This window comes from Pleurodeles waltl, unplaced genomic scaffold (assembly GCF_031143425.1).
Source record: "Pleurodeles waltl isolate 20211129_DDA unplaced genomic scaffold, aPleWal1.hap1.20221129 scaffold_345, whole genome shotgun sequence".
NCBI classification, from domain to species: Eukaryota; Metazoa; Chordata; class Amphibia; order Caudata; family Salamandridae; genus Pleurodeles; species Pleurodeles waltl.
The window spans coordinates 1-131,000 of NW_027150051.1; the positions used below are offsets into that span (position 1 = coordinate 1).

The following is a 131,000-nucleotide window of genomic DNA, read 5'->3' on the forward strand; positions in this document are numbered from 1 at the left end:
GAGACCAGAAGGCTCAGCTTCACTGAAGATCAAGCTCTCTTGAGTCTGGCACCTTAGACCACTCGGCCATCCTGACAGCCAAAACAGTGTGCAGGTCGGACTCTTCAGTCTGCACTTGTTGATTTTGCCGCTTGCAATGTTCCTATCAAAGTCACAGCTTTAAAGGCCCCACAATATAACATGGCCAAGAAAAAAAAAAAAAAACAGAACAAGAAACAATGCACATGCACGACCACCGAGGGATGCAGATAACTTTTTAGCGTCCTGCAATAGTAAAGCACGTTTTACACAGGTCACAAGTTTTTAAAGGTCATTTCTGTCTAAGTGTGCATTGAGAGAGCCTGAGGTTTTAGGGAGCAAACACAAAAGCTGCTGCTGCCAAGTGTTTCTGCCCGGTCTCGAACCGGGGACCTTTCACGTGTGAGGCAAACGTGATAACCACTACACTACAGAAACAAGCTTGCTGGTTTGACTGAAGGAGCACAGTTCCCCTCATATGTTTGCACGATTTCCTCTATACTTTATCAGCAGTTGCTTGGAATGCGAGGGGTAAGTGTGAAAATTGCAGCGGTGTCAGCCAGCATGCATACACTCAGACGTCCTGAAAAATCCCACAGCTGCGGGCAGAGACAGACAAATATCTGATGCCTAAATGCCAGGAAGGAGAGCCTGTGAAATCATCACACAGGGCGCACTGAGAGCAAGCAGGAAGGAAGCCAAGGCATTGTAATCCATTTTTCGCCTGAGGCAAAAAATATGTTTTGCGCAACAATGCTTCGAGTGGAATGAGAAATGTTGAGGGGTTGTGTATTTTGAGCAGGATTTGATTGTTTTCCGCTAAAATGGGCTTGTCCGGGATTTGAACCTGGGACCTCTCGCACCCTAAGCGAGAATCATACCCCTAGACCAACGAGCATGGGCACAGAAATGCAACGGCTCCGACCCTGCTCGGAGGGTTGGTGACAGAGAGTGGGAGACTACATCCCAAAGCAAGAAACTGCACATGGTGCTCTCTTCTGCAGTACGACTAGAGTCATTTGCATGGTCTTCATCGAACATGACATAAAAAGCCTCTATCCTTTAGACATTTTGGCCCAGATTTACAAGAAAATGACTAAGCGCGACGCTGTGCCAAATTTGCAAGCCCCACGCGCCGTCATTTTCAAAATGCAGGGAAGCGCCGTATTTAGTAGAATACAGCGCACCCCTGTGCTTCCCCCTGCGCCAGCTCTAAATTAGCTGCTGAGCGCCAACGCAGCAGTTCTTGCACCATGGTACAAGGATGACTGCGTTGAGGGGGAAATTGTTTTTGTGCAGGAAGGGACACCTTCCTGCCCAAAAAAAAAATCTTCAATGGTGATTTGCTCTTACTTCTATGTGTGCTGCAGAATGCATCACACATAGAAAGAGCAAAAACAAGGAGAAATGAAAACATTTCTCCTCAGTGCGCCACTCTAACGACACCCCTGGGATGGCGTTGGATTTTGGTGCTGACGCAGATTTACGCCAACTCCTAAATCTGGAGCAGCATCAAAATGCTATGGTGTTGCTGTGGCACACTCCCAACAACACCCATTGCACGCCCCTTCCAGGGAACGCGCTGCGTGCTAAGGGGCCGTATTTACAAGGTGGTGTTAAGCCACAAAAAGTGGCTGAACGCCATCTTGTAAATACCGCGCAGTGCATAGTGCCACGGGGGCGTCACTAAAAGTGATGCTCCGGTGGCGATAGGACCTTGTAAGTCTGGCACTTTATTTGCTCAAGGTGTGTGTTCTTGGTGAGGGCAGGAAAGCTATTTTCGCTCTCGTACCTTCCTTCCTTGGCTGGCTTGAATGCTGTTGGCTCAGGCTTCATTGCAAAGGTCAAACAGTGAGCAACTGACTGCCGTAAGCTGGCGCAACTCCTCTTGGTGAGCTGTGACAGATGCCCCAGGAGCGTAGTACCTCACGATGGTGAGGGATAGACACAGTCTCTTTTATCTCAGCTTGCCTGTCAGGTGAGGCATGAAATGCAAATACTGTGAAAAAGCCCAGCGTCTCGAACCAGGGACCTTTCGCATGTGAGGTGCGCATGATAACCACTACACTAGACAAACAGACACACTTGCCGGCTTGCTTCATGTGGCTATGCATTGTACTGGAACCACCACACTATGGAAACAGACACACCTGCTTGCTTTATGTGGCTATGCATTGGACTGGGATGCAAGGATGAGGGCCAATGTTCATGACGCTCAAAGCTGAGCCTTCCGGAACACGATCTCTTCCCTTGGAAGAAAGGAACTGGGATCACTTTCATTCCAAGAGGTGATTTCAGAACTGGACCCGAAATTACCATGGAGAAGCACTGTGCATTTAATGTTCCTACGAGCACTGCTGCTCCAGCACAGAAAAGCAGTTGCAAAGAAATCTCGCATACCTTCATGATGCTGAACCGTCTCGACGCCAGTATAAAGCATGTATTGCATTGCAACATGACATCTTACAAGAGTGAAAAGCAGAAATACTCCTGTTTAAAACACAGACTGAACCTATAAAGGTAGGGGTTTGTCTGGGATTTGAACCGAGGTCCTCTCACACCCGAAGCGAGAATCATACCCCTATACCAACTAGACTGCCGCTGCATAATCATTTGAAACATCTTCTGAAGCGTCTTTCCGAAAAGCAGGGCCATTTGGAGGCTCTCTCTCTCTAAGCGTGCCATAGCAATTGATGTTTTCTGTCAAGGATTTTTTGTTTGTCTCTAGCAAGGCAAGAGGTAGTCAAAATGCCCTGTGCCAGTGAGCTGAACTAGGGCACTGATGTGAAAAGCAGACCCTTTCTGGTAGTTGTAACCCGCTGCAAGTCATGGACCCTTGCACCTTAGACTTCCCAACCAGAAGCACTGAAGGGCCTGCTAGCTCTTGAGCCAGAGGAGCATGCCTCTTGGATTCAAGCACACTTGCTCGATCAGCGCTCGATGAGGCTCGATCAGGCGAGATTTATATTAGTGGCTCATAGGCCTGAAACACTCACCTGGGAGACGCAGGGTGGCTGATTTCCCGGAATGGCCCTTGATGGGGAAATCACCTCCTTTCCCCCGCCTCATTTCAGAATTGTGTGCTAGTCGCAAGACAGTGTTCAGGGGTTCATGGGTACTGCCTACTCCCAGCTGCCTCTCTGTCTTCTTCATGTAAATTGCAAGTCACGAGGAGGCACCATTGCCAATATGCTCCGCCCACCTAACCAAGAAACCTAGTTTGAGCTTGTCTGCCTGTGTTGTTGCAGGGGCAGTGTCTTCTTTGCCCAAAAGGTGGCAGGAGAGCCTCACTTCAAACGATAGAATCAACTGCTTAAGTAGAAACCAGCATGGTAGTTACTGTCATAAAGTGCAGCTCTAACAGAAGGTGTGCCTGAGACGTCCCTTCCAGTAATACACAGAATTTTGATTGAGGGCCCAGCCGATGGGTTGGTGGATTTCTCCTCACATGCCACAGCAGCTTCCAAAGATAGTGGTGTGAGGAGCTGGCTCTGCAAGCAGAGCAAGATTTAAGGGAAGAAAATACACCTGTCAGAAGTGGGATTTGAACCCACGCCTCCATGAAGAGACCAGAAGGCTCAGCTTCACTGAAGATCAAGCTCTCTTGAGTCTGGCGCCTTAGACCACTCGGCCATCCTGACAGCCAAAACAGTGTGCAGGTCGGACTCTTCAGTCTGCACTTGTTGATTTTGCCGCTTGCAATGTTCCTATCAAAGTCACAGCTTTAAAGGCCCCACAATATAACATGGCCAAGAAAAAAAAAAAAAAACAGAACAAGAAACAAGAAACAATGCACATGCACGACCACCGAGGGATGCAGATAACTTTTTAGCGTCCTGCAATAGTAAAGCACGTTTTACACTGGTCACAAGTTTTTAAAGGTCATTTCTGTCTAAGTGTGCATTGAGAGAGACTGAGGTTTTAGGGAGCAAACACAAAAGCTGCTGCTGCCAAGTGTTTCTGCCCGGTCTCGAACCGGGGACCTTTCGCGTGTGAGGCGAACGTGATAACCACTACACAACAGAAACAAGCTTGCTGGTTTGACTGAAGGAGCACAGTTCCCCTCATATGTTTGCACGATTTCCTCTATACTTTATCAGCAGTTGCTCGGAATGCGAGGGGTAAGTGTGAAAATTGCAGCGGTGTCAGCCAGCATGCATACACTCAGACGTCCTGAAAAATCCCACAGCTGCGGGCAGAGACAGACAAATATCTGATGCCTAAATGCCAGGAAGGAGAGCCTGTGAAATCATCACACAGGGCGCACTGAGAGCAAGCAGGAAGGAAGCCAAGGCATTGTAATCCATTTTTCGCCTGAGGCAAAAAATATGTTTTGCGCAACAATGCTTCGAGTGGAATGAGAAATGTTGAGGGGTTGTGTATTTTGAGCAGGATTTGATTGTTTTCCGCTAAAATGGGCTTGTCCGGGATTTGAACCTGGGACCTCTCGCACCCTAAGCAAGAATCATACCCCTAGACCAACGAGCCTGGGCACAGAAATGCAACGGCTCCGACCCTGCTCGGAGGGTTGGTGACAGAGAGTGGGAGACTACATCCCAAAGCAAGAAACTGCACATGGTGCTCTCTTCTGCAGTACGACTAGAGTCATTTGCATGGTCTTCATCGAACATGACATAAAAAGCCTCTATCCTTAAGACATTTTGGCCCAGATTTACAAGAAAATGACTAAGCGCGACGCTGTGCCAAATTTGCAAGCCCCACGCGCCGTCATTTTCAAAATGCAGGGAAGCGCCGTATTTAGTAGAATACAGCGCACCCCTGTGCTTCCCCCTGCGCCAGCTCTAAATTAGCTGCTGAGCGCCAACGCAGCCGTTCTTGCACCATGGTACAAGGATGACTGCGTTGAGGGGGAAATTGTTTTTGTGCAGGAAGGGACACCTTCCTGCCCAAAAAAAAAATCTTCAATGGTGATTTGCTCTTACTTCTATGTGTGCTGCAGAATGCATCACACATAGAAAGAGCAAAAACAAGGAGAAATGAAAACATTTCTCCTCAGTGCGCCACTCTAACGACACCCCTGGGATGGCGTTGGATTTTGGTGCTGACGCAGATTTACGCCAACTCCTAAATCTGGAGCAGTATCAAAATGCTATGGTGTTGCTGTGGCACTCTCCCAACAACACCCATTGCACGCCCCTTCCAGGGAACGCGCTGCGTGCTAAGGGGCCGTATTTACAAGGTGGTGTTAAGCCACAAAAAGTGGCTGAACGCCATCTTGTAAATACCGCGCAGTGCATAGTGCCACCGGGGCGTCACTAAAAGTGATGCTCCGGTGGCGATAGGGCCTTGTAAGTCTGGCACTTTATTTGCTCAAGGTGTGTGTTCTTGGTGAGGGCAGGAAAGCTATTTTCGCTCTCGTACCTTCCTTCCTTGGCTGGCTTGAATGCTGTAGGCTCAGGCTTCATTGCAAAGGTCAAACAGTGAGCAACTGACTGCCGTAAGCTGGCGCAACTCCTCTTGGTGAGCTGTGACAGATGCCCCAGGAGCGTAGTACCTCACGATGGTGAGGGATAGACACAGTCTCTTTTATCTCAGCTTGCCTGTCAGGTGAGGCAGGAAATGCAAATACTGTGAAAAAGCCCAGCGTCTCGAACCAGGGACCTTTCGCATGTGAGGTGCGCATGATAACCACTACACTAGACAAACAGACACACTTGCCGGCTTGCTTCATGTGGCTATGCATTGTACTGGAACCACCACACTATGGAAACAGACACACCTGCTTGCTTTATGTGGCTATGCATTGGACTGGGATGCAAGGATGAGGGCCAATGTTCATGACGCTCAAAGCTGAGCCTTCCGGAACACGATCTCTTCCCTTGGAAGAAAGGAACTGGGATCACTTTCATTCCAAGAGGTGATTTCAGAACTGGACCCGAAATTACCATGGAGAAGCACTGTGCATTTAATGTTCCTACGAGCACTGCTGCTCCAGCACAGAAAAGCAGTTGCAAAGAAATCTCGCATACCTTCATGATGCTGAACCGTCTCGACGCCAGTATAAAGCATGTATTGCATTGCAACATGACATCTTACAAGAGTGAAAAGCATAAATACTCCTGTTTAAAACACAGACTGAACCTATAAAGGTAGGGGTTTGTCTGGGATTTGAACCGAGGTCCTCTCACACCCGAAGCGAGAATCATACCCCTATACCAACTAGACTGCCGCTGCATAGTCATTTGAAACATCTTCTGAAGCGTCTTTCCGAAAAGCAGGGCCATTTGGAGGCTCTCTCTCTCTAAGCGTGCCATAGCAATTGATGTTTTCTGTCAAGGATTTTTTGTTTGTCTCTAGCAAGGCAAGAGGTAGTCAAAATGCCCTGTGCCAGTGAGCTGAACTAGGGCACTGATGTGAAAAGCAGACCCTTTCTGGTAGTTGTAACCCGCTGCAAGTCATGGACCCTTGCACCTTAGACTTCCCAACCAGAAGCACTGAAGGGCCTGCTAGCTCTTGAGCCAGAGGAGCATGCCTCTTGGATTCAAGCACACTTGCTCGATCAGCGCTCGATCAGGCTCGATCAGGCTCGATTTATATTAGTGGCTCATAGGCCTGAAACACTCACCTGGGAGACGCAGGGTGGCTGATTTCCCGGAATGGCCCTTGATGGGGAAATCACCTCCTTTCCCCCGCCTCATTTCAGAATTGTGTGCTAGTCGCAAGACAGTGTTCAGGGGTTCATGGGTACTGCCTACTCCCAGCTGCCTCTCTGTCTTCTTCATGTAAATTGCAAGTCACGAGGAGGCACCATTGCCAATATGCTCCGCCCACCTAACCAAGAAACCTAGTTTGAGCTTGTCTGCCTGTGTTGTTGCAGGGGCAGTGTCTTCTTTGCCCAAAAGGTGGCAGGAGAGCCTCACTTCAAACAATAGAATCAACTGCTTAAGTAGAAACCAGCATGGTAGTTACTGTCATAAAGTGCAGCTCTAACAGAAGGTGTGCCTGAGACGCCCCTTCCAGTAATACACAGAATTTTGATTGAGGGCCCAGCCGATGGGTTGGTGGATTTCTCCTCACATGCCACAGCAGCTTCCAAAGATAGTGGTGTGAGGAGCTGGCTCTGCAAGCAGAGCAAGATTTAAGGGAAGAAAATACACCTGTCAGAAGTGGGATTTGAACCCATGCCTTCATGAAGAGACCAGAAGGCTCAGCTTCACTGAAGATCAAGCTCTCTTGAGTCTGGCACCTTAGACCACTCGGCCATCCTGACAGCCAAAACAGTGTGCAGGTCGGACTCTTCAGTCTGCACTTGTTGATTTTGCCGCTTGCAATGTTCCTATCAAAGTCACAGCTTTAAAGGCCCCACAATATAACATGGCCAAGAAAAAAAAAAAAAAACAGAACAAGAAACAATGCACATGCACGACCACCGAGGGATGCAGATAACTTTTTAGCGTCCTGCAATAGTAAAGCACGTTTTACACAGGTCACAAGTTTTTAAAGGTCATTTCTGTCTAAGTGTGCATTGAGAGAGCCTGAGGTTTTAGGGAGCAAACACAAAAGCTGCTGCTGCCAAGTGTTTCTGCCCGGTCTCGAACCGGGGACCTTTCGCGTGTGAGGCGAACGTGATAACCACTACACTACAGAAACAAGCTTGCTGGTTTGACTGAAGGAGCACAGTTCCCCTCATATGTTTGCACGATTTCCTCTATACTTTATCAGCAGTTGCTTGGAATGCGAGGGGTAAGTGTGAAAATTGCAGCGGTGTCAGCCAGCATGCATACACTCAGACGTCCTGAAAAATCCCACAGCTGCGGGCAGAGACAGACAAATATCTGATGCCTAAATGCCAGGAAGGAGAGCCTGTGAAATCATCACACAGGGCGCACTGAGAGCAAGCAGGAAGGAAGCCAAGGCATTGTAATCCATTTTTCGCCTGAGGCAAAAAATATGTTTTGCGCAACAATGCTTCGAGTGGAATGAGAAATGTTGAGGGGTTGTGTATTTTGAGCAGGATTTGATTGTTTTCCGCTAAAATGGGCTTGTCCGGGATTTGAACCTGGGACCTCTCACACCCTAAGCGAGAATCATACCCCTAGACCAACGAGCCTGGGCACAGAAATGCAACGGCTCCGACCCTGCTCGGAGGGTTGGTGACAGAGAGTGGGAGACTACATCCCAAAGCAAGAAACTGCACATGGTGCTCTCTTCTGCAGTACGACTAGAGTCATTTGCATGGTCTTCATCGAACATGACATAAAAAGCCTCTATCCTTTAGACATTTTGGCCCAGATTTACAAGAAAATGACTAAGCGCGACGCTGTGCCAAATTTGCAAGCCCCACGCGCCGTCATTTTCAAAATGCAGGGAAGCGCCGTATTTAGTAGAATACAGCGCACCCCTGTGCTTCCCCCTGCGCCAGCTCTAAATTAGCTGCTGAGCGCCAACGCAGCAGTTCTTGCACCATGGTACAAGGATGACTGCGTTGAGGGGGAAATTGTTTTTGTGCAGGAAGGGACACCTTCCTGCCCAAAAAAAAAATCTTCAATGGTGATTTGCTCTTACTTCTATGTGTGCTGCAGAATGCATCACACATAGAAAGAGCAAAAACAAGGAGAAATGAAAACATTTCTCCTCAGTGCGCCACTCTAACGACACCCCTGGGATGGCGTTGGATTTTGGTGCTGACGCAGATTTACGCCAACTCCTAAATCTGGAGCAGTATCAAAATGCTATGGTGTTGCTGTGGCACTCTCCCAACAACACCCATTGCACGCCCCTTCCAGGGAACGCGCTGCGTGCTAAGGGGCCGTATTTACAAGGTGGTGTTAAGCCACAAAAAGTGGCTGAACGCCATCTTGTAAATACCGCGCAGTGCATAGTGCCACCGGGGCGTCACTAAAAGTGATGCTCCGGTGGCGATAGGGCCTTGTAAGTCTGGCACTTTATTTGCTCAAGGTGTGTGTTCTTGGTGAGGGCAGGAAAGCTATTTTCGCTCTCGTACCTTCCTTCCTTGGCTGGCTTGAATGCTGTAGGCTCAGGCTTCATTGCAAAGGTCAAACAGTGAGCAACTGACTGCCGTAAGCTGGCGCAACTCCTCTTGGTGAGCTGTGACAGATGCCCCAGGAGCGTAGTACCTCACGATGGTGAGGGATAGACACAGTCTCTTTTATCTCAGCTTGCCTGTCAGGTGAGGCAGGAAATGCAAATACTGTGAAAAAGCCCAGCGTCTCAAACCAGGGACCTTTCGCATGTGAGGTGCGCATGATAACCACTACACTAGACAAACAGACACACTTGCCGGCTTGCTTCATGTGGCTATGCATTGTACTGGAACCACCACACTATGGAAACAGACACACCTGCTTGCTTTATGTGGCTATGCATTGGACTGGGATGCAAGGATGAGGGCCAATGTTCATGACGCTCAAAGCTGAGCCTTCCGGAACACGATCTCTTCCCTTGGAAGAAAGGAACTGGGATCACTTTCATTCCAAGAGGTGATTTCAGAACTGGACCCGAAATTACCATGGAGAAGCACTGTGCATTTAATGTTCCTACGAGCACTGCTGCTCCAGCACAGAAAAGCAGTTGCAAAGAAATCTCGCATACCTTCATGATGCTGAACCGTCTCGACGCCAGTATAAAGCATGTATTGCATTGCAACATGACATCTTACAAGAGTGAAAAGCATAAATACTCCTGTTTAAAACACAGACTGAACCTATAAAGGTAGGGGTTTGTCTGGGATTTGAACCGAGGTCCTCTCACACCCGAAGCGAGAATCATACCCCTATACCAACTAGACTGCCGCTGCATAGTCATTTGAAACATCTTCTGAAGCGTCTTTCCGAAAAGCAGGGCCATTTGGAGGCTCTCTCTCTCTAAGCGTGCCATAGCAATTGATGTTTTCTGTCAAGGATTTTTTGTTTGTCTCTAGCAAGGCAAGAGGTAGTCAAAATGCCCTGTGCCAGTGAGCTGAACTAGGGCACTGATGTGAAAAGCAGACCCTTTCTGGTAGTTGTAACCCGCTGCAAGTCATGGACCCTTGCACCTTAGACTTCCCAACCAGAAGCACTGAAGGGCCTGCTAGCTCTTGAGCCAGAGGAGCATGCCTCTTGGATTCAAGCACACTTGCTCGATCAGCGCTCGATTAGGCTCGATCAGGCGAGATTTATATTAGTGGCTCATAGGCCTGAAACACTCACCTGGGAGACGCAGGGTGGCTGATTTCCCGGAATGGCCCTTGATGGGGAAATCACCTCCTTTCCCCCGCCTCATTTCAGAATTGTGTGCTAGTCGCAAGACAGTGTTCAGGGGTTCATGGGTACTGCCTATTCCCAGCTGCCTCTCTGTCTTCTTCATGTAAATTGCAAGTCACGAGGAGGCACCATTGCCAATATGCTCCGCCCACCTAACCAAGAAACCTAGTTTGAGCTTGTCTGCCTGTGTTGTTGCAGGGGCAGTGTCTTCTTTGCCCAAAAGGTGGCAGGAGAGCCTCACTTCAAACAATAGAATCAACTGCTTAAGTAGAAACCAGCATGGTAGTTACTGTCATAAAGTGCAGCTCTAACAGAAGGTGTGCCTGAGACGCCCCTTCCAGTAATACACAGAATTTTGATTGAGGGCCCAGCCGATGGGTTGGTGGATTTCTCCTCACATGCCACAGCAGCTTCCAAAGATAGTGGTGTGAGGAGCTGGCTCTGCAAGCAGAGCAAGATTTAAGGGAAGAAAATACACCTGTCAGAAGTGGGATTTGAACCCACGCCTCCATGAAGAGACCAGAAGGCTCAGCTTCACTGAAGATCAAGCTCTCTTGAGTCTGGCACCTTAGACCACTTGGCCATCCTGACAGCCAAAACAGTGTGCAGGTCGGACTCTTCAGTCTGCACTTGTTGATTTTGCCGCTTGCAATGTTCCTATCAAAGTCACAGCTTTAAAGGCCCCACAATATAACATGGCCAAGAAAAAAAAAAAAAAACAGAACAAGAAACAATGCACATGCACGACCACCGAGGGATGCAGATAACTTTTTAGCGTCCTGCAATAGTAAAGCACGTTTTACACAGGTCACAAGTTTTTAAAGGTCATTTCTGTCTAAGTGTGCATTGAGAGAGCCTGAGGTTTTAGGGAGCAAACACAAAAGCTGCTGCTGTCAAGTGTTTCTGCCCGGTCTCGAACCGGGGACCTTTCGCGTGTGAGGCGAACGTGATAACCACTACACTACAGAAACAAGCTTGCTGGTTTGACTGAAGGAGCACAGTTCCCCTCATATGTTTGCACGATTTCCTCTATACTTTATCAGCAGTTGCTTGGAATGCGAGGGGTAAGTGTGAAAATTGCAGCGGTGTCAGCCAGCATGCATACACTCAGACGTCCTGAAAAATCCCACAGCTGCGGGCAGAGACAGACAAATATCTGATGCCTAAATGCCAGGAAGGAGAGCCTGTGAAATCATCACACAGGGTGCACTGAGAGCAAGCAGGAAGGAATCCAAGGCATTGTAATCCATTTTTCGCCTGAGGCAAAAAATATGTTTTGCGCAACAATGCTTCGAGTGGAATGAGAAATGTTGAGGGGTTGTGTATTTTGAGCAGGATTTGATTGTTTTCCGCTAAAATGGGCTTGTCCGGGATTTGAACCTGGGACCTCTCGCACCCTAAGCGAGAATCATACCCCTAGACCAACGAGCCTGGGCACAGAAATGCAACGGCTCCGACCCTGCTCGGAGGGTTGGTGACAGAGAGTGGGAGACTACATCCCAAAGCAAGAAACTGCACATGGTGCTCTCTTCTGCAGTACGACTAGAGTCATTTGCATGGTCTTCATCGAACATGACATAAAAAGCCTCTATCCTTTAGACATTTTGGCCCAGATTTACAAGAAAATGACTAAGCGCGACGCTGTGCCAAATTTGCAAGCCCCACGCGCCGTCATTTTCAAAATGCAGGGAAGCGCCGTATTTAGTAGAATACAGCGCACCCCTGTGCTTCACCCTGCGCCAGCTCTAAATTAGCTGCTGAGCGCCAACGCAGCAGTTCTTGCACCATGGTACAAGGATGACTGCGTTGAGGGGGAAATTGTTTTTGTGCAGGAAGGGACACCTTCCTGCCCAAAAAAAAAATCTTCAATGGTGATTTGCTCTTACTTCTATGTGTGCTGCAGAATGCATCACACATAGAAAGAGCAAAAACAAGGAGAAATGAAAAAATTTCTCCTCAGTGCGCCACTCTAACGACACCCCTGGGATGGCGTTGGATTTTGGTGCTGACGCAGATTTACGCCAACTCCTAAATCTGGAGCAGCATCAAAATGCTATGGTGTTGCTGTGGCACACTCCCAACAACACCCATTGCACGCCCCTTCCAGGGAACGCGCTGCGTGCTAAGGGGCCGTATTTACAAGGTGGTGTTAAGCCACAAAAAGTGGCTGAACGCCATCTTGTAAATACCGCGCAGTGCATAGTGCCACGGGGGCGTCACTAAAAGTGATGCTCCGGTGGCGATAGGACCTTGTAAGTCTGGCACTTTATTTGCTCAAGGTGTGTGTTCTTGGTGAGGGCAGGAAAGCTATTTTCGCTCTCGTACCTTCCTTCCTTGGCTGGCTTGAATGCTGTAGGCTCAGGCTTCATTGCAAAGGTCAAACAGTGAGCAACTGACTGCCGTAAGCTGGCGCAACTCCTCTTGGTGAGCTGTGACAGATGCCCCAGGAGCGTAGTACCTCACGATGGTGAGGGATAGACACAGTCTCTTTTATCTCAGCTTGCCTGTCAGGTGAGGCAGGAAATGCAAATACTGTGAAAAAGCCCAGCGTCTCGAACCAGGGACCTTTCGCATGTGTGGTGCGCATGATAACCACTACACTAGATAAACAGACACACTTGCCGGCTTGCTTCATGTGGCTATGCATTGTACTGGAACCACCACACTATGGAAACAGACACACCTGCTTGCTTTATGTGGCTATGCATTGGACTGGGATGCAAGGATGAGGGCCAATGTTCATGACGCTCAAAGCTGAGCCTTCCGGAACACGATCTCTTCCCTTGGAAGAAAGGAACTGGGATCACTTTCATTCCAAGAGGTGATTTCAGAACTGGACCCGAAATTACCATGGAGAAGCACTGTGCATTTAATGTTCCTACGAGCACTGCTGCTCCAGCACAGAAAAGCAGTTGCAAAGAAATCTCGCATACCTTCATGATGCTGAACCGTCTCGACGCCAGTATAAAGCATGTATTGCATTGCAACATGACATCTTACAAGAGTGAAAAGCAGAAATACTCCTGTTTAAAACACAGACTGAACCTATAAAGGTAGGGGTTTGTCTGGGATTTGAACCGAGGTCCTCTCACACCCGAAGCGAGAATCATACCCCTATACCAACTAGACTCCCGCTGCATAATCATTTGAAACATCTTCTGAAGCGTCTTTCCGAAAAGCAGGGCCATTTGGAGGCTCTCTCTCTCTAAGCGTGCCATAGCAATTGATGTTTTCTGTCAAGGATTTTTTGTTTGTCTCTAGCAAGGCAAGAGGTAGTCAAAATGCCCTGTGCCAGTGAGCTGAACTAGGGCACTGATGTGAAAAGCAGACCCTTTCTGGTAGTTGTAACCCGCTGCAAGTCATGGACCCTTGCACCTTAGACTTCCCAACCAGAAGCACTGAAGGGCCTGCTAGCTCTTGAGCCAGAGGAGCATGCCTCTTGGATTCAAGCACACTTGCTCGATCAGCGCTCGATGAGGCTCGATCAGGCGAGATTTATATTAGTGGCTCATAGGCCTGAAACACTCACCTGGGAGACGCAGGGTGGCTGATTTCCCGGAATGGCCCTTGATGGGGAAATCACCTCCTTTCCCCCGCCTCATTTCAGAATTGTGTGCTAGTCGCAAGACAGTGTTCAGGGGTTCATGGGTACTGCCTACTCCCAGCTGCCTCTCTGTCTTCTTCATGTAAATTGCAAGTCACGAGGAGGCACCATTGCCAATATGCTCCGCCCACCTAACCAAGAAACCTAGTTTGAGCTTGTCTGCCTGTGTTGTTGCAGGGGCAGTGTCTTCTTTGCCCAAAAGGTGGCAGGAGAGCCTCACTTCAAACGATAGAATCAACTGCTTAAGTAGAAACCAGCATGGTAGTTACTGTCATAAAGTGCAGCTCTAACAGAAGGTGTGCCTGAGACGCCCCTTCCAGTAATACACAGAATTTTGATTGAGGGCCCAGCCGATGGGTTGGTGGATTTCTCCTCACATGCCACAGCAGCTTCCAAAGATAGTGGTGTGAGGAGCTGGCTCTGCAAGCAGAGCAAGATTTAAGGGAAGAAAATACACCTGTCAGAAGTGGGATTTGAACCCACGCCTCCATGAAGAGACCAGAAGGCTCAGCTTCACTGAAGATCAAGCTCTCTTGAGTCTGGCACCTTAGACCACTCGGCCATCCTGACAGCCAAAACAGTGTGCAGGTCGGACTCTTCAGTCTGCACTTGTTGATTTTGCCGCTTGCAATGTTCCTATCAAAGTCACAGCTTTAAAGGCCCCACAATATAACATGGCCAAGAAAAAAAAAAAAAAACAGAACAAGAAACAATGCACATGCACGACCACCGAGGGATGCAGATAACTTTTTAGCGTCCTGCAATACTAAAGCACGTTTTACACAGGTCACAAGTTTTTAAAGGTCATTTCTGTCTAAGTGTGCATTGAGAGAGCCTGAGGTTTTAGGGAGCAAACACAAAAGCTGCTGCTGCCAAGTGTTTCTGCCCGGTCTCGAACCGGGGACCTTTCGCGTGTGAGGCGAACGTGATAACCACTACACTACAGAAACAAGCTTGCTGGTTTGACTGAAGGAGCACAGTTCCCCTCATATGTTTGCACGATTTCCTCTATACTTTATCAGCAGTTGCTTGGAATGCGAGGGGTAAGTGTGAAAATTGCAGCGGTGTCAGCCAGCATGCATACACTCAGACGTCCTGAAAAATCCCACAGCTGCGGGCAGAGACAGACAAATATCTGATGCCTAAATGCCAGGAAGGAGAGCCTGTGAAATCATCACACAGGGCGCACTGAGAGCAAGCAGGAAGGAATCCAAGGCATTGTAATCCATTTTTCGCCTGAGGCAAAAAATATGTTTTGCGCAACAATGCTTCGAGTGGAATGAGAAATGTTGAGGGGTTGTGTATTTTGAGCAGGATTTGATTGTTTTCCGCTAAAATGGGCTTGTCCGGGATTTGAACCTGGGACCTCTCGCACCCTAAGCGAGAATCATACCCCTAGACCAACGAGCCTGGGCACAGAAATGCAACGGCTCCGACCCTGCTCGGAGGGTTGGTGACAGAGAGTGGGAGACTACATCCCAAAGCAAGAAACTGCACATGGTGCTCTCTTCTGCAGTACGACTAGAGTCATTTGCATGGTCTTCATCGAACATGACATAAAAAGCCTCTATCCTTTAGACATTTTGGCCCAGATTTACAAGAAAATGACTAAGCGCGACGCTGTGCCAAATTTGCAAGCCCCACGCGCCGTCATTTTCAAAATGCAGGGAAGCGCCGTATTTAGTAGAATACAGCGCACCCCTGTGCTTCCCCCTGCGCCAGCTCTAAATTAGCTGCTGAGCGCCAACGCAGCAGTTCTTGCACCATTGTACAAGGATGACTGCGTTGAGGGGGAAATTGTTTTTGTGCAGGAAGGGACACCTTCCTGCCCAAAAAAAAAATCTTCAATGGTGATTTGCTCTTACTTCTATGTGTGCTGCAGAATGCATCACACATAGAAAGAGCAAAAACAAGGAGAAATGAAAACATTTCTCCTCAGTGCGCCACTCTAACGACACCCCTGGGATGGCGTTGGATTTTGGTGCTGACGCAGATTTACGCCAACTCCTAAATCTGGAGCAGCATCAAAATGCTATGGTGTTGCTGTGGCACACTCCCAACAACACCCATTGCACGCCCCTTCCAGGGAACGCGCTGCGTGCTAAGGGGCCGTATTTACAAGGTGGTGTTAAGCCACAAAAAGTGGCTGAACGCCATCTTGTAAATACCGCGCAGTGCATAGTGCCACGGGGGCGTCACTAAAAGTGATGCTCCGCTGGCGATAGGACCTTGTAAGTCTGGCACTTTATTTGCTCAAGGTGTGTGTTCTTGGTGAGGGCAGGAAAGCTATTTTCGCTCTCGTACCTTCCTTCCTTGGCTGGCTTGAATGCTGTAGGCTCAGGCTTCATTGCAAAGGTCAAACAGTGAGCAACTGACTGCCGTAAGCTGGCGCAACTCCTCTTGGTGAGCTGTGACAGATGCCCCAGGAGCGTAGTACCTCACGATGGTGAGGGATAGACACAGTCTCTTTTATCTCAGCTTGCCTGTCAGGTGAGGCAGGAAATGCAAATACTGTGAAAAAGCCCAGCGTCTCGAACCAGGGACCTTTCGCATGTGAGGTGCGCATGATAACCACTACACTAGACAAACAGACACACTTGCCGGCTTGCTTCATGTGGCTATGCATTGTACTGGAACCACCACACTATGGAAACAGACACACCTGCTTGCTTTATGTGGCTATGCATTGGACTGGGATGCAAGGATGAGGGCCAATGTTCATGACGCTCAAAGCTGAGCCTTCCGGAACACGATCTCTTCCCTTGGAAGAAAGGAACTGGGATCACTTTCATTCCAAGAGGTGATTTCAGAACTGGACCCGAAATTACCATGGAGAAGCACTGTGCATTTAATGTTCCTACGAGCACTGCTGCTCCAGCACAGAAAAGCAGTTGCAAAGAAATCTCGCATACCTTCATGATGCTGAACCGTCTCGACGCCAGTATAAAGCATGTATTGCATTGCAACATGACATCTTACAAGAGTGAAAAGCAGAAATACTCCTGTTTAAAACACAGACTGAACCTATAAAGGTAGGGGTTTGTCTGGGATTTGAACCGAGGTCCTCTCACACCCGAAGCGAGAATCATACCCCTATACCAACTAGACTGCCGCTGCATAATCATTTGAAACATCTTCTGAAGCGTCTTTCCGAAAAGCAGGGCCATTTGGAGGCTCTCTCTCTCTAAGCGTGCCATAGCAATTGATGTTTTCTGTCAAGGATTTTTTGTTTGTCTCTAGCAAGGCAAGAGGTAGTCAAAATGCCCTGTGCCAGTGAGCTGAACTAGGGCACTGATGTGAAAAGCAGACCCTTTCTGGTAGTTGTAACCCGCTGCAAGTCATGGACCCTTGCACCTTAGACTTCCCAACCAGAAGCACTGAAGGGCCTGCTAGCTCTTGAGCCAGAGGAGCATGCCTCTTGGATTCAAGCACACTTGCTCGATCAGCGCTCGATGAAGCTCGATCAGGCGAGATTTATATTAGTGGCTCATAGGCCTGAAACACTCACCTGGGAGACGCAGGGTGGCTGATTTCCCGGAATGGCCCTTGATGGGGAAATCACCTCCTTTCCCCCGCCTCATTTCAGAATTGTGTGCTAGTCGCAAGACAGTGTTCAGGGGTTCATGGGTACTGCCTACTCCCAGCTGCCTCTCTGTCTTCTTCATGTAAATTGCAAGTCACGAGGAGGCACCATTGCCAATATGCTCCGCCCACCTAACCAAGAAACCTAGTTTGAGCTTGTCTGCCTGTGTTGTTGCAGGGGCAGTGTCTTCTTTGCCCAAAAGGTGGCAGGAGAGCCTCACTTCAAACGATAGAATCAACTGCTTAAGTAGAAACCAGCATGGTAGTTACTGTCATAAAGTGCAGCTCTAACAGAAGGTGTGCCTGAGACGTCCCTTCCAGTAATACACAGAATTTTGATTGAGGGCCCAGCCGATGGGTTGGTGGATTTCTCCTCACATGCCACAGCAGCTTCCAAAGATAGTGGTGTGAGGAGCTGGCTCTGCAAGCAGAGCAAGATTTAAGGGAAGAAAATACACCTGTCAAAAGTGGGATTTGAACCCACGCCTCCATGAAGAGACCAGAAGGCTCAGCTTCACTGAAGATCAAGCTCTCCTGAGTCTGGCGCCTTAGACCACTCGGCCATCCTGACAGCCAAAACAGTGTGCAGGTCGGACTCTTCAGTCTGCACTTGTTGATTTTGCCGCTTGCAATGTTCCTATCAAAGTCACAGCTTTAAAGGCCCCACAATATAACATGGCCAAGAAAAAAAAAAAAAAACAGAACAAGAAACAAGAAACAATGCACATGCACGACCACCGAGGGATGCAGATAACTTTTTAGCGTCCTGCAATAGTAAAGCACGTTTTACACAGGTCACAAGTTTTTAAAGGTCATTTCTGTCTAAGTGTGCATTGAGAGAGACTGAGGTTTTAGGGAGCAAACACAAAAGCTGCTGCTGCCAAGTGTTTCTGCCCGGTCTCGAACCGGGGACCTTTCGCGTGTGAGGCGAACGTGATAACCACTACACAACAGAAACAAGCTTGCTGGTTTGACTGAAGGAGCACAGTTCCCCTCATATGTTTGCACGATTTCCTCTATACTTTATCAGCAGTTGCTCGGAATGCGAGGGGTAAGTGTGAAAATTGCAGCGGTGTCAGCCAGCATGCATACACTCAGACGTCCTGAAAAATCCCACAGCTGCGGGCAGAGACAGACAAATATCTGATGCCTAAATGCCAGGAAGGAGAGCCTGTGAAATCATCACACAGGGCGCACTGAGAGCAAGCAGGAAGGAATCCAAGGCATTGTAATCCATTTTTCGCCTGAGGCAAAAAATATGTTTTGCGCAACAATGCTTCGAGTAGAATGAGAAATGTTGAGGGGTTGTGTATTTTGAGCAGGATTTGATTGTTTTCCGCTAAAATGGGCTTGTCCGGGATTTGAACCTGGGACCTCTCGCACCCTAAGCGAGAATCATACCCCTAGACCAACGAGCCTGGGCACAGAAATGCAACGGCTCCGACCCTGCTCGGAGGGTTGGTGACAGAGAGTGGGAGACTACATCCCAAAGCAAGAAACTGCACATGGTGCTCTCTTCTGCAGTACGACTAGAGTCATTTGCATGGTCTTCATCGAACATGACATAAAAAGCCTCTATCCTTTAGACATTTTGGCCCAGATTTACAAGAAAATGACTAAGCGCGACGCTGTGCCAAATTTGCAAGCCCCACGCGCCGTCATTTTCAAAATGCAGGGAAGCGCCGTATTTAGTAGAATACAGCGCACCCCTGTGCTTCCCCCTGCGCCAGCTCTAAATTAGCTGCTGAGCGCCAACGCAGCCGTTCTTGCACCATGGTACAAGGATGACTGCGTTGAGGGGGAAATTGTTTTTGTGCAGGAAGGGACACCTTCCTGCCCAAAAAAAAAATCTTCAATGGTGATTTGCTCTTACTTCTATGTGTGCTGCAGAATGCATCACACATAGAAAGAGCAAAAACAAGGAGAAATGAAAACATTTCTCCTCAGTGCGCCACTCTAACGACACCCCTGGGATGGCGTTGGATTTTGGTGCTGACGCAGATTTACGCCAACTCCTAAATCTGGAGCAGTATCAAAATGCTATGGTGTTGCTGTGGCACTCTCCCAACAACACCCATTGCACGCCCCTTCCAGGGAACGCGCTGCGTGCTAAGGGGCCGTATTTACAAGGTGGTGTTAAGCCACAAAAAGTGGCTGAACGCCATCTTGTAAATACCGCGCAGTGCATAGTGCCACCGGGGCGTCACTAAAAGTGATGCTCCGGTGGCGATAGGGCCTTGTAAGTCTGGCACTTTATTTGCTCAAGGTGTGTGTTCTTGGTGAGGGCAGGAAAGCTATTTTCGCTCTCGTACCTTCCTTCCTTGGCTGGCTTGAATGCTGTAGGCTCAGGCTTCATTGCAAAGGTCAAACAGTGAGCAACTGACTGCCGTAAGCTGGCGCAACTCCTCTTGGTGAGCTGTGACAGATGCCCCAGGAGCGTAGTACCTCACGATGGTGAGGGATAGACACAGTCTCTTTTATCTCAGCTTGCCTGTCAGGTGAGGCAGGAAATGCAAATACTGTGAAAAAGCCCAGCGTCTCGAACCAGGGACCTTTCGCATGTGAGGTGCGCATGATAACCACTACACTAGACAAACAGACACACTTGCCGGCTTGCTTCATGTGGCTATGCATTGTACTGGAACCACCACACTATGGAAACAGACACACCTGCTTGCTTTATGTGGCTATGCATTGGACTGGGATGCAAGGATGAGGGCCAATGTTCATGACGCTCAAAGCTGAGCCTTCCGGAACACGATCTCTTCCCTTGGAAGAAAGGAACTGGGATCACTTTCATTCCAAGAGGTGATTTCAGAACTGGACCCGAAATTACCATGGAGAAGCACTGTGCATTTAATGTTCCTACGAGCACTGCTGCTCCAGCACAGAAAAGCAGTTGCAAAGAAATCTCGCATACCTTCATGATGCTGAACCGTCTCGACGCCAGTATAAAGCATGTATTGCATTGCAACATGACATCTTACAAGAGTGAAAAGCATAAATACTCCTGTTTAAAACACAGACTGAACCTATAAAGGTAGGGGTTTGTCTGGGATTTGAACCGAGGTCCTCTCACACCCGAAGCGAGAATCATACCCCTATACCAACTAGACTGCCGCTGCATAGTCATTTGAAACATCTTCTGAAGCGTCTTTCCGAAAAGCAGGGCCATTTGGAGGCTCTCTCTCTCTAAGCGTGCCATAGCAATTGATGTTTTCTGTCAAGGATTTTTTGTTTGTCTCTAGCAAGGCAAGAGGTAGTCAAAATGCCCTGTGCCAGTGAGCTGAACTAGGGCACTGATGTGAAAAGCAGACCCTTTCTGGTAGTTGTAACCCGCTGCAAGTCATGGACCCTTGCACCTTAGACTTCCCAACCAGAAGCACTGAAGGGCCTGCTAGCTCTTGAGCCAGAGGAGCATGCCTCTTGGATTCAAGCACACTTGCTCGATCAGCGCTCGATTAGGCTCGATCAGGCGAGATTTATATTAGTGGCTCATAGGCCTGAAACACTCACCTGGGAGACGCAGGGTGGCTGATTTCCCGGAATGGCCCTTGATGGGGAAATCACCTCCTTTCCCCCGCCTCATTTCAGAATTGTGTGCTAGTCGCAAGACAGTGTTCAGGGGTTCATGGGTACTGCCTATTCCCAGCTGCCTCTCTGTCTTCTTCATGTAAATTGCAAGTCACGAGGAGGCACCATTGCCAATATGCTCCGCCCACCTAACCAAGAAACCTAGTTTGAGCTTGTCTGCCTGTGTTGTTGCAGGGGCAGTGTCTTCTTTGCCCAAAAGGTGGCAGGAGAGCCTCACTTCAAACAATAGAATCAACTGCTTAAGTAGAAACCAGCATGGTAGTTACTGTCATAAAGTGCAGCTCTAACAGAAGGTGTGCCTGAGACGCCCCTTCCAGTAATACACAGAATTTTGATTGAGGGCCCAGCCGATGGGTTGGTGGATTTCTCCTCACATGCCACAGCAGCTTCCAAAGATAGTGGTGTGAGGAGCTGGCTCTGCAAGCAGAGCAAGATTTAAGGGAAGAAAATACACCTGTCAGAAGTGGGATTTGAACCCACGCCTCCATGAAGAGACCAGAAGGCTCAGCTTCACTGAAGATCAAGCTCTCTTGAGTCTGGCACCTTAGACCACTTGGCCATCCTGACAGCCAAAACAGTGTGCAGGTCGGACTCTTCAGTCTGCACTTGTTGATTTTGCCGCTTGCAATGTTCCTATCAAAGTCACAGCTTTAAAGGCCCCACAATATAACATGGCCAAGAAAAAAAAAAAAAAACAGAACAAGAAACAATGCACATGCACGACCACCGAGGGATGCAGATAACTTTTTAGCGTCCTGCAATAGTAAAGCACGTTTTACACAGGTCACAAGTTTTTAAAGGTCATTTCTGTCTAAGTGTGCATTGAGAGAGCCTGAGGTTTTAGGGAGCAAACACAAAAGCTGCTGCTGTCAAGTGTTTCTGCCCGGTCTCGAACCGGGGACCTTTCGCGTGTGAGGCGAACGTGATAACCACTACACTACAGAAACAAGCTTGCTGGTTTGACTGAAGGAGCACAGTTCCCCTCATATGTTTGCACGATTTCCTCTATACTTTATCAGCAGTTGCTTGGAATGCGAGGGGTAAGTGTGAAAATTGCAGCGGTGTCAGCCAGCATGCATACACTCAGACGTCCTGAAAAATCCCACAGCTGCGGGCAGAGACAGACAAATATCTGATGCCTAAATGCCAGGAAGGAGAGCCTGTGAAATCATCACACAGGGTGCACTGAGAGCAAGCAGGAAGGAATCCAAGGCATTGTAATCCATTTTTCGCCTGAGGCAAAAAATATGTTTTGCGCAACAATGCTTCGAGTGGAATGAGAAATGTTGAGGGGTTGTGTATTTTGAGCAGGATTTGATTGTTTTCCGCTAAAATGGGCTTGTCCGGGATTTGAACCTGGGACCTCTCGCACCCTAAGCGAGAATCATACCCCTAGACCAACGAGCCTGGGCACAGAAATGCAACGGCTCCGACCCTGCTCGGAGGGTTGGTGACAGAGAGTGGGAGACTACATCCCAAAGCAAGAAACTGCACATGGTGCTCTCTTCTGCAGTACGATTAGAGTCATTTGCATGGTCTTCATCGAACATGACATAAAAAGCCTCTATCCTTTAGACATTTTGGCCCAGATTTACAAGAAAATGACTAAGCGCGACGCTGTGCCAAATTTGCAAGCCCCACGCGCCGTCATTTTCAAAATGCAGGGAAGCGCCGTATTTAGTAGAATACAGCGCACCCCTGTGCTTCCCCCTGCGCCAGCTCTAAATTAGCTGCTGAGCGCCAACGCAGCAGTTCTTGCACCATGGTACAAGGATGACTGCGTTGAGGGGGAAATTGTTTTTGTGCAGGAAGGGACACCTTCCTGCCCAAAAAAAAAATCTTCAATGGTGATTTGCTCTTACTTCTATGTGTGCTGCAGAATGCATCACACATAGAAAGAGCAAAAACAAGGAGAAATGAAAACATTTCTCCTCAGTGCGCCACTCTAACGACACCCCTGGGATGGCGTTGGATTTTGGTGCTGACGCAGATTTACGCCAACTCCTAAATCTGGAGCAGCATCAAAATGCTATGGTGTTGCTGTGGCACACTCCCAACAACACCCATTGCACGCCCCTTCCAGGGAACGCGCTGCGTGCTAAGGGGCCGTATTTACAAGGTGGTGTTAAGCCACAAAAAGTGGCTGAACGCCATCTTGTAAATACCGCGCAGTGCATAGTGCCACGGGGGCGTCACTAAAAGTGATGCTCCGGTGGCGATAGGACCTTGTAAGTCTGGCACTTTATTTGCTCAAGGTGTGTGTTCTTGGTGAGGGCAGGAAAGCTATTTTCGCTCTCGTACCTTCCTTCCTTGGCTGGCTTGAATGCTGTAGGCTCAGGCTTCATTGCAAAGGTCAAACAGTGAGCAACTGACTGCCGTAAGCTGGCGCAACTCCTCTTGGTGAGCTGTGACAGATGCCCCAGGAGCGTAGTACCTCACGATGGTGAGGGATAGACACAGTCTCTTTTATCTCAGCTTGCCTGTCAGGTGAGGCAGGAAATGCAAATACTGTGAAAAAGCCCAGCGTCTCGAACCAGGGACCTTTCGCATGTGAGGTGCGCATGATAACCACTACACTAGATAAACAGACACACTTGCCGGCTTGCTTCATGTGGCTATGCATTGTACTGGAACCACCACACTATGGAAACAGACACACCTGCTTGCTTTATGTGGCTATGCATTGGACTGGGATGCAAGGATGAGGGCCAATGTTCATGACGCTCAAAGCTGAGCCTTCCGGAACACGATCTCTTCCCTTGGAAGAAAGGAACTGGGATCACTTTCATTCCAAGAGGTGATTTCAGAACTGGACCCGAAATTACCATGGAGAAGCACTGTGCATTTAATGTTCCTACGAGCACTGCTGCTCCAGCACAGAAAAGCAGTTGCAAAGAAATCTCGCATACCTTCATGATGCTGAACCGTCTCGACGCCAGTATAAAGCATGTATTGCATTGCAACATGACATCTTACAAGAGTGAAAAGCAGAAATACTCCTGTTTAAAACACAGACTGAACCTATAAAGGTAGGGGTTTGTCTGGGATTTGAACCGAGGTCCTCTCACACCCGAAGCGAGAATCATACCCCTATACCAACTAGACTCCCGCTGCATAATCATTTGAAACATCTTCTGAAGCGTCTTTCCGAAAAGCAGGGCCATTTGGAGGCTCTCTCTCTCTAAGCGTGCCATAGCAATTGATGTTTTCTGTCAAGGATTTTTTGTTTGTCTCTAGCAAGGCAAGAGGTAGTCAAAATGCCCTGTGCCAGTGAGCTGAACTAGGGCACTGATGTGAAAAGCAGACCCTTTCTGGTAGTTGTAACCCGCTGCAAGTCATGGACCCTTGCACCTTAGACTTCCCAACCAGAAGCACTGAAGGGCCTGCTAGCTCTTGAGCCAGAGGAGCATGCCTCTTGGATTCAAGCACACTTGCTCGATCAGCGCTCGATGAGGCTCGATCAGGCGAGATTTATATTAGTGGCTCATAGGCCTGAAACACTCACCTGGGAGACGCAGGGTGGCTGATTTCCCGGAATGGCCCTTGATGGGGAAATCACCTCCTTTCCCCCGCCTCATTTCAGAATTGTGTGCTAGTCGCAAGACAGTGTTCAGGGGTTCATGGGTACTGCCTACTCCCAGCTGCCTCTCTGTCTTCTTCATGTAAATTGCAAGTCACGAGGAGGCACCATTGCCAATATGCTCCGCCCACCTAACCAAGAAACCTAGTTTGAGCTTGTCTGCCTGTGTTGTTGCAGGGGCAGTGTCTTCTTTGCCCAAAAGGTGGCAGGAGAGCCTCACTTCAAACGATAGAATCAACTGCTTAAGTAGAAACCAGCATGGTAGTTACTGTCATAAAGTGCAGCTCTAACAGAAGGTGTGCCTGAGACGTCCCTTCCAGTAATACACAGAATTTTGATTGAGGGCCCAGCCGATGGGTTGGTGGATTTCTCCTCACATGCCACAGCAGCTTCCAAAGATAGTGGTGTGAGGAGCTGGCTCTGCAAGCAGAGCAAGATTTAAGGGAAGAAAATACACCTGTCAAAAGTGGGATTTGAACCCACGCCTCCATGAAGAGACCAGAAGGCTCAGCTTCACTGAAGATCAAGCTCTCTTGAGTCTGGCGCCTTAGACCACTCGGCCATCCTGACAGCCAAAACAGTGTGCAGGTCGGACTCTTCAGTCTGCACTTGTTGATTTTGCCGCTTGCAATGTTCCTATCAAAGTCACAGCTTTAAAGGCCCCACAATATAACATGGCCAAGAAAAAAAAAAAAAAACAGAACAAGAAACAAGAAACAATGCACATGCACGACCACCGAGGGATGCAGATAACTTTTTAGCGTCCTGCAATAGTAAAGCACGTTTTACACAGGTCACAAGTTTTTAAAGGTCATTTCTGTCTAAGTGTGCATTGAGAGAGACTGAGGTTTTAGGGAGCAAACACAAAAGCTGCTGCTGCCAAGTGTTTCTGCCCGGTCTCGAACCGGGGACCTTTCGCGTGTGAGGCGAACGTGATAACCACTACACAACAGAAACAAGCTTGCTGGTTTGACTGAAGGAGCACAGTTCCCCTCATATGTTTGCACGATTTCCTCTATACTTTATCAGCAGTTGCTCGGAATGCGAGGGGTAAGTGTGAAAATTGCAGCGGTGTCAGCCAGCATGCATACACTCAGACGTCCTGAAAAATCCCACAGCTGCGGGCAGAGACAGACAAATATCTGATGCCTAAATGCCAGGAAGGAGAGCCTGTGAAATCATCACACAGGGCGCACTGAGAGCAAGCAGGAAGGAAGCCAAGGCATTGTAATCCATTTTTCGCCTGAGGCAAAAAATATGTTTTGCGCAACAATGCTTCGAGTGGAATGAGAAATGTTGAGGGGTTGTGTATTTTGAGCAGGATTTGATTGTTTTCCGCTAAAATGGGCTTGTCCGGGATTTGAACCTGGGACCTCTCGCACCCTAAGCGAGAATCATACCCCTAGACCAACGAGCCTGGGCACAGAAATGCAACGGCTCCGACCCTGCTCGGAGGGTTGGTGACAGAGAGTGGGAGACTACATCCCAAAGCAAGAAACTGCACATGGTGCTCTCTTCTGCAGTACGACTAGAGTCATTTGCATGGTCTTCATCGAACATGACATAAAAAGCCTCTATCCTTTAGACATTTTGGCCCAGATTTACAAGAAAATGACTAAGCGCGACGCTGTGCCAAATTTGCAAGCCCCACGCGCCGTCATTTTCAAAATGCAGGGAAGCGCCGTATTTAGTAGAATACAGCGCACCCCTGTGCTTCCCCCTGCGCCAGCTCTAAATTAGCTGCTGAGCGCCAACGCAGCCGTTCTTGCACCATGGTACAAGGATGACTGCGTTGAGGGGGAAATTGTTTTTGTGCAGGAAGGGACACCTTCCTGCCCAAAAAAAAAATCTTCAATGGTGATTTGCTCTTACTTCTATGTGTGCTGCAGAATGCATCACACATAGAAAGAGCAAAAACAAGGAGAAATGAAAACATTTCTCCTCAGTGCGCCACTCTAACGACACCCCTGGGATGGCGTTGGATTTTGGTGCTGACGCAGATTTACGCCAACTCCTAAATCTGGAGCAGTATCAAAATGCTATGGTGTTGCTGTGGCACTCTCCCAACAACACCCATTGCACGCCCCTTCCAGGGAACGCGCTGCGTGCTAAGGGGCCGTATTTACAAGGTGGTGTTAAGCCACAAAAAGTGGCTGAACGCCATCTTGTAAATACCGCGCAGTGCATAGTGCCACCGGGGCGTCACTAAAAGTGATGCTCCGGTGGCGATAGGGCCTTGTAAGTCTGGCACTTTATTTGCTCAAGGTGTGTGTTCTTGGTGAGGGCAGGAAAGCTATTTTCGCTCTCGTACCTTCCTTCCTTGGCTGGCTTGAATGCTGTAGGCTCAGGCTTCATTGCAAAGGTCAAACAGTGAGCAACTGACTGCCGTAAGCTGGCGCAACTCCTCTTGGTGAGCTGTGACAGATGCCCCAGGAGCGTAGTACCTCACGATGGTGAGGGATAGACACAGTCTCTTTTATCTCAGCTTGCCTGTCAGGTGAGGCAGGAAATGCAAATACTGTGAAAAAGCCCAGCGCCTCGAACCAGGGACCTTTCGCATGTGAGGTGCGCATGATAACCACTACACTAGACAAACAGACACACTTGCCGGCTTGCTTCATGTGGCTATGCATTGTACTGGAACCACCACACTATGGAAACAGACACACCTGCTTGCTTTATGTGGCTATGCATTGGACTGGGATGCAAGGATGAGGGCCAATGTTCATGACGCTCAAAGCTGAGCCTTCCGGAACACGATCTCTTCCCTTGGAAGAAAGGAACTGGGATCACTTTCATTCCAAGAGGTGATTTCAGAACTGGACCCGAAATTACCATGGAGAAGCACTGTGCATTTAATGTTCCTACGAGCACTGCTGCTCCAGCACAGAAAAGCAGTTGCAAAGAAATCTTGCATACCTTCATGATGCTGAACCGTCTCGACGCCAGTATAAAGCATGTATTGCATTGCAACATGACATCTTACAAGAGTGAAAAGCATAAATACTCCTGTTTTAAACACAGACTGAACCTATAAAGGTAGGGGTTTGTCTGGGATTTGAACCGAGGTCCTCTCACACCCGAAGCGAGAATCATACCCCTATACCAACTAGACTGCCGCTGCATAGTCATTTGAAACATCTTCTGAAGCGTCTTTCCGAAAAGCAGGGCCATTTGGAGGCTCTCTCTCTCCAAGCGTGCCATAGCAATTGATGTTTTCTGTCAAGGATTTTTTGTTTGTCTCTAGCAAGGCAAGAGGTAGTCAAAATGCCCTGTGCCAGTGAGCTGAACTAGGGCACTGATGTGAAAAGCAGACCCTTTCTGGTAGTTGTAACCCGCTGCAAGTCATGGACCCTTGCACCTTAGACTTCCCAACCAGAAGCACTGAAGGGCCTGCTAGCTCTTGAGCCAGAGGAGCATGCCTCTTGGATTCAAGCACACTTGCTCGATCAGCGCTCGATGAGGCTCGATCAGGCGAGATTTATATTAGTGGCTCATAGGCCTGAAACACTCACCTGGGAGACGCAGGGTGGCTGATTTCCCGGAATGGCCCTTGATGGGGAAATCACCTCCTTTCCCCCGCCTCATTTCAGAATTGTGTGCTAGTCGCAAGACAGTGTTCAGGGGTTCATGGGTACTGCCTACTCCCAGCTGCCTCTCTGTCTTCTTCATGTAAATTGCAAGTCACGAGGAGGCACCATTGCCAATATGCTCCGCCCACCTAACCAAGAAACCTAGTTTGAGCTTGTCTGCCTGTGTTGTTGCAGGGGCAGTGTCTTCTTTGCCCAAAAGGTGGCAGGAGAGCCTCACTTCAAACAATAGAATCAACTGCTTAAGTAGAAACCAGCATGGTAGTTACTGTCATAAAGTGCAGCTCTAACAGAAGGTGTGCCTGAGACGCCCCTTCCAGTAATACACAGAATTTTGATTGAGGGCCCAGCCGATGGGTTGGTGGATTTCTCCTCACATGCCACAGCAGCTTCCAAAGATAGTGGTGTGAGGAGCTGGCTCTGCAAGCAGAGCAAGATTTAAGGGAAGAAAATACACCTGTCAGAAGTGGGATTTGAACCCACGCCTCCATGAAGAGACCAGAAGGCTCAGCTTCACTGAAGATCAAGCTCTCTTGAGTCTGGCACCTTAGACCACTCGGCCATCCTGACAGCCAAAACAGTGTGCAGGTCGGACTCTTCAGTCTGCACTTGTTGATTTTGCCGCTTGCAATGTTCCTATCAAAGTCACAGCTTTAAAGGCCCCACAATATAACATGGCCAAGAAAAAAAAAAAAAAACAGAACAAGAAACAATGCACATGCACGACCACCGAGGGATGCAGATAACTTTTTAGCGTCCTGCAATACTAAAGCACGTTTTACACAGGTCACAAGTTTTTAAAGGTCATTTCTGTCTAAGTGTGCATTGAGAGAGCCTGAGGTTTTAGGGAGCAAACACAAAAGCTGCTGCTGCCAAGTGTTTCTGCCCGGTCTCGAACCGGGGACCTTTCGCGTGTGAGGCGAACGTGATAACCACTACACTACAGAAACAAGCTTGCTGGTTTGACTGAAGGAGCACAGTTCCCCTCATATGTTTGCACGATTTCCTCTATACTTTATCAGCAGTTGCTTGGAATGCGAGGGGTAAGTGTGAAAATTGCAGCGGTGTCAGCCAGCATGCATACACTCAGACGTCCTGAAAAATCCCACAGCTGCGGGCAGAGACAGACAAATATCTGATGCCTAAATGCCAGGAAGGAGAGCCTGTGAAATCATCACACAGGGCGCACTGAGAGCAAGCAGGAAGGAATCCAAGGCATTGTAATCCATTTTTCGCCTGAGGCAAAAAATATGTTTTGCGCAACAATGCTTCGAGTGGAATGAGAAATGTTGAGGGGTTGTGTATTTTGAGCAGGATTTGATTGTTTTCCGCTAAAATGGGCTTGTCCGGGATTTGAACCTGGGACCTCTCGCACCCTAAGCGAGAATCATACCCCTAGACCAACGAGCCTGGGCACAGAAATGCAACGGCTCCGACCCTGCTCGGAGGGTTGGTGACAGAGAGTGGGAGACTACATCCCAAAGCAAGAAACTGCACATGGTGCTCTCTTCTGCAGTACGACTAGAGTCATTTGCATGGTCTTCATCGAACATGACATAAAAAGCCTCTATCCTTTAGACATTTTGGCCCAGATTTACAAGAAAATGACTAAGCGCGACGCTATGCCAAATTTGCAAGCCCCACGCGCCGTCATTTTCAAAATGCAGGGAAGCGCCGTATTTAGTAGAATACAGCGCACCCCTGTGCTTCCCCCTGCGCCAGCTCTAAATTAGCTGCTGAGCGCCAACGCAGCAGTTCTTGCACCATTGTACAAGGATGACTGCGTTGAGGGGGAAATTGTTTTTGTGCAGGAAGGGACACCTTCCTGCCCAAAAAAAAAATCTTCAATGGTGATTTGCTCTTACTTCTATGTGTGCTGCAGAATGCATCACACATAGAAAGAGCAAAAACAAGGAGAAATGAAAACATTTCTCCTCAGTGCGCCACTCTAACGACACCCCTGGGATGGCGTTGGATTTTGGTGCTGACGCAGATTTACGCCAACTCCTAAATCTGGAGCAGCATCAAAATGCTATGGTGTTGCTGTGGCACACTCCCAACAACACCCATTGCACGCCCCTTCCAGGGAACGCGCTGCGTGCTAAGGGGCCGTATTTACAAGGTGGTGTTAAGCCACAAAAAGTGGCTGAACGCCATCTTGTAAATACCGCGCAGTGCATAGTGCCACGGGGGCGTCACTAAAAGTGATGCTCCGCTGGCGATAGGACCTTGTAAGTCTGGCACTTTATTTGCTCAAGGTGTGTGTTCTTGGTGAGGGCAGGAAAGCTATTTTCGCTCTCGTACCTTCCTTCCTTGGCTGGCTTGAATGCTGTAGGCTCAGGCTTCATTGCAAAGGTCAAACAGTGAGCAACTGACTGCCGTAAGCTGGCGCAACTCCTCTTGGTGAGCTGTGACAGATGCCCCAGGAGCGTAGTACCTCACGATGGTGAGGGATAGACACAGTCTCTTTTATCTCAGCTTGCCTGTCAGGTGAGGCAGGAAATGCAAATACTGTGAAAAAGCCCAGCGTCTCGAACCAGGGACCTTTCGCATGTGAGGTGCGCATGATAACCACTACACTAGACAAACAGACACACTTGCCGGCTTGCTTCATGTGGCTATGCATTGTACTGGAACCACCACACTATGGAAACAGACACACCTGCTTGCTTTATGTGGCTATGCATTGGACTGGGATGCAAGGATGAGGGCCAATGTTCATGACGCTCAAAGCTGAGCCTTCCGGAACACGATCTCTTCCCTTGGAAGAAAGGAACTGGGATCACTTTCATTCCAAGAGGTGATTTCAGAACTGGACCCGAAATTACCATGGAGAAGCACTGTGCATTTAATGTTCCTACGAGCACTGCTGCTCCAGCACAGAAAAGCAGTTGCAAAGAAATCTCGCATACCTTCATGATGCTGAACCGTCTCGACGCCAGTATAAAGCATGTATTGCATTGCAACATGACATCTTACAAGAGTGAAAAGCAGAAATACTCCTGTTTAAAACACAGACTGAACCTATAAAGGTAGGGGTTTGTCTGGGATTTGAACCGAGGTCCTCTCACACCCGAAGCGAGAATCATACCCCTATACCAACTAGACTGCCGCTGCATAATCATTTGAAACATCTTCTGAAGCGTCTTTCCGAAAAGCAGGGCCATTTGGAGGCTCTCTCTCTCTAAGCGTGCCATAGCAATTGATGTTTTCTGTCAAGGATTTTTTGTTTGTCTCTAGCAAGGCAAGAGGTAGTCAAAATGCCCTGTGCCAGTGAGCTGAACTAGGGCACTGATGTGAAAAGCAGACCCTTTCTGGTAGTTGTAACCCGCTGCAAGTCATGGACCCTTGCACCTTAGACTTCCCAACCAGAAGCACTGAAGGGCCTGCTAGCTCTTGAGCCAGAGGAGCATGCCTCTTGGATTCAAGCACACTTGCTCGATCAGCGCTCGATGAAGCTCGATCAGGCGAGATTTATATTAGTGGCTCATAGGCCTGAAACACTCACCTGGGAGACGCAGGGTGGCTGATTTCCCGGAATGGCCCTTGATGGGGAAATCACCTCCTTTCCCCCGCCTCATTTCAGAATTGTGTGCTAGTCGCAAGACAGTGTTCAGGGGTTCATGGGTACTGCCTACTCCCAGCTGCCTCTCTGTCTTCTTCATGTAAATTGCAAGTCACGAGGAGGCACCATTGCCAATATGCTCCGCCCACCTAACCAAGAAACCTAGTTTGAGCTTGTCTGCCTGTGTTGTTGCAGGGGCAGTGTCTTCTTTGCCCAAAAGGTGGCAGGAGAGCCTCACTTCAAACGATAGAATCAACTGCTTAAGTAGAAACCAGCATGGTAGTTACTGTCATAAAGTGCAGCTCTAACAGAAGGTGTGCCTGAGACGTCCCTTCCAGTAATACACAGAATTTTGATTGAGGGCCCAGCCGATGGGTTGGTGGATTTCTCCTCACATGCCACAGCAGCTTCCAAAGATAGTGGTGTGAGGAGCTGGCTCTGCAAGCAGAGCAAGATTTAAGGGAAGAAAATACACCTGTCAAAAGTGGGATTTGAACCCACGCCTCCATGAAGAGACCAGAAGGCTCAGCTTCACTGAAGATCAAGCTCTCTTGAGTCTGGCGCCTTAGACCACTCTGCCATCCTGACAGCCAAAACAGTGTGCAGGTCGGACTCTTCAGTCTGCACTTGTTGATTTTGCCGCTTGCAATGTTCCTATCAAAGTCACAGCTTTAAAGGCCCCACAATATAACATGGCCAAGAAAAAAAAAAAAAAACAGAACAAGAAACAAGAAACAATGCACATGCACGACCACCGAGGGATGCAGATAACTTTTTAGCGTCCTGCAATAGTAAAGCACGTTTTACACAGGTCACAAGTTTTTAAAGGTCATTTCTGTCTAAGTGTGCATTGAGAGAGACTGAGGTTTTAGGGAGCAAACACAAAAGCTGCTGCTGCCAAGTGTTTCTGCCCGGTCTCGAACCGGGGACCTTTCGCGTGTGAGGCGAACGTGATAACCACTACACAACAGAAACAAGCTTGCTGGTTTGACTGAAGGAGCACAGTTCCCCTCATATGTTTGCACGATTTCCTCTATACTTTATCAGCAGTTGCTCGGAATGCGAGGGGTAAGTGTGAAAATTGCAGCGGTGTCAGCCAGCATGCATACACTCAGACGTCCTGAAAAATCCCACAGCTGCGGGCAGAGACAGACAAATATCTGATGCCTAAATGCCAGGAAGGAGAGCCTGTGAAATCATCACACAGGGCGCACTGAGAGCAAGCAGGAAGGAATCCAAGGCATTGTAATCCATTTTTCGCCTGAGGCAAAAAATATGTTTTGCGCAACAATGCTTCGAGTGGAATGAGAAATGTTGAGGGGTTGTGTATTTTGAGCAGGATTTGATTGTTTTCCGCTAAAATGGGCTTGTCCGGGATTTGAACCTGGGACCTCTCGCACCCTAAGCGAGAATCATACCCCTAGACCAACGAGCCTGGGCACAGAAATGCAACGGCTCCGACCCTGCTCGGAGGGTTGGTGACAGAGAGTGGGAGACTACATCCCAAAGCAAGAAACTGCACATGGTGCTCTCTTCTGCAGTACGACTAGAGTCATTTGCATGGTCTTCATCGAACATGACATAAAAAGCCTCTATCCTTTAGACATTTTGGCCCAGATTTACAAGAAAATGACTAAGCGCGACGCTGTGCCAAATTTGCAAGCCCCACGCGCCGTCATTTTCAAAATGCAGGGAAGCGCCGTATTTAGTAGAATACAGCGCACCCCTGTGCTTCCCCCTGCGCCAGCTCTAAATTAGCTGCTGAGCGCCAACGCAGCCGTTCTTGCACCATGGTACAAGGATGACTGCGTTGAGGGGGAAATTGTTTTTGTGCAGGAAGGGACACCTTCCTGCCCAAAAAAAAAATCTTCAATGGTGATTTGCTCTTACTTCTATGTGTGCTGCAGAATGCATCACACATAGAAAGAGCAAAAACAAGGAGAAATGAAAACATTTCTCCTCAGTGCGCCACTCTAACGACACCCCTGGGATGGCGTTGGATTTTGGTGCTGACGCAGATTTACGCCAACTCCTAAATCTGGAGCAGTATCAAAATGCTATGGTGTTGCTGTGGCACTCTCCCAACAACACCCATTGCACGCCCCTTCCAGGGAACGCGCTGCGTGCTAAGGGGCCGTATTTACAAGGTGGTGTTAAGCCACAAAAAGTGGCTGAACGCCATCTTGTAAATACCGCGCAGTGCATAGTGCCACCGGGGCGTCACTAAAAGTGATGCTCCGGTGGCGATAGGGCCTTGTAAGTCTGGCACTTTATTTGCTCAAGGTGTGTGTTCTTGGTGAGGGCAGGAAAGCTATTTTCGCTCTCGTACCTTCCTTCCTTGGCTGGCTTGAATGCTGTAGGCTCAGGCTTCATTGCAAAGGTCAAACAGTGAGCAACTGACTGCCGTAAGCTGGCGCAACTCCTCTTGGTGAGCTGTGACAGATGCCCCAGGAGCGTAGTACCTCACGATGGTGAGGGATAGACACAGTCTCTTTTATCTCAGCTTGCCTGTCAGGTGAGGCAGGAAATGCAAATACTGTGAAAAAGCCCAGCGTCTCGAACCAGGGACCTTTCGCATGTGAGGTGCGCATGATAACCACTACACTAGACAAACAGACACACTTGCCGGCTTGCTTCATGTGGCTATGCATTGTACTGGAACCACCACACTATGGAAACAGACACACCTGCTTGCTTTATGTGGCTATGCATTGGACTGGGATGCAAGGATGAGGGCCAATGTTCATGACGCTCAAAGCTGAGCCTTCCGGAACACGATCTCTTCCCTTGGAAGAAAGGAACTGGGATCACTTTCATTCCAAGAGGTGATTTCAGAACTGGACCCGAAATTACCATGGAGAAGCACTGTGCATTTAATGTTCCTACGAGCACTGCTGCTCCAGCACAGAAAAGCAGTTGCAAAGAAATCTCGCATACCTTCATGATGCTGAACCGTCTCGACGCCAGTATAAAGCATGTATTGCATTGCAACATGACATCTTACAAGAGTGAAAAGCATAAATACTCCTGTTTAAAACACAGACTGAACCTATAAAGGTAGGGGTTTGTCTGGGATTTGAACCGAGGTCCTCTCACACCCGAAGCGAGAATCATACCCCTATACCAACTAGACTGCCGCTGCATAGTCATTTGAAACATCTTCTGAAGCGTCTTTCCGAAAAGCAGGGCCATTTGGAGGCTCTCTCTCTCTAAGCGTGCCATAGCAATTGATGTTTTCTGTCAAGGATTTTTTGTTTGTCTCTAGCAAGGCAAGAGGTAGTCAAAATGCCCTGTGCCAGTGAGCTGAACTAGGGCACTGATGTGAAAAGCAGACCCTTTCTGGTAGTTGTAACCCGCTGCAAGTCATGGACCCTTGCACCTTAGACTTCCCAACCAGAAGCACTGAAGGGCCTGCTAGCTCTTGAGCCAGAGGAGCATGCCTCTTGGATTCAAGCACACTTGCTCGATCAGCGCTCGATCAGGCGAGATTTATATTAGTGGCTCATAGGCCTGAAACACTCACCTGGGAGACGCAGGGTGGCTGATTTCCCGGAATGGCCCTTGATGGGGAAATCACCTCCTTTCCCCCGCCTCATTTCAGAATTGTGTGCTAGTCGCAAGACAGTGTTCAGGGGTTCATGGGTACTGCCTACTCCCAGCTGCCTCTCTGTCTTCTTCATGTAAATTGCAAGTCACGAGGAGGCACCATTGCCAATATGCTCCGCCCACCTAACCAAGAAACCTAGTTTGAGCTTGTCTGCCTGTGTTGTTGCAGGGGCAGTGTCTTCTTTGCCCAAAAGGTGGCAGGAGAGCCTCACTTCAAACAATAGAATCAACTGCTTAAGTAGAAACCAGCATGGTAGTTACTGTCATAAAGTGCAGCTCTAACAGAAGGTGTGCCTGAGACGCCCCTTCCAGTAATACACAGAATTTTGATTGAGGGCCCAGCCGATGGGTTGGTGGATTTCTCCTCACATGCCACAGCAGCTTCCAAAGATAGTGGTGTGAGGAGCTGGCTCTGCAAGCAGAGCAAGATTTAAGGGAAGAAAATACACCTGTCAGAAGTGGGATTTGAACCCACGCCTCCATGAAGAGACCAGAAGGCTCAGCTTCACTGAAGATCAAGCTCTCTTGAGTCTGGCACCTTAGACCACTCGGCCATCCTGACAGCCAAAACAGTGTGCAGGTCGGACTCTTCAGTCTGCACTTGTTGATTTTGCCGCTTGCAATGTTCCTATCAAAGTCACAGCTTTAAAGGCCCCACAATATAACATGGCCAAGAAAAAAAAAAAAAAACAGAACAAGAAACAATGCACATGCACGACCACCGAGGGATGCAGATAACTTTTTAGCGTCCTGCAATAGTAAAGCACGTTTTACACAGGTCACAAGTTTTTAAAGGTCATTTCTGTCTAAGTGTGCATTGAGAGAGCCTGAGGTTTTAGGGAGCAAACACAAAAGCTGCTGCTGCCAAGTGTTTCTGCCCGGTCTCGAACCGGGGACCTTTTGCGTGTGAGGCGAACATGATAACCACTACACTACAGAAACAAGCTTGCTGGTTTGACTGAAGGAGCACAGTTCCCCTCATATGTTTGCACGATTTCCTCTATACTTTATCAGCAGTTGCTTGGAATGCGAGGGGTAAGTGTGAAAATTGCAGCGGTGTCAGCCAGCATGCATACACTCAGACGTCCTGAAAAATCCCACAGCTGCGGGCAGAGACAGACAAATATCTGATGCCTAAATGCCAGGAAGGAGAGCCTGTGAAATCATCACACAGGGCGCACTGAGAGCAAGCAGGAAGGAAGCCAAGGCATTGTAATCCATTTTTCGCCTGAGGCAAAAAATATGTTTTGCGCAACAATGCTTCGAGTGGAATGAGAAATGTTGAGGGGTTGTGTATTTTGAGCAGGATTTGATTGTTTTCCGCTAAAATGGGCTCGTCCGGGATTTGAACCTGGGACCTCTCGCACCCTAAGCGAGAATCATACCCCTAGACCAACGAGCCTGGGCACAGAAATGCAACGGCTCCGACCCTGCTCGGAGGGTTGGTGACAGAGAGTGGGAGACTACATCCCAAAGCAAGAAACTGCACATGGTGCTCTCTTCTGCAGTACGACTAGAGTCATTTGCATGGTCTTCATCGAACATGACATAAAAAGCCTCTATCCTTTAGACATTTTGGCCCAGATTTACAAGAAAATGACTAAGCGCGACGCTGTGCCAAATTTGCAAGCCCCACGCGCCGTCATTTTCAAAATGCAGGGAAGCGCCGTATTTAGTAGAATACAGCGCACCCCTGTGCTTCCCCCTGCGCCAGCTCTAAATTAGCTGCTGAGCGCCAACGCAGCAGTTCTTGCACCATGGTACAAGGATGACTGCGTTGAGGGGGAAATTGTTTTTGTGCAGGAAGGGACACCTTCCTGCCCAAAAAAAAAATCTTCAATGGTGATTTGCTCTTACTTCTATGTGTGCTGCAGAATGCATCACACATAGAAAGAGCAAAAACAAGGAGAAATGAAAACATTTCTCCTCAGTGCGCCACTCTAACGACACCCCTGGGATGGCGTTGGATTTTGGTGCTGACGCAGATTTACGCCAACTCCTAAATCTGGAGCAGCATCAAAATGCTATGGTGTTGCTGTGGCACACTCCCAACAACACCCATTGCACGCCCCTTCCAGGGAACGCGCTGCGTGCTAAGGGGCCGTATTTACAAGGTGGTGTTAAGCCACAAAAAGTGGCTGAACGCCATCTTGTAAATACCGCGCAGTGCATAGTGCCACGGGGGCGTCACTAAAAGTGATGCTCCGGTGGCGATAGGACCTTGTAAGTCTGGCACTTTATTTGCTCAAGGTGTGTGTTCTTGGTGAGGGCAGGAAAGCTATTTTCGCTCTCGTAACTTCCTTCCTTGGCTGGCTTGAATGCTGTAGGCTCAGGCTTCATTGCAAAGGTCAAACAGTGAGCAACTGACTGCCGTAAGCTGGCGCAACTCCTCTTGGTGAGCTGTGACAGATGCCCCAGGAGCGTAGTACCTCACGATGGTGAGGGATAGACACAGTCTCTTTTATCTCAGCTTGCCTGTCAGGTGAGGCAGGAAATGCAAATACTGTGAAAAAGCCCAGCGACTCGAACCAGGGACCTTTCGCATGTGAGGTGCGCATGATAACCACTACACTAGACAAACAGACACACTTGCCGGCTTGCTTCATGTGGCTATGCATTGTACTGGAACCACCACACTATGGAAACAGACACACCTGCTTGCTTTATGTGGCTATGCATTGGACTGGGATGCAAGGATGAGGGCCAATGTTCATGACGCTCAAAGCTGAGCCTTCCGGAACACAATCTCTTCCCTTGGAAGAAAGGAACTGGGATCACTTTCATTCCAAGAGGTGATTTCAGAACTGGACCCGAAATTACCATGGAGAAGCACTGTGCATTTAATGTTCCTACGAGCACTGCTGCTCCAGCACAGAAAAGCAGTTGCAAAGAAATCTCGCATACCTTCATGATGCTGAACCGTCTCGACGCCAGTATAAAGCATGTATTGCATTGCAACATGACATCTTACAAGAGTGAAAAGCAGAAATACTCCTGTTTAAAACACAGACTGAACCTATAAAGGTAGGGGTTTGTCTGGGATTTGAACCGAGGTCCTCTCACACCCGAAGCGAGAATCATACCCCTATACCAACTAGACTGCCGCTGCATAGTCATTTGAAACATCTTCTGAAGCGTCTTTCCGAAAAGCAGGGCCATTTGGAGGCTCTCTCTCTCTAAGCGTGCCATAGCAATTGATGTTTTCTGTCAAAGATTTTTTGTTTGTCTCTAGCAAGGCAAGAGGTAGTCAAAATGCCCTGTGCCAGTGAGCTGAACTAGGGCACTGATGTGAAAAGCAGACCCTTTCTGGTAGTTGTAACCCGCTGCAAGTCATGGACCCTTGCACCTTAGACTTCCCAACCAGAAGCACTGAAGGACCTGCTAGCTCTTGAGCCAGAGGAGCATGCCTCTTGGATTCAAGCACACTTGCTTGATCAGCGCTCAATCAGGCTCGATCAGGTGAGATTTATATTAGTGGCTCATAGGCCTGAAACACTCACCTGGGAGACGCAGGGTGGCTGATTTCCCGGAATGGCCCTTGATGGGGAAATCACCTCCTTTCCCCCGCCTCATTTCAGAATTGTGTGCTAGTCGCAAGACAGTGTTCAGGGGTTCATGGGTACTGCCTACTCCCAGCTGCCTCTCTGTCTTCTTCATGTAAATTGCAAGTCACGAGGAGGCACCATTGCCAATATGCTCCGCCCACCTAACCAAAAAACCTAGTTTGAGCTTGTCTGCCTGTGTTGTTGCAGGGGCAGTGTCTTCTTTGCCCAAAAGGTGGCAGGAGAGCCTCACTTCAAACAATAGAATCAACTGCTTAAGTAGAAACCAGCATGGTAGTTACTGTCATAAAGTGCAGCTCTAACAGAAGGTGTGCCTGAGACGCCCCTTCCAGTAATACACAGAATTTTGATTGAGGGCCCAGCCGATGGGTTGGTGGATTTCTCCTCACATGCCACAGCAGCTTCCAAAGATAGTGGTGTGAGGAGCTGGCTCTGCAAGCAGAGCAAGATTTAAGGGAAGAAAATACACCTGTCAGAAGTGGGATTTGAACCCACGCCTCCATGAAGAGACCAGAAGGCTCAGCTTCACTGAAGATCAAGCTCTCTTGAGTCTGGCGCCTTAGACCACTCGGCCATCCTGACAGCCAAAACAGTGTGCAGGTCGGACTCTTCAGTCTGCACTTGTTGATTTTGCCGCTTGCAATGTTCCTATCAAAGTCACAGCTTTAAAGGCCCCACAATATAACATGGCCAAGAAAAAAAAAAAAAAACAGAACAAGAAACAATGCACATGCACGACCACCGAGGGATGCAGATAACTTTTTAGCGTCCTGCAATAGTAAAGCACGTTTTACACAGGTCACAAGTTTTTAAAGGTCATTTCTGTCTAAGTGTGCATTGAGAGAGCCTGAGGTTTTAGGGAGCAAACACAAAAGCTGCTGCTGCCAAGTGTTTCTGCCCGGTCTCGAACCGGGGACCTTTCGCGTGTGAGGCGAACGTGATAACCACTACACTACAGAAACAAGCTTGCTGGTTTGACTGAAGGAGCACAGTTCCCCTCATATGTTTGCACGATTTCCTCTATACTTTATCAGCAGTTGCTTGGAATGCGAGGGGTAAGTGTGAAAATTGCAGCGGTGTCAGCCAGCATGCATACACTCAGACGTCCTGAAAAATCCCACAGCTGCGGGCAGAGACAGACAAATATCTGATGCCTAAATGCCAGGAAGGAGAGCCTGTGAAATCATCACACAGGGCGCACTGAGAGCAAGCAGGAAGGAAGCCAAGGCATTGTAATCCATTTTTCGCCTGAGGCAAAAAATATGTTTTGCGCAACAATGCTTCGAGTGGAATGAGAAATGTTGAGGGGTTGTGTATTTTGAGCAGGATTTGATTGTTTTCCGCTAAAATGGGCTTGTCCGGGATTTGAACCTGGGACCTCTCGCACCCTAAGCGAGAATCATAACCCTAGACCAACGAGCCTGGGCACAGAAATGCAACGGCTCCGACCCTGCTCGGAGGGTTGGTGACAGAGAGTGGGAGACTACATCCCAAAGCAAGAAACTGCACATGGTGCTCTCTTCTGCAGTACGACTAGAGTCATTTGCATGGTCTTCATCGAACATGACATAAAAAGCCTCTATCCTTTAGACATTTTGGCCCAGATTTACAAGAAAATGACTAAGCGCGACGCTGTGCCAAATTTGCAAGCCCCACGCGCCGTCATTTTCAAAATGCAGGGAAGCGCCGTATTTAGTAGAATACAGCGCACCCCTGTGCTTCCCCCTGCGCCAGCTCTAAATTAGCTGCTGAGCGCCAACGCAGCCGTTCTTGCACCATGGTACAAGGATGACTGCGTTGAGGGGGAAATTGTTTTTGTGCAGGAAGGGACACCTTCCTGCCCAAAAAAAAAATCTTCAATGGTGATTTGCTCTTACTTCTATGTGTGCTGCAGAATGCATCACACATAGAAAGAGCAAAAACAAGGAGAAATGAAAACATTTCTCCTCAGTGCGCCACTCTAACGACACCCCTGGGATGGCGTTGGATTTTGGTGCTGACGCAGATTTACGCCAACTCCTAAATCTGGAGCAGTATCAAAATGCTATGGTGTTGCTGTGGCACACTCCCAACAACACCCATTGCACGCCCCTTCCAGGGAACGCGCTGCGTGCTAAGGGGCCGTATTTACAAGGTGGTGTTAAGCCACAAAAAGTGGCTGAACGCCATCTTGTAAATACCGCGCAGTGCATAGTGCCACCGGGGCGTCACTAAAAGTGATGCTCCGGTGGCGATAGGGCCTTGTAAGTCTGGCACTTTATTTGCTCAAGGTGTGTGTTCTTGGTGAGGGCAGGAAAGCTATTTTCGCTCTCGTACCTTCCTTCCTTGGCTGGCTTGAATGCTGTAGGCTCAGGCTTCATTGCAAAGGTCAAACAGTGAGCAACTGACTGCCGTAAGCTGGCGCAACTCCTCTTGGTGAGCTGTGACAGATGCCCCAGGAGCGTAGTACCTCACGATGGTGAGGGATAGACACAGTCTCTTTTATCTCAGCTTGCCTGTCAGGTGAGGCAGGAAATGCAAATACTGTGAAAAAGCCCAGCGTCTCGAACCAGGGACCTTTCGCATGTGAGGTGCGCATGATAACCACTACACTAGACAAACAGACACACTTGCCAGCTTGCTTCATGTGGCTATGCATTGTACTGGAACCACCACACTATGGAAACAGACACACCTGCTTGCTTTATGTGGCTATGCATTGGACTGGGATGCAAGGATGAGGGCCAATGTTCATGACGCTCAAAGCTGAGCCTTCCGGAACACGATCTCTTCCCTTGGAAGAAAGGAACTGGGATCACTTTCATTCCAAGAGGTGATTTCAGAACTGGACCCGAAATTACCATGGAGAAGCACTGTGCATTTAATGTTCCTACGAGCACTGCTGCTCCAGCACAGAAAAGCAGTTGCAAAGAAATCTCGCATACCTTCATGATGCTGAACCGTCTCGACGCCAGTATAAAGCATGTATTGCATTGCAACATGACATCTTACAAGAGTGAAAAGCAGAAATACTCCTGTTTAAAACACAGACTGAACCTATAAAGGTAGGGGTTTGTCTGGGATTTGAACCGAGGTCCTCTCACACCCGAAGCGAGAATCATACCCCTATACCAACTAGACTGCCGCTGCATAGTCATTTGAAACATCTTCTGAAGCGTCTTTCCGAAAAGCAGGGCCATTTGGAGGCTCTCTCTCTCTAAGCGTGCCATAGCAATTGATGTTTTCTGTCAAGGATTTTTTGTTTGTCTCTAGCAAGGCAAGAGGTAGTCAAAATGCCCTGTGCCAGTGAGCTGAACTAGGGCACTGATGTGAAAAGCAGACCCTTTCTGGTAGTTGTAACCCGCTGCAAGTCATGGACCCTTGCACCTTAGACTTCCCAACCAGAAGCACTGAAGGGCCTGCTAGCTCTTGAGCCAGAGGAGCATGCCTCTTGGATTCAAGCACACTTGCTCGATCAGCGCTCGATCAGGCGAGATTTATATTAGTGGCTCATAGGCCTGAAACACTCACCTGGGAGACGCAGGGTGGCTGATTTCCCGGAATGGCCCTTGATGGGGAAATCACCTCCTTTCCCCCGCCTCATTTCAGAATTGTGTGCTAGTCGCAAGACAGTGTTCAGGGGTTCATGGGTACTGCCTACTCCCAGCTGCCTCTCTGTCTTCTTCATGTAAATTGCAAGTCACGAGGAGGCACCATTGCCAATATGCTCCGCCCACCTAACCAAGAAACCTAGTTTGAGCTTGTCTGCCTGTGTTGTTGCAGGGGCAGTGTCTTCTTTGCCCAAAAGGTGGCAGGAGAGCCTCACTTCAAACGATAGAATCAACTGCTTAAGTAGAAACCAGCATGGTAGTTACTGTCATAAAGTGCAGCTCTAACAGAAGGTGTGCCTGAGACGTCCCTTCCAGTAATACACAGAATTTTGATTGAGGGCCCAGCCGATGGGTTGGTGGATTTCTCCTCACATGCCACAGCAGTTTCCAAAGATAGTGGTGTGAGGAGCTGGCTCTGCAAGCAGAGCAAGATTTAAGGGAAGAAAATACACCTGTCAGAAGTGGGATTTGAACCCACGCCTCCATGAAGAGACCAGAAGGCTCAGCTTCACTGAAAATCAAGCTCTCTTGAGTCTGGCGCCTTAGACCACTCGGCCATCCTGACAGCCAAAACAGTGTGCAGGTCGGACTCTTCAGTCTGCACTTGTTGATTTTGCCGCTTGCAATGTTCCTATCAAAGTCACAGCTTTAAAGGCCCCACAATATAACATGGCCAAGAAAAAAAAAAAAAAACAGAACAAGAAACAATGCACATGCACGACCACCGAGGGATGCAGATAACTTTTTAGCGTCCTGCAATAGTAAAGCACGTTTTACACAGGTCACAAGTTTTTAAAGGTCATTTCTGTCTAAGTCTGCATTGAGAGAGACTGAGGTTTTAGGGAGCAAACACAAAAGCTGCTGCTGCCAAGTGTTTCTGCCCGGTCTCGAACCGGGGACCTTTCGCGTGTGAGGCGAACGTGATAACCACTACACTACAGAAACAAGCTTGCTGGTTTGACTGAAGGAGAACAGTTCCCCTCATATGTTTGCACGATTTCCTCTATACTTTATCAGCAGTTGCTCGGAATGCGAGGGGTAAGTGTGAAAATTGCAGCGGTGTCAGCCAGTATGCATACACTCAGACGTCCTGAAAAATCCCACAGCTGCGGGCATAGACAGACAAATATCTGATGCCTAAATGCCAGGAAGGAGAGCCTGTGAAATCATCACACAGGGCGCACTGAGAGCAAGCAGGAAGGAAGCCAAGGCATTGTAATCCATTTTTCGCCTGAGGCAAAAAATATGTTTTGCGCAACAATGCTTCGAGTGGAATGAGAAATGTTGAGAGGTTGTGTATTTTGAGCAGGATTTGATTGTTTTCCGCTAAAATGGGCTTGTCCGGGATTTGAACCTGGGACCTCTCGCACCCTAAGCGAGAATCATACCCCTAGACCAACGAGCCTGGGCACAGAAATGCAACGGCTCCGACCCTGCTCGGAGGGTTGGTGACAGAGAGTGGGAGACTACATCCCAAAGCAAGAAACTGCACATGGTGCTCTCTTCTGCAGTACGACTAGAGTCATTTGCATGGTCTTCATCGAACATGACATAAAAAGCCTCTATCCTTTAGACATTTTGGCCCAGATTTACAAGAAAATGACTAAGCGCGACGCTGTGCCAAATTTGCAAGCCCCACGCGCCGTCATTTTCAAAATGCAGGGAAGCGCCGTATTTAGTAGAATACAGCGCACCCCTGTGCTTCCCCCTGCGCCAGCTCTAAATTAGCTGCTGAGCGCCAACGCAGCCGTTCTTGCACCATGGTACAAGGATGACTGCGTTGAGGGGGAAATTGTTTTTGTGCAGGAAGGGACACCTTCCTGCCCAAAAAAAAAATCTTCAATGGTGATTTGCTCTTACTTCTATGTGTGCTGCAGAATGCATCACACATAGAAAGAGCAAAAACAAGGAGAAATGAAAACATTTCTCCTCAGTGCGCCACTCTAACGACACCCCTGGGATGGCGTTGGATTTTGGTGCTGACGCAGATTTACGCCAACTCCTAAATCTGGAGCAGCATCAAAATGCTATGGTGTTGCTGTGGCACACTCCCAACAACACCCATTGCACGCCCCTTCCAGGGAACGCGCTGCGTGCTAAGGGACCGTATTTACAAGGTGGTGTTAAGCCACAAAAAGTGGCTGAACGCCATCTTGTAAATACCGCGCAGTGCATAGTGCCACGGGGGCGTCACTAAAAGTGATGCTCCGGTGGCGATAGGACCTTGTAAGTCTGGCACTTTATTTGCTCAAGGTGTGTGTTCTTGGTGAGGGCAGGAAAGCTATTTTCGCTCTCGTACCTTCCTTCCTTGGCTGGCTTGAATGCTGTAGGCTCAGGCTTCATTGCAAAGGTCAAACAGTGAGCAACTGACTGCCGTAAGCTGGCGCAACTCCTCTTGGTGAGCTGTGACAGATGCCCCAGGAGCGTAGTACCTCACGATGGTGAGGGATAGACACAGTCTCTTTTATCTCAGCTTGCCTGTCAGGTGAGGCAGGAAATGCAAATACTGTGAAAAGCCCAGCTGCTCGAACCAGGGACCTTTCGCATGTGAGGTGCGCATGATAACCACTACACTAGACAAACAGACACACTTGCCGGCTTGCTTCATGTGGCTATGCATTGTACTGGAACCACCACACTATGGAAACAGACACACCTGCTTGCTTTATGTGGCTATGCATTGGACTGGGATGCAAGGATGAGGGCCAATGTTCATGACGCTCAAAGCTGAGCCTTCCGGAACACGATCTCTTCCCTTGGAAGAAAGGAACTGGGATCACTTTCATTCCAAGAGGTGATTTCAGAACTGGACCCGAAATTACCATGGAGAAGCACTGTGCATTTAATGTTCCTACGAGCACTGCTGCTCCAGCACAGAAAAGCAGTTGCAAAGAAATCTCGCATACCTTCATGATGCTGAACCGTCTCGACGCCAGTATAAAGCATGTATTGCATTGCAACATGACATCTTACAAGAGTGAAAAGCAGAAATACTCCTGTTTAAAACACAGACTGAACCTATAAAGGTAGGGGTTTGTCTGGGATTTGAACCGAGGTCCTCTCACACCCGAAGCAAGAATCATACCCCTATACCAACTAGACTGCCGCTGCATAGTCATTTGAAACATCTTCTGAAGCGTCTTTCCGAAAAGCAGGGCCATTTGGAGGCTCTCTCTCTCTCTAAGCGTGCCATAGCAATTGATGTTTTCTGTCAAGGATTTTTTGTTTGTCTCTAGCAAGGCAAGAGGTAGTCAAAATGCCCTGTGCCAGTGAGCTGAACTAGGGCACTGATGTGAAAAGCAGACCCTTTCTGGTAGTTGTAACCCACTGCAAGTCATGGACCCTTGCACCTTAGACTTCCCAACCAGAAGCACTGAAGGGCCTGCTAGCTCTTGAGCCAGAGGAGCATGCCTCTTGGATTCAAGCACACTTGCTTGATCAGCGCTCAATCAGGCTCGATCAGGCGAGATTTATATTAGTGGCTCATAGGCCTGAAACACTCACCTGGGAGACGCAGGGTGGCTGATTTCCCGGAATGGCCCTTGATGGGGAAATCACCTCCTTTCCCCCGCCTCATTTCAGAATTGTGTGCTAGTCGCAAGACAGTGTTCAGGGGTTCATGGGTACTGCCTACTCCCAGCTGCCTCTCTGTCTTCTTCATGTAAATTGCAAGTCACGAGGAGGCACCATTGCCAATATGCTCCGCCCACCTAACCAAGAAACCTAGTTTGAGCTTGTCTGCCTGTGTTGTTGCAGGGGCAGTGTCTTCTTTGCCCAAAAGGTGGCAGGAGAGCCTCACTTCAAACAATAGAATCAACTGCTTAAGTAGAAACCAGCATGGTAGTTACTGTCATAAAGTGCAGCTCTAACAGAAGGTGTGCCTGAGACGCCCCTTCCAGTAATACACAGAATTTTGATTGAGGGCCCAGCCGATGGGTTGGTGGATTTCTCCTCACATGCCACAGCAGCTTCCAAAGATAGTGGTGTGAGGAGCTGGCTCTGCAAGCAGAGCAAGATTTAAGGGAAGAAAATACACCTGTCAGAAGTGGGATTTGAACCCACGCCTCCATGAAGAGACCAGAAGGCTCAGCTTCATTGAAGATCAAGCTCTCTTGAGTCTGGCGCCTTAGACCACTCGGCCATCCTGACAGCCAAAACAGTGTGCAGGTCGGACTCTTCAGTCTGCACTTGTTGATTTTGCCGCTTGCAATGTTCCTATCAAAGTCACAGCTTTAAAGGCCCCACAATATAACATGGCCAAGAAAAAAAAAAAAAAACAGAACAAGAAACAATGCACATGCACGACCACCGAGGGATGCAGATAACTTTTTAGCGTCCTGCAATAGTAAAGCACGTTTTACACAGGTCACAAGTTTTTAAAGGTCATTTCTGTCTAAGTGTGCATTGAGAGAGCCTGAGGTTTTAGGGAGCAAACACAAAAGCTGCTGCTGCCAAGTGTTTCTGCCCGGTCTCGAACCGGGGACCTTTCGCGTGTGAGGCGAACGTGATAACCACTACACTACAGAAACAAGCTTGCTGGTTTGACTGAAGGAGCACAGTTCCCCTCATATGTTTGCACGATTTCCTCTATACTTTATCAGCAGTTGCTCGGAATGCGAGGGGTAAGTGTGAAAATTGCAGCGGTGTCAGCCAGCATGCATACACTCAGACGTCCTGAAAAATCCCACAGCTGCGGGCATAGACAGACAAATATCTGATGCCTAAATGCCAGGAAGGAGAGCCTGTGAAATCATCACACAGGGCGCACTGAGAGCAAGCAGGAAGGAAGCCAAGGCATTGTAATCCATTTTTCGCCTGAGGCAAAAAATATGTTTTGCGCAACAATGCTTCGAGTGGAATGAGAAATGTTGAGGGGTTGTGTATTTTGAGCAGGATTTGATTGTTTTCCGCTAAAATGGGCTTGTCCGGGATTTGAACCTGGGACCTCTCGCACCCTAAGCGAGAATCATACCCCTAGACCAACGAGCCTGGGCACAGAAATGCAACGGCTCCGACCCTGCTCGGAGGGTTGGTGACAGAGAGTGGGAGACTACATCCCAAAGCAAGAAACTGCACATGGTGCTCTCTTCTGCAGTACGACTAGAGTCATTTGCATGGTCTTCATCGAACATGACATAAAAAGCCTCTATCCTTTAGACATTTTGGCCCAGATTTACAAGAAAATGACTAAGCGCGACGCTGTGCCAAATTTGCAAGCCCCACGCGCCGTCATTTTCAAAATGCAGGGAAGCGCCGTATTTAGTAGAATACAGCGCACCCCTGTGCTTCCCCCTGCGCCAGCTCTAAATTAGCTGCTGAGCGCCAACGCAGCCGTTCTTGCACCATGGTACAAGGATGACTGCGTTGAGGGGGAAATTGTTTTTGTGCAGGAAGGGACACCTTCCTGCCCAAAAAAAAAATCTTCAATGGTGATTTGCTCTTACTTCTATGTGTGCTGCAGAATGCATCACACATAGAAAGAGCAAAAACAAGGAGAAATGAAAACATTTCTCCTCAGTGCGCCACTCTAACGACACCCCTGGGATGGCGTTGGATTTTGGTGCTGACGCAGATTTACGCCAACTCCTAAATCTGGAGCAGCATCAAAATGCTATGGTGTTGCTGTGGCACACTCCCAACAACACCCATTGCACGCCCCTTCCAGGGAACGCGCTGCGTGCTAAGGGGCCGTATTTACAAGGTGGTGTTAAGCCACAAAAAGTGGCTGAACGCCATCTTGTAAATACCGCGCAGTGCATAGTGCCACCGGGGTGTCACTAAAAGTGATGCTCCGGTGGCGATAGGGCCTCGTAAGTCTGGCACTTTATTTGCTCAAGGTGTGTGTTCTTGGTGAGGGCAGGAAAGCTATTTTCGCTCTCGTACCTTCCTTCCTTGGCTGGCTTGAATGCTGTAGGCTCAGGCTTCATTGCAAAGGTCAAACAGTGAGCAACTGACTGCCGTAAGCTGGCGCAACTCCTCTTGGTGAGCTGTGACAGATGCCCCAGGAGCGTAGTACCTCACGATGGTGAGGGATAGACACAGTCTCTTTTATCTCAGCTTGCCTGTCAGGTGAGGCAGGAAATGCAAATACTGTGAAAAAGCCCAGCGTCTCGAACCAGGGACCTTTCGCATGTGAGGTGCGCATGATAACCACTACACTAGACAAACAGACACACTTGCCAGCTTGCTTCATGTGGCTATGCATTGTACTGGAACCACCACACTATGGAAACAGACACACCTGCTTGCTTTATGTGGCTATGCATTGGACTGGGATGCAAGGATGAGGGCCAATGTTCATGACGCTCAAAGCTGAGCCTTCCGGAACACGATCTCTTCCCTTGGAAGAAAGGAACTGGGATCACTTTCATTCCAAGAGGTGATTTCAGAACTGGACCCGAAATTACCATGGAGAAGCACTGTGCATTTAATGTTCCTACGAGCACTGCTGCTCCAGCACAGAAAAGCAGTTGCAAAGAAATCTCGCATACCTTCATGATGCTGAACCGTCTCGACGCCAGTATAAAGCATGTATTGCATTGCAACATGACATCTTACAAGAGTGAAAAGCAGAAATACTCCTGTTTAAAACACAGACTGAACCTATAAAGGTAGGGGTTTGTCTGGGATTTGAACCGAGGTCCTCTCACACCCGAAGCGAGAATCATACCCCTATACCAACTAGACTGCCGCTGCATAGTCATTTGAAACATCTTCTGAAGCGTCTTTCCGAAAAGCAGGGCCATTTGGAGGCTCTCTCTCTCTAAGCGTGCCATAGCAATTGATGTTTTCTGTCAAGGATTTTTTGTTTGTCTCTAGCAAGGCAAGAGGTAGTCAAAATGCCCTGTGCCAGTGAGCTGAACTAGGGCACTGATGTGAAAAGCAGACCCTTTCTGGTAGTTGTAACCCGCTGCAAGTCATGGACCCTTGCACCTTAGACTTCCCAACCAGAAGCACTGAAGGGCCTGCTAGCTCTTGAGCCAGAGGAGCATGCCTCTTGGATTCAAGCACACTTGCTCGATCAGCGCTCGATCAGGCGAGATTTATATTAGTGGCTCATAGGCCTGAAACACTCACCTGGGAGACGCAGGGTGGCTGATTTCCCGGAATGGCCCTTGATGGGGAAATCACCTCCTTTCCCCCGCCTCATTTCAGAATTGTGTGCTAGTCGCAAGACAGTGTTCAGGGGTTCATGGGTACTGCCTACTCCCAGCTGCCTCTCTGTCTTCTTCATGTAAATTGCAAGTCACGAGGAGGCACCATTGCCAATATGCTCCGCCCACCTAACCAAGAAACCTAGTTTGAGCTTGTCTGCCTGTGTTGTTGCAGGGGCAGTGTCTTCTTTGCCCAAAAGGTGGCAGGAGAGCCTCACTTCAAACGATAGAATCAACTGCTTAAGTAGAAACCAGCATGGTAGTTACTGTCATAAAGTGCAGCTCTAACAGAAGGTGTGCCTGAGACGTCCCTTCCAGTAATACACAGAATTTTGATTGAGGGCCCAGCCGATGGGTTGGTGGATTTCTCCTCACATGCCACAGCAGCTTCCAAAGATAGTGGTGTGAGGAGCTGGCTCTGCAAGCAGAGCAAGATTTAAGGGAAGAAAATACACCTGTCAGAAGTGGGATTTGAACCCACGCCTCCATGAAGAGACCAGAAGGCTCAGCTTCACTGAAGATCAAGCTCTCTTGAGTCTGGCGCCTTAGACCACTCGGCCATCCTGACAGCCAAAACAGTGTGCAGGTCGGACTCTTCAGTCTGCACTTGTTGATTTTGCCGCTTGCAATGTTCCTATCAAAGTCACAGCTTTAAAGGCCCCACAATATAACATGGCCAAGAAAAAAAAAAAAAAACAGAACAAGAAACAATGCACATGCACGACCACCGAGGGATGCAGATAACTTTTTAGCGTCCTGCAATAGTAAAGCACGTTTTACACAGGTCACAAGTTTTTAAAGGTCATTTCTGTCTAAGTCTGCATTGAGAGAGACTGAGGTTTTAGGGAGCAAACACAAAAGCTGCTGCTGCCAAGTGTTTCTGCCCGGTCTCGAACCGGGGACCTTTCGCGTGTGAGGCGAACATGATAACCACTACACTACAGAAACAAGCTTGCTGGTTTGACTGAAGGAGAACAGTTCCCCTCATATGTTTGCACGATTTCCTCTATACTTTATCAGCAGTTGCTCGGAATGCGAGGGGTAAGTGTGAAAATTGCAGCGGTGTCAGCCAGCATGCATACACTCAGACGTCCTGAAAAATCCCACAGCTGCGGGCATAGACAGACAAATATCTGATGCCTAAATGCCAGGAAGGAGAGCCTGTGAAATCATCACACAGGGCGCACTGAGAGCAAGCAGGAAGGAAGCCAAGGCATTGTAATCCATTTTTCGCCTGAGGCAAAAAATATGTTTTGCGCAACAATGCTTCGAGTGGAATGAGAAATGTTGAGGGGTTGTGTATTTTGAGCAGGATTTGATTGTTTTCCGCTAAAATGGGCTTGTCCGGGATTTGAACCTGGGACCTCTCGCACCCTAAGCGAGAATCATACCCCTAGACCAACGAGCCTGGGCACAGAAATGCAACGGCTCCGACCCTGCTCGGAGGGTTGGTGACAGAGAGTGGGAGACTACATCCCAAAGCAAGAAACTGCACATGGTGCTCTCTTCTGCAGTACGACTAGAGTCATTTGCATGGTCTTCATCGAACATGACATAAAAAGCCTCTATCCTTTAGACATTTTGGCCCAGATTTACAAGAAAATGACTAAGCGCGACGCTGTGCCAAATTTGCAAGCCCCACGCGCCGTCATTTTCAAAATGCAGGGAAGCGCCGTATTTAGTAGAATACAGCGCACCCCTGTGCTTCCCCCTGCGCCAGCTCTAAATTAGCTGCTGAGCGCCAACGCAGCCGTTCTTGCACCATGGTACAAGGATGACTGCGTTGAGGGGGAAATTGTTTTTGTGCAGGAAGGGACACCTTCCTGCCCAAAAAAAAAATCTTCAATGGTGATTTGCTCTTACTTCTATGTGTGCTGCAGAATGCATCACACATAGAAAGAGCAAAAACAAGGAGAAATGAAAACATTTCTCCTCAGTGCGCCACTCTAACGACACCCCTGGGATGGCGTTGGATTTTGGTGCTGACGCAGATTTACGCCAACTCCTAAATCTGGAGCAGCATCAAAATGCTATGGTGTTGCTGTGGCACACTCCCAACAACACCCATTGCACGCCCCTTCCAGGGAACGCGCTGCGTGCTAAGGGGCCGTATTTACAAGGTGGTGTTAAGCCACAAAAAGTGGCTGAACGCCATCTTGTAAATACCGCGCAGTGCATAGTGCCACGGGGGCGTCACTAAAAGTGATGCTCCGGTGGCGATAGGACCTTGTAAGTCTGGCACTTTATTTGCTCAAGGTGTGTGTTCTTGGTGAGGGCAGGAAAGCTATTTTCGCTCTCGTACCTTCCTTCCTTGGCTGGCTTGAATGCTGTAGGCTCAGGCTTCATTGCAAAGGTCAAACAGTGAGCAACTGACTGCCGTAAGCTGGCGCAACTCCTCTTGGTGAGCTGTGACAGATGCCCCAGGAGCGTAGTACCTCACGATGGTGAGGGATAGACACAGTCTCTTTTATCTCAGCTTGCCTGTCAGGTGAGGCAGGAAATGCAAATACTGTGAAAAAGCCCAGCGTCTCGAACCAGGGACCTTTCGCATGTGAGGTGCGCATGATAACCACTACACTAGACAAACAGACACACTTGCCGGCTTGCTTCATGTGGCTATGCATTGTACTGGAACCACCACACTATGGAAACAGACACACCTGCTTGCTTTATGTGGCTATGCATTGGACTGGGATGCAAGGATGAGGGCCAATGTTCATGACGCTCAAAGCTGAGCCTTCCGGAACACGATCTCTTCCCTTGGAAGAAAGGAACTGGGATCACTTTCATTCCAAGAGGTGATTTCAGAACTGGACCCGAAATTACCATGGAGAAGCACTGTGCATTTAATGTTCCTACGAGCACTGCTGCTCCAGCACAGAAAAGCAGTTGCAAAGAAATCTCGCATACCTTCATGATGCTGAACCGTCTCGACGCCAGTATAAAGCATGTATTGCATTGCAACATGACATCTTACAAGAGTGAAAAGCATAAATACTCCTGTTTAAAACACAGACTGAACCTATAAAGGTAGGGGTTTGTCTGGGATTTGAACCGAGGTCCTCTCACACCCGAAGCGAGAATCATACCCCTATACCAACTAGACTGCCGCTGCATAGTCATTTGAAACATCTTCTGAAGCGTCTTTCCGAAAAGCAGGGCCATTTGGAGGCTCTCTCTCTCTAAGCGTGCCATAGCAATTGATGTTTTCTGTCAAGGATTTTTTGTTTGTCTCTAGCAAGGCAAGAGGTAGTCAAAATGCCCTGTGCCAGTGAGCTGAACTAGGGCACTGATGTGAAAAGCAGACCCTTTCTGGTAGTTGTAACCCGCTGCAAGTCATGGACCCTTGCACCTTAGACTTCCCAACCAGAAGCACTGAAGGGCCTGCTAGCTCTTGAGCCAGAGGAGCATGCCTCTTGGATTCAAGCACACTTGCTCGATCAGCGCTCGATCAGGCGAGATTTATATTAGTGGCTCATAGGCCTGAAACACTCACCTGGGAGACGCAGGGTGGCTGATTTCCCGGAATGGCCCTTGATGGGGAAATCACCTCCTTTCCCCCGCCTCATTTCAGAATTGTGTGCTAGTCGCAAGACAGTGTTCAGGGGTTCATGGGTACTGCCTACTCCCAGCTGCCTCTCTGTCTTCTTCATGTAAATTGCAAGTCACGAGGAGGCACCATTGCCAATATGCTCCGCCCACCTAACCAAGAAACCTAGTTTGAGCTTGTCTGCCTGTGTTGTTGCAGGGGCAGTGTCTTCTTTGCCCAAAAGGTGGCAGGAGAGCCTCACTTCAAACGATAGAATCAACTGCTTAAGTAGAAACCAGCATGGTAGTTACTGTCATAAAGTGCAGCTCTAACAGAAGGTGTGCCTGAGACGTCCCTTCCAGTAATACACAGAATTTTGATTGAGGGCCCAGCCGATGGGTTGGTGGATTTCTCCTCACATGCCACAGCAGCTTCCAAAGATAGTGGTGTGAGGAGCTGGCTCTGCAAGCAGAGCAAGATTTAAGGGAAGAAAATACACCTGTCAGAAGTGGGATTTGAACCCACGCCTCCATGAAGAGACCAGAAGGCTCAGCTTCACTGAAGATCAAGCTCTCTTGAGTCTGGCGCCTTAGACCACTCGGCCATCCTGACAGCCAAAACAGTGTGCAGGTCGGACTCTTCAGTCTGCACTTGTTGATTTTGCCGCTTGCAATGTTCCTATCAAAGTCACAGCTTTAAAGGCCCCACAATATAACATGGCCAAGAAAAAAAAAAAAAAACAGAACAAGAAACAATGCACATGCACGACCACCGAGGGATGCAGATAACTTTTTAGCGTCCTGCAATAGTAAAGCACGTTTTACACAGGTCACAAGTTTTTAAAGGTCATTTCTGTCTAAGTCTGCATTGAGAGAGACTGAGGTTTTAGGGAGCAAACACAAAAGCTGCTGCTGCCAAGTGTTTCTGCCCGGTCTCGAACCGGGGACCTTTCGCGTGTGAGGCGAACGTGATAACCACTACACTACAGAAACAAGCTTGCTGGTTTGACTGAAGGAGCACAGTTCCCCTCATATGTTTGCACGATTTCCTCTATACTTTATCAGCAGTTGCTCGGAATGCGAGGGGTAAGTGTGAAAATTGCAGCGGTGTCAGCCAGCATGCATACACTCAGACGTCCTGAAAAATCCCACAGCTGCGGGCAGAGACAGACAAATATCTGATGCCTAAATGCCAGGAAGGAGAGCCTGTGAAATCATCACACAGGGCGCACTGAGAGCAAGCAGGAAGGAAGCCAAGGCATTGTAATCCATTTTTCGCCTGAGGCAAAAAATATGTTTTGCGCAACAATGCTTCGAGTGGAATGAGAAATGTTGAGGGGTTGTGTATTTTGAGCAGGATTTGATTGTTTTCCGCTAAAATGGGCTCGTCCGGGATTTGAACCTGGGACCTCTCGCACCCTAAGCGAGAATCATACCCCTAGACCAACGAGCCTGGGCACAGAAATGCAACGGCTCCGACCCTGCTCGGAGGGTTCGTGACAGAGAGTGGGAGACTACATCCCAAAGCAAGAAACTGCACATGGTGCTCTCTTCTGCAGTACGACTAGAGTCATTTGCATGGTCTTCATCGAACATGACATAAAAAGCCTCTATCCTTTAGACATTTTGGCCCAGATTTACAAGAAAATGACTAAGCGCGACGCTGTGCCAAATTTGCAAGCCCCACGCGCCGTCATTTTCAAAATGCAGGGAAGCGCCGTATTTAGTAGAATACAGCGCACCCCTGTGCTTCCCCCTGCACCAGCTCTAAATTAGCTGCTGAGCGCCAACGCAGCCGTTCTTGCACCATGGTACAAGGATGACTGCGTTGAGGGGGAAATTGTTTTTGTGCAGGAAGGGACACCTTCCTGCCCAAAAAAAAAATCTTCAATGGTGATTTGCTCTTACTTCTATGTGTGCTGCAGAATGCATCACACATAGAAAGAGCAAAAACAAGGAGAAATGAAAACATTTCTCCTCAGTGCGCCACTCTAACGACACCCCTGGGATGGCGTTGGATTTTGGTGCTGACGCAGATTTACGCCAACTCCTAAATCTGGAGCAGCATCAAAATGCTATGGTGTTGCTGTGGCACACTCCCAACAACACCCATTGCACGCCCCTTCCAGGGAACGCGCTGCGTGCTAAGGGGCCGTATTTACAAGGTGGTGTTAAGCCACAAAAAGTGGCTGAACGCCATCTTGTAAATACCGCGCAGTGCATAGTGCCACCGGGGCGTCACTAAAAGTGATGCTCCGGTGGCGATAGGGCCTTGTAAGTCTGGCACTTTATTTGCTCAAGGTGTGTGTTCTTGGTGAGGGCAGGAAAGCTATTTTCGCTCTCGTACCTTCCTTCCTTGGCTGGCTTGAATGCTGTAGGCTCAGGCTTCATTGCAAAGGTCAAACAGTGAGCAACTGACTGCCGTAAGCTGGCGCAACTCCTCTTGGTGAGCTGTGACAGATGCCCCAGGAGCGTAGTACCTCACGATGGTGAGGGATAGACACAGTCTCTTTTATCTCAGCTTGCCTGTCAGGTGAGGCAGGAAATGCAAATACTGTGAAAAAGCCCAGCGACTCGAACCAGGGACCTTTCGCATGTGAGGTGCGCATGATAACCACTACACTAGACAAACAGACACACTTGCCGGCTTGCTTCATGTGGCTATGCATTGTACTGGAACCACCACACTATGGAAACAGACACACCTGCTTGCTTTATGTGGCTATGCATTGGACTGGGATGCAAGGATGAGGGCCAATGTTCATGACGCTCAAAGCTGAGCCTTCCGGAACACAATCTCTTCCCTTGGAAGAAAGGAACTGGGATCACTTTCATTCCAAGAGGTGATTTCAGAACTGGACCCGAAATTACCATGGAGAAGCACTGTGCATTTAATGTTCCTACGAGCACTGCTGCTCCAGCACAGAAAAGCAGTTGCAAAGAAATCTCGCATACCTTCATGATGCTGAACCGTCTCGACGCCAGTATAAAGCATGTATTGCATTGCAACATGACATCTTACAAGAGTGAAAAGCAGAAATACTCCTGTTTAAAACACAGACTGAACCTATAAAGGTAGGGGTTTGTCTGGGATTTGAACCGAGGTCCTCTCACACCCGAAGCGAGAATCATACCCCTATACCAACTAGACTGCCGCTGCATAGTCATTTGAAACATCTTCTGAAGCGTCTTTCCGAAAAGCAGGGCCATTTGGAGGCTCTCTCTCTCTAAGCGTGCCATAGCAATTGATGTTTTCTGTCAAAGATTTTTTGTTTGTCTCTAGCAAGGCAAGAGGTAGTCAAAATGCCCTGTGCCAGTGAGCTGAACTAGGGCACTGATGTGAAAAGCAGACCCTTTCTGGTAGTTGTAACCCGCTGCAAGTCATGGACCCTTGCACCTTAGACTTCCCAACCAGAAGCACTGAAGGACCTGCTAGCTCTTGAGCCAGAGGAGCATGCCTCTTGGATTCAAGCACACTTGCTTGATCAGCGCTCAATCAGGCTCGATCAGGTGAGATTTATATTAGTGGCTCATAGGCCTGAAACACTCACCTGGGAGACGCAGGGTGGCTGATTTCCCGGAATGGCCCTTGATGGGGAAATCACCTCCTTTCCCCCGCCTCATTTCAGAATTGTGTGCTAGTCGCAAGACAGTGTTCAGGGGTTCATGGGTACTGCCTACTCCCAGCTGCCTCTCTGTCTTCTTCATGTAAATTGCAAGTCACGAGGAGGCACCATTGCCAATATGCTCCGCCCACCTAACCAAAAAACCTAGTTTGAGCTTGTCTGCCTGTGTTGTTGCAGGGGCAGTGTCTTCTTTGCCCAAAAGGTGGCAGGAGAGCCTCACTTCAAACAATAGAATCAACTGCTTAAGTAGAAACCAGCATGGTAGTTACTGTCATAAAGTGCAGCTCTAACAGAAGGTGTGCCTGAGACGCCCCTTCCAGTAATACACAGAATTTTGATTGAGGGCCCAGCCGATGGGTTGGTGGATTTCTCCTCACATGCCACAGCAGCTTCCAAAGATAGTGGTGTGAGGAGCTGGCTCTGCAAGCAGAGCAAGATTTAAGGGAAGAAAATACACCTGTCAGAAGTGGGATTTGAACCCACGCCTCCATGAAGAGACCAGAAGGCTCAGCTTCCCTGAAGATCAAGCTCTCTTGAGTCTGGCGCCTTAGACCACTCGGCCATCCTGACAGCCAAAACAGTGTGCAGGTCGGACTCTTCAGTCTGCACTTGTTGATTTTGCCGCTTGCAATGTTCCTATCAAAGTCACAGCTTTAAAGGCCCCACAATATAACATGGCCAAGAAAAAAAAAAAAAAACAGAACAAGAAACAATGCACATGCACGACCACCGAGGGATACAGATAACTTTTTAGCGTCCTGCAATAGTAAAGCACGTTTTACACAGGTCACAAGTTTTTAAAGGTCATTTCTGTCTAAGTGTGCATTGAGAGAGCCTGAGGTTTTAGGGAGCAAACACAAAAGCTGCTGCTGCCAAGTGTTTCTGCCCGGTCTCGAACCGGGGACCTTTCGCGTGTGAGGTGAACGTGATAACCACTACACTACAGAAACAAGCTTGCTGGTTTGACTGAAGGAGCACAGTTCCCCTCATATGTTTGCACGATTTCCTCTATACTTTATCAGCAGTTGCTTGGAATGCGAGGGGTAAGTGTGAAAATTGCAGCGGTGTCAGCCAGCATGCATACACTCAGACGTCCTGAAAAATCCCACAGCTGCGGGCAGAGACAGACAAATATCTGATGCCTAAATGCCAGGAAGGAGAGCCTGTGAAATCATCACACAGGGCGCACTGAGAGCAAGCAGGAAGGAAGCCAAGGCATTGTAATCCATTTTTCGCCTGAGGCAAAAAATATGTTTTGCGCAACAGTGCTTCGAGTGGAATGAGAAATGTTGAGGGGTTGTGTATTTTGAGCAGGATTTGATTGTTTTCCGCTAAAATGGGCTTGTCCGGGATTTGAACCTGGGACCTCTCGCACCCTAAGCGAGAATCATACCCCTAGACCAACGAGCCTGTGCACAGAAATGCAATGGCTCCGACCCTGCTCGGAGGGTTGGTGACAGAGAGTGGGAGACTACATCCCAAAGCAAGAAACTGCACATGGTGCTCTCTTCTGCAGTACGACTAGAGTCATTTGCATGGTCTTCATCGAACATGACATAAAAAGCCTCTATCCTTTAGACATTTTGGCCCAGATTTACAAGAAAATGACTAAGCGCGACGCTGTGCCAAATTTGCAAGCCCCACGCGCCGTCATTTTCAAAATGCAGGGAAGCGCCGTATTTAGTAGAATACAGCGCACCCCTGTGCTTCCCCCTGCGCCAGCTCTAAATTAGCTGCTGAGCGCCAACGCAGCCGTTCTTGCACCATGGTACAAGGATGACTGCGTTGAGGGGGAAATTGTTTTTGTGCAGGAAGGGACACCTTCCTGCCCAAAAAAAAAATCTTCAATGGTGATTTGCTCTTACTTCTATGTGTGCTGCAGAATGCATCACACATAGAAAGAGCAAAAACAAGGAGAAATGAAAACATTTCTCCTCAGTGCGCCACTCTAACGACACCCCTGGGATGGCGTTGGATTTTGGTGCTGACGCAGATTTACGCCAACTCCTAAATCTGGAGCAGTATCAAAATGCTATGGTGTTGCTGTGGCACACTCCCAACAACACCCATTGCACGCCCCTTCCAGGGAACGCGCTGCGTGCTAAGGGGCCGTATTTACAAGGTGGTGTTAAGCCACAAAAAGTGGCTGAACGCCATCTTGTAAATACCGCGCAGTGCATAGTGCCACCGGGGCGTCACTAAAAGTGATGCTCCGGTGGCGATAGGGCCTTGTAAGTCTGGCACTTTATTTGCTCAAGGTGTGTGTTCTTGGTGAGGGCAGGAAAGCTATTTTCGCTCTCGTACCTTCCTTCCTTGGCTGGCTTGAATGCTGTAGGCTCAGGCTTCATTGCAAAGGTCAAACAGTGAGCAACTGACTGCCGTAAGCTGGCGCAACTCCTCTTGGTGAGCTGTGACAGATGCCCCAGGAGCGTAGTACCTCACGATGGTGAGGGATAGACACAGTCTCTTTTATCTCAGCTTGCCTGTCAGGTGAGGCAGGAAATGCAAATACTGTGAAAAAGCCCAGCGTCTCGAACCAGGGACCTTTCGCATGTGAGGTGCGCATGATAACCACTACACTAGACAAACAGACACACTTGCCAGCTTGCTTCATGTGGCTATGCATTGTACTGGAACCACCACACTATGGAAACAGACACACCTGCTTGCTTTATGTGGCTATGCATTGGACTGGGATGCAAGGATGAGGGCCAATGTTCATGACGCTCAAAGCTGAGCCTTCCGGAACACGATCTCTTCCCTTGGAAGAAAGGAACTGGGATCACTTTCATTCCAAGAGGTGATTTCAGAACTGGACCCGAAATTACCATGGAGAAGCACTGTGCATTTAATGTTCCTACGAGCACTGCTGCTCCAGCACAGAAAAGCAGTTGCAAAGAAATCTCGCATACCTTCATGATGCTGAACCGTCTCGACGCCAGTATAAAGCATGTATTGCATTGCAACATGACATCTTACAAGAGTGAAAAGCAGAAATACTCCTGTTTAAAACACAGACTGAACCTATAAAGGTAGGGGTTTGTCTGGGATTTGAACCGAGGTCCTCTCACACCCGAAGCGAGAATCATATCCCTATACCAACTAGACTGCCGCTGCATAGTCATTTGAAACATCTTCTGAAGCGTCTTTCCGAAAAGCAGGGCCATTTTGAGGCTCTCTCTCTCTAAGCGTGCCATAGCAATTGATGTTTTCTGTCAAGGATTTTTTGTTTGTCTCTAGCAAGGCAAGAGGTAGTCAAAATGCCCTGTGCCAATGAGCTGAACTAGGGCACTGATGTGAAAAGCAGACCCTTTCTGGTAGTTGTAACCCGCTGCAAGTCATGGACCCTTGCACCTTAGACTTCCCAACCAGAAGCACTGAAGGGCCTGCTAGCTCTTGAGCCAGAGGAGCATGCCTCTTGGATTCAAGCACACTTGCTCGATCAGCGCTCGATCAGGCGAGATTTATATTAGTGGCTCATAGGCCTGAAACACTCACCTGGGAGACGCAGGGTGGCTGATTTCCCGGAATGGCCCTTGATGGGGAAATCACCTCCTTTCCCCCGCCTCATTTCAGAATTGTGTGCTAGTCGCAAGACAGTGTTCAGGGGTTCATGGGTACTGCCTACTCCCAGCTGCCTCTCTGTCTTCTTCATGTAAATTGCAAGTCACGAGGAGGCACCATTGCCAATATGCTCCGCCCACCTAACCAAGAAACCTAGTTTGAGCTTGTCTGCCTGTGTTGTTGCAGGGGCAGTGTCTTCTTTGCCCAAAAGGTGGCAGGAGAGCCTCACTTCAAACAATAGAATCAACTGCTTAAGTAGAAACCAGCATGGTAGTTACTGTCATAAAGTGCAGCTCTAACAGAAGGTGTGCCTGAGACGCCCCTTCCAGTAATACACAGAATTTTGATTGAGGGCCCAGCCGATGGGTTGGTGGATTTCTCCTCACATGCCACAGCAGCTTCCAAAGATAGTGGTGTGAGGAGCTGGCTCTGCAAGCAGAGCAAGATTTAAGGGAAGAAAATACACCTGTCAGAAGTGGGATTTGAACCCACGCCTCCATGAAGAGACCAGAAGGCTCAGCTTCATTGAAGATCAAGCTCTCTTGAGTCTGGCGCCTTAGACCACTCGGCCATCCTGACAGCCAAAACAGTGTGCAGGTCGGACTCTTCAGTCTGCACTTGTTGATTTTGCCGCTTGCAATGTTCCTATCAAAGTCACAGCTTTAAAGGCCCCACAATATAACATGGCCAAGAAAAAAAAAAAAAAACAGAACAAGAAACAATGCACATGCACGACCACCGAGGGATGCAGATAACTTTTTAGCGTCCTGCAATAGTAAAGCACGTTTTACACAGGTCACAAGTTTTTAAAGGTCATTTCTGTCTAAGTGTGCATTGAGAGAGCCTGAGGTTTTAGGGAGCAAACACAAAAGCTGCTGCTGCCAAGTGTTTCTGCCCGGTCTCGAACCGGGGACCTTTCGCGTGTGAGGCGAACGTGATAACCACTACACTACAGAAACAAGCTTGCTGGTTTGACTGAAGGAGCACAGTTCCCCTCATATGTTTGCACGATTTCCTCTATACTTTATCAGCAGTTGCTCGGAATGCGAGGGGTAAGTGTGAAAATTGCAGCGGTGTCAGCCAGCATGCATACACTCAGACGTCCTGAAAAATCCCACAGCTGCGGGCATAGACAGACAAATATCTGATGCCTAAATGCCAGGAAGGAGAGCCTGTGAAATCATCACACAGGGCGCACTGAGAGCAAGCAGGAAGGAAGCCAAGGCATTGTAATCCATTTTTCGCCTGAGGCAAAAAATATGTTTTGCGCAACAATGCTTCGAGTGGAATGAGAAATGTTGAGGGGTTGTGTATTTTGAGCAGGATTTGATTGTTTTCCGCTAAAATGGGCTTGTCCGGGATTTGAACCTGGGACCTCTCGCACCCTAAGCGAGAATCATACCCCTAGACCAACGAGCCTGGGCACAGAAATGCAACGGCTCCGACCCTGCTCGGAGGGTTGGTGACAGAGAGTGGGAGACTACATCCCAAAGCAAGAAACTGCACATGGTGCTCTCTTCTGCAGTACGACTAGAGTCATTTGCATGGTCTTCATCGAACATGACATAAAAAGCCTCTATCCTTTAGACATTTTGGCCCAGATTTACAAGAAAATGACTAAGCGCGACGCTGTGCCAAATTTGCAAGCCCCACGCGCCGTCATTTTCAAAATGCAGGGAAGCGCCGTATTTAGTAGAATACGGCGCACCCCTGTGCTTCCCCCTGCGCCAGCTCTAAATTAGCTGCTGAGCGCCAACGCAGCCGTTCTTGCACCATGGTACAAGGATGACTGCGTTGAGGGGGAAATTGTTTTTGTGCAGGAAGGGACACCTTCCTGCCCAAAAAAAAAATCTTCAATGGTGATTTGCTCTTACTTCTATGTGTGCTGCAGAATGCATCACACATAGAAAGAGCAAAAACAAGGAGAAATGAAAACATTTCTCCTCAGTGCGCCACTCTAACGACACCCCTGGGATGGCGTTGGATTTTGGTGCTGACGCAGATTTACGCCAACTCCTAAATCTGGAGCAGTATCAAAATGCTATGGTGTTGCTGTGGCACACTCCCAACAACACCCATTGCACGCCCCTTCCAGGGAACGCGCTGCGTGCTAAGGGGCCGTATTTACAAGGTGGTGTTAAGCCACAAAAAGTGGCTGAACGCCATCTTGTAAATACCGCGCAGTGCATAGTGCCACCGGGGTGTCACTAAAAGTGATGCTCCGGTGGCGATAGGGCCTCGTAAGTCTGGCACTTTATTTGCTCAAGGTGTGTGTTCTTGGTGAGGGCAGGAAAGCTATTTTCGCTCTCGTACCTTCCTTCCTTGGCTGGCTTGAATGCTGTAGGCTCAGGCTTCATTGCAAAGGTCAAACAGTGAGCAACTGACTGCCGTAAGCTGGCGCAACTCCTCTTGGTGAGCTGTGACAGATGCCCCAGGAGCGTAGTACCTCACGATGGTGAGGGATAGACACAGTCTCTTTTATCTCAGCTTGCCTGTCAGGTGAGGCAGGAAATGCAAATACTGTGAAAAAGCCCAGCGTCTCGAACCAGGGACCTTTCGCATGTGAGGTGCGCATGATAACCACTACACTAGACAAACAGACACACTTGCCAGCTTGCTTCATGTGGCTATGCATTGTACTGGAACCACCACACTATGGAAACAGACACACCTGCTTGCTTTATGTGGCTATGCATTGGACTGGGATGCAAGGATGAGGGCCAATGTTCATGACGCTCAAAGCTGAGCCTTCCGGAACACGATCTCTTCCCTTGGAAGAAAGGAACTGGGATCACTTTCATTCCAAGAGGTGATTTCAGAACTGGACCCGAAATTACCATGGAGAAGCACTGTGCATTTAATGTTCCTACGAGCACTGCTGCTCCAGCACAGAAAAGCAGTTGCAAAGAAATCTCGCATACCTTCATGATGCTGAACCGTCTCGACGCCAGTATAAAGCATGTATTGCATTGCAACATGACATCTTACAAGAGTGAAAAGCAGAAATACTCCTGTTTAAAACACAGACTGAACCTATAAAGGTAGGGGTTTGTCTGGGATTTGAACCGAGGTCCTCTCACACCCGAAGCGAGAATCATACCCCTATACCAACTAGACTGCCGCTGCATAGTCATTTGAAACATCTTCTGAAGCGTCTTTCCGAAAAGCAGGGCCATTTGGAGGCTCTCTCTCTCTAAGCGTGCCATAGCAATTGATGTTTTCTGTCAAGGATTTTTTGTTTGTCTCTAGCAAGGCAAGAGGTAGTCAAAATGCCCTGTGCCAGTGAGCTGAACTAGGGCACTGATGTGAAAAGCAGACCCTTTCTGGTAGTTGTAACCCGCTGCAAGTCATGGACCCTTGCACCTTAGACTTCCCAACCAGAAGCACTGAAGGGCCTGCTAGCTCTTGAGCCAGAGGAGCATGCCTCTTGGATTCAAGCACACTTGCTCGATCAGCGCTCGATCAGGCGAGATTTATATTAGTGGCTCATAGGCCTGAAACACTCACCTGGGAGACGCAGGGTGGCTGATTTCCCGGAATGGCCCTTGATGGGGAAATCACCTCCTTTCCCCCGCCTCATTTCAGAATTGTGTGCTAGTCGCAAGACAGTGTTCAGGGGTTCATGGGTACTGCCTACTCCCAGCTGCCTCTCTGTCTTCTTCATGTAAATTGCAAGTCACGAGGAGGCACCATTGCCAATATGCTCCGCCCACCTAACCAAGAAACCTAGTTTGAGCTTGTCTGCCTGTGTTGTTGCAGGGGCAGTGTCTTCTTTGCCCAAAAGGTGGCAGGAGAGCCTCACTTCAAACGATAGAATCAACTGCTTAAGTAGAAACCAGCATGGTAGTTACTGTCATAAAGTGCAGCTCTAACAGAAGGTGTGCCTGAGACGTCCCTTCCAGTAATACACAGAATTTTGATTGAGGGCCCAGCCGATGGGTTGGTGGATTTCTCCTCACATGCCACAGCAGCTTCCAAAGATAGTGGTGTGAGGAGCTGGCTCTGCAAGCAGAGCAAGATTTAAGGGAAGAAAATACACCTGTCAGAAGTGGGATTTGAACCCACGCCTCCATGAAGAGACCAGAAGGCTCAGCTTCACTGAAGATCAAGCTCTCTTGAGTCTGGCGCCTTAGACCACTCGGCCATCCTGACAGCCAAAACAGTGTGCAGGTCGGACTCTTCAGTCTGCACTTGTTGATTTTGCCGCTTGCAATGTTCCTATCAAAGTCACAGCTTTAAAGGCCCCACAATATAACATGGCCAAGAAAAAAAAAAAAAAACAGAACAAGAAACAATGCACATGCACGACCACCGAGGGATGCAGATAACTTTTTAGCGTCCTGCAATAGTAAAGCACGTTTTACACAGGTCACAAGTTTTTAAAGGTCATTTCTGTCTAAGTCTGCATTGAGAGAGACTGAGGTTTTAGGGAGCAAACACAAAAGCTGCTGCTGCCAAGTGTTTCTGCCCGGTCTCGAACCGGGGACCTTTCGCGTGTGAGGCGAACGTGATAACCACTACACTACAGAAACAAGCTTGCTGGTTTGACTGAAGGAGCACAGTTCCCCTCATATGTTTGCACGATTTCCTCTATACTTTATCAGCAGTTGCTCGGAATGCGAGGGGTAAGTGTGAAAATTGCAGCGGTGTCAGCCAGCATGCATACACTCAGACGTCCTGAAAAATCCCACAGCTGCGGGCAGAGACAGACAAATATCTGATGCCTAAATGCCAGGAAGGAGAGCCTGTGAAATCATCACACAGGGCGCACTGAGAGCAAGCAGGAAGGAAGCCAAGGCATTGTAATCCATTTTTCGCCTGAGGCAAAAAATATGTTTTGCGCAACAATGCTTCGAGTGGAATGAGAAATGTTGAGGGGTTGTGTATTTTGAGCAGGATTTGATTGTTTTCCGCTAAAATGGGCTCGTCCGGGATTTGAACCTGGGACCTCTCGCACCCTAAGCGAGAATCATACCCCTAGACCAACGAGCCTGGGCACAGAAATGCAACGGCTCCGACCCTGCTCGGAGGGTTCGTGACAGAGAGTGGGAGACTACATCCCAAAGCAAGAAACTGCACATGGTGCTCTCTTCTGCAGTACGACTAGAGTCATTTGCATGGTCTTCATCGAACATGACATAAAAAGCCTCTATCCTTTAGACATTTTGGCCCAGATTTACAAGAAAATGACTAAGCGCGACGCTGTGCCAAATTTGCAAGCCCCACGCGCCGTCATTTTCAAAATGCAGGGAAGCGCCGTATTTAGTAGAATACAGCGCACCCCTGTGCTTCCCCCTGCACCAGCTCTAAATTAGCTGCTGAGCGCCAACGCAGCCGTTCTTGCACCATGGTACAAGGATGACTGCGTTGAGGGGGAAATTGTTTTTGTGCAGGAAGGGACACCTTCCTGCCCAAAAAAAAAATCTTCAATGGTGATTTGCTCTTACTTCTATGTGTGCTGCAGAATGCATCACACATAGAAAGAGCAAAAACAAGGAGAAATGAAAACATTTCTCCTCAGTGCGCCACTCTAACGACACCCCTGGGATGGCGTTGGATTTTGGTGCTGACGCAGATTTACGCCAACTCCTAAATCTGGAGCAGCATCAAAATGCTATGGTGTTGCTGTGGCACACTCCCAACAACACCCATTGCACGCCCCTTCCAGGGAACGCGCTGCGTGCTAAGGGGCCGTATTTACAAGGTGGTGTTAAGCCACAAAAAGTGGCTGAACGCCATCTTGTAAATACCGCGCAGTGCATAGTGCCACCGGGGCGTCACTAAAAGTGATGCTCCGGTGGCGATAGGGCCTTGTAAGTCTGGCACTTTATTTGCTCAAGGTGTGTGTTCTTGGTGAGGGCAGGAAAGCTATTTTCGCTCTCGTACCTTCCTTCCTTGGCTGGCTTGAATGCTGTAGGCTCAGGCTTCATTGCAAAGGTCAAACAGTGAGCAACTGACTGCCGTAAGCTGGCGCAACTCCTCTTGGTGAGCTGTGACAGATGCCCCAGGAGCGTAGTACCTCACGATGGTGAGGGATAGACACAGTCTCTTTTATCTCAGCTTGCCTGTCAGGTGAGGCAGGAAATGCAAATACTGTGAAAAAGCCCAGCGACTCGAACCAGGGACCTTTCGCATGTGAGGTGCGCATGATAACCACTACACTAGACAAACAGACACACTTGCCGGCTTGCTTCATGTGGCTATGCATTGTACTGGAACCACCACACTATGGAAACAGACACACCTGCTTGCTTTATGTGGCTATGCATTGGACTGGGATGCAAGGATGAGGGCCAATGTTCATGACGCTCAAAGCTGAGCCTTCCGGAACACAATCTCTTCCCTTGGAAGAAAGGAACTGGGATCACTTTCATTCCAAGAGGTGATTTCAGAACTGGACCCGAAATTACCATGGAGAAGCACTGTGCATTTAATGTTCCTACGAGCACTGCTGCTCCAGCACAGAAAAGCAGTTGCAAAGAAATCTCGCATACCTTCATGATGCTGAACCGTCTCGACGCCAGTATAAAGCATGTATTGCATTGCAACATGACATCTTACAAGAGTGAAAAGCAGAAATACTCCTGTTTAAAACACAGACTGAACCTATAAAGGTAGGGGTTTGTCTGGGATTTGAACCGAGGTCCTCTCACACCCGAAGCGAGAATCATACCCCTATACCAACTAGACTGCCGCTGCATAGTCATTTGAAACATCTTCTGAAGCGTCTTTCCGAAAAGCAGGGCCATTTGGAGGCTCTCTCTCTCTAAGCGTGCCATAGCAATTGATGTTTTCTGTCAAAGATTTTTTGTTTGTCTCTAGCAAGGCAAGAGGTAGTCAAAATGCCCTGTGCCAGTGAGCTGAACTAGGGCACTGATGTGAAAAGCAGACCCTTTCTGGTAGTTGTAACCCGCTGCAAGTCATGGACCCTTGCACCTTAGACTTCCCAACCAGAAGCACTGAAGGACCTGCTAGCTCTTGAGCCAGAGGAGCATGCCTCTTGGATTCAAGCACACTTGCTTGATCAGCGCTCAATCAGGCTCGATCAGGTGAGATTTATATTAGTGGCTCATAGGCCTGAAACACTCACCTGGGAGACGCAGGGTGGCTGATTTCCCGGAATGGCCCTTGATGGGGAAATCACCTCCTTTCCCCCGCCTCATTTCAGAATTGTGTGCTAGTCGCAAGACAGTGTTCAGGGGTTCATGGGTACTGCCTACTCCCAGCTGCCTCTCTGTCTTCTTCATGTAAATTGCAAGTCACGAGGAGGCACCATTGCCAATATGCTCCGCCCACCTAACCAAAAAACCTAGTTTGAGCTTGTCTGCCTGTGTTGTTGCAGGGGCAGTGTCTTCTTTGCCCAAAAGGTGGCAGGAGAGCCTCACTTCAAACAATAGAATCAACTGCTTAAGTAGAAACCAGCATGGTAGTTACTGTCATAAAGTGCAGCTCTAACAGAAGGTGTGCCTGAGACGCCCCTTCCAGTAATACACAGAATTTTGATTGAGGGCCCAGCCGATGGGTTGGTGGATTTCTCCTCACATGCCACAGCAGCTTCCAAAGATAGTGGTGTGAGGAGCTGGCTCTGCAAGCAGAGCAAGATTTAAGGGAAGAAAATACACCTGTCAGAAGTGGGATTTGAACCCACGCCTCCATGAAGAGACCAGAAGGCTCAGCTTCCCTGAAGATCAAGCTCTCTTGAGTCTGGCGCCTTAGACCACTCGGCCATCCTGACAGCCAAAACAGTGTGCAGGTCGGACTCTTCAGTCTGCACTTGTTGATTTTGCCGCTTGCAATGTTCCTATCAAAGTCACAGCTTTAAAGGCCCCACAATATAACATGGCCAAGAAAAAAAAAAAAAAACAGAACAAGAAACAATGCACATGCACGACCACCGAGGGATACAGATAACTTTTTAGCGTCCTGCAATAGTAAAGCACGTTTTACACAGGTCACAAGTTTTTAAAGGTCATTTCTGTCTAAGTGTGCATTGAGAGAGCCTGAGGTTTTAGGGAGCAAACACAAAAGCTGCTGCTGCCAAGTGTTTCTGCCCGGTCTCGAACCGGGGACCTTTCGCGTGTGAGGTGAACGTGATAACCACTACACTACAGAAACAAGCTTGCTGGTTTGACTGAAGGAGCACAGTTCCCCTCATATGTTTGCACGATTTCCTCTATACTTTATCAGCAGTTGCTTGGAATGCGAGGGGTAAGTGTGAAAATTGCAGCGGTGTCAGCCAGCATGCATACACTCAGACGTCCTGAAAAATCCCACAGCTGCGGGCAGAGACAGACAAATATCTGATGCCTAAATGCCAGGAAGGAGAGCCTGTGAAATCATCACACAGGGCGCACTGAGAGCAAGCAGGAAGGAAGCCAAGGCATTGTAATCCATTTTTCGCCTGAGGCAAAAAATATGTTTTGCGCAACAGTGCTTCGAGTGGAATGAGAAATGTTGAGGGGTTGTGTATTTTGAGCAGGATTTGATTGTTTTCCGCTAAAATGGGCTTGTCCGGGATTTGAACCTGGGACCTCTCGCACCCTAAGCGAGAATCATACCCCTAGACCAACGAGCCTGTGCACAGAAATGCAATGGCTCCGACCCTGCTCGGAGGGTTGGTGACAGAGAGTGGGAGACTACATCCCAAAGCAAGAAACTGCACATGGTGCTCTCTTCTGCAGTACGACTAGAGTCATTTGCATGGTCTTCATCGAACATGACATAAAAAGCCTCTATCCTTTAGACATTTTGGCCCAGATTTACAAGAAAATGACTAAGCGCGACGCTGTGCCAAATTTGCAAGCCCCAAGCGCCGTCATTTTCAAAATGCAGGGAAGCGCCGTATTTAGTAGAATACAGCGCACCCCTGTGCTTCCCCCTGCGCCAGCTCTAAATTAGCTGCTGAGCGCCAACGCAGCCGTTCTTGCACCATGGTACAAGGATGACTGCGTTGAGGGGGAAATTGTTTTTGTGCAGGAAGGGACACCTTCCTGCCCAAAAAAAAAATCTTCAATGGTGATTTGCTCTTACTTCTATGTGTGCTGCAGAATGCATCACACATAGAAAGAGCAAAAACAAGGAGAAATGAAAACATTTCTCCTCAGTGCGCCACTCTAACGACACCCCTGGGATGGCGTTGGATTTTGGTGCTGACGCAGATTTACGCCAACTCCTAAATCTGGAGCAGTATCAAAATGCTATGGTGTTGCTGTGGCACACTCCCAACAACACCCATTGCACGCCCCTTCCAGGGAACGCGCTGCGTGCTAAGGGGCCGTATTTACAAGGTGGTGTTAAGCCACAAAAAGTGGCTGAACGCCATCTTGTAAATACCGCGCAGTGCATAGTGCCACCGGGGCGTCACTAAAAGTGATGCTCCGGTGGCGATAGGGCCTTGTAAGTCTGGCACTTTATTTGCTCAAGGTGTGTGTTCTTGGTGAGGGCAGGAAAGCTATTTTCGCTCTCGTACCTTCCTTCCTTGGCTGGCTTGAATGCTGTAGGCTCAGGCTTCATTGCAAAGGTCAAACAGTGAGCAACTGACTGCCGTAAGCTGGCGCAACTCCTCTTGGTGAGCTGTGACAGATGCCCCAGGAGCGTAGTACCTCACGATGGTGAGGGATAGACACAGTCTCTTTTATCTCAGCTTGCCTGTCAGGTGAGGCAGGAAATGCAAATACTGTGAAAAAGCCCAGCGTCTCGAACCAGGGACCTTTCGCATGTGAGGTGCGCATGATAACCACTACACTAGACAAACAGACACACTTGCCAGCTTGCTTCATGTGGCTATGCATTGTACTGGAACCACCACACTATGGAAACAGACACACCTGCTTGCTTTATGTGGCTATGCATTGGACTGGGATGCAAGGATGAGGGCCAATGTTCATGACGCTCAAAGCTGAGCCTTCCGGAACACGATCTCTTCCCTTGGAAGAAAGGAACTGGGATCACTTTCATTCCAAGAGGTGATTTCAGAACTGGACCCGAAATTACCATGGAGAAGCACTGTGCATTTAATGTTCCTACGAGCACTGCTGCTCCAGCACAGAAAAGCAGTTGCAAAGAAATCTCGCATACCTTCATGATGCTGAACCGTCTCGACGCCAGTATAAAGCATGTATTGCATTGCAACATGACATCTTACAAGAGTGAAAAGCAGAAATACTCCTGTTTAAAACACAGACTGAACCTATAAAGGTAGGGGTTTGTCTGGGATTTGAACCGAGGTCCTCTCACACCCGAAGCGAGAATCATATCCCTATACCAACTAGACTGCCGCTGCATAGTCATTTGAAACATCTTCTGAAGCGTCTTTCCGAAAAGCAGGGCCATTTTGAGGCTCTCTCTCTCTAAGCGTGCCATAGCAATTGATGTTTTCTGTCAAGGATTTTTTGTTTGTCTCTAGCAAGGCAAGAGGTAGTCAAAATGCCCTGTGCCAATGAGCTGAACTAGGGCACTGATGTGAAAAGCAGACCCTTTCTGGTAGTTGTAACCCGCTGCAAGTCATGGACCCTTGCACCTTAGACTTCCCAACCAGAAGCACTGAAGGGCCTGCTAGCTCTTGAGCCAGAGGAGCATGCCTCTTGGATTCAAGCACACTTGCTCGATCAGCGCTCGATCAGGCGAGATTTATATTAGTGGCTCATAGGCCTGAAACACTCACCTGGGAGACGCAGGGTGGCTGATTTCCCGGAATGGCCCTTGATGGGGAAATCACCTCCTTTCCCCCGCCTCATTTCAGAATTGTGTGCTAGTCGCAAGACAGTGTTCAGGGGTTCATGGGTACTGCCTACTCCCAGCTGCCTCTCTGTCTTCTTCATGTAAATTGCAAGTCACGAGGAGGCACCATTGCCAATATGCTCCGCCCACCTAACCAAGAAACCTAGTTTGAGCTTGTCTGCCTGTGTTGTTGCAGGGGCAGTGTCTTCTTTGCCCAAAAGGTGGCAGGAGAGCCTCACTTCAAACAATAGAATCAACTGCTTAAGTAGAAACCAGCATGGTAGTTACTGTCATAAAGTGCAGCTCTAACAGAAGGTGTGCCTGAGACGCCCCTTCCAGTAATACACAGAATTTTGATTGAGGGCCCAGCCGATGGGTTGGTGGATTTCTCCTCACATGCCACAGCAGCTTCCAAAGATAGTGGTGTGAGGAGCTGGCTCTGCAAGCAGAGCAAGATTTAAGGGAAGAAAATACACCTGTCAGAAGTGGGATTTGAACCCACGCCTCCATGAAGAGACCAGAAGGCTCAGCTTCATTGAAGATCAAGCTCTCTTGAGTCTGGCGCCTTAGACCACTCGGCCATCCTGACAGCCAAAACAGTGTGCAGGTCGGACTCTTCAGTCTGCACTTGTTGATTTTGCCGCTTGCAATGTTCCTATCAAAGTCACAGCTTTAAAGGCCCCACAATATAACATGGCCAAGAAAAAAAAAAAAAAACAGAACAAGAAACAATGCACATGCACGACCACCGAGGGATGCAGATAACTTTTTAGCGTCCTGCAATAGTAAAGCACGTTTTACACAGGTCACAAGTTTTTAAAGGTCATTTCTGTCTAAGTGTGCATTGAGAGAGCCTGAGGTTTTAGGGAGCAAACACAAAAGCTGCTGCTGCCAAGTGTTTCTGCCCGGTCTCGAACCGGGGACCTTTCGCGTGTGAGGCGAACGTGATAACCACTACACTACAGAAACAAGCTTGCTGGTTTGACTGAAGGAGCACAGTTCCCCTCATATGTTTGCACGATTTCCTCTATACTTTATCAGCAGTTGCTCGGAATGCGAGGGGTAAGTGTGAAAATTGCAGCGGTGTCAGCCAGCATGCATACACTCAGACGTCCTGAAAAATCCCACAGCTGCGGGCATAGACAGACAAATATCTGATGCCTAAATGCCAGGAAGGAGAGCCTGTGAAATCATCACACAGGGCGCACTGAGAGCAAGCAGGAAGGAAGCCAAGGCATTGTAATCCATTTTTCGCCTGAGGCAAAAAATATGTTTTGCGCAACAATGCTTCGAGTGGAATGAGAAATGTTGAGGGGTTGTGTATTTTGAGCAGGATTTGATTGTTTTCCGCTAAAATGGGCTTGTCCGGGATTTGAACCTGGGACCTCTCGCACCCTAAGCGAGAATCATACCCCTAGACCAACGAGCCTGGGCACAGAAATGCAACGGCTCCGACCCTGCTCGGAGGGTTGGTGACAGAGAGTGGGAGACTACATCCCAAAGCAAGAAACTGCACATGGTGCTCTCTTCTGCAGTACGACTAGAGTCATTTGCATGGTCTTCATCGAACATGACATAAAAAGCCTCTATCCTTTAGACATTTTGGCCCAGATTTACAAGAAAATGACTAAGCGCGACGCTGTGCCAAATTTGCAAGCCCCACGCGCCGTCATTTTCAAAATGCAGGGAAGCGCCGTATTTAGTAGAATACGGCGCACCCCTGTGCTTCCCCCTGCGCCAGCTCTAAATTAGCTGCTGAGCGCCAACGCAGCCGTTCTTGCACCATGGTACAAGGATGACTGCGTTGAGGGGGAAATTGTTTTTGTGCAGGAAGGGACACCTTCCTGCCCAAAAAAAAAATCTTCAATGGTGATTTGCTCTTACTTCTATGTGTGCTGCAGAATGCATCACACATAGAAAGAGCAAAAACAAGGAGAAATGAAAACATTTCTCCTCAGTGCGCCACTCTAACGACACCCCTGGGATGGCGTTGGATTTTGGTGCTGACGCAGATTTACGCCAACTCCTAAATCTGGAGCAGTATCAAAATGCTATGGTGTTGCTGTGGCACACTCCCAACAACACCCATTGCACGCCCCTTCCAGGGAACGCGCTGCGTGCTAAGGGGCCGTATTTACAAGGTGGTGTTAAGCCACAAAAAGTGGCTGAACGCCATCTTGTAAATACCGCGCAGTGCATAGTGCCACCGGGGTGTCACTAAAAGTGATGCTCCGGTGGCGATAGGGCCTCGTAAGTCTGGCACTTTATTTGCTCAAGGTGTGTGTTCTTGGTGAGGGCAGGAAAGCTATTTTCGCTCTCGTACCTTCCTTCCTTGGCTGGCTTGAATGCTGTAGGCTCAGGCTTCATTGCAAAGGTCAAACAGTGAGCAACTGACTGCCGTAAGCTGGCGCAACTCCTCTTGGTGAGCTGTGACAGATGCCCCAGGAGCGTAGTACCTCACGATGGTGAGGGATAGACACAGTCTCTTTTATCTCAGCTTGCCTGTCAGGTGAGGCAGGAAATGCAAATACTGTGAAAAAGCCCAGCGTCTCGAACCAGGGACCTTTCGCATGTGAGGTGCGCATGATAACCACTACACTAGACAAACAGACACACTTGCCAGCTTGCTTCATGTGGCTATGCATTGTACTGGAACCACCACACTATGGAAACAGACACACCTGCTTGCTTTATGTGGCTATGCATTGGACTGGGATGCAAGGATGAGGGCCAATGTTCATGACGCTCAAAGCTGAGCCTTCCGGAACACGATCTCTTCCCTTGGAAGAAAGGAACTGGGATCACTTTCATTCCAAGAGGTGATTTCAGAACTGGACCCGAAATTACCATGGAGAAGCACTGTGCATTTAATGTTCCTACGAGCACTGCTGCTCCAGCACAGAAAAGCAGTTGCAAAGAAATCTCGCATACCTTCATGATGCTGAACCGTCTCGACGCCAGTATAAAGCATGTATTGCATTGCAACATGACATCTTACAAGAGTGAAAAGCAGAAATACTCCTGTTTAAAACACAGACTGAACCTATAAAGGTAGGGGTTTGTCTGGGATTTGAACCGAGGTCCTCTCACACCCGAAGCGAGAATCATACCCCTATACCAACTAGACTGCCGCTGCATAGTCATTTGAAACATCTTCTGAAGCGTCTTTCCGAAAAGCAGGGCCATTTGGAGGCTCTCTCTCTCTAAGCGTGCCATAGCAATTGATGTTTTCTGTCAAGGATTTTTTGTTTGTCTCTAGCAAGGCAAGAGGTAGTCAAAATGCCCTGTGCCAGTGAGCTGAACTAGGGCACTGATGTGAAAAGCAGACCCTTTCTGGTAGTTGTAACCCGCTGCAAGTCATGGACCCTTGCACCTTAGACTTCCCAACCAGAAGCACTGAAGGGCCTGCTAGCTCTTGAGCCAGAGGAGCATGCCTCTTGGATTCAAGCACACTTGCTCGATCAGCGCTCGATCAGGCGAGATTTATATTAGTGGCTCATAGGCCTGAAACACTCACCTGGGAGACGCAGGGTGGCTGATTTCCCGGAATGGCCCTTGATGGGGAAATCACCTCCTTTCCCCCGCCTCATTTCAGAATTGTGTGCTAGTCGCAAGACAGTGTTCAGGGGTTCATGGGTACTGCCTACTCCCAGCTGCCTCTCTGTCTTCTTCATGTAAATTGCAAGTCACGAGGAGGCACCATTGCCAATATGCTCCGCCCACCTAACCAAGAAACCTAGTTTGAGCTTGTCTGCCTGTGTTGTTGCAGGGGCAGTGTCTTCTTTGCCCAAAAGGTGGCAGGAGAGCCTCACTTCAAACGATAGAATCAACTGCTTAAGTAGAAACCAGCATGGTAGTTACTGTCATAAAGTGCAGCTCTAACAGAAGGTGTGCCTGAGACGTCCCTTCCAGTAATACACAGAATTTTGATTGAGGGCCCAGCCGATGGGTTGGTGGATTTCTCCTCACATGCCACAGCAGCTTCCAAAGATAGTGGTGTGAGGAGCTGGCTCTGCAAGCAGAGCAAGATTTAAGGGAAGAAAATACACCTGTCAGAAGTGGGATTTGAACCCACGCCTCCATGAAGAGACCAGAAGGCTCAGCTTCACTGAAGATCAAGCTCTCTTGAGTCTGGCGCCTTAGACCACTCGGCCATCCTGACAGCCAAAACAGTGTGCAGGTCGGACTCTTCAGTCTGCACTTGTTGATTTTGCCGCTTGCAATGTTCCTATCAAAGTCACAGCTTTAAAGGCCCCACAATATAACATGGCCAAGAAAAAAAAAAAAAAACAGAACAAGAAACAATGCACATGCACGACCACCGAGGGATGCAGATAACTTTTTAGCGTCCTGCAATAGTAAAGCACGTTTTACACAGGTCACAAGTTTTTAAAGGTCATTTCTGTCTAAGTCTGCATTGAGAGAGACTGAGGTTTTAGGGAGCAAACACAAAAGCTGCTGCTGCCAAGTGTTTCTGCCCGGTCTCGAACCGGGGACCTTTCGCGTGTGAGGCGAACATGATAACCACTACACTACAGAAACAAGCTTGCTGGTTTGACTGAAGGAGAACAGTTCCCCTCATATGTTTGCACGATTTCCTCTATACTTTATCAGCAGTTGCTCGGAATGCGAGGGGTAAGTGTGAAAATTGCAGCGGTGTCAGCCAGCATGCATACACTCAGACGTCCTGAAAAATCCCACAGCTGCGGGCAGAGACAGACAAATATCTGATGCCTAAATGCCAGGAAGGAGAGCCTGTGAAATCATCACACAGGGCGCACTGAGAGCAAGCAGGAAGGAAGCCAAGGCATTGTAATCCATTTTTCGCCTGAGGCAAAAAATATGTTTTGCGCAACAATGCTTCGAGTGGAATGAGAAATGTTGAGGGGTTGTGTATTTTGAGCAGGATTTGATTGTTTTCCGCTAAAATGGGCTTGTCCGGGATTTGAACCTGGGACCTCTCGCACCCTAAGCGAGAATCATACCCCTAGACCAACGAGCCTGGGCACAGAAATGCAACGGCTCCGACCCTGCTCGGAGGGTTGGTGACAGAGAGTGGGAGACTACATCCCAAAGCAAGAAACTGCACATGGTGCTCTCTTCTGCAGTACGACTAGAGTCATTTGCATGGTCTTCATCGAACATGACATAAAAAGCCTCTATCCTTTAGACATTTTGGCCCAGATTTACAAGAAAATGACTAAGCGCGACGCTGTGCCAAATTTGCAAGCCCCACGCGCCGTCATTTTCAAAATGCAGGGAAGCGCCGTATTTAGTAGAATACAGCGCACCCCTGTGCTTCCCCCTGCGCCAGCTCTAAATTAGCTGCTGAGCGCCAACGCAGCCGTTCTTGCACCATGGTACAAGGATGACTGCGTTGAGGGGGAAATTGTTTTTGTGCAGGAAGGGACACCTTCCTGCCCAAAAAAAAAATCTTCAATGGTGATTTGCTCTTACTTCTATGTGTGCTGCAGAATGCATCACACATAGAAAGAGCAAAAACAAGGAGAAATGAAAACATTTCTCCTCAGTGCGCCACTCTAACGACACCCCTGGGATGGCGTTGGATTTTGGTGCTGACGCAGATTTACGCCAACTCCTAAATCTGGAGCAGCATCAAAATGCTATGGTGTTGCTGTGGCACACTCCCAACAACACCCATTGCACGCCCCTTCCAGGGAACGCGCTGCGTGCTAAGGGGCCGTATTTACAAGGTGGTGTTAAGCCACAAAAAGTGGCTGAACGCCATCTTGTAAATACCGCGCAGTGCATAGTGCCACGGGGGCGTCACTAAAAGTGATGCTCCGGTGGCGATAGGACCTTGTAAGTCTGGCACTTTATTTGCTCAAGGTGTGTGTTCTTGGTGAGGGCAGGAAAGCTATTTTCGCTCTCGTACCTTCCTTCCTTGGCTGGCTTGAATGCTGTAGGCTCAGGCTTCATTGCAAAGGTCAAACAGTGAGCAACTGACTGCCGTAAGCTGGCGCAACTCCTCTTGGTGAGCTGTGACAGATGCCCCAGGAGCGTAGTACCTCACGATGGTGAGGGATAGACACAGTCTCTTTTATCTCAGCTTGCCTGTCAGGTGAGGCAGGAAATGCAAATACTGTGAAAAAGCCCAGCGTCTCGAACCAGGGACCTTTCGCATGTGAGGTGCGCATGATAACCACTACACTAGACAAACAGACACACTTGCCGGCTTGCTTCATGTGGCTATGCATTGTACTGGAACCACCACACTATGGAAACAGACACACCTGCTTGCTTTATGTGGCTATGCATTGGACTGGGATGCAAGGATGAGGGCCAATGTTCATGACGCTCAAAGCTGAGCCTTCCGGAACACGATCTCTTCCCTTGGAAGAAAGGAACTGGGATCACTTTCATCCAAGAGGTGATTTCAGAACTGGACCCGAAATTACCATGGAGAAGCACTGTGCATTTAATGTTCCTACGAGCACTGCTGCTCCAGCACAGAAAAGCAGTTGCAAAGAAATCTCGCATACCTTCATGATGCTGAACCGTCTCGACGCCAGTATAAAGCATGTATTGCATTGCAACATGACATCTTACAAGAGTGAAAAGCATAAATACTCCTGTTTAAAACACAGACTGAACCTATAAAGGTAGGGGTTTGTCTGGGATTTGAACCGAGGTCCTCTCACACCCGAAGCGAGAATCATACCCCTATACCAACTAGACTGCCGCTGCATAGTCATTTGAAACATCTTCTGAAGCGTCTTTCCGAAAAGCAGGGCCATTTGGAGGCTCTCTCTCTCTAAGCGTGCCATAGCAATTGATGTTTTCTGTCAAGGATTTTTTGTTTGTCTCTAGCAAGGCAAGAGGTAGTCAAAATGCCCTGTGCCAGTGAGCTGAACTAGGGCACTGATGTGAAAAGCAGACCCTTTCTGGTAGTTGTAACCCGCTGCAAGTCATGGACCCTTGCACCTTAGACTTCCCAACCAGAAGCACTGAAGGGCCTGCTAGCTCTTGAGCCAGAGGAGCATGCCTCTTGGATTCAAGCACACTTGCTCGATCAGCGCTCGATCAGGCGAGATTTATATTAGTGGCTCATAGGCCTGAAACACTCACCTGGGAGACGCAGGGTGGCTGATTTCCCGGAATGGCCCTTGATGGGGAAATCACCTCCTTTCCCCCGCCTCATTTCAGAATTGTGTGCTAGTCGCAAGACAGTGTTCAGGGGTTCATGGGTACTGCCTACTCCCAGCTGCCTCTCTGTCTTCTTCATGTAAATTGCAAGTCACGAGGAGGCACCATTGCCAATATGCTCCGCCCACCTAACCAAGAAACCTAGTTTGAGCTTGTCTGCCTGTGTTGTTGCAGGGGCAGTGTCTTCTTTGCCCAAAAGGTGGCAGGAGAGCCTCACTTCAAACGATAGAATCAACTGCTTAAGTAGAAACCAGCATGGTAGTTACTGTCATAAAGTGCAGCTCTAACAGAAGGTGTGCCTGAGACGTCCCTTCCAGTAATACACAGAATTTTGATTGAGGGCCCAGCCGATGGGTTGGTGGATTTCTCCTCACATGCCACAGCAGCTTCCAAAGATAGTGGTGTGAGGAGCTGGCTCTGCAAGCAGAGCAAGATTTAAGGGAAGAAAATACACCTGTCAGAAGTGGGATTTGAACCCACGCCTCCATGAAGAGACCAGAAGGCTCAGCTTCACTGAAGATCAAGCTCTCTTGAGTCTGGCGCCTTAGACCACTCGGCCATCCTGACAGCCAAAACAGTGTGCAGGTCGGACTCTTCAGTCTGCACTTGTTGATTTTGCCGCTTGCAATGTTCCTATCAAAGTCACAGCTTTAAAGGCCCCACAATATAACATGGCCAAGAAAAAAAAAAAAAAAAAGAACAAGAAACAATGCACATGCACGACCACCGAGGGATGCAGATAACTTTTTAGCGTCCTGCAATAGTAAAGCACGTTTTACACAGGTCACAAGTTTTTAAAGGTCATTTCTGTCTAAGTCTGCATTGAGAGAGACTGAGGTTTTAGGGAGCAAACACAAAAGCTGCTGCTGCCAAGTGTTTCTGCCCGGTCTCGAACCGGGGACCTTTCGCGTGTGAGGCGAACGTGATAACCACTACACTACAGAAACAAGCTTGCTGGTTTGACTGAAGGAGCACAGTTCCCCTCATATGTTTGCACGATTTCCTCTATACTTTATCAGCAGTTGCTCGGAATGCGAGGGGTAAGTGTGAAAATTGCAGCGGTGTCAGCCAGCATGCATACACTCAGACGTCCTGAAAAATCCCACAGCTGCGGGCAGAGACAGACAAATATCTGATGCCTAAATGCCAGGAAGGAGAGCCTGTGAAATCATCACACAGGGCGCACTGAGAGCAAGCAGGAAGGAAGCCAAGGCATTGTAATCCATTTTTCGCCTGAGGCAAAAAATATGTTTTGCGCAACAATGCTTCGAGTGGAATGAGAAATGTTGAGGGGTTGTGTATTTTGAGCAGGATTTGATTGTTTTCCGCTAAAATGGGCTCGTCCGGGATTTGAACCTGGGACCTCTCGCACCCTAAGCGAGAATCATACCCCTAGACCAACGAGCCTGGGCACAGAAATGCAACGGCTCCGACCCTGCTCGGAGGGTTGGTGACAGAGAGTGGGAGACTACATCCCAAAGCAAGAAACTGCACATGGTGCTCTCTTCTGCAGTACGACTCGAGTCATTTGCATGGTCTTCATCGAACATGACATAAAAAGCCTCTATCCTTTAGACATTTTGGCCCAGATTTACAAGAAAATGACTAAGCGCGACGCTGTGCCAAATTTGCAAGCCCCACGCGCCGTCATTTTCAAAATGCAGGGAAGCGCCGTATTTAGTAGAATACAGCGCACCCCTGTGCTTCCCCCTGCACCAGCTCTAAATTAGCTGCTGAGCGCCAACGCAGCCGTTCTTGCACCATGGTACAAGGATGACTGCGTTGAGGGGGAAATTGTTTTTGTGCAGGAAGGGACACCTTCCTGCCCAAAAAAAAAATCTTCAATGGTGATTTGCTCTTACTTCTATGTGTGCTGCAGAATGCATCACACATAGAAAGAGCAAAAACAAGGAGAAATGAAAACATTTCTCCTCAGTGCGCCACTCTAACGACACCCCTGGGATGGCGTTGGATTTTGGTGCTGACACAGATTTACGCCAACTCCTAAATCTGGAGCAGCATCAAAATGCTATGGTGTTGCTGTGGCACACTCCCAACAACACCCATTGCACGCCCCTTCCAGGGAACGCGCTGCGTGCTAAGGGGCCGTATTTACAAGGTGGTGTTAAGCCACAAAAAGTGGCTGAACGCCATCTTGTAAATACCGCGCAGTGCATAGTGCCACCGGGGCGTCACTAAAAGTGATGCTCCGGTGGCGATAGGGCCTTGTAAGTCTGGCACTTTATTTGCTCAAGGTGTGTGTTCTTGGTGAGGGCAGGAAAGCTATTTTCGCTCTCGTACCTTCCTTCCTTGGCTGGCTTGAATGCTGTAGGCTCAGGCTTCATTGCAAAGGTCAAACAGTGAGCAACTGACTGCCGTAAGCTGGCGCAACTCCTCTTGGTGAGCTGTGACAGATGCCCCAGGAGCGTAGTACCTCACGATGGTGAGGGATAGACACAGTCTCTTTTATCTCAGCTTGCCTGTCAGGTGAGGCAGGAAATGCAAATACTGTGAAAAAGCCCAGCGACTCGAACCAGGGACCTTTCGCATGTGAGGTGCGCATGATAACCACTACACTAGACAAACAGACACACTTGCCGGCTTGCTTCATGTGGCTATGCATTGTACTGGAACCACCACACTATGGAAACAGACACACCTGCTTGCTTTATGTGGCTATGCATTGGACTGGGATGCAAGGATGAGGGCCAATGTTCATGACGCTCAAAGCTGAGCCTTCCGGAACACAATCTCTTCCCTTGGAAGAAAGGAACTGGGATCACTTTCATTCCAAGAGGTGATTTCAGAACTGGACCCGAAATTACCATGGAGAAGCACTGTGCATTTAATGTTCCTACGAGCACTGCTGCTCCAGCACAGAAAAGCAGTTGCAAAGAAATCTCGCATACCTTCATGATGCTGAACCGTCTCGACGCCAGTATAAAGCATGTATTGCATTGCAACATGACATCTTACAAGAGTGAAAAGCAGAAATACTCCTGTTTAAAACACAGACTGAACCTATAAAGGTAGGGGTTTGTCTGGGATTTGAACCGAGGTCCTCTCACACCCGAAGCGAGAATCATACCCCTATACCAACTAGACTGCCGCTGCATAGTCATTTGAAACATCTTCTGAAGCGTCTTTCCGAAAAGCAGGGCCATTTGGAGGCTCTCTCTCTCTAAGCGTGCCATAGCAATTGATGTTTTCTGTCAAAGATTTTTTGTTTGTCTCTAGCAAGGCAAGAGGTAGTCAAAATGCCCTGTGCCAGTGAGCTGAACTAGGGCACTGATGTGAAAAGCAGACCCTTTCTGGTAGTTGTAACCCGCTGCAAGTCATGGACCCTTGCACCTTAGACTTCCCAACCAGAAGCACTGAAGGACCTGCTAGCTCTTGAGCCAGAGGAGCATGCCTCTTGGATTCAAGCACACTTGCTTGATCAGCGCTCAATCAGGCTCGATCAGGTGAGATTTATATTAGTGGCTCATAGGCCTGAAACACTCACCTGGGAGACGCAGGGTGGCTGATTTCCCGGAATGGCCCTTGATGGGGAAATCACCTCCTTTCCCCCGCCTCATTTCAGAATTGTGTGCTAGTCGCAAGACAGTGTTCAGGGGTTCATGGGTACTGCCTACTCCCAGCTGCCTCTCTGTCTTCTTCATGTAAATTGCAAGTCACGAGGAGGCACCATTGCCAATATGCTCCGCCCACCTAACCAAAAAACCTAGTTTGAGCTTGTCTGCCTGTGTTGTTGCAGGGGCAGTGTCTTCTTTGCCCAAAAGGTGGCAGGAGAGCCTCACTTCAAACAATAGAATCAACTGCTTAAGTAGAAACCAGCATGGTAGTTACTGTCATAAAGTGCAGCTCTAACAGAAGGTGTGCCTGAGACGCCCCTTCCAGTAATACACAGAATTTTGATTGAGGGCCCAGCCGATGGGTTGGTGGATTTCTCCTCACATGCCACAGCAGCTTCCAAAGATAGTGGTGTGAGGAGCTGGCTCTGCAAGCAGAGCAAGATTTAAGGGAAGAAAATACACCTGTCAGAAGTGGGATTTGAACCCACGCCTCCATGAAGAGACCAGAAGGCTCAGCTTCCCTGAAGATCAAGCTCTCTTGAGTCTGGCGCCTTAGACCACTCGGCCATCCTGACAGCCAAAACAGTGTGCAGGTCGGACTCTTCAGTCTGCACTTGTTGATTTTGCCGCTTGCAATGTTCCTATCAAAGTCACAGCTTTAAAGGCCCCACAATATAACATGGCCAAGAAAAAAAAAAAAAAACAGAACAAGAAACAATGCACATGCACGACCACCGAGGGATACAGATAACTTTTTAGCGTCCTGCAATAGTAAAGCACGTTTTACACAGGTCACAAGTTTTTAAAGGTCATTTCTGTCTAAGTGTGCATTGAGAGAGCCTGAGGTTTTAGGGAGCAAACACAAAAGCTGCTGCTGCCAAGTGTTTCTGCCCGGTCTCGAACCGGGGACCTTTCGCGTGTGAGGTGAACGTGATACCCACTACACTACAGAAACAAGCTTGCTGGTTTGACTGAAGGAGCACAGTTCCCCTCATATGTTTGCACGATTTCCTCTATACTTTATCAGCAGTTGCTTGGAATGCGAGGGGTAAGTGTGAAAATTGCAGCGGTGTCAGCCAGCATGCATACACTCAGACGTCCTGAAAAATCCCACAGCTGCGGGCAGAGACAGACAAATATCTGATGCCTAAATGCCAGGAAGGAGAGCCTGTGAAATCATCACACAGGGCGCACTGAGAGCAAGCAGGAAGGAAGCCAAGGCATTGTAATCCATTTTTCGCCTGAGGCAAAAAATATGTTTTGCGCAACAGTGCTTCGAGTGGAATGAGAAATGTTGAGGGGTTGTGTATTTTGAGCAGGATTTGATTGTTTTCCGCTAAAATGGGCTTGTCCGGGATTTGAACCTGGGACCTCTCGCACCCTAAGCGAGAATCATACCCCTAGACCAACGAGCCTGTGCACAGAAATGCAATGGCTCCGACCCTGCTCGGAGGGATGGTGACAGAGAGTGGGAGACTACATCCCAAAGCAAGAAACTGCACATGGTGCTCTCTTCTGCAGTACGACTAGAGTCATTTGCATGGTCTTCATCGAACATGACATAAAAAGCCTCTATCCTTTAGACATTTTGGCCCAGATTTACAAGAAAATGACTAAGCGCGACGCTGTGCCAAATTTGCAAGCCCCACGCGCCGTCATTTTCAAAATGCAGGGAAGCGCCGTATTTAGTAGAATACAGCGCACCCCTGTGCTTCCCCCTGCGCCAGCTCTAAATTAGCTGCTGAGCGCCAACGCAGCCGTTCTTGCACCATGGTACAAGGATGACTGCGTTGAGGGGGAAATTGTTTTTGTGCAGGAAGGGACACCTTCCTGCCCAAAAAAAAAATCTTCAATGGTGATTTGCTCTTACTTCTATGTGTGCTGCAGAATGCATCACACATAGAAAGAGCAAAAACAAGGAGAAATGAAAACATTTCTCCTCAGTGCGCCACTCTAACGACACCCCTGGGATGGCGTTGGATTTTGGTGCTGACGCAGATTTACGCCAACTCCTAAATCTGGAGCAGTATCAAAATGCTATGGTGTTGCTGTGGCACACTCCCAACAACACCCATTGCACGCCCCTTCCAGGGAACGCGCTGCGTGCTAACGGGCCGTATTTACAAGGTGGTGTTAAGCCACAAAAAGTGGCTGAACGCCATCTTGTAAATACCGCGCAGTGCATAGTGCCACCGGGGCGTCACTAAAAGTGATGCTCCGGTGGCGATAGGGCCTTGTAAGTCTGGCACTTTATTTGCTCAAGGTGTGTGTTCTTGGTGAGGGCAGGAAAGCTATTTTCGCTCTCGTACCTTCCTTCCTTGGCTGGCTTGAATGCTGTAGGCTCAGGCTTCATTGCAAAGGTCAAACAGTGAGCAACTGACTGCCGTAAGCTGGCGCAACTCCTCTTGGTGAGCTGTGACAGATGCCCCAGGAGCGTAGTACCTCACGATGGTGAGGGATAGACACAGTCTCTTTTATCTCAGCTTGCCTGTCAGGTGAGGCAGGAAATGCAAATACTGTGAAAAAGCCCAGCGTCTCGAACCAGGGACCTTTCGCATGTGAGGTGCGCATGATAACCACTACACTAGACAAACAGACACACTTGCCAGCTTGCTTCATGTGGCTATGCATTGTACTGGAACCACCACACTATGGAAACAGACACACCTGCTTGCTTTATGTGGCTATGCATTGGACTGGGATGCAAGGATGAGGGCCAATGTTCATGACGCTCAAAGCTGAGCCTTCCGGAACACGATCTCTTCCCTTGGAAGAAAGGAACTGGGATCACTTTCATTCCAAGAGGTGATTTCAGAACTGGACCCGAAATTACCATGGAGAAGCACTGTGCATTTAATGTTCCTACGAGCACTGCTGCTCCAGCACAGAAAAGCAGTTGCAAAGAAATCTCGCATACCTTCATGATGCTGAACCGTCTCGACGCCAGTATAAAGCATGTATTGCATTGCAACATGACATCTTACAAGAGTGAAAAGCAGAAATACTCCTGTTTAAAACACAGACTGAACCTATAAAGGTAGGGGTTTGTCTGGGATTTGAACCGAGGTCCTCTCACACCCGAAGCGAGAATCATATCCCTATACCAACTAGACTGCCGCTGCATAGTCATTTGAAACATCTTCTGAAGCGTCTTTCCGAAAAGCAGGGCCATTTGGAGGCTCTCTCTCTCTAAGCGTGCCATAGCAATTGATGTTTTCTGTCAAGGATTTTTTGTTTGTCTCTAGCAAGGCAAGAGGTAGTCAAAATGCCCTGTGCCAATGAGCTGAACTAGGGCACTGATGTGAAAAGCAGACCCTTTCTGGTAGTTGTAACCCGCTGCAAGTCATGGACCCTTGCACCTTAGACTTCCCAACCAGAAGCACTGAAGGGCCTGCTAGCTCTTGAGCCAGAGGAGCATGCCTCTTGGATTCAAGCACACTTGCTCGATCAGCGCTCGATCAGGCGAGATTTATATTAGTGGCTCATAGGCCTGAAACACTCACCTGGGAGACGCAGGGTGGCTGATTTCCCGGAATGGCCCTTGATGGGGAAATCACCTCCTTTCCCCCGCCTCATTTCAGAATTGTGTGCTAGTCGCAAGACAGTGTTCAGGGGTTCATGGGTACTGCCTACTCCCAGCTGCCTCTCTGTCTTCTTCATGTAAATTGCAAGTCACGAGGAGGCACCATTGCCAATATGCTCCGCCCACCTAACCAAGAAACCTAGTTTGAGCTTGTCTGCCTGTGTTGTTGCAGGGGCAGTGTCTTCTTTGCCCAAAAGGTGGCAGGAGAGCCTCACTTCAAACAATAGAATCAACTGCTTAAGTAGAAACCAGCATGGTAGTTACTGTCATAAAGTGCAGCTCTAACAGAAGGTGTGCCTGAGACGCCCCTTCCAGTAATACACAGAATTTTGATTGAGGGCCCAGCCGATGGGTTGGTGGATTTCTCCTCACATGCCACAGCAGCTTCCAAAGATAGTGGTGTGAGGAGCTGGCTCTGCAAGCAGAGCAAGATTTAAGGGAAGAAAATACACCTGTCAGAAGTGGGATTTGAACCCACGCCTCCATGAAGAGACCAGAAGGCTCAGCTTCACTGAAGATCAAGCTCTCTTGAGTCTGGCGCCTTAGACCACTCGGCCATCCTGACAGCCAAAACAGTGTGCAGGTCGGACTCTTCAGTCTGCACTTGTTGATTTTGCCGCTTGCAATGTTCCTATCAAAGTCACAGCTTTAAAGGCCCCACAATATAACATGGCCAAGAAAAAAAAAAAAAAACAGAACAAGAAACAATGCACATGCACGACCACCGAGGGATGCAGATAACTTTTTAGCGTCCTGCAATAGTAAAGCACGTTTTACACAGGTCACAAGTTTTTAAAGGTCATTTCTGTCTAAGTGTGCATTGAGAGAGCCTGAGGTTTTAGGGAGCAAACACAAAAGCTGCTGCTGCCAAGTGTTTCTGCCCGGTCTCGAACCGGGGACCTTTCGCGTGTGAGGCGAACGTGATAACCACTACACTACAGAAACAAGCTTGCTGGTTTGACTGAAGGAGCACAGTTCCCCTCATATGTTTGCACGATTTCCTCTATACTTTATCAGCAGTTGCTTGGAATGCGAGGGGTAAGTGTGAAAATTGCAGCGGTGTCAGCCAGCATGCATACACTCAGACGTCCTGAAAAATCCCACAGCTGCGGGCAGAGACAGACAAATATCTGATGCCTAAATGCCAGGAAGGAGAGCCTGTGAAATCATCACACAGGGCGCACTGAGAGCAAGCAGGAAGGAAGCCAAGGCATTGTAATCCATTTTTCGCCTGAGGCAAAAAATATGTTTTGCGCAACAATGCTTCGAGTGGAATGAGAAATGTTGAGGGGTTGTGTATTTTGAGCAGGATTTGATTGTTTTCCGCTAAAATGGGCTTGTCTGGGATTTGAACCTGGGACCTCTCGCACCCTAAGCGAGAATCATACCCCTAGACCAACGAGCCTGGGCACAGAAATGCAACGGCTCCGACCCTGCTCGGAGGGTTGGTGACAGAGAGTGGGAGACTACATCCCAAAGCAAGAAACTGCACATGGTGCTCTCTTCTGCAGTACGACTAGAGTCATTTGCATGGTCTTCATCGAACATGACATAAAAAGCCTCTATCCTTTAGACATTTTGGCCCAGATTTACAAGAAAATGACTAAGCGCGACGCTGTGCCAAATTTGCAAGCCCCACGCGCCGTCATTTTCAAAATGCAGGGAAGCGCCGTATTTAGTAGAATACAGCGCACCCCTGTGCTTCCCCCTGCGCCAGCTCTAAATTAGCTGCTGAGCGCCAACGCAGCCGTTCTTGCACCATGGTACAAGGATGACTGCGTTGAGGGGGAAATTGTTTTTGTGCAGGAAGGGACACCTTCCTGCCCAAAAAAAAAATCTTCAATGGTGATTTGCTCTTACTTCTATGTGTGCTGCAGAATGCATCACACATAGAAAGAGCAAAAACAAGGAGAAATGAAAACATTTCTCCTCAGTGCGCCACTCTAACGACACCCCTGGGATGGCGTTGGATTTTGGTGCTGACGCAGATTTACGCCAACTCCTAAATCTGGAGCAGTATCAAAATGCTATGGTGTTGCTGTGGCACACTCCCAACAACACCCATTGCACGCCCCTTCCAGGGAACGCGCTGCGTGCTAAGGGGCCGTATTTACAAGGTGGTGTTAAGCCACAAAAAGTGGCTGAACGCCATCTTGTAAATACCGCGCAGTGCATAGTGCCACCGGGGCGTCACTAAAAGTGATGCTCCGGTGGCGATAGGGCCTCGTAAGTCTGGCACTTTATTTGCTCAAGGTGTGTGTTCTTGGTGAGGGCAGGAAAGCTATTTTCGCTCTCGTACCTTCCTTCCTTGGCTGGCTTGAATGCTGTAGGCTCAGGCTTCATTGCAAAGGTCAAACAGTGAGCAACTGACTGCCGTAAGCTGGCGCAACTCCTCTTGGTGAGCTGTGACAGATGCCCCAGGAGCGTAGTACCTCACGATGGTGAGGGATAGACACAGTCTCTTTTATCTCAGCTTGCCTGTCAGGTGAGGCAGGAAATGCAAATACTGTGAAAAAGCCCAGCGTCTCGAACCAGGGACCTTTCGCATGTGAGGTGCGCATGATAACCACTACACTAGACAAACAGACACACTTGCCAGCTTGCTTCATGTGGCTATGCATTGTACTGGAACCACCACACTATGGAAACAGACACACCTGCTTGCTTTATGTGGCTATGCATTGGACTGGGATGCAAGGATGAGGGCCAATGTTCATGACGCTCAAAGCTGAGCCTTCCGGAACACGATCTCTTCCCTTGGAAGAAAGGAACTGGGATCACTTTCATTCCAAGAGGTGATTTCAGAACTGGACCCGAAATTACCATGGAGAAGCACTGTGCATTTAATGTTCCTACGAGCACTGCTGCTCCAGCACAGAAAAGCAGTTGCAAAGAAATCTCGCATACCTTCATGATGCTGAACCGTCTCGACGCCAGTATAAAGCATGTATTGCATTGCAACATGACATCTTACAAGAGTGAAAAGCAGAAATACTCCTGTTTAAAACACAGACTGAACCTATAAAGGTAGGGGTTTGTCTGGGATTTGAACCGAGGTCCTCTCACACCCGAAGCGAGAATCATACCCCTATACCAACTAGACTGCCGCTGCACAGTCATTTGAAACATCTTCTGAAGCGTCTTTCCGAAAAGCAGGGCCATTTGGAGGCTCTCTCTCTCTAAGCGTGCCATAGCAATTGATGTTTTCTGTCAAGGATTTTTTGTTCGTCTCTAGCAAGGCAAGAGGTAGTCAAAATGCCCTGTGCCAGTGAGCTGAACTAGGGCACTGATGTGAAAAGCAGACCCTTTCTGGTAGTTGTAACCCGCTGCAAGTCATGGACCCTTGCACCTTAGACTTCCCAACCAGAAGCACTGAAGGGCCTGCTAGCTCTTGAGCCAGAGGAGCATGCCTCTTGGATTCAAGCACACTTGCTCGATCAGCGCTCGATCAGGCGAGATTTATATTAGTGGCTCATAGGCCTGAAACACTCACCTGGGAGACGCAGGGTGGCTGATTTCCCGGAATGGCCCTTGATGGGGAAATCACCTCCTTTCCCCCGCCTCATTTCAGAATTGTGTGCTAGTCGCAAGACAGTGTTCAGGGGTTCATGGGTACTGCCTACTCCCAGCTGCCTCTCTGTCTTCTTCATGTAAATTGCAAGTCACGAGGAGGCACCATTGCCAATATGCTCCGCCCACCTAACCAAGAAACCTAGTTTGAGCTTGTCTGCCTGTGTTGTTGCAGGGGCAGTGTCTTCTTTGCCCAAAAGGTGGCAGGAGAGCCTCACTTCAAACGATAGAATCAACTGCTTAAGTAGAAACCAGCATGGTAGTTACTGTCATAAAGTGCAGCTCTAACAGAAGGTGTGCCTGAGACGTCCCTTCCAGTAATACACAGAATTTTGATTGAGGGCCCAGCCGATGGGTTGGTGGATTTCTCCTCACATGCCACAGCAGCTTCCAAAGATAGTGGTGTGAGGAGCTGGCTCTGCAAGCAGAGCAAGATTTAAGGGAAGAAAATACACCTGTCAGAAGTGGGATTTGAACCCACGCCTCCATGAAGAGACCAGAAGGCTCAGCTTCACTGAAGATCAAGCTCTCTTGAGTCTGGCGCCTTAGACCACTCGGCCATCCTGACAGCCAAAACAGTGTGCAGGTCGGACTCTTCAGTCTGCACTTGTTGATTTTGCCGCTTGCAATGTTCCTATCAAAGTCACAGCTTTAAAGGCCCCACAATATAACATGGCCAAGAAAAAAAAAAAAAAACAGAACAAGAAACAATGCACATGCACGACCACCGAGGGATGCAGATAACTTTTTAGCGTCCTGCAATAGTAAAGCACGTTTTACACAGGTCACAAGTTTTTAAAGGTCATTTCTGTCTAAGTGTGCATTGAGAGAGCCTGAGGTTTTAGGGAGCAAACACAAAAGCTGCTGCTGCCAAGTGTTTCTGCCCGGTCTCGAACCGGGGACCTTTCGCGTGTGAGGCGAACGTGATAACCACTACACTACAGAAACAAGCTTGCTGGTTTGACTGAAGGAGAACAGTTCCCCTCATATGCTTGCACGATTTCCTCTATACTTTATCAGCAGTTGCTCGGAATGCGAGGGGTAAGTGTGAAAATTGCAGCGGTGTCAGCCAGCATGCATACACTCAGACGTCCTGAAAAATCCCACAGCTGCGGGCATAGACAGACAAATATCTGATGCCTAAATGCCAGGAAGGAGAGCCTGTGAAATCATCACACAGGGCGCACTGAGAGCAAGCAGGAAGGAAGCCAAGGCATTGTAATCCATTTTTCGCCTGAGGCAAAAAATATGTTTTGCGCAACAATGCTTCGAGTGGAATGAGAAATGTTGAGGGGTTGTGTATTTTGAGCAGGATTTGATTGTTTTCCGCTAAAATGGGCTTGTCCGGGATTTGAACCTGGGACCTCTCGCACCCTAAGCGAGAATCATACCCCTAGACCAACGAGCCTGGGCACAGAAATGCAACGGCTCCGACCCTGCTCGGAGGGTTGGTGACAGAGAGTGGGAGACTACATCCCAAAGCAAGAAACTGCACATGGTGCTCTCTTCTGCAGTACGACTAGAGTCATTTGCATGGTCTTCATCGAACATGACATAAAAAGCCTCTATCCTTTAGACATTTTGGCCCAGATTTACAAGAAAATGACTAAGCGCGACGCTGTGCCAAATTTGCAAGCCCCACGCGCCGTCATTTTCAAAATGCAGGGAAGCGCCGTATTTAGTAGAATACAGCGCACCCCTGTGCTTCCCCCTGCGCCAGCTCTAAATTAGCTGCTGAGCGCCAACGCAGCCGTTCTTGCACCATGGTACAAGGATGACTGCGTTGAGGGGGAAATTGTTTTTGTGCAGGAAGGGACACCTTCCTGCCCAAAAAAAAAATCTTCAATGGTGATTTGCTCTTACTTCTATGTGTGCTGCAGAATGCATCACACATAGAAAGAGCAAAAACAAGGAGAAATGAAAACATTTCTCCTCAGTGCGCCACTCTAACGACACCCCTGGGATGGCGTTGGATTTTGGTGCTGACGCAGATTTACGCCAACTCCTAAATCTGGAGCAGCATCAAAATGCTATGGTGTTGCTGTGGCACACTCCCAACAACACCCATTGCACGCCCCTTCCAGGGAACGCGCTGCGTGCTAAGGGGCCGTATTTACAAGGTGGTGTTAAGCCACAAAAAGTGGCTGAACGCCATCTTGTAAATACCGCGCAGTGCATAGTGCCACGGGGGCGTCACTAAAAGTGATGCTCCGGTGGCGATAGGACCTTGTAAGTCTGGCACTTTATTTGCTCAAGGTGTGTGTTCTTGGTGAGGGCAGGAAAGCTATTTTCGCTCTCGTACCTTCCTTCCTTGGCTGGCTTGAATGCTGTAGGCTCAGGCTTCATTGCAAAGGTCAAACAGTGAGCAACTGACTGCCGTAAGCTGGCGCAACTCCTCTTGGTGAGCTGTGACAGATGCCCCAGGAGCGTAGTACCTCACGATGGTGAGGGATAGACACAGTCTCTTTTATCTCAGCTTGCCTGTCAGGTGAGGCAGGAAATGCAAATACTGTGAAAAAGCCCAGCGTCTCGAACCAGGGACCTTTCGCATGTGAGGTGCGCATGATAACCACTACACTAGACAAACAGACACACTTGCCGGCTTGCTTCATGTGGCTATGCATTGTACTGGAACCACCACACTATGGAAACAGACACACCTGCTTGCTTTATGTGGCTATGCATTGGACTGGGATGCAAGGATGAGGGCCAATGTTCATGACGCTCAAAGCTGAGCCTTCCGGAACACGATCTCTTCCCTTGGAAGAAAGGAACTGGGATCACTTTCATTCCAAGAGGTGATTTCAGAACTGGACCCGAAATTACCATGGAGAAGCACTGTGCATTTAATGTTCCTACGAGCACTGCTGCTCCAGCACAGAAAAGCAGTTGCAAAGAAATCTCGCATACCTTCATGATGCTGAACCGTCTCGACGCCAGTATAAAGCATGTATTGCATTGCAACATGACATCTTACAAGAGTGAAAAGCAGAAATACTCCTGTTTAAAACACAGACTGAACCTATAAAGGTAGGGGTTTGTCTGGGATTTGAACCGAGGTCCTCTCACACCCGAAGCGAGAATCATACCCCTATACCAACTAGACTGCCGCTGCATAGTCATTTGAAACATCTTCTGAAGCGTCTTTCCGAAAAGCAGGGCCATTTGGAGGCTCTCTCTCTCTAAGCGTGCCATAGCAATTGATGTTTTCTGTCAAGGATTTTTTGTTTGTCTCTAGCAAGGCAAGAGGTAGTCAAAATGCCCTGTGCCAGTGAGCTGAACTAGGGCACTGATGTGAAAAGCAGACCCTTTCTGGTAGTTGTAACCCGCTGCAAGTCATGGACCCTTGCACCTTAGACTTCCCAACCAGAAGCACTGAAGGGCCTGCTAGCTCTTGAGCCAGAGGAGCATGCCTCTTGGATTCAAGCACACTTGCTTGATCAGCGCTCAATCAGGCTCGATCAGGTGAGATTTATATTAGTGGCTCATAGGCCTGAAACACTCACCTGGGAGACGCAGGGTGGCTGATTTCCCGGAATGGCCCTTGATGGGGAAATCACCTCCTTTCCCCCGCCTCATTTCAGAATTGTGTGCTAGTCGCAAGACAGTGTTCAGGGGTTCATGGGTACTGCCTACTCCCAGCTGCCTCTCTGTCTTCTTCATGTAAATTGCAAGTCACGAGGAGGCACCATTGCCAATATGCTCCGCCCACCTAACCAAGAAACCTAGTTTGAGCTTGTCTGCCTGTGTTGTTGCAGGGGCAGTGTCTTCTTTGCCCAAAAGGTGGCAGGAGAGCCTCACTTCAAACAATAGAATCAACTGCTTAAGTAGAAACCAGCATGGTAGTTACTGTCATAAAGTGCAGCTCTAACAGAAGGTGTGCCTGAGACGCCCCTTCCAGTAATACACAGAATTTTGATTGAGGGCCCAGCCGATGGGTTGGTGGATTTCTCCTCACATGCCACAGCAGCTTCCAAAGATAGTGGTGTGAGGAGCTGGCTCTGCAAGCAGAACAAGATTTAAGGGAAGAAAATACACCTGTCAGAAGTGGGATTTGAACCCACGCCTCCATGAAGAGACCAGAAGGCTCAGCTTCACTGAAGATCAAGCTCTCTTGAGTCTGGCGCCTTAGACCACTCGGCCATCCTGACAGCCAAAACAGTGTGCAGGTCGGACTCTTCAGTCTGCACTTGTTGATTTTGCCGCTTGCAATGTTCCTATCAAAGTCACAGCTTTAAAGGCCCCACAATATAACATGGCCAAGAAAAAAAAAAAAAAACAGAACAAGAAACAATGCACATGCACGACCACCGAGGGATGCAGATAACTTTTTAGCGTCCTGCAATAGTAAAGCACGTTTTACACAGGTCACAAGTTTTTAAAGGTCATTTCTGTCTAAGTGTGCATTGAGAGAGCCTGAGGTTTTAGGGAGCAAACACAAAAGCTGCTGCTGCCAAGTGTTTCTGCCCGGTCTCGAACCGGGGACCTTTCGCGTGTGAGGCGAACGTGATAACCACTACACTACAGAAACAAGCTTGCTGGTTTGACTGAAGGAGCACAGTTCCCCTCATATGTTTGCACGATTTCCTCTATACTTTATCAGCAGTTGCTTGGAATGCGAGGGGTAAGTGTGAAAATTGCAGCGGTGTCAGCCAGCATGCATACACTCAGACGTCCTGAAAAATCCCACAGCTGCGGGCAGAGACAGACAAATATCTGATGCCTAAATGCCAGGAAGGAGAGCCTGTGAAATCATCACACAGGGCGCACTGAGAGCAAGCAGGAAGGAAGCCAAGGCATTGTAATCCATTTTTCGCCTGAGGCAAAAAATATGTTTTGCGCAACAATGCTTCGAGTGGAATGAGAAATGTTGAGGGGTTGTGTATTTTGAGCAGGATTTGATTGTTTTCCGCTAAAATGGGCTTGTCCGGGATTTGAACCTGGGACCTCTCGCACCCTAAGCGAGAATCATAACCCTAGACCAACGAGCCTGGGCACAGAAATGCAACGGCTCCGACCCTGCTCGGAGGGTTGGTGACAGAGAGTGGGAGACTACATCCCAAAGCAAGAAACTGCACATGGTGCTCTCTTCTGCAGTACGACTAGAGTCATTTGCATGGTCTTCATCGAACATGACATAAAAAGCCTCTATCCTTTAGACATTTTGGCCCAGATTTACAAGAAAATGACTAAGCGCGACGCTGTGCCAAATTTGCAAGCCCCACGCGCCGTCATTTTCAAAATGCAGGGAAGCGCCGTATTTAGTAGAATACAGCGCACCCCTGTGCTTCCCCCTGCGCCAGCTCTAAATTAGCTGCTGAGCGCCAACGCAGCCGTTCTTGCACCATGGTACAAGGATGACTGCGTTGAGGGGGAAATTGTTTTTGTGCAGGAAGGGACACCTTCCTGCCCAAAAAAAAAATCTTCAATGGTGATTTGCTCTTACTTCTATGTGTGCTGCAGAATGCATCACACATAGAAAGAGCAAAAACAAGGAGAAATGAAAACATTTCTCCTCAGTGCGCCACTCTAACGACACCCCTGGGATGGCGTTGGATTTTGGTGCTGACGCAGATTTACGCCAACTCCTAAATCTGGAGCAGTATCAAAATGCTATGGTGTTGCTGTGGCACTCTCCCAACAACACCCATTGCACGCCCCTTCCAGGGAACGCGCTGCGTGCTAAGGGGCCGTATTTACAAGGTGGTGTTAAGCCACAAAAAGTGGCTGAACGCCATCTTGTAAATACCGCGCAGTGCATAGTGCCACCGGGGCGTCACTAAAAGTGATGCTCCGGTGGCGATAGGGCCTTGTAAGTCTGGCACTTTATTTGCTCAAGGTGTGTGTTCTTGGTGAGGGCAGGAAAGCTATTTTCGCTCTCGTACCTTCCTTCCTTGGCTGGCTTGAATGCTGTAGGCTCAGGCTTCATTGCAAAGGTCAAACAGTGAGCAACTGACTGCCGTAAGCTGGCGCAACTCCTCTTGGTGAGCTGTGACAGATGCCCCAGGAGCGTAGTACCTCACGATGGTGAGGGATAGACACAGTCTCTTTTATCTCAGCTTGCCTGTCAGGTGAGGCAGGAAATGCAAATACTGTGAAAAAGCCCAGCGACTCGAACCAGGGACCTTTCGCATGTGAGGTGCGCATGATAACCACTACACTAGACAAACAGACACACTTGCCGGCTTGCTTCATGTGGCTATGCATTGTACTGGAACCACCACACTATGGAAACAGACACACCTGCTTGCTTTATGTGGCTATGCATTGGACTGGGATGCAAGGATGAGGGCCAATGTTCATGACGCTCAAAGCTGAGCCTTCCGGAACACAATCTCTTCCCTTGGAAGAAAGGAACTGGGATCACTTTCATTCCAAGAGGTGATTTCAGAACTGGACCCGAAATTACCATGGAGAAGCACTGTGCATTTAATGTTCCTACGAGCACTGCTGCTCCAGCACAGAAAAGCAGTTGCAAAGAAATCTCGCATACCTTCATGATGCTGAACCGTCTCGACGCCAGTATAAAGCATGTATTGCATTGCAACATGACATCTTACAAGAGTGAAAAGCAGAAATACTCCTGTTTAAAACACAGACTGAACCTATAAAGGTAGGGGTTTGTCTGGGATTTGAACCGAGGTCCTCTCACACCCGAAGCGAGAATCATACCCCTATACCAACTAGACTGCCGCTGCATAGTCATTTGAAACATCTTCTGAAGCGTCTTTCCGAAAAGCAGGGCCATTTGGAGGCTCTCTCTCTCTAAGCGTGCCATAGCAATTGATGTTTTCTGTCAAAGATTTTTTGTTTGTCTCTAGCAAGGCAAGAGGTAGTCAAAATGCCCTGTGCCAGTGAGCTGAACTAGGGCACTGATGTGAAAAGCAGACCCTTTCTGGTAGTTGTAACCCGCTGCAAGTCATGGACCCTTGCACCTTAGACTTCCCAACCAGAAGCACTGAAGGACCTGCTAGCTCTTGAGCCAGAGGAGCATGCCTCTTGGATTCAAGCACACTTGCTTGATCAGCGCTCAATCAGGCTCGATCAGGTGAGATTTATATTAGTGGCTCATAGGCCTGAAACACTCACCTGGGAGACGCAGGGTGGCTGATTTCCCGGAATGGCCCTTGATGGGGAAATCACCTCCTTTCCCCCGCCTCATTTCAGAATTGTGTGCTAGTCGCAAGACAGTGTTCAGGGGTTCATGGGTACTGCCTACTCCCAGCTGCCTCTCTGTCTTCTTCATGTAAATTGCAAGTCACGAGGAGGCACCATTGCCAATATGCTCCGCCCACCTAACCAAAAAACCTAGTTTGAGCTTGTCTGCCTGTGTTGTTGCAGGGGCAGTGTCTTCTTTGCCCAAAAGGTGGCAGGAGAGCCTCACTTCAAACAATAGAATCAACTGCTTAAGTAGAAACCAGCATGGTAGTTACTGTCATAAAGTGCAGCTCTAACAGAAGGTGTGCCTGAGACGCCCCTTCCAGTAATACACAGAATTTTGATTGAGGGCCCAGCCGATGGGTTGGTGGATTTCTCCTCACATGCCACAGCAGCTTCCAAAGATAGTGGTGTGAGGAGCTGGCTCTGCAAGCAGAGCAAGATTTAAGGGAAGAAAATACACCTGTCAGAAGTGGGATTTGAACCCACGCCTCCATGAAGAGACCAGAAGGCTCAGCTTCACTGAAGATCAAGCTCTCTTGAGTCTGGCGCCTTAGACCACTCGGCCATCCTGACAGCCAAAACAGTGTGCAGGTCGGACTCTTCAGTCTGCACTTGTTGATTTTGCCGCTTGCAATGTTCCTATCAAAGTCACAGCTTTAAAGGCCCCACAATATAACATGGCCAAGAAAAAAAAAAAAAAACAGAACAAGAAACAATGCACATGCACGACCACCGAGGGATGCAGATAACTTTTTAGCGTCCTGCAATAGTAAAGCACGTTTTACACAGGTCACAAGTTTTTAAAGGTCATTTCTGTCTAAGTGTGCATTGAGAGAGCCTGAGGTTTTAGGGAGCAAACACAAAAGCTACTGCTGCCAAGTGTTTCTGCCCGGTCTCGAACCGGGGACCTTTCGCGTGTGAGGCGAACGTGATAACCACTACACTACAGAAACAAGCTTGCTGGTTTGACTGAAGGAGCACAGTTCCCCTCATATGTTTGCACGATTTCCTCTATACTTTATCAGCAGTTGCTTGGAATGCGAGGGGTAAGTGTGAAAATTGCAGCGGTGTCAGCCAGCATGCATACACTCAGACGTCCTGAAAAATCCCACAGCTGCGGGCAGAGACAGACAAATATCTGATGCCTAAATGCCAGGAAGGAGAGCCTGTGAAATCATCACACAGGGCGCACTGAGAGCAAGCAGGAAGGAAGCCAAGGCATTGTAATCCATTTTTCGCCTGAGGCAAAAAATATGTTTTGCGCAACAATGCTTCGAGTGGAATGAGAAATGTTGAGGGGTTGTGTATTTTGAGCAGGATTTGATTGTTTTCCGCTAAAATGGGCTTGTCCGGGATTTGAACCTGGGACCTCTCGCACCCTAAGCGAGAATCATACCCCTAGACCAACGAGCCTGTGCACAGAAATGCAATGGCTCCGACCCTGCTCGGAGGGTTGGTGACAGAGAGTGGGAGACTACATCCCAAAGCAAGAAACTGCACATGGTGCTCTCTTCTGCAGTACGACTAGAGTCATTTGCATGGTCTTCATCGAACATGACATAAAAAGCCTCTATCCTTTAGACATTTTGGCCCAGATTTACAAGAAAATGACTAAGCGCGACGCTGTGCCAAATTTGCAAGCCCCACGCGCCGTCATTTTCAAAATGCAGGGAAGCGCCGTATTTAGTAGAATACAGCGCACCCCTGTGCTTCCCCCTGCGCCAGCTCTAAATTAGCTGCTGAGCGCCAACGCAGCCGTTCTTGCACCATGGTACAAGGATGACTGCGTTGAGGGGGAAATTGTTTTTGTGCAGGAAGGGACACCTTCCTGCCCAAAAAAAAAATCTTCAATGGTGATTTGCTCTTACTTCTATGTGTGCTGCAGAATGCATCACACATAGAAAGAGCAAAAACAAGGAGAAATGAAAACATTTCTCCTCAGTGCGCCACTCTAACGACACCCCTGGGATGGCGTTGGATTTTGGTGCTGACGCAGATTTACGCCAACTCCTAAATCTGGAGCAGTATCAAAATGCTATGGTGTTGCTGTGGCACACTCCCAACAACACCCATTGCACGCCCCTTCCAGGGAACGCGCTGCGTGCTAAGGGGCCGTATTTACAAGGTGGTGTTAAGCCACAAAAAGTGGCTGAACGCCATCTTGTAAATACCGCGCAGTGCATAGTGCCACCGGGGCGTCACTAAAAGTGATGCTCCGGTGGCGATAGGGCCTTGTAAGTCTGGCACTTTATTTGCTCAAGGTGTGTGTTCTTGGTGAGGGCAGGAAAGCTATTTTCGCTCTCGTACCTTCCTTCCTTGGCTGGCTTGAATGCTGTAGGCTCAGGCTTCATTGCAAAGGTCAAACAGTGAGCAACTGACTGCCGTAAGCTGGCGCAACTCCTCTTGGTGAGCTGTGACAGATGCCCCAGGAGCGTAGTACCTCACGATGGTGAGGGATAGACACAGTCTCTTTTATCTCAGCTTGCCTGTCAGGTGAGGCAGGAAATGCAAATACTGTGAAAAAGCCCAGCGTCTCGAACCAGGGACCTTTCGCATGTGAGGTGCGCATCATAACCACTACACTAGACAAACAGACACACTTGCCAGCTTGCTTCATGTGGCTATGCATTGTACTGGAACCACCACACTATGGAAACAGACACACCTGCTTGCTTTATGTGGCTATGCATTGGACTGGGATGCAAGGATGAGGGCCAATGTTCATGACGCTCAAAGCTGAGCCTTCCGGAACACGATCTCTTCCCTTGGAAGAAAGGAACTGGGATCACTTTCATTCCAAGAGGTGATTTCAGAACTGGACCCGAAATTACCATGGAGAAGCACTGTGCATTTAATGTTCCTACGAGCACTGCTGCTCCAGCACAGAAAAGCAGTTGCAAAGAAATCTCGCATACCTTCATGATGCTGAACCGTCTCGACGCCAGTATAAAGCATGTATTGCATTGCAACATGACATCTTACAAGAGTGAAAAGCAGAAATACTCCTGTTTAAAACACAGACTGAACCTATAAAGGTAGGGGTTTGTCTGGGATTTGAACCGAGGTCCTCTCACACCCGAAGCGAGAATCATATCCCTATACCAACTAGACTGCCGCTGCATAGTCATTTGAAACATCTTCTGAAGCGTCTTTCCGAAAAGCAGGGCCATTTGGAGGCTCTCTCTCTCTAAGCGTGCCATAGCAATTGATGTTTTCTGTCAAGGATTTTTTGTTTGTCTCTAGCAAGGCAAGAGGTAGTCAAAATGCCCTGTGCCAATGAGCTGAACTAGGGCACTGATGTGAAAAGCAGACCCTTTCTGGTAGTTGTAACCCGCTGCAAGTCATGGACCCTTGCACCTTAGACTTCCCAACCAGAAGCACTGAAGGGCCTGCTAGCTCTTGAGCCAGAGGAGCATGCCTCTTGGATTCAAGCACACTTGCTCGATCAGCGCTCGATCAGGCGAGATTTATATTAGTGGCTCATAGGCCTGAAACACTCACCTGGGAGACGCAGGGTGGCTGATTTCCCGGAATGGCCCTTGATGGGGAAATCACCTCCTTTCCCCCGCCTCATTTCAGAATTGTGTGCTAGTCGCAAGACAGTGTTCAGGGGTTCATGGGTACTGCCTACTCCCAGCTGCCTCTCTGTCTTCTTCATGTAAATTGCAAGTCACGAGGAGGCACCATTGCCAATATGCTCCGCCCACCTAACCAAGAAACCTAGTTTGAGCTTGTCTGCCTGTGTTGTTGCAGGGGCAGTGTCTTCTTTGCCCAAAAGGTGGCAGGAGAGCCTCACTTCAAACGATAGAATCAACTGCTTAAGTAGAAACCAGCATGGTAGTTACTGTCATAAAGTGCAGCTCTAACAGAAGGTGTGCCTGAGACGTCCCTTCCAGTAATACACAGAATTTTGATTGAGGGCCCAGCCGATGGGTTGGTGGATTTCTCCTCACATGCCACAGCAGCTTCCAAAGATAGTGGTGTGAGGAGCTGGCTCTGCAAGCAGAGCAAGATTTAAGGGAAGAAAATACACCTGTCAGAAGTGGGATTTGAACCCACGCCTCCATGAAGAGACCAGAAGGCTCAGCTTCACTGAAGATCAAGCTCTCTTGAGTCTGGCGCCTTAGACCACTCGGCCATCCTGACAGCCAAAACAGTGTGCAGGTCGGACTCTTCAGTCTGCACTTGTTGATTTTGCCGCTTGCAATGTTCCTATCAAAGTCACAGCTTTAAAGGCCCCACAATATAACATGGCCAAGAAAAAAAAAAAAAAACAGAACAAGAAACAATGCACATGCACGACCACCGAGGGATGCAGATAACTTTTTAGCGTCCTGCAATAGTAAAGCACGTTTTACACAGGTCACAAGTTTTTAAAGGTCATTTCTGTCTAAGTCTGCATTGAGAGAGACTGAGGTTTTAGGGAGCAAACACAAAAGCTGCTGCTGCCAAGTGTTTCTGCCCGGTCTCGAACCGGGGACCTTTCGCGTGTGAGGCAAACGTGATAACCACTACACTACAGAAACAAGCTTGCTGGTTTGACTGAAGGAGAACAGTTCCCCTCATATGTTTGCACGATTTCCTCTATACTTTATCAGCAGTTGCTCGGAATGCGAGGGGTAAGTGTGAAAATTGCAGCGGTGTCAGCCAGTATGCATACACTCAGACGTCCTGAAAAATCCCACAGCTGCGGGCATAGACAGACAAATATCTGATGCCTAAATGCCAGGAAGGAGAGCCTGTGAAATCATCACACAGGGCGCACTGAGAGCAAGCAGGAAGGAAGCCAAGGCATTGTAATCCATTTTTCGCCTGAGGCAAAAAATATGTTTTGCGCAACAATGCTTCGAGTGGAATGAGAAATGTTGAGGGGTTGTGTATTTTGAGCAGGATTTGATTGTTTTCCGCTAAAATGGGCTTGTCCGGGATTTGAACCTGGGACCTCTCGCACCCTAAGCGAGAATCATACCCCTAGACCAACGAGCCTGGGCACAGAAATGCAACGGCTCCGACCCTGCTCGGAGGGTTGGTGACAGAGAGTGGGAGACTACATCCCAAAGCAAGAAACTGCACATGGTGCTCTCTTCTGCAGTACGACTAGAGTCATTTGCATGGTCTTCATCGAACATGACATAAAAAGCCTCTATCCTTTAGACATTTTGGCCCAGATTTACAAGAAAATGACTAAGCGCGACGCTGTGCCAAATTTGCAAGCCCCACGCGCCGTCATTTTCAAAATGCAGGGAAGCGCCGTATTTAGTAGAATACAGCGCACCCCTGTGCTTCCCCCTGCGCCAGCTCTAAATTAGCTGCTGAGCGCCAACGCAGCCGTTCTTGCACCATGGTACAAGGATGACTGCGTTGAGGGGGAAATTGTTTTTGTGCAGGAAGGGACACCTTCCTGCCCAAAAAAAAAATCTTCAATGGTGATTTGCTCTTACTTCTATGTGTGCTGCAGAATGCATCACACATAGAAAGAGCAAAAACAAGGAGAAATGAAAACATTTCTCCTCAGTGCGCCACTCTAACGACACCCCTGGGATGGCGTTGGATTTTGGTGCTGACGCAGATTTACGCCAACTCCTAAATCTGGAGCAGCATCAAAATGCTATGGTGTTGCTGTGGCACACTCCCAACAACACCCATTGCACGCCCCTTCCAGGGAACGCGCTGCGTGCTAAGGGGCCGTATTTACAAGGTGGTGTTAAGCCACAAAAAGTGGCTGAACGCCATCTTGTAAATACCGCGCAGTGCATAGTGCCACGGGGGCGTCACTAAAAGTGATGCTCCGGTGGCGATAGGACCTTGTAAGTCTGGCACTTTATTTGCTCAAGGTGTGTGTTCTTGGTGAGGGCAGGAAAGCTATTTTCGCTCTCGTACCTTCCTTCCTTGGCTGGCTTGAATGCTGTAGGCTCAGGCTTCATTGCAAAGGTCAAACAGTGAGCAACTGACTGCCGTAAGCTGGCGCAACTCCTCTTGGTGAGCTGTGACAGATGCCCCAGGAGCGTAGTACCTCACGATGGTGAGGGATAGACACAGTCTCTTTTATCTCAGCTTGCCTGTCAGGTGAGGCAGGAAATGCAAATACTGTGAAAAAGCCCAGCTGCTCGAACCAGGGACCTTTCGCATGTGAGGTGCGCATGATAACCACTACACTAGACAAACAGACACACTTGCCGGCTTGCTTCATGTGGCTATGCATTGTACTGGAACCACCACACTATGGAAACAGACACACCTGCTTGCTTTATGTGGCTATGCATTGGACTGGGATGCAAGGATGAGGGCCAATGTTCATGACGCTCAAAGCTGAGCCTTCCGGAACACGATCTCTTCCCTTGGAAGAAAGGAACTGGGATCACTTTCATTCCAAGAGGTGATTTCAGAACTGGACCCGAAATTACCATGGAGAAGCACTGTGCATTTAATGTTCCTACGAGCACTGCTGCTCCAGCACAGAAAAGCAGTTGCAAAGAAATCTCGCATACCTTCATGATGCTGAACCGTCTCGACGCCAGTATAAAGCATGTATTGCATTGCAACATGACATCTTACAAGAGTGAAAAGCAGAAATACTCCTGTTTAAAACACAGACTGAACCTATAAAGGTAGGGGTTTGTCTGGGATTTGAACCGAGGTCCTCTCACACCCGAAGCGAGAATCATACCCCTATACCAAATAGACTGCCGCTGCATAGTCATTTGAAACATCTTCTGAAGCGTCTTTCCGAAAAGCAGGGCCATTTGGAGGCTCTCTCTCTCTAAGCGTGCCATAGCAATTGATGTTTTCTGTCAAGGATTTTTTGTTTGTCTCTAGCAAGGCAAGAGGTAGTCAAAATGCCCTGTGCCAGTGAGCTGAACTAGGGCACTGATGTGAAAAGCAGACCCTTTCTGGTAGTTGTAACCCGCTGCAAGTCATGGACCCTTGCACCTTAGACTTCCCAACCAGAAGCACTGAAGGGCCTGCTAGCTCTTGAGCCAGAGGAGCATGCCTCTTGGATTCAAGCACACTTGCTTGATCAGCGCTCAATCAGGCTCGATCAGGCGAGATTTATATTAGTGGCTCATAGGCCTGAAACACTCACCTGGGAGACGCAGGGTGGCTGATTTCCCGGAATGGCCCTTGATGGGGAAATCACCTCCTTTCCCCCGCCTCATTTCAGAATTGTGTGCTAGTCGCAAGACAGTGTTCAGGGGTTCATGGGTACTGCCTACTCCCAGCTGCCTCTCTGTCTTCTTCATGTAAATTGCAAGTCACGAGGAGGCACCATTGCCAATATGCTCCGCCCACCTAACCAAGAAACCTAGTTTGAGCTTGTCTGCCTGTGTTGTTGCAGGGGCAGTGTCTTCTTTGCCCAAAAGGTGGCAGGAGAGCCTCACTTCAAACAATAGAATCAACTGCTTAAGTAGAAACCAGCATGGTAGTTACTGTCATAAAGTGCAGCTCTAACAGAAGGTGTGCCTGAGACGCCCCTTCCAGTAATACACAGAATTTTGATTGAGGGCCCAGCCGATGGGTTGGTGGATTTCTCCTCACATGCCACAGCAGCTTCCAAAGATAGTGGTGTGAGGAGCTGGCTCTGCAAGCAGAGCAAGATTTAAGGGAAGAAAATACACCTGTCAGAAGTGGGATTTGAACCCACGCCTCCATGAAGAGACCAGAAGGCTCAGCTTCACTGAAGATCAAGCTCTCTTGAGTCTGGCGCCTTAGACCACTCGGCCATCCTGACAGCCAAAACAGTGTGCAGGTCGGACTCTTCAGTCTGCACTTGTTGATTTTGCCGCTTGCAATGTTCCTATCAAAGTCACAGCTTTAAAGGCCCCACAATATAACATGGCCAAGAAAAAAAAAAAAAAACAGAACAAGAAACAATGCACATGCACGACCACCGAGGGATGCAGATAACTTTTTAGCGTCCTGCAATAGTAAAGCACGTTTTACACAGGTCACAAGTTTTTAAAGGTCATTTCTGTCTAAGTGTGCATTGAGAGAGCCTGAGGTTTTAGGGAGCAAACACAAAAGCTGCTGCTGCCAAGTGTTTCTGCCCGGTCTCGAACCGGGGACCTTTCGCGTGTGAGGCGAACGTGATAACCACTACACTACAGAAACAAGCTTGCTGGTTTGACTGAAGGAGCACAGTTCCCCTCATATGTTTGCACGATTTCCTCTATACTTTATCAGCAGTTGCTTGGAATGCGAGGGGTAAGTGTGAAAATTGCAGCGGTGTCAGCCAGCATGCATACACTCAGACGTCCTGAAAAATCCCACAGCTGCGGGCAGAGACAGACAAATATCTGATGCCTAAATGCCAGGAAGGAGAGCCTGTGAAATCATCACACAGGGCGCACTGAGAGCAAGCAGGAAGGAAGCCAAGGCATTGTAATCCATTTTTCGCCTGAGGCAAAAAATATGTTTTGCGCAACAATGCTTCGAGTGGAATGAGAAATGTTGAGGGGTTGTGTATTTTGAGCAGGATTTGATTGTTTTCCGCTAAAATGGGCTTGTCCGGGATTTGAACCTGGGACCTCTCGCACCCTAAGCGAGAATCATACCCCTAGACCAACGAGCCTGGGCACAGAAATGCAACGGCTCCGACCCTGCTCGGAGGGTTGGTGACAGAGAGTGGGAGACTACATCCCAAAGCAAGAAACTGCACATGGTGCTCTCTTCTGCAGTACGACTAGAGTCATTTGCATGGTCTTCATCGAACATGACATAAAAAGCCTCTATCCTTTAGACATTTTGGCCCAGATTTACAAGAAAATGACTAAGCGCGACGCTGTGCCAAATTTGCAAGCCCCACGCGCCGTCATTTTCAAAATGCAGGGAAGCGCTGTATTTAGTAGAATACAGCGCACCCCTGTGCTTCCCCCTGCGCCAGCTCTAAATTAGCTGCTGAGCGCCAACGCAGCCGTTCTTGCACCATGGTACAAGGATGACTGCGTTGAGGGGGAAATTGTTTTTGTGCAGGAAGGGACACCTTCCTGCCCAAAAAAAAAATCTTCAATGGTGATTTGCTCTTACTTCTATGTGTGCTGCAGAATGCATCACACATAGAAAGAGCAAAAACAAGGAGAAATGAAAACATTTCTCCTCAGTGCGCCACTCTAACGACACCCCTGGGATGGCGTTGGATTTTGGTGCTGACGCAGATTTACGCCAACTCCTAAATCTGGAGCAGTATCAAAATGCTATGGTGTTGCTGTGGCACACTCCCAACAACACCCATTGCACGCCCCTTCCAGGGAACGCGCTGCGTGCTAAGGGGCCGTATTTACAAGGTGGTGTTAAGCCACAAAAAGTGGCTGAACGCCATCTTGTAAATACCGCGCAGTGCATAGTGCCACCGGGGCGTCACTAAAAGTGATGCTCCGGTGGCGATAGGGCCTCGTAAGTCTGGCACTTTATTTGCTCAAGGTGTGTGTTCTTGGTGAGGGCAGGAAAGCTATTTTCGCTCTCGTACCTTCCTTCCTTGGCTGGCTTGAATGCTGTAGGCTCAGGCTTCATTGCAAAGGTCAAACAGTGAGCAACTGACTGCCGTAAGCTGGCGCAACTCCTCTTGGTGAGCTGTGACAGATGCCCCAGGAGCGTAGTACCTCACGATGGTGAGGGATAGACACAGTCTCTTTTATCTCAGCTTGCCTGTCAGGTGAGGCAGGAAATGCAAATACTGTGAAAAAGCCCAGCGTCTCGAACCAGGGACCTTTCGCATGTGAGGTGCGCATGATAACCACTACACTAGACAAACAGACACACTTGCCAGCTTGCTTCATGTGGCTATGCATTGTACTGGAACCACCACACTATGGAAACAGACACACCTGCTTGCTTTATGTGGCTATGCATTGGACTGGGATGCAAGGATGAGGGCCAATGTTCATGACGCTCAAAGCTGAGCCTTCCGGAACACGATCTCTTCCCTTGGAAGAAAGGAACTGGGATCACTTTCATTCCAAGAGGTGATTTCAGAACTGGACCCGAAATTACCATGGAGAAGCACTGTGCATTTAATGTTCCTACGAGCACTGCTGCTCCAGCACAGAAAAGCAGTTGCAAAGAAATCTCGCATACCTTCATGATGCTGAACCGTCTCGACGCCAGTATAAAGCATGTATTGCATTGCAACATGACATCTTACAAGAGTGAAAAGCAGAAATACTCCTGTTTAAAACACAGACTGAACCTATAAAGGTAGGGGTTTGTCTGGGATTTGAACCGAGGTCCTCTCACACCCGAAGCGAGAATCATACCCCTATACCAACTAGACTGCCGCTGCACAGTCATTTGAAACATCTTCTGAAGCGTCTTTCCGAAAAGCAGGGCCATTTGGAGGCTCTCTCTCTCTAAGCGTGCCATAGCAATTGATGTTTTCTGTCAAGGATTTTTTGTTTGTCTCTAGCAAGGCAAGAGGTAGTCAAAATGCCCTGTGCCAGTGAGCTGAACTAGGGCACTGATGTGAAAAGCAGACCCTTTCTGGTAGTTGTAACCCGCTGCAAGTCATGGACCCTTGCACCTTAGACTTCCCAACCAGAAGCACTGAAGGGCCTGCTAGCTCTTGAGCCAGAGGAGCATGCCTCTTGGATTCAAGCACACTTGCTCGATCAGCGCTCGATCAGGCGAGATTTATATTAGTGGCTCATAGGCCTGAAACACTCACCTGGGAGACGCAGGGTGGCTGATTTCCCGGAATGGCCCTTGATGGGGAAATCACCTCCTTTCCCCCGCCTCATTTCAGAATTGTGTGCTAGTCGCAAGACAGTGTTCAGGGGTTCATGGGTACTGCCTACTCCCAGCTGCCTCTCTGTCTTCTTCATGTAAATTGCAAGTCACGAGGAGGCACCATTGCCAATATGCTCCGCCCACCTAACCAAGAAACCTAGTTTGAGCTTGTCTGCCTGTGTTGTTGCAGGGGCAGTGTCTTCTTTGCCCAAAAGGTGGCAGGAGAGCCTCACTTCAAACGATAGAATCAACTGCTTAAGTAGAAACCAGCATGGTAGTTACTGTCATAAAGTGCAGCTCTAACAGAAGGTGTGCCTGAGACGTCCCTTCCAGTAATACACAGAATTTTGATTGAGGGCCCAGCCGATGGGTTGGTGGATTTCTCCTCACATGCCACAGCAGCTTCCAAAGATAGTGGTGTGAGGAGCTGGCTCTGCAAGCAGAGCAAGATTTAAGGGAAGAAAATACACCTGTCAGAAGTGGGATTTGAACCCACGCCTCCATGAAGAGACCAGAAGGCTCAGCTTCACTGAAGATCAAGCTCTCTTGGGTCTGGCGCCTTAGACCACTCGGCCATCCTGACAGCCAAAACAGTGTGCAGGTCGGACTCTTCAGTCTGCACTTGTTGATTTTGCTGCTTGCAATGTTCCTATCAAAGTCACAGCTTTAAAGGCCCCACAATATAACATGGCCAAGAAAAAAAAAAAAAAACAGAACAAGAAACAATGCACATGCACGACCACCGAGGGATGCAGATAACTTTTTAGCGTCCTGCAATAGTAAAGCACGTTTTACACAGGTCACAAGTTTTTAAAGGTCATTTCTGTCTAAGTGTGCATTGAGAGAGCCTGAGGTTTTAGGGAGCAAACACAAAAGCTGCTGCTGCCAAGTGTTTCTGCCCGGTCTCGAACCGGGGACCTTTCGCGTGTGAGGCGAACGTGATAACCACTACACTACAGAAACAAGCTTGCTGGTTTGACTGAAGGAGAACAGTTCCCCTCATATGCTTGCACGATTTCCTCTATACTTTATCAGCAGTTGCTCGGAATGCGAGGGGTAAGTGTGAAAATTGCAGCGGTGTCAGCCAGCATGCATACACTCAGACGTCCTGAAAAATCCCACAGCTGCGGGCATAGACAGACAAATATCTGATGCCTAAATGCCAGGAAGGAGAGCCTGTGAAATCATCACACAGGGCGCACTGAGAGCAAGCAGGAAGGAAGCCAAGGCATTGTAATCCATTTTTCGCCTGAGGCAAAAAATATGTTTTGCGCAACAATGCTTCGAGTGGAATGAGAAATGTTGAGGGGTTGTGTATTTTGAGCAGGATTTGATTGTTTTCCGCTAAAATGGGCTTGTCCGGGATTTGAACCTGGGACCTCTCGCACCCTAAGCGAGAATCATACCCCTAGACCAACGAGCCTGGGCACAGAAATGCAACGGCTCCGACCCTGCTCGGAGGGTTGGTGACAGAGAGTGGGAGACTACATCCCAAAGCAAGAAACTGCACATGGTGCTCTCTTCTGCAGTACGACTAGAGTCATTTGCATGGTCTTCATCGAACATGACATAAAAAGCCTCTATCCTTTAGACATTTTGGCCCAGATTTACAAGAAAATGACTAAGCGCGACGCTGTGCCAAATTTGCAAGCCCCACGCGCCGTCATTTTCAAAATGCAGGGAAGCGCTGTATTTAGTAGAATACAGCGCACCCCTGTGCTTCCCCCTGCGCCAGCTCTAAATTAGCTGCTGAGCGCCAACGCAGCCGTTCTTGCACCATGGTACAAGGATGACTGCGTTGAGGGGGAAATTGTTTTTGTGCAGGAAGGGACACCTTCCTGCCCAAAAAAAAAATCTTCAATGGTGATTTGCTCTTACTTCTATGTGTGCTGCAGAATGCATCACACATAGAAAGAGCAAAAACAAGGAGAAATGAAAACATTTCTCCTCAGTGCGCCACTCTAACGACACCCCTGGGATGGCGTTGGATTTTGGTGCTGACGCAGATTTACGCCAACTCCTAAATCTGGAGCAGTATCAAAATGCTATGGTGTTGCTGTGGCACACTCCCAACAACACCCATTGCACGCCCCTTCCAGGGAACGCGCTGCGTGCTAAGGGGCCGTATTTACAAGGTGGTGTTAAGCCACAAAAAGTGGCTGAACGCCATCTTGTAAATACCGCGCAGTGCATAGTGCCACCGGGGCGTCACTAAAAGTGATGCTCCGGTGGCGATAGGGCCTCGTAAGTCTGGCACTTTATTTGCTCAAGGTGTGTGTTCTTGGTGAGGGCAGGAAAGCTATTTTCGCTCTCGTACCTTCCTTCCTTGGCTGGCTTGAATGCTGTAGGCTCAGGCTTCATTGCAAAGGTCAAACAGTGAGCAACTGACTGCCGTAAGCTGGCGCAACTCCTCTTGGTGAGCTGTGACAGATGCCCCAGGAGCGTAGTACCTCACGATGGTGAGGGATAGACACAGTCTCTTTTATCTCAGCTTGCCTGTCAGGTGAGGCAGGAAATGCAAATACTGTGAAAAAGCCCAGCGTCTCGAACCAGGGACCTTTCGCATGTGAGGTGCGCATGATAACCACTACACTAGACAAACAGACACACTTGCCAGCTTGCTTCATGTGGCTATGCATTGTACTGGAACCACCACACTATGGAAACAGACACACCTGCTTGCTTTATGTGGCTATGCATTGGACTGGGATGCAAGGATGAGGGCCAATGTTCATGACGCTCAAAGCTGAGCCTTCCGGAACACGATCTCTTCCCTTGGAAGAAAGGAACTGGGATCACTTTCATTCCAAGAGGTGATTTCAGAACTGGACCCGAAATTACCATGGAGAAGCACTGTGCATTTAATGTTCCTACGAGCACTGCTGCTCCAGCACAGAAAAGCAGTTGCAAAGAAATCTCGCATACCTTCATGATGCTGAACCGTCTCGACGCCAGTATAAAGCATGTATTGCATTGCAACATGACATCTTACAAGAGTGAAAAGCAGAAATACTCCTGTTTAAAACACAGACTGAACCTATAAAGGTAGGGGTTTGTCTGGGATTTGAACCGAGGTCCTCTCACACCCGAAGCGAGAATCATACCCCTATACCAACTAGACTGCCGCTGCACAGTCATTTGAAACATCTTCTGAAGCGTCTTTCCGAAAAGCAGGGCCATTTGGAGGCTCTCTCTCTCTAAGCGTGCCATAGCAATTGATGTTTTCTGTCAAGGATTTTTTGTTTGTCTCTAGCAAGGCAAGAGGTAGTCAAAATGCCCTGTGCCAGTGAGCTGAACTAGGGCACTGATGTGAAAAGCAGACCCTTTCTGGTAGTTGTAACCCGCTGCAAGTCATGGACCCTTGCACCTTAGACTTCCCAACCAGAAGCACTGAAGGGCCTGCTAGCTCTTGAGCCAGAGGAGCATGCCTCTTGGATTCAAGCACACTTGCTCGATCAGCGCTCGATCAGGCGAGATTTATATTAGTGGCTCATAGGCCTGAAACACTCACCTGGGAGACGCAGGGTGGCTGATTTCCCGGAATGGCCCTTGATGGGGAAATCACCTCCTTTCCCCCGCCTCATTTCAGAATTGTGTGCTAGTCGCAAGACAGTGTTCAGGGGTTCATGGGTACTGCCTACTCCCAGCTGCCTCTCTGTCTTCTTCATGTAAATTGCAAGTCACGAGGAGGCACCATTGCCAATATGCTCCGCCCACCTAACCAAGAAACCTAGTTTGAGCTTGTCTGCCTGTGTTGTTGCAGGGGCAGTGTCTTCTTTGCCCAAAAGGTGGCAGGAGAGCCTCACTTCAAACGATAGAATCAACTGCTTAAGTAGAAACCAGCATGGTAGTTACTGTCATAAAGTGCAGCTCTAACAGAAGGTGTGCCTGAGACGTCCCTTCCAGTAATACACAGAATTTTGATTGAGGGCCCAGCCGATGGGTTGGTGGATTTCTCCTCACATGCCACAGCAGCTTCCAAAGATAGTGGTGTGAGGAGCTGGCTCTGCAAGCAGAGCAAGATTTAAGGGAAGAAAATACACCTGTCAGAAGTGGGATTTGAACCCACGCCTCCATGAAGAGACCAGAAGGCTCAGCTTCACTGAAGATCAAGCTCTCTTGGGTCTGGCGCCTTAGACCACTCGGCCATCCTGACAGCCAAAACAGTGTGCAGGTCGGACTCTTCAGTCTGCACTTGTTGATTTTGCTGCTTGCAATGTTCCTATCAAAGTCACAGCTTTAAAGGCCCCACAATATAACATGGCCAAGAAAAAAAAAAAAAAACAGAACAAGAAACAATGCACATGCACGACCACCGAGGGATGCAGATAACTTTTTAGCGTCCTGCAATAGTAAAGCACGTTTTACACAGGTCACAAGTTTTTAAAGGTCATTTCTGTCTAAGTGTGCATTGAGAGAGCCTGAGGTTTTAGGGAGCAAACACAAAAGCTGCTGCTGCCAAGTGTTTCTGCCCGGTCTCGAACCGGGGACCTTTCGCGTGTGAGGCGAACGTGATAACCACTACACTACAGAAACAAGCTTGCTGGTTTGACTGAAGGAGAACAGTTCCCCTCATATGCTTGCACGATTTCCTCTATACTTTATCAGCAGTTGCTCGGAATGCGAGGGGTAAGTGTGAAAATTGCAGCGGTGTCAGCCAGCATGCATACACTCAGACGTCCTGAAAAATCCCACAGCTGCGGGCATAGACAGACAAATATCTGATGCCTAAATGCCAGGAAGGAGAGCCTGTGAAATCATCACACAGGGCGCACTGAGAGCAAGCAGGAAGGAAGCCAAGGCATTGTAATCCATTTTTCGCCTGAGGCAAAAAATATGTTTTGCGCAACAATGCTTCGAGTGGAATGAGAAATGTTGAGGGGTTGTGTATTTTGAGCAGGATTTGATTGTTTTCCGCTAAAATGGGCTTGTCCGGGATTTGAACCTGGGACCTCTCGCACCCTAAGCGAGAATCATACCCCTAGACCAACGAGCCTGGGCACAGAAATGCAACGGCTCCGACCCTGCTCGGAGGGTTGGTGACAGAGAGTGGGAGACTACATCCCAAAGCAAGAAACTGCACATGGTGCTCTCTTCTGCAGTACGACTAGAGTCATTTGCATGGTCTTCATCGAACATGACATAAAAAGCCTCTATCCTTTAGACATTTTGGCCCAGATTTACAAGAAAATGACTAAGCGCGACGCTGTGCCAAATTTGCAAGCCCCACGCGCCGTCATTTTCAAAATGCAGGGAAGCGCCGTATTTAGTAGAATACAGCGCACCCCTGTGCTTCCCCCTGCGCCAGCTCTAAATTAGCTGCTGAGCGCCAACGCAGCCGTTCTTGCACCATGGTACAAGGATGACTGCGTTGAGGGGGAAATTGTTTTTGTGCAGGAAGGGACACCTTCCTGCCCAAAAAAAAAATCTTCAATGGTGATTTGCTCTTACTTCTATGTGTGCTGCAGAATGCATCACACATAGAAAGAGCAAAAACAAGGAGAAATGAAAACATTTCTCCTCAGTGCGCCACTCTAACGACACCCCTGGGATGGCGTTGGATTTTGGTGCTGACGCAGATTTACGCCAACTCCTAAATCTGGAGCAGCATCAAAATGCTATGGTGTTGCTGTGGCACACTCCCAACAACACCCATTGCACGCCCCTTCCAGGGAACGCGCTGCGTGCTAAGGGGCCGTATTTACAAGGTGGTGTTAAGCCACAAAAAGTGGCTGAACGCCATCTTGTAAATACCGCGCAGTGCATAGTGCCACGGGGGCGTCACTAAAAGTGATGCTCCGGTGGCGATAGGACCTTGTAAGTCTGGCACTTTATTTGCTCAAGGTGTGTGTTCTTGGTGAGGGCAGGAAAGCTATTTTCGCTCTCGTACCTTCCTTCCTTGGCTGGCTTGAATGCTGTAGGCTCAGGCTTCATTGCAAAGGTCAAACAGTGAGCAACTGACTGCCGTAAGCTGGCGCAACTCCTCTTGGTGAGCTGTGACAGATGCCCCAGGAGCGTAGTACCTCACGATGGTGAGGGATAGACACAGTCTCTTTTATCTCAGCTTGCCTGTCAGGTGAGGCAGGAAATGCAAATACTGTGAAAAAGCCCAGCGTCTCGAACCAGGGACCTTTCGCATGTGAGGTGCGCATGATAACCACTACACTAGACAAACAGACACACTTGCCGGCTTGCTTCATGTGGCTATGCATTGTACTGGAACCACCACACTATGGAAACAGACACACCTGCTTGCTTTATGTGGCTATGCATTGGACTGGGATGCAAGGATGAGGGCCAATGTTCATGACGCTCAAAGCTGAGCCTTCCGGAACACGATCTCTTCCCTTGGAAGAAAGGAACTGGGATCACTTTCATTCCAAGAGGTGATTTCAGAACTGGACCCGAAATTACCATGGAGAAGCACTGTGCATTTAATGTTCCTACGAGCACTGCTGCTCCAGCACAGAAAAGCAGTTGCAAAGAAATCTCGCATACCTTCATGATGCTGAACCGTCTCGACGCCAGTATAAAGCATGTATTGCATTGCAACATGACATCTTACAAGAGTGAAAAGCAGAAATACTCCTGTTTAAAACACAGACTGAACCTATAAAGGTAGGGGTTTGTCTGGGATTTGAACCGAGGTCCTCTCACACCCGAAGCGAGAATCATACCCCTATACCAACTAGACTGCCGCTGCATAGTCATTTGAAACATCTTCTGAAGCGTCTTTCCGAAAAGCAGGGCCATTTGGAGGCTCTCTCTCTCTAAGCGTGCCATAGCAATTGATGTTTTCTGTCAAGGATTTTTTGTTTGTCTCTAGCAAGGCAAGAGGTAGTCAAAATGCCCTGTGCCAGTGAGCTGAACTAGGGCACTGATGTGAAAAGCAGACCCTTTCTGGTAGTTGTAACCCGCTGCAAGTCATGGACCCTTGCACCTTAGACTTCCCAACCAGAAGCACTGAAGGGCCTGCTAGCTCTTGAGCCAGAGGAGCATGCCTCTTGGATTCAAGCACACTTGCTTGATCAGCGCTCAATCAGGCTCGATCAGGCGAGATTTATATTAGTGGCTCATAGGCCTGAAACACTCACCTGGGAGACGCAGGGTGGCTGATTTCCCGGAATGGCCCTTGATGGGGAAATCACCTCCTTTCCCCCGCCTCATTTCAGAATTGTGTGCTAGTCGCAAGACAGTGTTCAGGGGTTCATGGGTACTGCCTACTCCCAGCTGCCTCTCTGTCTTCTTCATGTAAATTGCAAGTCACGAGGAGGCACCATTGCCAATATGCTCCGTCCACCTAACCAAGAAACCTAGTTTGAGCTTGTCTGCCTGTGTTGTTGCAGGGGCAGTGTCTTCTTTGCCCAAAAGGTGGCAGGAGAGCCTCACTTCAAACAATAGAATCAACTGCTTAAGTAGAAACCAGCATGGTAGTTACTGTCATAAAGTGCAGCTCTAACAGAAGGTGTGCCTGAGACGCCCCTTCCAGTAATACACAGAATTTTGATTGAGGGCCCAGCCGATGGGTTGGTGGATTTCTCCTCACATGCCACAGCAGCTTCCAAAGATAGTGGTGTGAGGAGCTGGCTCTGCAAGCAGAACAAGATTTAAGGGAAGAAAATACACCTGTCAGAAGTGGGATTTGAACCCACGCCTCCATGAAGAGACCAGAAGGCTCAGCTTCACTGAAGATCAAGCTCTCTTGAGTCTGGCGCCTTAGACCACTCAGCCATCCTGACAGCCAAAACAGTGTGCAGGTCGGATTCTTCAGTCTGCACTTGTTGATTTTGCCGCTTGCAATGTTCCTATCAAAGTCACAGCTTTAAAGGCCCCACAATATAACATGGCCAAGAAAAAAAAAAAAAAACAGAACAAGAAACAATGCACATGCACGACCACCGAGGGATGCAGATAACTTTTTAGCGTCCTGCAATAGTAAAGCACGTTTTACACAGGTCACAAGTTTTTAAAGGTCATTTCTGTCTAAGTGTGCATTGAGAGAGCCTGAGGTTTTAGGGAGCAAACACAAAAGCTGCTGCTGCCAAGTGTTTCTGCCCGGTCTCGAACCGGGGACCTTTCGCGTGTGAGGCGAACGTGATAACCACTACACTACAGAAACAAGCTTGCTGGTTTGACTGAAGGAGCACAGTTCCCCTCATACGTTTGCACGATTTCCTCTATACTTTATCAGCAGTTGCTTGGAATGCGAGGGGTAAGTGTGAACATTGCAGCGGTGTCAGCCAGCATGCATACACTCAGACGTCCTGAAAAATCCCACAGCTGCGGGCAGAGACAGACAAATATCTGATGCCTAAATGCCAGGAAGGAGAGCCTGTGAAATCATCACACAGGGCGCACTGAGAGCAAGCAGGAAGGAAGCCAAGGCATTGTAATCCATTTTTCGCCTGAGGCAAAAAATATGTTTTGCGCAACAATGCTTCGAGTGGAATGAGAAATGTTGAGGGGTTGTGTATTTTGAGCAGGATTTGATTGTTTTCCGCTAAAATGGGCTTGTCCGGGATTTGAACCTGGGACCTCTCGCACCCTAAGCGAGAATCATACCCCTAGACCAACGAGCCTGGGCACAGAAATGCAACGGCTCCGACCCTGCTCGGAGGGTTGGTGACAGAGAGTGGGAGACTACATCCCAAAGCAAGAAACTGCACATGGTGCTCTCTTCTGCAGTACGACTAGAGTCATTTGCATGGTCTTCATCGAACATGACATAAAAAGCCTCTATCCTTTAGACATTTTGGCCCAGATTTACAAGAAAATGACTAAGCGCGACGCTGTGCCAAATTTGCAAGCCCCACGCGCCGTCATTTTCAAAATGCAGGGAAGCGCCGTATTTAGTAGAATACAGCGCACCCCTGTGCTTCCCCCTGCGCCAGCTCTAAATTAGCTGCTGAGCGCCAACGCAGCCGTTCTTGCACCATGGTACAAGGATGACTGCGTTGAGGGGGAAATTGTTTTTGTGCAGGAAGGGACACCTTCCTGCCCAAAAAAAAAATCTTCAATGGTGATTTGCTCTTACTTCTATGTGTGCTGCAGAATGCATCACACATAGAAAGAGCAAAAACAAGGAGAAATGAAAACATTTCTCCTCAGTGCGCCACTCTAACGACACCCCTGGGATGGCGTTGGATTTTGGTGCTGACGCAGATTTACGCCAACTCCTAAATCTGGAGCAGCATCAAAATGCTATGGTGTTGCTGTGGCACACTCCCAACAACACCCATTGCACGCCCCTTCCAGGGAACGCGCTGCGTGCTAAGGGGCCGTATTTACAAGGTGGTGTTAAGCCACAAAAAGTGGCTGAACGCCATCTTGTAAATACCGCGCAGTGCATAGTGCCACCGGGGCGTCACTAAAAGTGATGCTCCGGTGGCGATAGGGCCTTGTAAGTCTGGCACTTTATTTGCTCAAGGTGTGTGTTCTTGGTGAGGGCAGGAAAGCTATTTTCGCTCTCGTACCTTCCTTCCTTGGCTGGCTTGAATGCTGTAGGCTCAGGCTTCATTGCAAAGGTCAAACAGTGAGCAACTGACTGCCGTAAGCTGGCGCAACTCCTCTTGGTGAGCTGTGACAGATGCCCCAGGAGCGTAGTACCTCACGATGGTGAGGGATAGACACAGTCTCTTTTATCTCAGCTTGCCTGTCAGGTGAGGCAGGAAATGCAAATACTGTGAAAAAGCCCAGCGACTCGAACCAGGGACCTTTCGCATGTGAGGTGCGCATGATAACCACTACACTAGACAAACAGACACACTTGCCGGCTTGCTTCATGTGGCTATGCATTGTACTGGAACCACCACACTATGGAAACAGACACACCTGCTTGCTTTATGTGGCTATGCATTGGACTGGGATGCAAGGATGAGGGCCAATGTTCATGACGCTCAAAGCTGAGCCTTCCGGAACACAATCTCTTCCCTTGGAAGAAAGGAACTGGGATCACTTTCTTTCCAAGAGGTGATTTCAGAACTGGACCCGAAATTACCATGGAGAAGCACTGTGCATTTAATGTTCCTACGAGCACTGCTGCTCCAGCACAGAAAAGCAGTTGCAAAGAAATCTCGCATACCTTCATGATGCTGAACCGTCTCGACGCCAGTATAAAGCATGTATTGCATTGCAACATGACATCTTACAAGAGTGAAAAGCAGAAATACTCCTGTTTAAAACACAGACTGAACCTATAAAGGTAGGGGTTTGTCTGGGATTTGAACCGAGGTCCTCTCACACCCGAAGCGAGAATCATACCCCTATACCAACTAGACTGCCGCTGCATAGTCATTTGAAACATCTTCTGAAGCGTCTTTCCGAAAAGCAGGGCCATTTGGAGGCTCTCTCTCTCTAAGCGTGCCATAGCAATTGATGTTTTCTGTCAAAGATTTTTTGTTTGTCTCTAGCAAGGCAAGAGGTAGTCAAAATGCCCTGTGCCAGTGAGCTGAACTAGGGCACTGATGTGAAAAGCAGACCCTTTCTGGTAGTTGTAACCCGCTGCAAGTCATGGACCCTTGCACCTTAGACTTCCCAACCAGAAGCACTGAAGGACCTGCTAGCTCTTGAGCCAGAGGAGCATGCCTCTTGGATTCAAGCACACTTGCTTGATCAGCGCTCAATCAGGCTCGATCAGGTGAGATTTATATTGGTGGCTCATAGGCCTGAAACACTCACCTGGGAGACGCAGGGTGGCTGATTTCCCGGAATGGCCCTTGATGGGGAAATCACCTCCTTTCCCCCGCCTCATTTCAGAATTGTGTGCTAGTCGCAAGACAGTGTTCAGGGGTTCATGGGTACTGCCTACTCCCAGCTGCCTCTCTGTCTTCTTCATGTAAATTGCAAGTCACGAGGAGGCACCATTGCCAATATGCTCCGCCCACCTAACCAAAAAACCTAGTTTGAGCTTGTCTGCCTGTGTTGTTGCAGGGGCAGTGTCTTCTTTGCCCAAAAGGTGGCAGGAGAGCCTCACTTCAAACAATAGAATCAACTGCTTAAGTAGAAACCAGCATGGTAGTTACTGTCATAAAGTGCAGCTCTAACAGAAGGTGTGCCTGAGACGCCCCTTCCAGTAATACACAGAATTTTGATTGAGGGCCCAGCCGATGGGTTGGTGGATTTCTCCTCACATGCCACAGCAGCTTCCAAAGATAGTGGTGTGAGGAGCTGGCTCTGCAAGCAGAGCAAGATTTAAGGGAAGAAAATACACCTGTCAGAAGTGGGATTTGAACCCACGCCTCCATGAAGAGACCAGAAGGCTCAGCTTCACTGAAGATCAAGCTCTCTTGAGTCTGGCGCCTTAGACCACTCGGCCATCCTGACAGCCAAAACAGTGTGCAGGTCGGACTCTTCAGTCTGCACTTGTTGATTTTGCCGCTTGCAATGTTCCTATCAAAGTCACAGCTTTAAAGGCCCCACAATATAACATGGCCAAGAAAAAAAAAAAAAAACAGAACAAGAAACAATGCACATGCACGACCACCGAGGGATGCAGATAACTTTTTAGCGTCCTGCAATAGTAAAGCACGTTTTACACAGGTCACAAGTTTTTAAAGGTCATTTCTGTCTAAGTGTGCATTGAGAGAGCCTGAGGTTTTAGGGAGCAAACACAAAAGCTGCTGCTGCCAAGTGTTTCTGCCCGGTCTCGAACCGGGGACCTTTCGCGTGTGAGGCGAACGTGATAACCACTACACTACAGAAACAAGCTTGCTGGTTTGACTGAAGGAGCACAGTTCCCCTCATATGTTTGCACGATTTCCTCTATACTTTATCAGCAGTTGCTTGGAATGCGAGGGGTAAGTGTGAAAATTGCAGCGGTGTCAGCCAGCATGCATACACTCAGACGTCCTGAAAAATCCCACAGCTGCGGGCAGAGACAGACAAATATCTGATGCCTAAATGCCAGGAAGGAGAGCCTGTGAAATCATCACACAGGGCGCACTGAGAGCAAGCAGGAAGGAAGCCAAGGCATTGTAATCCATTTTTCGCCTGAGGCAAAAAATATGTTTTGCGCAACAATGCTTCGAGTGGAATGAGAAATGTTGAGGGGTTGTGTATTTTCAGCAGGATTTGATTGTTTTCCGCTAAAATCGGCTTGTCCGGGATTTGAACCTGGGACCTCTCGCACCCTAAGCGAGAATCATACCCCTAGACCAACGAGCCTGTGCACAGAAATGCAATGGCTCCGACCCTGCTCGGAGGGTTGGTGACAGAGAGTGGGAGACTACATCCCAAAGCAAGAAACTGCACATGGTGCTCTCTTCTGCAGTACGACTAGAGTCATTTGCATGGTCTTCATCGAACATGACATAAAAAGCCTCTATCCTTTAGACATTTTGGCCCAGATTTACAAGAAAATGACTAAGCGCGACGCTGTGCCAAATTTGCAAGCCCCACGCGCCGTCATTTTCAAAATGCAGGGAAGCGCCGTATTTAGTAGAATACAGCGCACCCCTGTGCTTCCCCCTGCGCCAGCTCTAAATTAGCTGCTGAGCGCCAACGCAGCCGTTCTTGCACCATGGTACAAGGATGACTGCGTTGAGGGGGAAATTGTTTTTGTGCAGGAAGGGACACCTTCCTGCCCAAAAAAAAAATCTTCAATGGTGATTTGCTCTTACTTCTATGTGTGCTGCAGAATGCATCACACATAGAAAGAGCAAAAACAAGGAGAAATGAAAACATTTCTCCTCAGTGCGCCACTCTAACGACACCCCTGGGATGGCGTTGGATTTTGGTGCTGACGCAGATTTACGCCAACTCCTAAATCTGGAGCAGTATCAAAATGCTATGGTGTTGCTGTGGCACACTCCCAACAACACCCATTGCACGCCCCTTCCAGGGAACGCGCTGCGTGCTAAGGGGCCGTATTTACAAGGTGGTGTTAAGCCACAAAAAGTGGCTGAACGCCATCTTGTAAATACCGCGCAGTGCATAGTGCCACCGGGGCGTCACTAAAAGTGATGCTCCGATGGCGATAGGGCCTTGTAAGTCTGGCACTTTATTTGCTCAAGGTGTGTGTTCTTGGTGAGGGCAGGAAAGCTATTTTCGCTCTCGTACCTTCCTTCCTTGGCTGGCTTGAATGCTGTAGGCTCAGGCTTCATTGCAAAGGTCAAACAGTGAGCAACTGACTGCCGTAAGCTGGCGCAACTCCTCTTGGTGAGCTGTGACAGATGCCCCAGGAGCGTAGTACCTCACGATGGTGAGGGATAGACACAGTCTCTTTTATCTCAGCTTGCCTGTCAGGTGAGGCAGGAAATGCAAATACTGTGAAAAAGCCCAGCGTCTCGAACCAGGGACCTTTCGCATGTGAGGTGCGCATGATAACCACTACACTAGACAAACAGACACACTTGCCAGCTTGCTTCATGTGGCTATGCATTGTACTGGAACCACCACACTATGGAAACAGACACACCTGCTTGCTTTATGTGGCTATGCATTGGACTGGGATGCAAGGATGAGGGCCAATGTTCATGACGCTCAAAGCTGAGCCTTCCGGAACACGATCTCTTCCCTTGGAAGAAAGGAACTGGGATCACTTTCATTCCAAGAGGTGATTTCAGAACTGGACCCGAAATTACCATGGAGAAGCACTGTGCATTTAATGTTCCTACGAGCACTGCTGCTCCAGCACAGAAAAGCAGTTGCAAAGAAATCTTGCATACCTTCATGATGCTGAACCGTCTCGACGCCAGTATAAAGCATGTATTGCATTGCAACATGACATCTTACAAGAGTGAAAAGCAGAAATACTCCTGTTTAAAACACAGACTGAACCTATAAAGGTAGGGGTTTGTCTGGGATTTGAACCGAGGTCCTCTCACACCCGAAGCGAGAATCATATCCCTATACCAACTAGACTGCCGCTGCATAGTCATTTGAAACATCTTCTGAAGCGTCTTTCCGAAAAGCAGGGCCATTTGGAGGCTCTCTCTCTCTAAGCGTGCCATAGCAATTGATGTTTTCTGTCAAGGATTTTTTGTTTGTCTCTAGCAAGGCAAGAGGTAGTCAAAATGCCCTGTGCCAATGAGCTGAACTAGGGCACTGATGTGAAAAGCAGACCCTTTCTGGTAGTTGTAACCCGCTGCAAGTCATGGACCCTTGCACCTTAGACTTCCCAACCAGAAGCACTGAAGGGCCTGCTAGCTCTTGAGCCAGAGGAGCATGCCTCTTGGATTCAAGCACACTTGCTCGATCAGCGCTCGATCAGGCGAGATTTATATTAGTGGCTCATAGGCCTGAAACACTCACCTGGGAGACGCAGGGTGGCTGATTTCCCGGAATGGCCCTTGATGGGGAAATCACCTCCTTTCCCCCGCCTCATTTCAGAATTGTGTGCTAGTCGCAAGACAGTGTTCAGGGGTTCATGGGTACTGCCTACTCCCAGCTGCCTCTCTGTCTTCTTCATGTAAATTGCAAGTCACGAGGAGGCACCATTGCCAATATGCTCCGCCCACCTAACCAAGAAACCTAGTTTGAGCTTGTCTGCCTGTGTTGTTGCAGGGGCAGTGTCTTCTTTGCCCAAAAGGTGGCAGGAGAGCCTCACTTCAAACGATAGAATCAACTGCTTAAGTAGAAACCAGCATGGTAGTTACTGTCATAAAGTGCAGCTCTAACAGAAGGTGTGCCTGAGACGTCCCTTCCAGTAATACACAGAATTTTGATTGAGGGCCCAGCCGATGGGTTGGTGGATTTCTCCTCACATGCCACAGCAGCTTCCAAAGATAGTGGTGTGAGGAGCTGGCTCTGCAAGCAGAGCAAGATTTAAGGGAAGAAAATACACCTGTCAGAAGTGGGATTTGAACCCACGCCTCCATGAAGAGACCAGAAGGCTCAGCTTCACTGAAGATCAAGCTCTCTTGAGTCTGGCGCCTTAGACCACTCGGCCATCCTGACAGCCAAAACAGTGTGCAGGTCGGACTCTTCAGTCTGCACTTGTTGATTTTGCCGCTTGCAATGTTCCTATCAAAGTCACAGCTTTAAAGGCCCCACAATATAACATGGCCAAGAAAAAAAAAAAAAAACAGAACAAGAAACAATGCACATGCACGACCACCGAGGGATGCAGATAACTTTTTAGCGTCCTGCAATAGTAAAGCACGTTTTACACAGGTCACAAGTTTTTAAAGGTCATTTCTGTCTAAGTCTGCATTGAGAGAGACTGAGGTTTTAGGGAGCAAACACAAAAGCTGCTGCTGCCAAGTGTTTCTGCCCGGTCTCGAACCGGGGACCTTTCGCGTGTGAGGCGAACGTGATAACCACTACACTACAGAAACAAGCTTGCTGGTTTGACTGAAGGAGAACAGTTCCCCTCATATGTTTGCACGATTTCCTCTATACTTTATCAGCAGTTGCTCGGAATGCGAGGGGTAAGTGTGAAAATTGCAGCGGTGTCAGCCAGTATGCATACACTCAGACGTCCTGAAAAATCCCACAGCTGCGGGCATAGACAGACAAATATCTGATGCCTAAATGCCAGGAAGGAGAGCCTGTGAAATCATCACACAGGGCGCACTGAGAGCAAGCAGGAAGGAAGCCAAGGCATTGTAATCCATTTTTCGCCTGAGGCAAAAAATATGTTTTGCGCAACAATGCTTCGAGTGGAATGAGAAATGTTGAGGGGTTGTGTATTTTGAGCAGGATTTGATTGTTTTCCGCTAAAATGGGCTCGTCCGGGATTTGAACCTGGGACCTCTCGCACCCTAAGCGAGAATCATACCCCTAGACCAACGAGCCTGGGCACAGAAATGCAACGGCTCCGACCCTGCTCGGAGGGTTGGTGACAGAGAGTGGGAGACTACATCCCAAAGCAAGAAACTGCACATGGTGCTCTCTTCTGCAGTACGACTAGAGTCATTTGCATGGTCTTCCTCGAACATGACATAAAAAGCCTCTATCCTTTAGACATTTTGGCCCAGATTTACAAGAAAATGACTAAGCGCGACGCTGTGCCAAATTTGCAAGCCCCACGCGCCGTCATTTTCAAAATGCAGGGAAGCGCCGTATTTAGTAGAATACAGCGCACCCCTGTGCTTCCCCCTGCGCCAGCTCTAAATTAGCTGCTGAGCGCCAACGCAGCCGTTCTTGCACCATGGTACAAGGATGACTGCGTTGAGGGGGAAATTGTTTTTGTGCAGGAAGGGACACCTTCCTGCCCAAAAAAAAAATCTTCAATGGTGATTTGCTCTTACTTCTATGTGTGCTGCAGAATGCATCACACATAGAAAGAGCAAAAACAAGGAGAAATGAAAACATTTCTCCTCAGTGCGCCACTCTAACGACACCCCTGGGATGGCGTTGGATTTTGGTGCTGACGCAGATTTACGCCAACTCCTAAATCTGGAGCAGCATCAAAATGCTATGGTGTTGCTGTGGCACACTCCCAACAACACCCATTGCACGCCCCTTCCAGGGAACGCGCTGCGTGCTAAGGGGCCGTATTTACAAGGTGGTGTTAAGCCACAAAAAGTGGCTGAACGCCATCTTGTAAATACCGCGCAGTGCATAGTGCCACGGGGGCGTCACTAAAAGTGATGCTCCGGTGGCGATAGGACCTTGTAAGTCTGGCACTTTATTTGCTCAAGGTGTGTGTTCTTGGTGAGGGCAGGAAAGCTATTTTCGCTCTCGTACCTTCCTTCCTTGGCTGGCTTGAATGCTGTAGGCTCAGGCTTCATTGCAAAGGTCAAACAGTGAGCAACTGACTGCCGTAAGCTGGCGCAACTCCTCTTGGTGAGCTGTGACAGATGCCCCAGGAGCGTAGTACCTCACGATGGTGAGGGATAGACACAGTCTCTTTTATCTCAGCTTGCCTGTCAGGTGAGGCAGGAAATGCAAATACTGTGAAAAAGCCCAGCTGCTCGAACCAGGGACCTTTCGCATGTGAGGTGCGCATGATAACCACTACACTAGACAAACAGACACACTTGCCGGCTTGCTTCATGTGGCTATGCATTGTACTGGAACCACCACACTATGGAAACAGACACACCTGCTTGCTTTATGTGGCTATGCATTGGACTGGGATGCAAGGATGAGGGCCAATGTTCATGACGCTCAAAGCTGAGCCTTCCGGAACACGATCTCTTCCCTTGGAAGAAAGGAACTGGGATCACTTTCATTCCAAGAGGTGATTTCAGAACTGGACCCGAAATTACCATGGAGAAGCACTGTGCATTTAATGTTCCTACGAGCACTGCTGCTCCAGCACAGAAAAGCAGTTGCAAAGAAATCTCGCATACCTTCATGATGCTGAACCGTCTCGACGCCAGTATAAAGCATGTATTGCATTGCAACATGACATCTTACAAGAGTGAAAAGCAGAAATACTCCTGTTTAAAACACAGACTGAACCTATAAAGGTAGGGGTTTGTCTGGGATTTGAACCGAGGTCCTCTCACACCCGAAGCGAGAATCATACCCCTATACCAACTAGACTGCCGCTGCATAGTCATTTGAAACATCTACTGAAGCGTCTTTCCGAAAAGCAGGGCCATTTGGAGGCTCTCTCTCTCTAAGCGTGCCATAGCAATTGATGTTTTCTGTCAAAGATTTTTTGTTTGTCTCTAGCAAGGCAAGAGGTAGTCAAAATGCCCTGTGCCAGTGAGCTGAACTAGGGCACTGATGTGAAAAGCAGACCCTTTCTGGTAGTTGTAACCCGCTGCAAGTCATGGACCCTTGCACCTTAGACTTCCCAACCAGAAGCACTGAAGGACCTGCTAGCTCTTGAGCCAGAGGAGCATGCCTCTTGGATTCAAGCACACTTGCTTGATCAGCGCTCAATCAGGCTCGATCAGGTGAGATTTATATTAGTGGCTCATAGGCCTGAAACACTCACCTGGGAGACGCAGGGTGGCTGATTTCCCGGAATGGCCCTTGATGGGGAAATCACCTCCTTTCCCCCGCCTCATTTCAGAATTGTGTGCTAGTCGCAAGACAGTGTTCAGGGGTTCATGGGTACTGCCTACTCCCAGCTGCCTCTCTGTCTTCTTCATGTAAATTGCAAGTCACGAGGAGGCACCATTGCCAATATGCTCCGCCCACCTAACCAAAAAACCTAGTTTGAGCTTGTCTGCCTGTGTTGTTGCAGGGGCAGTGTCTTCTTTGCCCAAAAGGTGGCAGGAGAGCCTCACTTCAAACAATAGAATCAACTGCTTAAGTAGAAACCAGCATGGTAGTTACTGTCATAAAGTGCAGCTCTAACAGAAGGTGTGCCTGAGACGCCCCTTCCAGTAATACACAGAATTTTGATTGAGGGCCCAGCCGATGGGTTGGTGGATTTCTCCTCACATGCCACAGCAGCTTCCAAAGATAGTGGTGTGAGGAGCTGGCTCTGCAAGCAGAGCAAGATTTAAGGGAAGAAAATACACCTGTCAGAAGTGGGATTTGAACCCACGCCTCCATGAAGAGACCAGAAGGCTCAGCTTCACTGAAGATCAAGCTCTCTTGAGTCTGGCGCCTTAGACCACTCGGCCATCCTGACAGCCAAAACAGTGTGCAGGTCGGACTCTTCAGTCTGCACTTGTTGATTTTGCCGCTTGCAATGTTCCTATCAAAGTCACAGCTTTAAAGGCCCCACAATATAACATGGCCAAGAAAAAAAAAAAAAAACAGAACAAGAAACAATGCACATGCACGACCACCGAGGGATGCAGATAACTTTTTAGCGTCCTGCAATAGTAAAGCACGTTTTACACAGGTCACAAGTTTTTAAAGGTCATTTCTGTCTAAGTGTGCATTGAGAGAGCCTGAGGTTTTAGGGAGCAAACACAAAAGCTGCTGCTGCCAAGTGTTTCTGCCCGGTCTCGAACCGGGGACCTTTCGCGTGTGAGGCGAACGTGATAACCACTACACTACAGAAACAAGCTTGCTGGTTTGACTGAAGGAGCACAGTTCCCCTCATACGTTTGCACGATTTCCTCTATACTTTATCAGCAGTTGCTTGGAATGCGAGGGGTAAGTGTGAACATTGCAGCGGTGTCAGCCAGCATGCATACACTCAGACGTCCTGAAAAATCCCACAGCTGCGGGCAGAGACAGACAAATATCTGATGCCTAAATGCCAGGAAGGAGAGCCTGTGAAATCATCACACAGGGCGCACTGAGAGCAAGCAGGAAGGAAGCCAAGGCATTGTAATCCATTTTTCGCCTGAGGCAAAAAATATGTTTTGCGCAACAATGCTTCGAGTGGAATGAGAAATGTTGAGGGGTTGTGTATTTTGAGCAGGATTTGATTGTTTTCCGCTAAAATGGGCTTGTCCGGGATTTGAACCTGGGACCTCTCGCACCCTAAGCGAGAATCATACCCCTAGACCAACGAGCCTGGGCACAGAAATGCAACGGCTCCGACCCTGCTCGGAGGGTTGGTGACAGAGAGTGGGAGACTACATCCCAAAGCAAGAAACTGCACATGGTGCTCTCTTCTGCAGTACGACTAGAGTCATTTGCATGGTCTTCATCGAACATGACATAAAAAGCCTCTATCCTTTAGACATTTTGGCCCAGATTTACAAGAAAATGACTAAGCGCGACGCTGTGCCAAATTTGCAAGCCCCACGCGCCGTCATTTTCAAAATGCAGGGAAGCGCCGTATTTAGTAGAATACAGCGCACCCCTGTGCTTCCCCCTGCGCCAGCTCTAAATTAGCTGCTGAGCGCCAACGCAGCCGTTCTTGCACCATGGTACAAGGATGACTGCGTTGAGGGGGAAATTGTTTTTGTGCAGGAAGGGACACCTTCCTGCCCAAAAAAAAAATCTTCAATGGTGATTTGCTCTTACTTCTATGTGTGCTGCAGAATGCATCACACATAGAAAGAGCAAAAACAAGGAGAAATGAAAACATTTCTCCTCAGTGCGCCACTCTAACGACACCCCTGGGATGGCGTTGGATTTTGGTGCTGACGCAGATTTACGCCAACTCCTAAATCTGGAGCAGTATCAAAATGCTATGGTGTTGCTGTGGCACACTCCCAACAACACCCATTGCACGCCCCTTCCAGGGAACGCGCTGCGTGCTAAGGGGCCGTATTTACAAGGTGGTGTTAAGCCACAAAAAGTGGCTGAACGCCATCTTGTAAATACCGCGCAGTGCATAGTGCCACCGGGGCGTCACTAAAAGTGATGCTCCGGTGGCGATAGGGCCTCGTAAGTCTGGCACTTTATTTGCTCAAGGTGTGTGTTCTTGGTGAGGGCAGGAAAGCTATTTTCGCTCTCGTACCTTCCTTCCTTGGCTGGCTTGAATGCTGTAGGCTCAGGCTTCATTGCAAAGGTCAAACAGTGAGCAACTGACTGCCGTAAGCTGGCGCAACTCCTCTTGGTGAGCTGTGACAGATGCCCCAGGAGCGTAGTACCTCACGATGGTGAGGGATAGACACAGTCTCTTTTATCTCAGCTTGTCTGTCAGGTGAGGCAGGAAATGCAAATACTGTGAAAAAGCCCAGCGTCTCGAACCAGGGACCTTTCGCATGTGAGGTGCGCATGATAACCACTACACTAGACAAACAGACACACTTGCCAGCTTGCTTCATGTGGCTATGCATTGTACTGGAACCACCACACTATGGAAACAGACACACCTGCTTGCTTTATGTGGCTATGCATTGGACTGGGATGCAAGGATGAGGGCCAATGTTCATGACGCTCAAAGCTGAGCCTTCCGGAACACGATCTCTTCCCTTGGAAGAAAGGAACTGGGATCACTTTCATTCCAAGAGGTGATTTCAGAACTGGACCCGAAATTACCATGGAGAAGCACTGTGCATTTAATGTTCCTACGAGCACTGCTGCTCCAGCACAGAAAAGCAGTTGCAAAGAAATCTCGCATACCTTCATGATGCTGAACCGTCTCGACGCCAGTATAAAGCATGTATTGCATTGCAACATGACATCTTACAAGAGTGAAAAGCAGAAATACTCCTGTTTAAAACACAGACTGAACCTATAAAGGTAGGGGTTTGTCTGGGATTTGAACCGAGGTCCTCTCACACCCGAAGCGAGAATCATACCCCTATACCAACTAGACTGCCGCTGCATAGTCATTTGAAACATCTTCTGAAGCGTCTTTCCGAAAAGCAGGGCCATTTGGAGGCTCTCTCTCTCTAAGCGTGCCATAGCAATTGATGTTTTCTGTCAAGGATTTTTTGTTTGTCTCTAGCAAGGCAAGAGGTAGTCAAAATGCCCTGTGCCAGTGAGCTGAACTAGGGCACTGATGTGAAAAGCAGACCCTTTCTGGTAGTTGTAACCCGCTGCAAGTCATGGACCCTTGCACCTTAGACTTCCCAACCAGAAGCACTGAAGGGCCTGCTAGCTCTTGAGCCAGAGGAGCATGCCTCTTGGATTCAAGCACACTTGCTTGATCAGCGCTCAATTAGGCTCGATCAGGCGAGATTTATATTAGTGGCTCATAGGCCTGAAACACTCACCTGGGAGACGCAGGGTGGCTGATTTCCCGGAATGGCCCTTGATGGGGAAATCACCTCCTTTCCCCCGCCTCATTTCAGAATTGTGTGCTAGTCGCAAGACAGTGTTCAGGGGTTCATGGGTACTGCCTACTCCCAGCTGCCTCTCTGTCTTCTTCATGTAAATTGCAAGTCACGAGGAGGCACCATTGCCAATATGCTCCGCCCACCTAACCAAGAAACCTAGTTTGAGCTTGTCTGCCTGTGTTGTTGCAGGGGCAGTGTCTTCTTTGCCCAAAAGGTGGCAGGAGAGCCTCACTTCAAACAATAGAATCAACTGCTTAAGTAGAAACCAGCATGGTAGTTACTGTCATAAAGTGCAGCTCTAACAGAAGGTGTGCCTGAGACGCCCCTTCCAGTAATACACAGAATTTTGATTGAGGGCCCAGCCGATGGGTTGGTGGATTTCTCCTCACATGCCACAGCAGCTTCCAAAGATAGTGGTGTGAGGAGCTGGCTCTGCAAGCAGAGCAAGATTTAAGGGAAGAAAATACACCTGTCAGAAGTGGGATTTGAACCCACGCCTCCATGAAGAGACCAGAAGGCTCAGCTTCACTGAAGATCAAGCTCTCTTGAGTCTGGCGCCTTAGACCACTCGGCCATCCTGACAGCCAAAACAGTGTGCAGGTCGGACTCTTCAGTCTGCACTTGTTGATTTTGCCGCTTGCAATGTTCCTATCAAAGTCACAGCTTTAAAGGCCCCACAATATAACATGGCCAAGAAAAAAAAAAAAAAACAGAACAAGAAACAATGCACATGCACGACCACCGAGGGATGCAGATAACTTTTTAGCGTCCTGCAATAGTAAAGCACGTTTTACACAGGTCACAAGTTTTTAAAGGTCATTTCTGTCTAAGTGTGCATTGAGAGAGCCTGAGGTTTTAGGGAGCAAACACAAAAGCTACTGCTGCCAAGTGTTTCTGCCCGGTCTCGAACCGGGGACCTTTCGCGTGTGAGGCGAACGTGATAACCACTACACTACAGAAACAAGCTTGCTGGTTTGACTGAAGGAGCACAGTTCCCCTCATATGTTTGCACGATTTCCTCTATACTTTATCAGCAGTTGCTTGGAATGCGAGGGGTAAGTGTGAAAATTGCAGCGGTGTCAGCCAGCATGCATACACTCAGACGTCCTGAAAAATCCCACAGCTGCGGGCAGAGACAGACAAATATCTGATGCCTAAATGCCAGGAAGGAGAGCCTGTGAAATCATCACACAGGGCGCACTGAGAGCAAGCAGGAAGGAAGCCAAGGCATTGTAATCCATTTTTCGCCTGAGGCAAAAAATATGTTTTGCGCAACAATGCTTCGAGTGGAATGAGAAATGTTGAGGGGTTGTGTATTTTGAGCAGGATTTGATTGTTTTCCGCTAAAATGGGCTTGTCCGGGATTTGAACCTGGGACCTCTCGCACCCTAAGCGAGAATCATACCCCTAGACCAACGAGCCTGGGCACAGAAATGCAACGGCTCCGACCCTGCTCGGAGGGTTGGTGACAGAGAGTGGGAGACTACATCCCAAAGCAAGAAACTGCACATGGTGCTCTCTTCTGCAGTACGACTAGAGTCATTTGCATGGTCTTCATCGAACATGACATAAAAAGCCTCTATCCTTTAGACATTTTGGCCCAGATTTACAAGAAAATGACTAAGCGCGACGCTGTGACAAATTTGCAAGCCCCACGCGCCGTCATTTTCAAAATGCAGGGAAGCGCCGTATTTAGTAGAATACAGCGCACCCCTGTGCTTCCCCCTGCGCCAGCTCTAAATTAGCTGCTGAGCGCCAACGCAGCCGTTCTTGCACCATGGTACAAGGATGACTGCGTTGAGGGGGAAATTGTTTTTGTGCAGGAAGGGACACCTTCCTGCCCAAAAAAAAAATCTTCAATGGTGATTTGCTCTTACTTCTATGTGTGCTGCAGAATGCATCACACATAGAAAGAGCAAAAACAAGGAGAAATGAAAACATTTCTCCTCAGTGCGCCACTCTAACGACACCCCTGGGATGGCGTTGGATTTTGGTGCTGACGCAGATTTACGCCAACTCCTAAATCTGGAGCAGTATCAAAATGCTATGGTGTTGCTGTGGCACACTCCCAACAACACCCATTGCACGCCCCTTCCAGGGAACGCGCTGCGTGCTAAGGGGCCGTATTTACAAGGTGGTGTTAAGCCACAAAAAGTGGCTGAACGCCATCTTGTAAATACCGCGCAGTGCATAGTGCCACCGGGGCGTCACTAAAAGTGATGCTCCGGTGGCGATAGGGCCTCGTAAGTCTGGCACTTTATTTGCTCAAGGTGTGTGTTCTTGGTGAGGGCAGGAAAGCTATTTTCGCTCTCGTACCTTCCTTCCTTGGCTGGCTTGAATGCTGTAGGCTCAGGCTTCATTGCAAAGGTCAAACAGTGAGCAACTGACTGCCGTAAGCTGGCGCAACTCCTCTTGGTGAGCTGTGACAGATGCCCCAGGAGCGTAGTACCTCACGATGGTGAGGGATAGACACAGTCTCTTTTATCTCAGCTTGTCTGTCAGGTGAGGCAGGAAATGCAAATACTGTGAAAAAGCCCAGCGTCTCGAACCAGGGACCTTTCGCATGTGAGGTGCGCATGATAACCACTACACTAGACAAACAGACACACTTGCCAGCTTGCTTCATGTGGCTATGCATTG

General features: G+C 48.7%; 38 non-coding genes across 38 annotated transcripts; all 38 read right to left on the reverse strand.

The window, feature by feature from the left end:
* Positions 1-383: 383 nt before the first annotated feature.
* TRNAV-CAC (transfer RNA valine (anticodon CAC)) lies at positions 384-456 on the reverse strand. Its single transcript has one exon. It is a non-coding gene; the product is annotated as a tRNA-Val (tRNA).
* A 3,517-nt stretch (positions 457-3,973) lies between these two features.
* TRNAV-CAC (transfer RNA valine (anticodon CAC)) lies at positions 3,974-4,046 on the reverse strand. Its single transcript has one exon. It is a non-coding gene; the product is annotated as a tRNA-Val (tRNA).
* A 3,510-nt stretch (positions 4,047-7,556) lies between these two features.
* Positions 7,557-7,629, reverse strand: TRNAV-CAC (transfer RNA valine (anticodon CAC)). Its single transcript has one exon. It is a non-coding gene; the product is annotated as a tRNA-Val (tRNA).
* A 3,510-nt stretch (positions 7,630-11,139) lies between these two features.
* Positions 11,140-11,212, reverse strand: TRNAV-CAC (transfer RNA valine (anticodon CAC)). Its single transcript has one exon. It is a non-coding gene; the product is annotated as a tRNA-Val (tRNA).
* Positions 11,213-14,722: 3,510 nt separating this feature from the next.
* Positions 14,723-14,795, reverse strand: TRNAV-CAC (transfer RNA valine (anticodon CAC)). The gene has a single exon. It is a non-coding gene; the product is annotated as a tRNA-Val (tRNA).
* Positions 14,796-17,886: 3,091 nt separating this feature from the next.
* TRNAL-CAG (transfer RNA leucine (anticodon CAG)) lies at positions 17,887-17,998 on the reverse strand. Its single transcript has 2 exons — positions 17,961-17,998; positions 17,887-17,932 (listed from the first exon to the last, which is right to left on the reverse strand). It is a non-coding gene; the product is annotated as a tRNA-Leu (tRNA).
* A 314-nt stretch (positions 17,999-18,312) lies between these two features.
* On the reverse strand, positions 18,313-18,385 carry TRNAV-CAC (transfer RNA valine (anticodon CAC)). The gene has a single exon. It is a non-coding gene; the product is annotated as a tRNA-Val (tRNA).
* Positions 18,386-21,895: 3,510 nt separating this feature from the next.
* On the reverse strand, positions 21,896-21,968 carry TRNAV-CAC (transfer RNA valine (anticodon CAC)). Its single transcript has one exon. It is a non-coding gene; the product is annotated as a tRNA-Val (tRNA).
* Positions 21,969-25,485: 3,517 nt separating this feature from the next.
* Positions 25,486-25,558, reverse strand: TRNAV-CAC (transfer RNA valine (anticodon CAC)). Its single transcript has one exon. It is a non-coding gene; the product is annotated as a tRNA-Val (tRNA).
* A 3,510-nt stretch (positions 25,559-29,068) lies between these two features.
* Positions 29,069-29,141, reverse strand: TRNAV-CAC (transfer RNA valine (anticodon CAC)). The gene has a single exon. It is a non-coding gene; the product is annotated as a tRNA-Val (tRNA).
* A 3,517-nt stretch (positions 29,142-32,658) lies between these two features.
* Positions 32,659-32,731, reverse strand: TRNAV-CAC (transfer RNA valine (anticodon CAC)). Its single transcript has one exon. It is a non-coding gene; the product is annotated as a tRNA-Val (tRNA).
* A 3,500-nt stretch (positions 32,732-36,231) lies between these two features.
* TRNAV-CAC (transfer RNA valine (anticodon CAC)) lies at positions 36,232-36,304 on the reverse strand. Its single transcript has one exon. It is a non-coding gene; the product is annotated as a tRNA-Val (tRNA).
* Positions 36,305-39,814: 3,510 nt separating this feature from the next.
* TRNAV-CAC (transfer RNA valine (anticodon CAC)) lies at positions 39,815-39,887 on the reverse strand. The gene has a single exon. It is a non-coding gene; the product is annotated as a tRNA-Val (tRNA).
* Positions 39,888-43,387: 3,500 nt separating this feature from the next.
* TRNAV-CAC (transfer RNA valine (anticodon CAC)) lies at positions 43,388-43,460 on the reverse strand. The gene has a single exon. It is a non-coding gene; the product is annotated as a tRNA-Val (tRNA).
* A 3,511-nt stretch (positions 43,461-46,971) lies between these two features.
* Positions 46,972-47,044, reverse strand: TRNAV-CAC (transfer RNA valine (anticodon CAC)). The gene has a single exon. It is a non-coding gene; the product is annotated as a tRNA-Val (tRNA).
* Positions 47,045-50,544: 3,500 nt separating this feature from the next.
* TRNAV-CAC (transfer RNA valine (anticodon CAC)) lies at positions 50,545-50,617 on the reverse strand. Its single transcript has one exon. It is a non-coding gene; the product is annotated as a tRNA-Val (tRNA).
* Positions 50,618-54,117: 3,500 nt separating this feature from the next.
* Positions 54,118-54,190, reverse strand: TRNAV-CAC (transfer RNA valine (anticodon CAC)). The gene has a single exon. It is a non-coding gene; the product is annotated as a tRNA-Val (tRNA).
* A 3,510-nt stretch (positions 54,191-57,700) lies between these two features.
* Positions 57,701-57,773, reverse strand: TRNAV-CAC (transfer RNA valine (anticodon CAC)). Its single transcript has one exon. It is a non-coding gene; the product is annotated as a tRNA-Val (tRNA).
* A 3,500-nt stretch (positions 57,774-61,273) lies between these two features.
* Positions 61,274-61,346, reverse strand: TRNAV-CAC (transfer RNA valine (anticodon CAC)). Its single transcript has one exon. It is a non-coding gene; the product is annotated as a tRNA-Val (tRNA).
* A 3,500-nt stretch (positions 61,347-64,846) lies between these two features.
* On the reverse strand, positions 64,847-64,919 carry TRNAV-CAC (transfer RNA valine (anticodon CAC)). The gene has a single exon. It is a non-coding gene; the product is annotated as a tRNA-Val (tRNA).
* Positions 64,920-68,429: 3,510 nt separating this feature from the next.
* On the reverse strand, positions 68,430-68,502 carry TRNAV-CAC (transfer RNA valine (anticodon CAC)). The gene has a single exon. It is a non-coding gene; the product is annotated as a tRNA-Val (tRNA).
* A 3,500-nt stretch (positions 68,503-72,002) lies between these two features.
* TRNAV-CAC (transfer RNA valine (anticodon CAC)) lies at positions 72,003-72,075 on the reverse strand. The gene has a single exon. It is a non-coding gene; the product is annotated as a tRNA-Val (tRNA).
* Positions 72,076-75,575: 3,500 nt separating this feature from the next.
* On the reverse strand, positions 75,576-75,648 carry TRNAV-CAC (transfer RNA valine (anticodon CAC)). Its single transcript has one exon. It is a non-coding gene; the product is annotated as a tRNA-Val (tRNA).
* A 3,499-nt stretch (positions 75,649-79,147) lies between these two features.
* Positions 79,148-79,220, reverse strand: TRNAV-CAC (transfer RNA valine (anticodon CAC)). Its single transcript has one exon. It is a non-coding gene; the product is annotated as a tRNA-Val (tRNA).
* A 3,510-nt stretch (positions 79,221-82,730) lies between these two features.
* Positions 82,731-82,803, reverse strand: TRNAV-CAC (transfer RNA valine (anticodon CAC)). The gene has a single exon. It is a non-coding gene; the product is annotated as a tRNA-Val (tRNA).
* A 3,500-nt stretch (positions 82,804-86,303) lies between these two features.
* Positions 86,304-86,376, reverse strand: TRNAV-CAC (transfer RNA valine (anticodon CAC)). Its single transcript has one exon. It is a non-coding gene; the product is annotated as a tRNA-Val (tRNA).
* Positions 86,377-89,876: 3,500 nt separating this feature from the next.
* TRNAV-CAC (transfer RNA valine (anticodon CAC)) lies at positions 89,877-89,949 on the reverse strand. The gene has a single exon. It is a non-coding gene; the product is annotated as a tRNA-Val (tRNA).
* A 3,510-nt stretch (positions 89,950-93,459) lies between these two features.
* TRNAV-CAC (transfer RNA valine (anticodon CAC)) lies at positions 93,460-93,532 on the reverse strand. Its single transcript has one exon. It is a non-coding gene; the product is annotated as a tRNA-Val (tRNA).
* Positions 93,533-97,042: 3,510 nt separating this feature from the next.
* Positions 97,043-97,115, reverse strand: TRNAV-CAC (transfer RNA valine (anticodon CAC)). The gene has a single exon. It is a non-coding gene; the product is annotated as a tRNA-Val (tRNA).
* Positions 97,116-100,615: 3,500 nt separating this feature from the next.
* Positions 100,616-100,688, reverse strand: TRNAV-CAC (transfer RNA valine (anticodon CAC)). Its single transcript has one exon. It is a non-coding gene; the product is annotated as a tRNA-Val (tRNA).
* Positions 100,689-104,198: 3,510 nt separating this feature from the next.
* Positions 104,199-104,271, reverse strand: TRNAV-CAC (transfer RNA valine (anticodon CAC)). Its single transcript has one exon. It is a non-coding gene; the product is annotated as a tRNA-Val (tRNA).
* Positions 104,272-107,771: 3,500 nt separating this feature from the next.
* Positions 107,772-107,844, reverse strand: TRNAV-CAC (transfer RNA valine (anticodon CAC)). Its single transcript has one exon. It is a non-coding gene; the product is annotated as a tRNA-Val (tRNA).
* Positions 107,845-111,344: 3,500 nt separating this feature from the next.
* Positions 111,345-111,417, reverse strand: TRNAV-CAC (transfer RNA valine (anticodon CAC)). The gene has a single exon. It is a non-coding gene; the product is annotated as a tRNA-Val (tRNA).
* Positions 111,418-114,927: 3,510 nt separating this feature from the next.
* Positions 114,928-115,000, reverse strand: TRNAV-CAC (transfer RNA valine (anticodon CAC)). Its single transcript has one exon. It is a non-coding gene; the product is annotated as a tRNA-Val (tRNA).
* A 3,510-nt stretch (positions 115,001-118,510) lies between these two features.
* Positions 118,511-118,583, reverse strand: TRNAV-CAC (transfer RNA valine (anticodon CAC)). Its single transcript has one exon. It is a non-coding gene; the product is annotated as a tRNA-Val (tRNA).
* A 3,500-nt stretch (positions 118,584-122,083) lies between these two features.
* Positions 122,084-122,156, reverse strand: TRNAV-CAC (transfer RNA valine (anticodon CAC)). Its single transcript has one exon. It is a non-coding gene; the product is annotated as a tRNA-Val (tRNA).
* Positions 122,157-125,666: 3,510 nt separating this feature from the next.
* On the reverse strand, positions 125,667-125,739 carry TRNAV-CAC (transfer RNA valine (anticodon CAC)). Its single transcript has one exon. It is a non-coding gene; the product is annotated as a tRNA-Val (tRNA).
* Positions 125,740-129,249: 3,510 nt separating this feature from the next.
* TRNAV-CAC (transfer RNA valine (anticodon CAC)) lies at positions 129,250-129,322 on the reverse strand. Its single transcript has one exon. It is a non-coding gene; the product is annotated as a tRNA-Val (tRNA).
* Between the last annotated feature and the right edge of the window lie 1,678 nt (positions 129,323-131,000).